The following is a 144,179-nucleotide window of genomic DNA, read 5'->3' on the forward strand; positions in this document are numbered from 1 at the left end:
AGTACTGAGCACTGAGCACCCTGAGCACTGAGCACCCAGCACCCTGAGGACTGAGCACCCAGCACCCTGAGTACTGAACACCCAGCACCCTGAGCACTGAGCACCCAGCACCCCGAGCACTGAGCACCCAGCACCCTGAGTACTGTGCACCCTGAGTACTGAGCACCGATCACCCTGAGCACTGAGCTCCCAGCACCCTGAGTACTGAGCACCCAGCACCCTGAGCACTGAGCACCCAGCACCCTGAGTACTGAGCACCCAGCACCCCGAGCACTGAGCACCCAGCACCCCGAGAATGAGCACATAGCACACCGAGTACTGAGCACCGAGCACCCTGAGCACTGAGTACCCAGCACCCTGAGCACTGAGCACCCAGCACCCGGAGTACTGACCACCCAGCACCCTGAGTACTGAGCACCCAGCAAACGGAGCACTGAGCACCGAGCACCGAGCACCCCGAGTACTGAGCACCCAGCACCCTGAGCACTGAGCACCCAGCACCCTGAGTACTGAGCACCCAGCACCCTGAGTACTGAACACCCAGCACCCTGAGCACTGAGCACTGAGCACCCTGAGCACTGAGTACTGAGCACCGAGCACCCCGAGCACTGAGCACCCAGGACCCGGAGTACTGAGCACCCAGCACCCAGAGTACTAAGCACCGAGCACCCTGAGTACTGAGCACCCAGCACCCTGAGCACTGAACATATAGCAGTCTGAGTACTGAGCACCTCGAGCACTGAGCACCCAGCACCCTGAGTACTGAGCACCGAGCACCAAGAGCACTGAGCACCCAGCACCCCAAGCACTGAGCACCCAGCACCCCGAGCACTGAGCACCAAGCACCCTGAGCCCTGAGCACCCAGCACCCTGAGTACTGACCACCCAGCACCCTGAGCACTGAGTACCCAGCACAATGAGCACTGAGCACACAGCACCCTGAGCTCTGAGCACACAGCACCCTGAGCACTGAGCACCCAGCACCCTGAGTAATGAGCACTGAGCACCCAGCACCCCGAGCACTGAGCACCCAGCACCCTGAGTACTGAGCACTGAGCACCCAGCACCCCGAGCACTGAGCACCCAGCACCCTGAGCCCTGAGCACCCAGCACCCTGAGTACTGACCACCCAGCACCCTGAGCACTGAGTACCCAGCACCCTGAGCACTGAGCACCCAGCACCCTGAGCTCTGAGCACACAGCACCCTGAGCACTGAGCACCCAGCACTCTGAGTACTGAGCACTGAGCACCCAGCACCCCGAGCACTGAGCACCCAGCACCCTGAGTACTGAGCACTGAGCACCCAGCACCCCGAGCACTGAGCACCCAGCACCCTGAGCACTGAGCACCCAGCAACCGAGTACTGAGCACCCAACACCCTGAGTACTGAGCACCCAGCACCCTGAGTACTGAGCACCCAGCACCCCGAGTACTGAGCACCCAGCACCCTGAGTACTGAGCACCCAGCAACCCGAGCACTGAGCACCCAGCACCCCGAGCACTGAGCACCCAGCACCCTGAGCACTGAGGACCCAGCACCCTGAGCCCTGAGCACCCAGCACCCTGAGTACTGAGCACTCAGCACCCAGCACCCTGAGCACTGAGCACCCAGCACCCTGAGTACTGAGCACCCAGCACCCTGAGCACTGAGCACTGAGCACCCAGCACCCCGAGCACTGAGCACCCAGCACCCTGAGCACTGAGGACCCAGCACCCTGAGCCCTGAGCACCCAGCACCCTGAGTACTGAGCACTCAGCACCCAGCACCCCGAGCACTGAGCACCCAGCACCCTGAGTACTTGGCCCTGAGCACCCAGCACCCCGAGCACTGAGCACCCAGCACCCTGAGCACTGAGCACCCAGCACCCGAGTACTGAGCACCCAGCACCCTGAGCACTGAGCACCCAGCACCCTGAGTACTGAGCACCCAGCACCCTGAGCACTGAGCACTGAGCACCCTGAGCACTGAGTACTGAGCACCGAGCACCCCGAGCACTGAGCACCCAGGACCCGGAGTACTGAGCACCCAGCACCCTGAGTAGTAAGCACCGAGCACCCTGAGTACTGAGCACCCAGCACCCTGAGCACTGAACATATAGCAGTCTGAGTACTGAGCACCTCGAGCACTGAGCACCCAGCACCCTGAGTACTGAGCACCGAGCACACCGAGCACTGAGCACCCAGCACCCCAAGCACTGAGCACCCAGCACCCCGAGCACTGAGCACCCAGCACCCTGAGCCCTGAGCACCCAGCACATTGAGTACTGACCACCCAGCACCCTGAGCACTGAGTACCCAGCACCCTGAGCACTGAGCACCCAGCACCCTGAGCTCTGAGCACACAGCACCCTGAGCACTGAGCACCCAGCACCCTGAGTACTGAGCACTGAGCACCCAGCACCCCGAGCACTGAGCACCCAGCACCCTGAGTACTGAGCACTGAGCACCCAGCACCCCGAGCACTGAGCACCCAGCACCCTGAGCACTGAGCACCCAGCACCCGAGTACTGAGCACCCAAAACCCTGAGTACTGAGCACCCAGCACCCTGAGTACTGAGCACCCAGCACCCTGAGCACTGAGCACCCAGCACCCTGAGTACTGAGCACCCAGCACCCTGAGTACTGAACACCCAGCACCCTGAGCACTGAGCACTGAGCACCCTGAGCACTGAGTACTGAGCACCGAGCACCCCGAGCACTGAGCACCCAGGACCCGGAGTACTGAGCACCCAGCACCCTGAGTACTAAGCACCGAGCACCCTGAGTACTGAGCACCCAGCACCCTGAGCACTGAACATATAGCAGTCTGAGTACTGAGCACCTCGAGCACTGAGCACTCAGCACCCTGAGTACTGAGCACCGAGCACCAAGAGCACTGAGCACCCAGCACCCCAAGCACTGAGCACCCAGCACCCCGAGCACTGAGCACCCAGCACCCTGAGCCCTGAGCACCCAGCACCCTGAGTACTGACCACCCAGCACCCTGAGCACTGAGTACCCAGCACAATGAGCACTGAGCACCCAGGACCCTGAGCTCTGAGCACACAGCACCCTGAGCACTGAGCACCCAGCACCCTGAGTAATGAGCACTGAGCACCCAGCACCCCGAGCACTGAGCACCCAGCACCCTGAGTACTGAGCACTGAGCACCCAGCACCCCGAGCACTGAGCACCCAGCACCCTGAGCCCTGAGCACCCAGCACCCTGAGTACTGACCACCCAGCACCCTGAGCACTGAGTACCCAGCACCCTGAGCACTGAGCACCCAGCACCCTGAGCTCTGAGCACACAGCACCCTGAGCACTGAGCACCCAGCACCCTGAGTACTGAGCACTGAGCACCCAGCTCCCCGAGCACTGAGCACCCAGCACCCTGAGTACTGAGCACTGAGCACCCAGCACCCCGAGCACTGAGCACCCAGCACCCTGAGCACTGAGCACCCAGCACCCGAGTACTGAGCACCCAACACCCTGAGTACTGAGCACCCAGCACCCTGAGTACTGAGCACCCAGCACCCCGAGTACTGAGCACCCAGCACCCTGAGTACTGAGCACCCAGCAACCCGAGCACTGAGCACCCAGCACCCCGAGCACTGAGCACCCAGCACCCTGAGCACTGAGGACCCAGCACCCTGAGCCCTGAGCACCCAGCACCCTGAGTACTGAGCACTCAGCACCCAGCACCCCGAGCACTGAGCACCCAGCACCCTGAGTACTGAGCACCCAGCACCCTGAGCACTGAGCACTGAGCACCCAGCACCCCGAGCACTGAGCACCCAGCACCCTGAGCACTGAGCACCCAGCACCCTGAGCCCTCAGCACCCAGCACCCTGAGTACTGAGCACTCAGCACCCAGCACCCCGAGCACTGAGCACCCAGCACCCTGAGTACTGAGCCCTGAGCACCCAGCACCCCGAGCACTGAGCACCCAGCACCCTGAGCACTGAGCACCCAGCACCCGTGTACTGAGCACCCACCACCCTGAGTACTGACCACCCAGCACCCTGAGCACTGAGTACCCAGCACCCTGAGCACTGAGCACCCAGCACCCTGAGCTCTGAGCACACAGCACCCTGAGCACTGAGCACCCAGCACCCTGAGTACTGAGCACTGAGCACCCAGCACCCCGAGCACTGAGCACCCAGCACCCTGAGTACTGAGCACTGAGCACCCAGCACCCCGAGCACTGAGCACCCAGCACCCTGAGCACTGAGCACCCAGCACCCGTGTACTGAGCACCCAACACCCTGAGTACTGAGCACCCAGCACCCTTAGTACTGAGCACCCAGCACCCCGAGTACTGAGCACCCAGCACCCTGAGTACTGAGCACCCAGCAACCCGAGCACTGAGCACCCAGCACCCCGAGTACTGAGCACCCAGCACCCTGAGTACTGAGCACCCAGCACCCTGAGCACTTGGCACTGAGCACCCAGCACCCCGAGCACTGAGCACCCAGCACCCTGAGCACTGAGGACCCAGCACCCTGAGCCCTGAGCACCCAGCACCCTGAGTACTGAGCACTCAGCACCCAGCACCCCGAGCACTGAGCACCCAGCACCCTGAGTACTGAGCCCTGAGCACCCAGCACCCCGAGCACTGAGCACCCAGCACCCTGAGCACTGAGCACCCAGCACCCGAGTACTGAGCACCCAGCACCCTGAGTAGTGAGCACCCAGCAACCTGTGTACTGAGAACCCAGCACCCAGAGTACTGAGCACCCAGCACCCTGAGTACTGAGAACCCAGCACCCCGAGTACTGAGCACCCAGCACCCTGAGCACTGAGCACCCAGCACCCCGAGCACTGAGCACCCAGCACCCTGAGTACTGAGCACCCAGCACCCTGAGCACTGAGCACCCAGCACCCTGAGCACTGAGCACCCAGCACCCTGAGCACTGAGCACCCAGCACCCTGAGTAGTGAGCACCCAAAGTACTGAGCACCGAACACAACGAGCACTGAGCACCCAGCACCCTGAGTACTGAGCACCGAGAACCCCGAGCACTGAGCACCCAGCACCCTGAGTACTGAGCTCCGAGCACCCCGAGGACTGAGCACCCAGCGCCCCGAGCACCGAGCACCCTGAGCACTGAGCACCCAGCACCCTGAGCACTGAGCACCTAGCACCCTGAGTACTGAGCACCCAGCACCCTGAGTACTGAACACCCAGCACCCTGAGCACTGAGAACTGAGCACCCTGAGCACTGAGTACTGAGCACTGAGCACCCTGAGCACTGAGCACATAGCACCCCGAGTACTGAGCACCCAGCACCCCGAGCACTGAGCACCCAGCACCCCGAGCACTGAGCACCCTGAGCACTGAGCACCTAGCACCCCGAGTACTGAGCACTGAGCACCCTGAGCACTGAGCACCCAGCACCCTGAGGACTGAGCACCCAGCACCCTGAGTACTGAACACCCAGCACCCTGAGCACTGAGCACCCAGCACCCCGAGCACTGAGCACCCAGCACCCTGAGTACTGTGCACCCTGAGTACTGAGCACCGATCAGCTGAGCACTGAGCTCCCAGCACCCTGAGTACTGAGCACCCAGCACCCTGAGCACTGAGCAACCAGCACCCTGAGTACTGAGCACCCAGCACCCCGAGCACTGAGCACCCAGCACCCCGAGAATGAGCACCCAGCACACCGAGTACTGAGCACCGAGCACCCTGAGCACTGAGTACCCAGCACCCTGAGCACTGAGCACCCAGCACCCTGAGTACTGACCACCCAGCACCCTGAGTACTGAGCACCCAGCACCCTGAGCACTGAACATATAGCAGTCTGAGTACTGAGCACCCAGCACCCCGAGCACTGAGCACCCAGCACCCCGAGAATGAGCACCCAGCACACCGAGTACTGAGCACCGAGCACCCTGAGCACTGAGTACCCAGCACCCTGAGCACTGAGCACCCAGCACCCTGAGTACTGACCACCCAGCACCCGGAGTACTGAGCACCCAGCACCCTGAGCACTGAACATATAGCAGTCTGAGTACTGAGCACCTCGAGCACTGAGCACCCAGCACCCTGAGTACTGAGCACCGAGCACCTCGAGCACTGAGCACCCAGCACCCCAAGCACTGAGCACCCAGCACCCTGAGCACTGAGCTCCCAGCACCCTGAGTACTGAGCACCCAGCACCCTGAGCACTGAGCACCCAGCACCCTGAGTACTGAGCACCCAGCACCCTGAGCACTGAGCACCTAGCACCCTGAGTACTGAGCACCCAGCACCCTGAGCACTGAGCACCCAGCACCCTGAGTACTGAGCACCCAGCACCCCGAGCACTGAGCACCCAGCACCCCGAGAATGAGCACCCAGCACACCGAGTACTGAGCACCGAGCACCCTGAGCACTGAGTACCCAGCACCCTGAGCACTGAGCACCCAGCACCCTGAGTACTGACCACCCAGCACCCTGAGTACTGAGCACCCAGCACCCGGAGCACTGAGCACCGAGCACCGAGCACCCCGAGTACTGAGCACCCAGCACCCTGAGCACTGAGCACCCAGCACCCTGAGTACTGAGCACCCAGCACCCTGAGTACTGAACACCCAGCACCCTGAGCACTGAGCACTGAGCACCCTGAGCACTGAGTACTGAGCACCGAGCACCCCGAGCACTGAGCACCCAGGACCCGGAGTACTGAGCACCCAGCACCCAGAGTACTAAGCACCGAGCACCCTGAGTACTGAGCACCCAGCACCCTGAGCACTGAACATATAGCAGTCTGAGTACTGAGCACCTCGAGCACTGAGCACCCAGCACCCTGAGTACTGAGCACCGAGCACCAAGAGCACTGAGCACCCAGCACCCCAAGCACTGAGCACCCAGCACCCCGAGCACTGAGCACCCAGCACCCTGAGCCCTGAGCACCCAGCACCCTGAGTACTGACCACCCAGCACCCTGAGCACTGAGTACCCAGCACAATGAGCACTGAGCACACAGCACCCTGAGCTCTGAGCACACAGCACCCTGAGCACTGAGCACCCAGCACCCTGAGTAATGAGCACTGAGCACCCAGCACCCCGAGCACTGAGCACCCAGCACCCTGAGTACTGAGCACTGAGCACCCAGCACCCCGAGCACTGAGCACCCAGCACCCTGAGCCCTGAGCACCCAGCACCCTGAGTACTGACCACCCAGCACCCTGAGCACTGAGTACCCAGCACCCTGAGCACTGAGCACCCAGCACCCTGAGCTCTGAGCACACAGCACCCTGAGCACTGAGCACCCAGCACTCTGAGTACTGAGCACTGAGCACCCAGCACCCCGAGCACTGAGCACCCAGCACCCTGAGTACTGAGCACTGAGCACCCAGCACCCCGAGCACTGAGCACCCAGCACCCTGAGCACTGAGCACCCAGCAACCGAGTACTGAGCACCCAACACCCTGAGTACTGAGCACCCAGCACCCTGAGTACTGAGCACCCAGCACCCCGAGTACTGAGCACCCAGCACCCTGAGTACTGAGCACCCAGCAACCCGAGCACTGAGCACCCAGCACCCCGAGCACTGAGCACCCAGCACCCTGAGCACTGAGGACCCAGCACCCTGAGCCCTGAGCACCCAGCACCCTGAGTACTGAGCACTCAGCACCCAGCACCCCGAGCACTGAGCACCCAGCACCCTGAGTACTGAGCACCCAGCACCCTGAGCACTGAGCACTGAGCACCCAGCACCCCGAGCACTGAGCAACCAGCACCCTGAGCACTGAGGACCCAGCACCCTGAGCCCTGAGCACCCAGCACCCTGAGTACTGAGCACTCAGCACCCAGCACCCCGAGCACTGAGCACCCAGCACCCTGAGTACTGAGCCCTGAGCACCCAGCACCCCGAGCACTGAGCACCCAGCACCCTGAGCACTGAGCACCCAGCACCCGAGTACTGAGCACCCAGCACCCTGAGCACTGAGCACCCAGCACCCTGAGTACTGAGCACCCAGCACCCTGAGCACTGAGCACTGAGCACCCTGAGCACTGAGTACTGAGCACCGAGCACCCCGAGCACTGAGCACCCAGGACCCGGAGTACTGAGCACCCAGCACCCTGAGTAGTAAGCACCGAGCACCCTGAGTACTGAGCACCCAGCACCCTGAGCACTGAACATATAGCAGTCTGAGTACTGAGCACCTCGAGCACTGAGCACCCAGCACCCTGAGTACTGAGCACCGAGCACCCCGAGCACTGAGCACCCAGCACCCCAAGCACTGAGCACCCAGCACCCCGAGCACTGAGCACCCAGCACCCTGAGCCCTGAGCACCCAGCACCCTGAGTACTGACCACCCAGCACCCTGAGCACTGAGTACCCAGCACCCTGAGCACTGAGCACCCAGCACCCTGAGCTCTGAGCACACAGCACCCTGAGCACTGAGCACCCAGCACCCTGAGTACTGAGCACTGAGCACCCAGCACCCCGAGCACTGAGCACCCAGCACCCTGAGTACTGAGCACTGAGCACCCAGCACCCCGAGCACTGAGCACCCAGCACCCTGAGCACTGAGCACCCAGCACCCGAGTACTGAGCACCCAACACCCTGAGTACTGAGCACCCAGCACCCTGAGTACTGAGCACCCAGCACCCTGAGCACTGAGCACCCAGCACCCTGAGTACTGAGCACCCAGCACCCTGAGTACTGAACACCCAGCACCCTGAGCACTGAGCACTGAGCACCCTGAGCACTGAGTACTGAGCACCGAGCACCCCGAGCACTGAGCACCCAGGACCCGGAGTACTGAGCACCCAGCACCCTGAGTACTAAGCACCGAGCACCCTGAGTACTTAGCACCCAGCACCCTGAGCACTGAACATATAGCAGTCTGAGTACTGAGCACCTCGAGCACTGAGCACTCAGCACCCTGAGTACTGAGCACCGAGCACCAAGAGCACTGAGCACCCAGCACCCCAAGCACTGAGCACCCAGCACCCCGAGCACTGAGCACCCAGCACCCTGAGCCCTGAGCACCCAGCACCCTGAGTACTGACCACCCAGCACCCTGAGCACTGAGTACCCAGCACAATGAGCACTGAGCACCCAGGACCCTGAGCTCTGAGCACACAGCACCCTGAGCACTGAGCACCCAGCACCCTGAGTAATGAGCACTGAGCACCCAGCACCCCGAGCACTGAGCACCCAGCACCCTGAGTACTGAGCACTGAGCACCCAGCACCCCGAGCACTGAGCACCCAGCACCCTGAGCCCTGAGCACCCAGCACCCTGAGTACTGACCACCCAGCACCCTGAGCACTGAGTACCCAGCACCCTGAGCACTGAGCACCCAGCACCCTGAGCTCTGAGCACACAGCACCCTGAGCACTGAGCACCCAGCACCCTGAGTACTGAGCACTGAGCACCCAGCACCCCGAGCACTGAGCACCCAGCACCCTGAGTACTGAGCACTGAGCACCCAGCACCCCGAGCACTGAGCACCCAGCACCCTGAGCACTGAGCACCCAGCACCCGAGTACTGAGCACCCAACACCCTGAGTACTGAGCACCCAGCACCCTGAGTACTGAGCACCCAGCACCCCGAGTACTGAGCACCCAGCACCCTGAGTACTGAGCACCCAGCAACCCGAGCACTGAGCACCCAGCACCCCGAGCACTGAGCACCCAGCACCCTGAGTACTGAGCACAGAGCACCCTGAGCACTGAGCACTGAGCACCCAGCACCCCGAGCACTGAGCACCCAGCACCCTGAGCACTGAGGACCCAGCACCCTGAGCCCTGAGCACCCAGCACCCTGAGTACTGAGCACTCAGCACCCAGCACCCCGAGCACTGAGCACCCAGCACCCTGAGTACTGAGCACCCAGCACCCTGAGCACTGAGCACTGAGCACCCAGCACCCCGAGCACTGAGCACCCAGCACCCTGAGCACTGAGGACCCAGCACCCTGAGCCCTGAGCACCCAGCACCCTGAGTACTGAGCACTCAGCACCCAGCACCCCGAGCACTGAGCACCCAGCACCCTGAGTACTGAGCCCTGAGCACCCAGCACCCCGAGCACTGAGCACCCAGCACCCTGAGCACTGAGCACCCAGCACCCGTGTACTGAGCACCCACCACCCTGAGTACTGACCACCCAGCACCCTGAGCACTGAGTACCCAGCACCCTGAGCACTGAGCACCCAGCACCCTGAGCTCTGAGCACACAGCACCCTGAGCACTGAGCACCCAGCACCCTGAGTACTGAGCACTGAGCACCCAGCACCCCGAGCACTGAGCACCCAGCACCCTGAGTACTGAGCACTGAGCACCCAGCACCCCGAGCACTGAGCACCCAGCACCCTGAGCACTGAGCACCCAGCACCCGTGTACTGAGCACCCAACACCCTGAGTACTGAGCACCCAGCACCCTTAGTACTGAGCACCCAGCACCCCGAGTACTGAGCACCCAGCACCCTGAGTACTGAGCACCCAGCAACCCGAGCACTGAGCACCCAGCACCCCGAGCACTGAGCACCCAGCACCCTGAGTACTGAGCACCCAGCACCCTGAGCACTTGGCACTGAGCACCCAGCACCCCGAGCACTGAGCACCCAGCACCCTGAGCACTGAGGACCCAGCACCCTGAGCCCTGAGCACCCAGCACCCTGAGTACTGAGCACTCAGCACCCAGCACCCCGAGCACTGAGCACCCAGCACCCTGAGTACTGAGCCCTGAGCACCCAGCACCCCGAGCACTGAGCACCCAGCACCCTGAGCACTGAGCACCCAGCACCCGAGTACTGAGCACCCAGCACCCTGAGTACTGAGCACCCAGCAACCTGTGTACTGAGAACCCAGCACCCAGAGTACTGAGCACCCAGCACCCTGAGTACTGAGAACCCAGCACCCCGAGTACTGAGCACCCAGCACCCTGAGCACTGAGCACCCAGCACCCCGAGCACTGAGCACCCAGCACCCTGAGTACTGAGCACCCAGCACCCTGAGCACTGAGCACCCAGCACCCTGAGCACTGAGCACCCAGCACCCTGAGCACTGAGCACCCAGCACCCTGAGTAGTGAGCACCCAAAGTACTGAGCACCGAGCACAACGAGCACTGAGCACCCAGCACCCTGAGTACTGAGCACCGAGAACCCCGAGCACTGAGCACCCAGCACCCTGAGTACTGAGCTCCGAGCACCCCGAGGACTGAGCACCCAGCGCCCTGAGCACTGAGCACCCAGCACCCTGAGCACTGAGCACCTAGCACCCTGAGTACTGAGCACACAGCACCCTGAGTACTGAACACCCAGCACCCTGAGCACTGAGAACTGAGCACCCTGAGCACTGAGTACTGAGCACTGAGCACCCTGAGCACTGAGCACATAGCACCCCGAGTACTGAGCACCCAGCACCCGAGCACTGAGCACCCAGCACCCCGAGCACTGAGCACCCTGAGCACTGAGCACCCAGCACCCCGAGTACTGAGCACTGAGCATCCTGAGCACTGAGCACCCAGCACCCTGAGGACTGAGCACCCAGCACCCTGAGTACTGAACACCCAGCACCCTGAGCACTGAGCACCCAGCACCCCGAGCACTGAGCACCCAGCACCCTGAGTACTGTGCACCCTGAGTACTGAGCACCGATCACCCTGAGCACTGAGCTCCCAGCACCCTGAGTACTGAGCACCCAGCACCCTGAGCACTGAGCACCCAGCACCCTGAGTACTGAGCACCCAGCACCCTGAGCACTGAGCACCTAGTACCCTGAGTACTGAGCACCCAGCACCCTGAGCACTGAGCACCAAGCACCCTGAGTACTGAGCACCCAGCACCCCGAGCACTGAGCACCCAGCACCCCGAGAATGAGCACCCAGCACACCGAGTACTGAGCACCGAGCACCCTGAGCACTGAGTATCCAGCACCCTGAGCACTGAGCACCCAGCACCCTGAGTACTGAGCACCCAGCACCATGAGTACTGAGCACCCAGCACCCTGAGCACTGAGCACCGAGCACCGAGCACCCCGAGTACTGAGCACCCAGCACCCTGAACACTGAGCACCCAGCACCCTGAGTACTGAGCACCCAGCACCCTGAGTACTGAACACCCAGCACCCTGAGCACTGAGCACTGAGCACCCTGAGCACTGAGTACTGAGCACCGAGCACCCCGAGCACTGAGCACCCAGGACCCGGAGTACTGAGCACCCAGCACCCTGAGTAGTAAGCACCGAGCACCCTGAGTACTGAGCACCCAGCACCCTGAGCACTGAACATATAGCAGTCTGAGTACTGAGCACCTCGAGCACTGAGCACCCAGCACCCTGAGTACTGAGCACCGAGCACCCCGAGCACTGAGCACCCAGCACCCCAAGCACTGAGCACCCAGCACCCTGAGCACTGAGCTCACAGCACCCTGAGTACTGAGCAGCCAGCACCCTGAGCACTGAGCACCCAGCACCCTGAGTACTGAGCACCCAGCACCCTGAGCACTGAGCACCTAGCACCCTGAGTACTGAGCACCCAGCACCCTGAGCACTGAGCACCCAGCACCCTGAGTACTGAGCACCCAGCACCCCGAGCACTGAGCACCCAGCACCCCGAGAATGAGCACCCAGCACACCGAGTACTGAGCACCGAGCACCCTGAGCACTGAGTACCCAGCACCCTGAGCACTGAGCACCCAGCATCCTGAGTACTGAGCACCCAGCACCCTGAGTACTGAGCACCCAGCACCCTGAGCACTGAGCACCGAGCACCGAGCACCCCGAGTACTGAGCACCCAGCACCCTGAGCACTGAGCACCCAGCACCCTGAGTACTGAGCACCCAGCACCCTGAGTACTGAACACCCAGCACCCTGAGCACTGAGCACTGAGCACCCTGAGCACTGAGTACTGAGCACCGAGCACCCCGAGCACTGAGCACCCAGGACCCGGAGTACTGAGCACCCAGCACCCTGAGTACTAAGCACCGAGCACCCTGAGTACTGAGCACCCAGCACCCTGAGCACTGAACATATAGCAGTCTGAGTACTGAGCACCTCGAGCACTGAGCACCCAGCACCCTGAGTACTGAGCACCGAGCACCAAGAGCACTGAGCACCCAGCACCCCAAGCACTGAGCACCCAGCACCCCGAGCACTGAGCACCCAGCACCCTGAGCCCTGAGCACCCAGCACCCTGAGTACTGACCACCCAGCACCCTGAGCACTGAGTACCCAGCACAATGAGCACTGAGCACCCAGCACCCTGAGCTCTGAGCACACAGCACCCTGAGCACTGAGCACCCAGCACCCTGAGTAATGAGCACTGAGCACCCAGCACCCCGAGCACTGAGCACCCAGCACCCTGAGTACTGAGCACTGAGCACCCAGCACCCCGAGCACTGAGCACCCAGCACCCTGAGCCCTGAGCACCCAGCACCCTGAGTACTGACCACCCAGCACCCTGAGCACTGAGTACCCAGCACCCTGAGCACTGAGCACCCAGCACCCTGAGCTCTGAGCACACAGCACCCTGAGCACTGAGCACCCAGCACCCTGAGTACTGAGCACTGAGCACCCAGCACCCCGAGCACTGAGCACCCAGCACCCTGAGTACTGAGCACTGAGCACCCAGCACCCCGAGCACTGAGCACCCAGCACCCTGAGCACTGAGCACCCAGCACCCGAGTACTGAGCACCCAACACCCTGAGTACTGAGCACCCAGCACCCTGAGTACTGAGCACCCAGCACCCCGAGTACTGAGCACCCAGCACCCTGAGTACTGAGCACCCAGCAACCCGAGCACTGAGCACCCAGCACCCCGAGCACTGAGCACCCAGCACCCTGAGTACTGAGCACAGAGCACCCCGAGCACTGAGCACCCAGCACCCCGAGCACTGAGCACCCAGCACCCTGAGCACTGAGGACCCAGCACCCTGAGCCCTGAGCACCCAGCACCCTGAGAACTGAGCACTCAGCACCCAGCACCACGAGCACTGAGCACCCAGCACCCTGAGTACTGAGCACCCAGCACCCTGAGCACTGAGCACTGAGCACCCAGCACCCCGAGCACTGAGCACCCAGCACCCTGAGCACTGAGGACCCAGCACCCTGAGCCCTGAGCACCCAGCACCCTGAGTACTGAGCACTCAGCACCCAGCACCCCGAGCACTGAGCTCCCAGCACCCTGAGTACTGAGCCCTGAGCACCCAGCACCCCGAGCACTGAGCACCCAGCACCCTGAGCACTGAGCACCCAGCACCCGAGTACTGAGCACCCAGCACCCTGAGTACTGACCACCCAGCACCCTGAGCACTGAGTACCCAGCACCCTGAGCACTGAGCACCCAGCACCCTGAGCTCTGAGCTCCGAGCACCCCGAGGACTGAGCACCCAGCGCCCCGAGCACCGAGCACCCTGAGCACTGAGCACCCAGCACCCTGAGCACTGAGCACCTAGCACCCTGAGTACTGAGCACCCAGCACCCTGAGTACTGAACACCCAGCACCCTGAGCACTGAGAACTGAGCACCCTGAGCACTGAGTACTGAGCACTGAGCACACTGAGCACTGAGCACATAGCACCCCGAGTACTGAGCACCCAGCACCCCGAGCACTGAGCACCCAGCACCCCGAGCACTGAGCACCCTGAGCACTGAGCACCCAGCACCCCGAGTACTGAGCACTGAGCACCCTGAGCACTGAGCACCCAGCACCCTGAGGACTGAGCACCCAGCACCCTGAGTACTGAACACCCAGCACCCTGAGCACTGAGCACCCAGCACCCCGAGCACTGAGCACCCAGCACCCTGAGTACTGTGCACCCTGAGTACTGAGCACCGATCACCCTGAGCACTGAGCTCCCAGCACCCTGAGTACTGAGCACCCAGCACCCTGAGCACTGAGCACCCAGCACCCTGAGTACTGAGCACCCAGCACCCTGAGCACTGAGCACCTAGTACCCTGAGTACTGAGCACCCAGCACCCTGAGCACTGAGCACCCAGCACCCTGAGTACTGAGCACCCAGCACCCCGAGCACTGAGCACCCAGCACCCCGAGAATGAGCACCCAGCACACCGAGTACTGAGCACCGAGCACCCTGAGCACTGAGTACCCAGCACCCTGAGCACTGAGCACCCAGCACCCTGAGTACTGAGCACCCAGCACCATGAGTACTGAGCACCCAGCACCCTGAGCACTGAGCACCGAGCACCGAGCACCCCGAGTACTGAGCACCCAGCACCCTGAACACTGAGCACCCAGCACCCTGAGTACTGAGCACCCAGCACCCTGAGTACTGAACACCCAGCACCCTGAGCACTGAGCACTGAGCACCCTGAGCACTGAGTACTGAGCACCGAGCACCCCGAGCACTGAGCACCCAGGACCCGGAGTACTGAGCACCCAGCACCCTGAGTAGTAAGCACCGAGCACCCTGAGTACTGAGCACCCAGCACCCTGAGCACTGAACATATAGCAGTCTGAGTACTGAGCACCTCGAGCACTGAGCACCCAGCACCCTGAGTACTGAGCACCGAGCACCCCGAGCACTGAGCACCCAGCACCCCAAGCACTGAGCACCCAGCACCCTGAGCACTGAGCTCCCAGCACCCTGAGTACTGAGCAGCCAGCACCCTGAGCACTGAGCACCCAGCACCCTGAGTACTGAGCACCCAGCACCCTGAGCACTGAGCACCTAGCACCCTGAGTACTGAGCACCCAGCACCCTGAGCACTGAGCACCCAGCACCCTGAGTACTGAGCACCCAGCACCCCGAGCACTGAGCACCCAGCACCCCGAGAATGAGCACCCAGCACACCGAGTACTGAGCACCGAGCACCCTGAGCACTGAGTACCCAGCACCCTGAGCACTGAGCACCCAGCACCCTGAGTACTGAGCACCCAGCACCCTGAGTACTGAGCACCCAGCACCCTGAGCACTGAGCACCGAGCACCGAGCACCCCGAGTACTGAGCACCCAGCACCCTGAGCACTGAGCACCCAGCACCCTGAGTACTGAGCACCCAGCACCCTGAGTACTGAACACCCAGCACCCTGAGCACTGAGCACTGAGCACCCTGAGCACTGAGTACTGAGCACCGAGCACCCGGAGCACTGAGCACCCAGGACCCGGAGTACTGAGCACCCAGCACCCTGAGTACTAAGCACCGAGCACCCTGAGTACTGAGCACCCAGCACCCTGAGCACTGAACATATAGCAGTCTGAGTACTGAGCACCTCGAGCACTGAGCACCCAGCACCCTGAGTACTGAGCACCGAGCACCAAGAGCACTGAGCACCCAGCACCCCAAGCACTGAGCACCCAGCACCCCGAGCACTGAGCACCCAGCACCCTGAGCCCTGAGCACCCAGCACCCTGAGTACTGACCACCCAGCACCCTGAGCACTGAGTACCCAGCACAATGAGCACTGAGCACCCAGCACCCTGAGCACTGAGCACACAGCACCCTGAGCACTGAGCACCCAGCACCCTGAGTAATGAGCACTGAGCACCCAGCACCCCGAGCACTGAGCACCCAGCACCCTGAGTACTGAGCACTGAGCACCCAGCACCCCGGGCACTGAGCACCCAGCACCCTGAGCCCTGAGCACCCAGCACCCTGAGTACTGACCACCCAGCACCCTGAGCACTGAGTACCCAGCACCCTGAGCACTGAGCACCCAGCACCCTGAGCTCTGAGCACACAGCACCCTGAGCACTGAGCACCCAGCACCCTGAGTACTGAGCACTGAGCACCCAGCACCCCGAGCACTGAGCACCCAGCACCCTGAGTACTGAGCACTGAGCACCCAGCACCCCGAGCACTGAGCACCCAGCACCCTGAGCACTGAGCACCCAGCACCCGAGTACTGAGCACCCAACACCCTGAGTACTGAGCACCCAGCACCCTGAGTACTGAGCACCCAGCACCCCGAGTACTGAGCACCCAGCACCCTGAGTACTGAGCACCCAGCAACCCGAGCACTGAGCACCCAGCACCCCGAGCACTGAGCACCCAGCACCCTGAGTACTGAGCACAGAGCACCCTGAGCACTGAGCACCCAGCACCCCGAGCACTGAGCACCCAGCACCCTGAGCACTGAGGACCCAGCACCCTGAGCCCTGAGCACCCAGCACCCTGAGTACTGAGCACTCAGCACCCAGCACCCCGAGCACTGAGCACCCAGCACCCTGAGCACTGAGCACCCTGCACCCTGAGTAGTGAGCACCCAAAGTACTGAGCACCGAGCACAACGAGCACTGAGCACCCAGCACCCTGAGTACTGAGCACCGAGAACCCCGAGCACTGAGCACCCAGCACCCTGAGTACTGAGCTCCGAGCACCCCGAGGACTGAGCACCCAGCGCCCCGAGCACCGAGCACCCTGAGCACTGAGCACCCAGCACCCTGAGCACTGAGCACCTAGCACCCTGAGTACTGAGCACCCAGCACCCTGAGTACTGAACACCCAGCACCCTGAGCACTGAGAACTGAGCACCCTGAGCACTGAGTACTGAGCACTGAGCACACTGAGCACTGAGCACATAGCACCCCGAGTACTGAGCACCCAGCACCCCGAGCACTGAGCACCCAGCACCCCGAGCACTGAGCACCCTGAGCACTGAGCACCCAGCACCCCGAGTACTGAGCACTGAGCACCCTGAGCACTGAGCACCCAGCACCCTGAGGACTGAGCACCCAGCACCCTGAGTACTGAACACCCAGCACCCTGAGCACTGAGCACCCAGCACCCCGAGCACTGAGCACCCAGCACCCTGAGTACTGTGCACCCTGAGTACTGAGCACCGATCACCCTGAGCACTGAGCTCCCAGCACCCTGAGTACTGAGCACCCAGCACCCTGAGCACTGAGCACCCAGCACCCTGAGTACTGAGCACCCAGCACCCTGAGCACTGAGCACCTAGTACCCTGAGTACTGAGCACCCAGCACCCTGAGCACTGAGCACCCAGCACCCTGAGTACTGAGCACCCAGCACCCCGAGCACTGAGCACCCAGCACCCCGAGAATGAGCACCCAGCACACCGAGTACTGAGCACCGAGCACCCTGAGCACTGAGTACCCAGCACCCTGAGCACTGAGCACCCAGCACCCTGTGTACTGAGCACCCAGCACCATGAGTACTGAGCACCCAGCACCCTGAGCACTGAGCACCGAGCACCGAGCACCCCGAGTACTGAGCACCCAGCACCCTGAACACTGAGCACCCAGCACCCTGAGTACTGAGCACCCATCACCCTGAGTACTGAACACCCAGCACCCTGAGCACTGAGCACTGAGCACCCTGAGCACTGAGTACTGAGCACCGAGCACCCCGAGCACTGAGCACCCAGGACCCGGAGTACTGAGCACCCAGCACCCTGAGTAGTAAGCACCGAGCACCCTGAGTACTGAGCACCCAGCACCCTGAGCACTGAACATATATCAGTCTGAGTACTGAGCACCTCGAGCACTGAGCACCCAGCACCCTGAGTACTGAGCACCGAGCACCCCGAGCACTGAGCACCCAGCACCCCAAGCACTGAGCACCCAGCACCCCGAGCACTGAGCACCCAGCACCCTGAGCCCTGAGCACCCAGCACCCTGAGTACTGACCACCCAGCACCCTGAGCACTGAGTACCCAGCACCCTGAGCACTGAGCACCCAGCACCCTGAGCTCTGAGCACACAGCACCCTGAGCACTGAGCACCCAGCACCCTGAGTACTGAGCACTGAGCACCCAGCACCCCGAGCACTGAGCACCCAGCACCCTGAGTACTGAGCACTGAGCACCCAGCACCCCGAGCACTGAGCACCCAGCACCCTGAGCACTGAGCACCCAGCACCCGAGTACTGAGCACCCAACACCCTGAGTACTGAGCACCCAGCACCCTGAGTACTGAGCACCCAGCACCCCGAGTACTGAGCACCCAGCACCCTGAGTACTGAGCACCCAGCAACCCGAGCACTGAGCACCCAGCACCCTGAGTATTGAGCACAGAGCACCCTGAGCACTGAGCACTGAGCACCCAGCACCCCGAGCACTGAGCACCCAGCACCCTGAGCACTGAGGACCCAGCACCCTGAGCCCTGAGCACCCAGCACCCTGAGTACTGAGCACTCAGCACCCAGCACCCCGAGCACTGAGCACCCAGCACCCTGAGTACTGAGCACCCAGCACCCTGAGCACTGAGCACCCAGCACCCCGAGCACTGAGCACCCAGCACCCTGAGCACTGAGGACCCAGCACCCTGAGCCCTGAGCACCCAGCACCCTGAGTACTGAGCACTCAGCACCCAGCACCCCGAGCACTGAGAACCCAGCACCCTGAGTACTGAGCCCTGAGCACCCAGCACCCCGAGCACTGAGCACCCAGCACCCTGAGCACTGAGCACCCAGCACCCGAGTACAGAGCACCCAGCACCCTGAGTACTGACCACCCAGCACCCTGAGCACTGAGTACCCAGCACCCTGAGCACTGAGCACCCAGCACCCTGAGCTCTGAGCACACAGCACCCTGAGCACTGAGCACCCAGCACCCTGAGTACTGAGCACTGAGCACCCAGCACCCCGAGCACTGAGCACCCAGCACCCTGAGTACTGAGCACTGAGCACCCAGCACCCCGAGCACTGAGCACCCAGCACCCTGAGCACTGAGCACCCAGCACCCGAGTACTGAGCACCCAACACCCTGAGTACTGAGCACCCAGCACCCTGAGTACTGAGCACCCAGCACCCCGAGTACTGAGCACCCAGCACCCTGAGTACTGAGCACCCAGCAACCCAAGCACTGAGCACCCAGCACCCCGAGCACTGAGCACCCAGCACCCTGAGTACTGAGCACCCAGCACCCTGAGCACTGAGCACTGAGCACCCAGCACCCCGAGCACTGAGCACCCAGCACCCTGAGCACTGAGGACCCAGCACCCTGAGCCCTGAGCACCCAGCACCCTGAGTACTGAGCACTCAGCACCCAGCACCCCGAGCACTGAGCACCCAGCACCCTGAGTACTGAGCCCTGAGCACCCAGCACCCCGAGCACTGAGCACCCAGCACCCTGAGCACTGAGCACCCAGCACCCGAGTACTGAGCACCCAGCACCCTGAGTACTGAGCACCCAGCAACCTGTGTACTGAGAACCCAGCACCCAGAGTACTGAGCACCCAGCACCCTGAGTACTGAGAACCCAGCACACCGAGTACTGAGCACCCAGCACCCTGAGCACTGAGCACCCAGCACCCCGAGCACTGAGCACCCAGCACCCTGAGTACTGAGCACCCAGCACCCTGAGCACTGAGCACCCAGCACCCTGAGCACTGAGCACCCAGCACCCTGAGCACTGAGCACCCAGCACCCTGAGTAGTGAGCACCCAAAGTACTGAGCACCGAGCACAACGAGCACTGAGCACCCAGCACCCTGAGTACTGAGCACCGAGAACCCAGAGCACTGAGCACCCAGCACCCTGAGTACTGAGCTCCGAGCACCCCGAGGACTGAGCACCCAGCGCCCCGAGCACCGAGCACCCTGAGCACTGAGCACCCAGCACCCTGAGTACTGAGCTCCGAGCACCCCGAGGACTGAGCACCCAGCGCCCCGAGCACCGAGCACCCTGAGCACTGAGCACCCAGCACCCCGAGTACTGAGCACTGAGCACCCTGAGTACTGAGCACCAAGCACCCCAAGTACTGAGCACTGAGCACCCTGAGCACTGAGCACCCAGCACCCTGAGTACTGAGCACCCAGCACCCTGAGTACTGAACACCCAGCACCCTGAGCACTGAGCACCCAGCACCCCGAGCACTGAGCACCCAGCACCCTGAGTACTGAGCACCCTGAGTACTGAGCACCGATCACCCTGAGCACTGAGCTCCCAGCACCCTGAGTACTGAGCACCCAGCACCCTGAGCACTGAGCACCCAGCACCCTGAGTACTGAGCACCCAGCACCCTGAGCACTGAGCACCTAGCACCTTGAGTACTGAGCACCCAGCACCCTGAGCACTGAGCACCCAGCACATTGAGTACTGAGCACCCAGCACCCCGAGCACTGAGCACCCAGCACCCCGAGAATGAGCACCCAGCACACCGAGTACTGAGCACCGAGCACCCTGAGCACTGAGTACCCAGCACCCTGAGCACTGAGCACCCAGCACCCTGAGTACTGAGCACCCAGCACCCTGAGTACTGAGCACCCAGCACCCTGAGCACTGAGCACCGAGCACCGAGCACCCCGAGTACTGAGCACCCAGCACCCTGAGCACTGAGCACCAAGCACCCTGAGTACTGAGCACCCAGCACCCTGAGTACTGAACACCCAGCACCCTGAGCACTGAGCACTGAGCACCCTGAGCACTGAGTACTGAGCACCGAGCACCCTGAGCACTGAGCACCCAGGACCCGGAGTACTGAGCACCCAGCACCCTGAGTACTAAGCACCGATCACCCTGAGTACTGAGCACCCAGCACCCTGAGCACTGAACATATAGCAGTCTGAGTACTGAGCACCTCGAGCACTGAGCACCCAGCACCCTGAGTACTGAGCACCGAGCACCCCGAGCACTGAGCACCCAGCACCCCGAGCACTGAGCACCCAGCACCCTGAGTACTGAGCACCCAGTACCCTGAGCACTGAGCACTGAGCACCCAGCACCCCGAGCACTGAGCACCCAGCACCCTGAGCACTGAGGACCCAGCACCCTGAGCCCTGAGCACCCAGCACCCTGAGTACTGAGCACTCAGCACCCAGCACCCCGAGCACTGAGCACCCAGCACCCCGAGCACTGAGCACCCAGCACCCTGAGCACTGAGGACCCAGCACCCTGAGCCCTGAGCACCCAGCACCCTGAGTACTGAGCACTCAGCACCCAGCACCCCGAGCACTGAGCACACAGCACCCTGAGTACTGAGCCCTGAGCACCCAGCACCCCGAGCACTGAGCACCCAGCACCCTGAGCACTGAGCACCCAGCACCCGAGTACTGAGCACCCAGCACCCAGAGTACTGACCACCCAGCACCCTGAGCACTGAGTACCCAGCATCCTGAGCACTGAGCACCCAGCACCCCGAGCACTGAGCACCCTGAGCACTGAGCACCCAGCACCCCGAGTACTGAGCACTGAGCACCCTGAGTACTGAGCACCAAGCACCCCGAGTACTGAGCACTGAGCACCCTGAGCACTGAGCACCCAGCACCCTGAGTACTGAGCACCCAGCACCCTGAGTACTGAACACCCAGCACCCTGAGCACTGAGCACCCAGCACCCTGAGCACTGAGCACCCAGCACCCTGAGTACTGAGCACCCTGAGTACTGAGCACCGATCACCCTGAGCACTGAGCTCCCAGCACCCTGAGTACTGAGCACCCAGCACCCTGAGCACTGAGCACCCAGCACCCTGAGTACTGAGCACCCAGCACCCTGAGCACTGAGCACCTAGCAACCTGAGTACTGAGCACCCAGCACCCTGAGCACTGAGCACCCAGCACCCTGAGTACTGAGCACCCAGAACCCCGAGCACTGAGCACCCAGCACCCCGAGAATGAGCACCCAGCACACCGAGTACTGAGCACCGAGCACCCTGAGCACTGAGTACCCAGCACCCTGAGCACTGAGCACCCAGCACCCTGAGTACTGAGCACCCAGCACCCTGAGTACTGAGCACCCAGCACCCTGAGCACTGAGCACCGAGCACCGAGCACCCCGAGTACTGAGCACCCAGCACCCTGAGCACTGAGCACCCAGCACCCTGAGTACTGAGCACCCAGCACCCTGAGTACTGAACACCCAGCACCCTGAGCACTGAGCACTGAGCACCCTGAGCACTGAGTACTGAGCACCGCGCACCCCGAGCACTGAGCACCCAGGACCCGGAGTACTGAGCACCCAGCACCCTGAGTACTAAGCACCGAGCACCCTGAGTACTGAGCACCCAGCACCCTGAGCACTGAACATATAGCAGTCTGAGCACTGAGCACCTCGAGCACTGAGCACCCAGCACCCTGAGTACTGAGCACCGAGCACCCCGAGCACTGAGCACCCAGCACCCCAAGCACTGAGCACCCAGCACCCCGAGCACTGAGCACCCAGCACCCTGAGCCCTGAGCACCCAGCACCCTGAGTACTGACCACCCAGCACCCTGAGCACTGAGTACCCAGCACCCTGAGCACTGAGCACCCAGCACCCTGAGCTCTGAGCACACAGCACCCTGAGCACTGAGCACCCAGCACCCTGAGTACTGAGCACTGAGCACCCAGCACCCCGAGAACTGAGCACCCAGCACCCTGAGTACTGAGCACTGAGCACCCAGCACCCCGAGCACTGAGCACCCAGCACACTGAGCACTGAGCACCCAGCACCCGAGTACTGAGCACCCAACACCCTGAGAACTGAGCACCCAGCACCCTGAGTACTGAGCACCCAGCACCCCGAGTACTGAGCACCCAGCACCCTGAGTACTGAGCACCCAGCAACCCGAGCACTGAGCACCCAGCACCCCGAGCACTGAGCACCCAGCACCCTGAGTACTGAGCACCCAGCAATCTGAGCACTGAGCACCCAGCACCCCGAGCACTGAGCACCCAGCACCCTGAGCACTGAGGACCCAGCACCCTGAGCCCTGAGCACCCAGCACCCTGAGTACTGAGCACTCAGCACCCAGCACCCTGAGCACTGAGCACCCAGCACCCTGAGTACTGAGCCCTGAGCACCCAGCACCCCGTGCACTGAGCACCCAGCACCCTGAGCACTGAGCACCCAGCACCCGAGTACTGAGCACCCAGCACCCTGAGTACTGAGCACCCAGCAACCTGTGTACTGAGAACCCAGCACCCCGAGTACTGAGCACCCAGCACCCTGAGTACTGAGAACCCAGCACCCCGAGTACTGAACACCCAGCACCCTGAGTACTGAACACCCAGCACCCTGAGCACTGAGCACCCAGCACCCTGAGCACTGAGCACCCAGCACCCTGAGCACCCAGCACCCTGAGTAGTGAGCACCCAAAGTACTGAGCACCGAGCACAACGAGCACTGAGCACCCAGCACCCTGAGTACTAAGCACCGAGCACCCTGAGTACTGAGCACCCAGCACCCTGAGCACTGAGCACCCAGCACCCCGAGCACTGAGCACCCAGCACCCTGAGTACTGAGCACCCTGAGTAATGAGCACCGATCACCCTGAGCACTGAGCTCCCAGCACCCTGAGTACTGAGCACCCAGCACCCTGAGCACTGAGCACCCAGCACCCTGAGTACTGTGCACCCAGCACCCTGAGCACTGAGCACCTAGCACCTTGAGTACTGAGCACCCAGCACCCTGAGCACTGAGCACCCAGCACACTGAGTACTGAGCACCCAGCACCCCGAGCACTGAGCACCCAGCACCCCGAGAATGAGCACCCAGCACACCGAGTACTGAGCACCGAGCACCCTGAGCACTGAGTACCCAGCACCCTGAGCACTGAGCACCCAGCACCCTGAGTACTGAGCACCCAGCACCCTGAGTACTGAGCACCCAGCACCCTGAGCACTGAGCACCGAGCACCGAGCACCCCGAGTACTGAGCACCCAGCACCCTGAGCACTGAGCACCAAGCACCCTGAGTACTGAGCACCCAGCACCCTGAGTACTGAACACCCAGCACCCTGAGCACTGAGCACTGAGCACCCTGAGCACTGAGTACTGAGCACCGAGCACCCCGAGCACTGAGCACCCAGGACCCGGAGTACTGAGCACCCAGCACCCTGAGTACTAAGCACCGATCACCCTGAGTACTGAGCACCCAGCACCCTGAGCACTGAACATATAGCAGTCTGAGTACTGAGCACCTCGAGCACTGAGCACCCAGCACCCTGAGTACTGAGCACCGAGCACCCCGAGCACTGAGCACCCAGCACCCCAAGCACTGAGCACCCAGCACCCCGAGCACTGAGCACCCAGCACCCTGAGCCCTGAGCACCCAGCACCCTGAGTACTGACCACCCAGCACCCTGAGCACTGAGTACCCAGCACCCTGAGCACTGAGCACCCAGCACCCTGAGCTCTGAGCACACAGCACCCTGAGCACTGAGCACCCAGCACCCTGAGTACTGAGCACTGAGCACCCAGCACCCCGAGCACTGAGCACCCAGCACCCTGAGTACTGAGCACTGAGCACCCAGCACCCCGAGCACTGAGCACCCAGCACCCTGAGCACTGAGCACCCAGCACCCGAGTACTGAGCACCCAACACCCTGAGTACTGAGCACCCAGCACCCTGAGTACTGAGCACCCAGCACCCCGAGTACTGAGCACCCAGCACCCTGAGTACTGAGCACCCAGCAACCCGAGCACTGAGCACCCAGCACCCCGAGCACTGAGCACCCAGCACCCTGAGTACTGAGCACCCAGCACCCTGAGCACTGAGCACTGAGCACCCAGCACCCCGAGCACTGAGCACCCAGCACCCTGAGCACTGAGGACCCAGCACCCTGAGCCCTGAGCACCCAGCACCCTGAGTACTGAGCACTCAGCACCCAGCACCCCGAGCACTGAGCACCCAGCACCCCGAGCACTGAGCACCCAGCACCCTGAGCACTGAGGACCCAGCACCCTGAGCCCTGAGCACCCAGCACCCTGAGTACTGAGCACTCAGCACCCAGCACCCCGAGCACTGAGCACCCAGCACCCTGAGCACTGAGCACCCAGCACCCTGAGCACTGAGGACCCAGCACCCTGAGCCCTGAGCACCCAGCACCCTGAGTACTGAGCACTCAGCACCCAGCACCCCGAGCACTGAGCACCCAGCACCCTGAGTACTGAGCCCTGAGCACCCAGCACCCCGAGCACTGAGCACCCAGCACCCTGAGCACTGAGCACCCAGCACCCGAGTACTGAGCACCCAGCACCCAGAGTACTGACCACCCAGCACCCTGAGCACTGAGTACCCAGCATCCTGAGCACTGAGCACCCAGCACCCCGAGCACTGATCACCCTGAGCACTGAGCACCCAGCACCCCGAGTACTGAGCACTGAGCACCCTGAGTACTGAGCACCAAGCACCCCGAGTACTGAGCACTGAGCACCCTGAGCACTGAGCACCCAGCACCCTGAGTACTGAGCACCCAGCACCCTGAGTACTGAACACCCAGCACCCTGAGCACTGAGCACCCAGCACCCTGAGCACTGAGCACCCAGCACCCTGAGTACTGAGCACCCTGAGTACTGAGCACCGATCACCCTGAGCACTGAGCTCCCAGCACCCTGAGTACTGAGCACCCAGCACCCTGAGCACTGAGCACCCAGCACCCTGAGTACTGAGCACCCAGCACCCTGAGCACTGAGCACCTAGCAACCTGAGTACTGAGCACCCAGCACCCTGAGCACTGAGCACCCAGCACCCTGAGTACTGAGCACCCAGCACCCCGAGCACTGAGCACCCAGCACCCCGAGAATGAGCACCCAGCACACCGAGTACTGAGCACCGAGCACCCTGAGCACTGAGTACCCAGCACCCTGAGCACTGAGCACCCAGCACCCTGAGTACTGAGCACCCAGCACCCTGAGTACTGAGCACCCAGCACCCTGAGCACTGAGCACCGAGCACCGAGCACCCCGAGTACTGAGCACCCAGCACCCTGAGCACTGAGCACCCAGCACCCTGAGTACTGAGCACCCAGCACCCTGAGTACTGAACACCCAGCACCCTGAGCACTGAGCACTGAGCACCCTGAGCACTGAGTACTGAGCACCGCGCACCCCGAGCACTGAGCACCCAGGACCCGGAGTACTGAGCACCCAGCACCCTGAGTACTAAGCACCGAGCACCCTGAGTACTGAGCACCCAGCACCCTGAGCACTGAACATATAGCAGTCTGAGCACTGAGCACCTCGAGCACTGAGCACCCAGCACCCTGAGTACTGAGCACCGAGCACCCCGAGCACTGAGCACCCAGCACCCCAAGCACTGAGCACCCAGCACCCCGAGCACTGAGCACCCAGCACCCTGAGCCCTGAGCACCCAGCACCCTGAGTACTGACCACCCAGCACCCTGAGCACTGAGTACCCAGCACCCTGAGCACTGAGCACCCAGCACCCTGAGCTCTGAGCACACAGCACCCTGAGCACTGAGCACCCAGCACCCTGAGTACTGAGCACTGAGCACCCAGCACCCCAAGCACTGAGCACCCAGCACCCTGAGTACTGAGCACTGAGCACCCAGCACCCCGAGCACTGAGCACCCAGAACCCTGAGCACTGAGCACCCAGCACCCGAGTACTGAGCACCCAACACCCTGAGAACTGAGCACCCAGCACCCTGAGTACTGAGCACCCAGCACCCCGAGTACTGAGCACCCAGCACCCTGAGTACTGAGCACCCAGCAACCCGAGCACTGAGCACCCAGCACCCCGAGCACTGAGCACCCAGCACCCTGAGTACTGAGCACCCAGCACCCTGAGCACTGAGCACCCAGCACCCCGAGCACTGAGCACCCAGCACCCTGAGCACTGAGGACCCAGCACCCTGAGCCCTGAGCACCCAGCACCCTGAGTACTGAGCACTCAGCACCCAGCACCCTGAGCACTGAGCACCCAGCACCCTGAGTACTGAGCCCTGAGCACCCAGCACCCCGTGCACTGAGCACCCAGCACCCTGAGCACTGAGCACCCAGCACCCGAGTACTGAGCACCCAGCACCCTGAGTACTGAGCACCCAGCAACCTGTGTACTGAGAACCCAGCACCCCGAGTACTGAGCACCCAGCACCCTGAGTACTGAGAACCCAGCACCCCGAGTACTGAACACCCAGCACCCTGAGTACTGAGCACCCAGCACCCTGAGCACTGAGCACCCAGCACCCTGAGCACTGAGCACCCAGCACCCTGAGCACCCAGCACCCTGAGTAGTGAGCACCCAAAGTACTGAGCACCGAGCACAACGAGCACTGAGCACCCAGCACCCTGAGTACTAAGCACCGAGCACCCTGAGTACTGAGCACCCAGCACCCTGAGCACTGAACACACAGCACCCTGAGTACTGAGCACCTCGAGCATTGAGCACCCAGCACCCTGAGTACTGAGCACCCAGCACCCCGAGCACTGAGCACCCAGCAACCTGAGTACTGAGCACCGCGCACAAAGAGCACTGAGCACCCAGCACCCTGAGTACTGAGCACCGAGAACCCCGAGCACTGAGCACCCAGCACCCTGAGTACTGAGCTCCGAGCACCCCGAGGACTGAGCACCCAGCGCCCCGAGCACCGAGCACCCTGAGCACTGAGCACCCAGCACCCTGAGCACTGAGCACCTAGCACCCTGAGTACTGAGCACCCAGCACCCTGAGTACTGAACACCCAGCACCCTGAGCACTGAGAACTGAGCACCCTGAGCACTGAGTACTGAGCACTGAGCACCCTGAGCACTGAGCACATAGCACCCCGAGTACTGAGCACCCAGCACCCCGAGCACTGAGCACCCAGCACCCCGAGCACTGAGCACCCTGAGCACTGAGCACCCAGCACGCCGAGTACTGAGCACTGAGCACCCTGAGCACTGAGCACCCAGCACCCTGAGGACTGAGCACCCAGCACCCTGAGTACTGAACACCCAGCACCCTGAGCACTGAGCACACAGCACCCCGAGCACTGAGCACCCAGCACCCTGAGTACTGTGCACCCTGAGTACTGAGCACCGATCACCCTGAGCACTGAGCTCCCAGCACCCTGAGTACTGAGCACCCAGCACCCTGAGCACTGAGCACCCAGCACCCTGAGTAATGAGCACCCAGCACCCTGAGCACTGAGCACCTAGTACCCTGAGTACTGAGCACCCAGCACCCTGAGCACTGAGCACCCAGCACCCTGAGTACTGAGCACCCAGCACCCCGAGCACTGAGCACCCAGCACCCCGAGAATGAGCACCCAGCACACCGAGTACTGAGCACCGAGCACCCTGAGCACTGAGTACCCAGCACCCTGAGCACTGAGCACCCAGCACCCTGAGTACTGAGCACCCAGCACCATGAGTACTGAGCACCCAGCACCCTGAGCACTGAGCACCGAGCACCGAGCACCCCGAGTACTGAGCACTCAGCACCCTGAACACTGAGCACCCAGCACCCTGAGTACTGAGCACCCAGCACCCTGAGTACTGAACACCCAGCACCCTGAGCACTGAGCACTGAGCACCCTGAGCACTGAGTACTGAGCACCGAGCACCCCGAGCACTGAGCACCCAGGACCCGGAGTACTGAGCACCCAGCACCCTGAGTAGTAAGCACCGAGCACCCTGAGTACTGAGAACCCAGCACCCTGAGCACTGAACATATAGCAGTCTGAGTACTGAGCACCTCGAGCACTGAGCACCCAGCACCCTGAGTACTGAGCACTGAGCACCCCGAGCACTGAGCACCCAGCACCCCAAGCACTGAGCACCCAGCACCCCGAGCACTGAGCACCCAGCACCCTGAGCCCTGAGCACCCAGCACCCTGAGTACTGACCACCCAGCACCCTGAGCACTGAGTACCCAGCACCCTGAGCACTGAGCACCCAGCACCCTGAGCTCTGAGCACACAGCACCCTGAGCACTGAGCACCCAGCACCCTGAGTACTGAGCACTGAGCACCCAGCACCCCGAGCACTGAGCACCCAGCACCCTGAGTACTGAGCACTGAGCACCCAGCACCCCGAGCACTGAGCACCCAGCACCCTGAGCACTGAGCACCCAGCACCCGAGTACTGAGCAACCAACACCCTGAGTACTGAGCACCCAGCACCCTGAGTACTGAGCACCCAGCACCCCGAGTACTGAGCACCCAGCACCCTGAGTACTGAGCACCCAGCAACCCGAGCACTGAGCACCCAGCACCCCGAGCACTGAGCACCCAGCACCCTGAGTACTGAGCACAGAGCACCCTGAGCACTGAGCACTGAGCACCCAGCACCCGGAGCACTGAGCACCCAGCACCCTGAGCACTGAGGACCCAGCACCCTGAGCCCTGAGCACCCAGCACCCTGAGTACTGAGCACTCAGCACCCAGCACCCCGAGCACTGAGCACCCAGCACCCTGAGTACTGAGCACCCAGCACCCTGAGCACTGAGCACCCAGCACCCCGAGCACTGAGCACCCAGCACCCTGAGCACTGAGGACCCAGCACCCTGAGCCCTGAGCACCCAGCACCCTGAGTACTGAGCACTCAGCACCCAGCACCCCGAGCACTGAGCACCCAGCACCCTGAGTACTGAGCCCTGAGCACCCAGCACCCCGAGCACTGAGCACCCAGCACCCTGAGCACTGAGCACCCAGCACCCGAGTACAGAGCACCCAGCACCCTGAGTACTGACCACCCAGCACCCTGAGCACTGAGTACCCAGCACCCTGAGCACTGAGCACCCAGCACCCTGAGCTCTGAGCACACAGCACCCTGAGCACTGAGCAGCCAGCACCCTGAGTACTGAGCACTGAGCACCCAGCACCCCGAGCACTGAGCACCCAGCACCCTGAGTACTGAGCACTGAGCACCCAGCACCCCGAGCACTGAGCACCCAGCACCCTGAGCACTGAGCACCCAGCACCCGAGTACTGAGCACCCAAAACCCTGAGTACTGAGCACCCAGCACCCTGAGTACTGAGCACCCAGCACCCCGAGTACTGAGCACCCAGCACCCTGAGTACTGAGCACCCAGCAACCCGAGCACTGAGCACGCAGCACCCCGAGCACTGAGCACCCAGCACCCTGAGTACTGAGCACCCAGCACCCTGAGCACTGAGCACCCAGCACCCCGAGCACTGAGCACCCAGCACCCTGAGCACTGAGGACCCAGCACCCTGAGCCCTGAGCACCCAGCACCCTGAGTACTGAGCACTCAGCACCCAGCACCCCGAGCACTGAGCACCCAGCACCCTGAGTACTGAGCCCTGAGCACTCAGCACCCCGAGCACTGAGCACCCAGCACCCTGAGCACTGAGCACCCAGCACCCGAGTACTGAGCACCCAGCACCCTGAGTACTGAGCACCCAGCAACCTGTGTACTGAGAACCCAGCACCCAGAGTACTGAGCACCCAGCACCCTGAGTACTGAGAACCCAGCACCCCGAGTACTGAGCACCCAGCACCCTGAGCACTGAGCACCCAGCACCCCGAGCACTGAGCACCCAGCACCCTGAGCACTGAGCACCCAGCACCCTGAGCACTGAGCACCCAGCACCCTGAGTAGTGAGCACCCAAAGTACTGAGCACCGAGCACAACGAGCACTGAGCACCCAGCACCCTGAGTACTGAGCACCGAGAACCCAGAGCACTGAGCACCCAGCACCCTGAGTACTGAGCTCCGAGCACCCCGAGGACTGAGCACCCAGCGCCCCGAGCACCGAGCACCCTGAGCACTGAGCACCCAGCACCCTGAGTACTGAGCTCCGAGCACCCCGAGGACTGAGCACCCAGCGCCCCGAGCACCGAGCACCCTGAGCACTGAGCACCCAGCACCCCGAGTACTGAGCACTGAGCACCCTGAGTACTGAGCACCAAGCACCCCGAGTACTGAGCACTGAGCACCCTGAGCACGGAGCACCCAGCACCCTGAGTACTGAGCACCCAGCACCCTGAGTACTGAACACCCAGCACCCTGAGCACTGAGCACCCAGCACCCCGAGCACTGAGCACCCAGCACCCTGAGTACTGAGCACCCTGAGTACTGAGCACCGATCACCCTGAGCACTGAGCTCCCAGCACCCTGAGTACTGAGCACCCAGCACCCTGAGCACTGAGCACCCAGCACCCTGAGTACTGAGCACCCAGCACCCTGAGCACTGAGCACCTAGCACCTTGAGTACTGAGCACCCAGCACCCTGAGCACTGAGCACCCAGCACACTGAGTACTGAGCACCCAGCACCCCGAGCACTGAGCACCCATCACCCCGAGAATGAGCACCCAGCACACCGAGTACTGAGCACCGAGCACCCTGAGCACTGAGTACCCAGCACCCTGAGCACTGAGCACCCAGCACCCTGAGTACTGAGGACCCAGCACCCTGAGTACTGAGCACCCAGCACCCTGAGCACTGAGCACCGAGCACCGAGCACCCCGAGTACTGAGCACCCAGCACCCTGAGCACTGAGCACCAAGCACCCTGAGTACTGAGCACCCAGCACCCTGAGTACTGAACACCCAGCACCCTGAGCACTGAGCACTGAGCACCCTGAGCACTGAGTACTGAGCACCGAGCACCCCGAGCACTGAGCACCCAGGACCCGGAGTACTGAGCACCCAGCACCCTGAGTACTAAGCACCGATCACCCTGAGTACTGAGCACCCAGCACCCTGAGCACTGAACATATAGCAGTCTGAGTACTGAGCACCTCGAGCACTGAGCACCCAGCACCCTGAGTACTGAGCACCGAGCACCCCGAGCACTGAGCACCCAGCACCCCAAGCACTGAGCACCCAGCACCCCGAGCACTGAGCACCCAGCACCCTGAGCCCTGAGCACCCAGCACCCTGAGTACTGACCACCCAGCACCCTGAGCACTGAGTACCCAGCACCCTGAGCACTGAGCACCCAGCACCCTGAGCTCTGAGCACACAGCACCCTGAGCACTGAGCACCCAGCACCCTGAGTACTGAGCACTGAGCACCCAGCACCCCGAGCACTGAGCACCCAGCACCCTGAGTACTGAGCACTGAGCACCCAGCACCCCGAGCACTGAGCACCCAGCACCCTGAGCACTGAGCACCCAGCACCCGAGTACTGAGCACCCAACACCCTGAGTACTGAGCACCCAGCACCCTGAGTACTGAGCACCCAGCACCCCGAGTACTGAGCACCCAGCACCCTGAGTACTGAGCACCCAGCAACCCGAGCACTGAGCACCCAGCACCCCGAGCACTGAGCACCCAGCACCCTGAGTACTGAGCACCCAGCACCCTGAGCACTGAGCACTGAGCACCCAGCACCCCGAGCACTGAGCACCCAGCACCCTGAGCACTGAGGACCCAGCACCCTGAGCCCTGAGCACCCAGCACCCTGAGTACTGAGCACTCAGCACCCAGCACCCCGAGCACTGAGCACCCAGCACCCCGAGCACTGAGCACCCAGCACCCTGAGCACTGAGGACCCAGCACCCTGAGCCCTGAGCACCCAGCACCCTGAGTACTGAGCACTCAGCACCCAGCACCCCGAGCACTGAGCACCCAGCACCCCGAGCACTGAGCACCCAGCACCCTGAGCACTGAGGACCCAGCACCCTGAGCCCTGAGCACCCAGCACCCTGAGTACTGAGCACTCAGCACCCAGCACCCCGAGCACTGAGCACCCAGCACCCTGAGTACTGAGCCCTGAGCACCCAGCACCCCGAGCACTGACCACCCAGCACCCTGAGCACTGAGTACCCAGCACCCTGAGCACTGAGCACCCAGCACCCCGAGCACTGAGCACCCTGAGCACTGAGCACCCAGCACCCCGAGTACTGAGCAATGAGCACCCTGAGTACTGAGCACCAAGCACCCCGAGTACTGAGCACTGAGCACCCTGAGCACTGAGCACCCAGCACCCTGAGTACTGAGCACCCAGCACCCTGAGTACTGAACACCCAGCACCCTGAGCACTGAGCACCCAGCACCCTGAGCACTGAGCACCCAGCACCCTGAGTACTGAGCACCCTGAGTACTGAGCACCGATCACCCTGAGCACTGAGCTCCCAGCACCCTGAGTACTGAGCACCCAGCACCCTGAGCACTGAGCACCCAGCACCCTGAGTACTGAGCACCCAGCACCCTGAGCACTGAGCACCTAGCAACCTGAGTACTGAGCACCCAGCACCCTGAGCACTGAGCACCCAGCACCCTGAGTACTGAGCACCCAGCACCCCGAGCACTGAGCACCCAGCACCCCGAGAATGAGCACCCAGCACACCGAGTACTGAGCACCGAGCACCCTGAGCACTGAGTACCCAGCACCCTGAGCACTGAGCACCCAGCACCCTGAGTACTGAGCACCCAGCACCCTGAGTACTGAGCACCCAGCACCCTGAGCACTGAGCACCGAGCACCGAGCACCCCGAGTACTGAGCACCCAGCACCCTGAGCACTGAGCACCCAGCACCCTGAGTACTGAGCACCCAGCACCCTGAGTACTGAACACCCAGCACCCTGAGCACTGAGCACTGAGCACCCTGAGCACTGAGTACTGAGCACCGCGCACCCCGAGCACTGAGCACCCAGGACCCGGAGTTCTGAGCACCCAGCACCCTGAGTACTAAGCACCGAGCACCCTGAGTACTGAGCACCCTGAGTACTGAGCACCGATCACCCTGAGCACTGAGCTCCCAGCACCCTGAGTACTGAGCACCCAGCACCCTGAGCACTGAGCACCCAGCACCCTGAGTACTGAGCACCCAGCACCCTGAGCACTGAGCACCTAGCACCTTGAGTACTGAGCACCCAGCACCCTGAGCACTGAGCACCCAGCACACTGAGTACTGAGCACCCAGCACCCCGAGCACTGAGCACCCATCACCCCGAGAATGAGCACCCAGCACACCGAGTACTGAGCACCGAGCACCCTGAGCACTGAGTATCCAGCACCCTGAGCACTGAGCACCCAGCACCCTGAGTACTGAGGACACAGCACCCTGAGTACTGAGCACCCAGCACCCTGAGCACTGAGCACCAAGCACCCTGAGTACTGAGCACCCAGCACCCTGAGTACTGAACACCCAGCACCCTGAGCACTGAGCACTGAGCACCCTGAGCACTGAGTACTGAGCACCGAGCACCCCGAGCACTGAGCACCCAGGACCCGGAGTACTGAGCACCCAGCACCCTGAGTACTAAGCACCGATCACCCTGAGTACTGAGCACCCAGCACCCTGAGCACTGAACATATAGCAGTCTGAGTACTGAGCACCTCGAGCACTGAGCACCCAGCACCCTGAGTACTGAGCACCGAGCACCCCGAGCACTGAGCACCCAGCACCCCAAGCACTGAGCACCCAGCACCCCGAGCACTGAGCACCCAGCACCCTGAGCCCTGAGCACCCAGCACCCTGAGTACTGACCACCCAGCACCCTGAGCACTGAGTACCCAGCACCCTGAGCACTGAGCACCCAGCACCCTGAGCTCTGAGCACACAGCACCCTGAGCACTGAGCACCCAGCACCCTGAGTACTGAGCACTGAGCACCCAGCACCCCGAGCACTGAGCACCCAGCACCCTGAGTACTGAGCACTGAGCACCCAGCACCCCGAGCACTGAGCACCCAGCACCCTGAGCACTGAGCACCCAGCACCCGAGTACTGAGCACCCAACACCCTGAGTACTGAGCACCCAGCACCCTGAGTACTGAGCACCCAGCACCCCGAGTACTGAGCACCCAGCACCCTGAGTACTGAGCACCCAGCAACCCGAGCACTGAGCACCCAGCACCCCGAGCACTGAGCACCCAGCACCCTGAGTACTGAGCACCCAGCACCCTGAGCACTGAGCACTGAGCACCCAGCACCCCGAGCACTGAGCACCCAGCACCCTGAGCACTGAGGACCCAGCACCCTGAGCCCTGAGCACCCAGCACCCTGAGTACTGAGCACTCAGCACCCAGCACCCCGAGCACTGAGCACCCAGCACCCCGAGCACTGAGCACCCAGCACCCTGAGCACTGAGGACCCAGCACCCTGAGCCCTGAGCACCCAGCACCCTGAGTACTGAGCACTCAGCACCCAGCACCCCGAGCACTGAGCACCCAGCACCCCGAGCACTGAGCACCCAGCACCCTGAGCACTGAGGACCCAGCACCCTGAGCCCTGAGCACCCAGCACCCTGAGTACTGAGCACTCAGCACCCAGCACCCCGAGCACTGAGCACCCAGCACCCTGAGTACTGAGCCCTGAGCACCCAGCACCCCGAGCACTGAGCACCCAGCACCCTGAGCACTGAGCACCCAGCACCCGAGTACTGAGCACCCAGCAACCAGAGTACTGACCACCCAGCACCCTGAGCACTGAGTACCCAGCACCCTGAGCACTGAGCACCCAGCACCCCGAGCACTGAGCACCCTGAGCACTGAGCACCCAGCACCCCGAGTACTGAGCACTGAGCACCCTGAGTACTGAGCACCAAGCACCCCGAGTACTGAGCACTGAGCACCCTGAGCACTGAGCACCCAGCACCCTGAGTACTGAGCACCCAGCACCCTGAGTACTGAACACCCAGCACCCTGAGCACTGAGCACCCAGCACCCTGAGCACTGAGCACCCAGCACCCTGAGTACTGAGCACCCTGAGTACTGAGCACCGATCACCCTGAGCACTGAGCTCCCAGCACCCTGAGTACTGAGCACCCAGCACCCTGAGCACTGAGCACCCAGCACCCTGAGTACTGAGCACCCAGCACCCTGAGCACTGAGCACCTAGCAACCTGAGTACTGAGCACCCAGCACCCTGAGCACTGAGCACCCAGCACCCTGAGTACTGAGCACCCAGCACCCCGAGCACTGAGCACCCAGCACCCCGAGAATGAGCAACCAGCACACCGAGTACTGAGCACCGAGCACCCTGAACACTGAGTACCCAGCACCCTGAGCACTGAGCACCCAGCACCCTGAGTACTGAGCACCCAGCACCCTGAGTACTGAGCACCCAGCACCCTGAGCACTGAGCACCGAGCACCGAGCACCCCGAGTACTGAGCACCCAGCACCCTGAGCACTGAGCACCCAGCACCCTGAGTACTGAGCACCCAGCACCCTGAGTACTGAACACCCAGCACCCTGAGCACTGAGCACTGAGCACCCTGAGCACTGAGTACTGAGCACCGCGCACCCCGAGCACTGAGCACCCAGGACCCGGAGTACTGAGCACCCAGCACCCTGAGTACTAAGCACCGAGCACCCTGAGTACTGAGCACCCAGCACCCTGAGCACTGAACATATAGCAGTCTGAGCACTGAGCACCTCGAGCACTGAGCACCCAGCACCCTGAGTACTGAGCACCGAGCACCCCGAGCACTGAGCACCCAGCACCCCAAGCACTGAGCACCCAGCACCCTGAGCCCTGAGCACCCAGCACCCTGAGTACTGACCACCCAGCACCCTGAGCACTGAGTACCCAGCACCCTGAGCACTGAGCACCCAGCACCCTGAGCTCTGAGCACACAGCACCCTGAGCACTGAGCACCCAGCACCCTGAGTACTGAGCACTGAGCACCCAGCACCCCGAGCACTGAGCACCCAGCACCCTGAGTACTGAGCACTGAGCACCCAGCACCCTGAGCACTGAGCACCCAGCACCCTGAGCACTGAGCACCCAGCACCCGAGTACTGAGCACCCAACACCCTGAGAACTGAGCACCCAGCACCCTGAGTACTGAGCACCCAGCACCCCGAGTACTGAGCACCCAGCACCCTGAGTACTGAGCACCCAGCAACCCGAGCACTGAGCACCCAGCACCCCGAGCACTGAGCACCCAGCACCCTGAGTACTGAGCACCCAGCACCCTGAGCACTGAGCACCCAGCACCCCGAGCACTGAGCACCCAGCACCCTGAGCACTGAGGACCCAGCACCCTGAGCCCTGAGCACCCAGCACCCTGAGTACTGAGCACTCAGCACCCAGCACCCTGAGCACTGAGCACCCAGCACCCTGAGTACTGAGCCCTGAGCACCCAGCACCCCGTGCACTGAGCACCCAGCACCCTGAGCACTGAGCACCCAGCACCCGAGTACTGAGCACCCAGCACCCTGAGTACTGAGCACCCAGCAACCTGTGTACTGAGAACCCAGCACCCCGAGTACTGAGCACCCAGCACCCTGAGTACTGAGAACCCAGCACCCCGAGTACTGAACACCCAGCACCCTGAGTACTGAGCACCCAGCACCCTGAGCACTGAGCACCCAGCACCCTGAGCACTGAGCACCCAGCACCATGAGCACCCAGCACCGTGAGTAGTGAGCACCCAAAGTACTGAGCACCGAGCACCCTGAGTACTAAGCACCGAGCACCCTGAGTACTGAGCACCCAGCACCCTGAGCACTGAACACACAGCACCCTGAGTACTGAGCACCTCGAGCACTGAGCACCCAGCACCCTGAGTACTGAGCACCCAGCACCCCGAGCACTGAGCACCCAGCAACCTGAGTACTGAGCACCCAGCACCCTGAGTACTGAGCACCCAGCACTCTGAGCACTGAGTACCCAGCACCCTGAGCACTGAGCACCCAGCACCCTGAGCACTGTGCACACAGCACCCTGAGCACTGAGCACCCAGCACCCTGAGTACTGAGCACTGAGCACCCAGCACCCTGAGCACTGAGCACCCAGCACCCTGAGCACTGAGCACCCAGCACCCTGAGTACTGAGCACACAGCACCCCAAGCACTGAGCACACAGCACCCTGAGTACTGAGCACCCAGCACCCTGAGCACTGAGCACACAGCACCCTGAGCACTGAGCACCCAGCTCCCTGAGTACTGAGCACTGAGCACCCAGCACCCCGAGCACTGAGCACCCAGCACCCTGAGTACTGAGCACCGAGCACCCCGAGCACGGGGCACCCAGCACCCTGAGTACTGAGCTCCGAGCACCCCGAACACTGAGCACCCAGCACGCCGAGTACTGAGCACTGAGCACCCTGAGTACTGAGCACCAAGCACCCCGGGTACTGAGCACTGAGGACCCTGAGTACTGAGCTCCCAGCACCCTGAGCACTGAGTACCCAGCACCCTGAGTACTGAGCACTGAGAACCCTGAGTACTGAGCACCGATCACCCTGAGTACTGAGCACCCAGCACCCTGTTCACTGAGCACCCAGCACCCTGAGCACTGAGCACCCAGCACCTTGAGTACTGAGCACTGAGCACCCCGAGCACTGAGCACCCAGCACAATGAGTACTGAGCACCCAGCTCCCTGAGCACTGAGCACCCAGCACCCTGAGCACTGAGCACCCAGCACCCCGAGCACTGATCACCCAGCACCCTGAGTACTGAGCACCCAGCACCCTGAGCACTGAGCACCCAGCACCCTGAGTACTGAGCACCTAGCACCCTGAGTACTGAGCAACCAGCACCCTGAGCACTGAGCACCCAGCACCCTGAGCACTGAGCACTGAGCACCCAGCCCCCGGAGCACTGTGCATCCAGCACCCCGAGCACTGAGCACCCAGCACCCTGAGCAGTGAGCACCCAGCACCCTGAGTACTGAGCACCGAGCACCCCGAGCACTGAGCACCCAGCACCCTGAGTACTGAGCTCCGAGCACCCGGAGCACCCAGCGCCCCGAGCACCGAGCACCCTGAGTACTGAGCACCCAGCACCCTGAGTACTGAGCACCCAGCACCCTGAGCAATGAGCACCCTGAGTACTGAGCACCCAGCACCTTGAGCACTGAGCACCGAGCACCCCGAGAACTGAGCACCCAGCAACCGGAGTACTGAGCACCCAGCGTACTGAGCACCGAGCACCCAGCACCCTGAGTACTGAGCACCCAGCACCCTGAGCACTGAGCACCCAGCATACTGAGCACCGAGCACCCAGCACCCTGAGTACTGAGCACCCAGCACCCTGAGCACTGAGCACCCAGCACCCTGAGTACTGAGCACTGAGCACCCAGCACCCCGAGCACTGAGCACCCAGCACCCTGAGCACTGAGCACCCAGCGTACTGAGCACCGAGCACCCAGCACCCTGAGTACTGAGCACCCAGCACCCTGAGCACTGAGCACCCAGCGCCCAGAGTACTGAGCACTGAGCACCACGAGTACTGAGCACCGGCACCCCGAGCACTAAGCACCCAGCACCCCGAGCACCGAGCACCTAGCACCCTGAGCACTGAGCACCCAGCACCCTGAGCACTGAGCACCCACAACCCTGAGTACTGAGCACTGAGCACCCAGCACCCCGAGCACTGAGCACCCAGCACCCTTAGTACTGAGCACTGAGCAGCCAGCACCCCGAGCACTGAGCACCCATCACCCTGAGCACTGAGCACCCAGCACCCGAGTACTGAGCACCCAGCACCCTGAGTACTGAGCACCCAGCACCCTGAGTACTGAGCACCCAGCACCCTGAGTACTGAGCACCCAGCACCCCGAGTACTGAGCACCCAGCACCCTGAGAACTGAGCACCCAGCACCCTGAACACTGAGCACCCAGCACCCTGAGCACTGAGCACACAGCACCCGAGTACTGAGCACCCAGCACCCTGAGTACTGAGCACCCAGCACCCTGAGTACTGAGCACCCAGCACCCAACGTACTGAGCACCGAACACCCCGAGCACTGAGCACCCAGCACCCTGAGTACTGAGCACCGATCACCCTGAGCACTGAGCACCCAGCACCCTGAGTACTGAGCTCCGAGCACCCCGAGCACTGAGCACCCAACGCCCCGAGCACTGAGCACCCAGCACCCTGAGCACTGAGCACCTAGCACCCTGAGTACTGAGCACCCAGCACCCTGAGTACTGAACACCCCGCACCCTGAGCACTGAGCACTGAGCACCCTGAGCCCTGAGTACTGTGCACTGAGCACCCTGAGCACTGAGCACACAGCACCCCGAGTACTGAGCACCCAGCACCCCGAGCACTGAGCACCCAGCGCCCCGAGCACTGAGCACCCAGCACCCCGAGCACTGAGCACCCTGAGCACTGAGCACCCAGCACCCCGAGCACTGAGCACCCAGCGCCCAGGGCACCGAGCACCCTGAGCACTGAGCACCCAGCACCCTGAGTACTGAGCACCCAGCACCCTGAGCCATGAGCACCCTGAGTACTGAGCACCCAGCACCTTGAGCACTGAGCACCGAGCACCCTGAGCACTGAGCACCCAGCACCCGGAGTACTGAGCACCCAGCACCCTGAGCACTGAACACACAGCACCCTGAGTACTGATCGCCTCGAGCACTGAGCACCCAGCACCCTGAGTACTGGGCACCGAGCACCCCGAGCACTGAGCACCCAGCACCGCGAGCACTGAGCACCCAGCTCCCCGAGCACTGAGCACCCAGCACCCTGAGTACTGAGCACCCAGCACCCTGAGCACTGAGCACACAGCACCCTGACCACTGAGCACCCAGTACCCTGATTACTGAGCACTGAGCACCCAGCACCCTGAGCACTGAGCACCCAGCACCCTGAGAACTGAGCACTGAGCACCCAGCAACCCGAGCACTGAGCACCCAGCACCCTGAGCACTGAGCACCCAGCACCCGAGTACTGAGCACCCAGCACCCTGAGTACTGAGCACCCAGCACCCTGAGTACTGAGCACACAGCACCCTGAGCACTGAGCACCCAGCGCCCCGAGCACTGAGCACCCAGCACCCTGAGCACTGAGCACCTAGCACCCTGAGTACTGAGCACCCAGCACCCTGAGTACTGAACACCCAGCACCCTGAGCACTGAGCACTGAGCACCATGAGCACTGAGTACAGAGCACTGAGCACCGTGAGCACTGAGCACACAGCACCCCGAGTACTGAGCACCCAGCACCCCGAGCACTGAGCACCCTGAGCACTGAGCACCCAGCACCCCGAGTACTGAGCACTGAGCACCCTGAGTACTGAGCACCAAGCACCCCGAGTACTGAGCACTGAGCACCCTGAGCACTGAGCACCCAGCACCCTGAGTACTGAGCACCCAGCACCCTGAGTACTGAACACCCAGCACCCTGAGCACTGAGCACCCAGCACCCCGAGCACTGAGCACCCAGCACCCTGAGTACTGAGCACCCTGAGTACTGAGCACCGATCACCCTGAGCACTGAGCTCCCAGCACCCTGAGTACTGAGCACCCAGCACCCTGAGCACTGAGCACCGAGCACCCTGAGTACTGAGCACCCAGCACCCTGAGTACTGAACACCTAGCACCCTGAGCACTGAGCACTGAGCACCCTGAGCACGGAGTACTGAGCACCGAGCACCCCGAACACTGAGCACCCAGGACCCGGAGTACTGAGCACCCAGCACCCTGAGTACTAAGCACCGAGCACCCTGAGTACTGAGCACCCAGCACCCTGAGCACTGAACATATAGCAGTCTGAGTACTGAGCACCTCGAGCACTGAGCACCCAGCACCCTGAGTACTGAGCACCGAGCACCCCGAGAACTGAGCACCCAGCACCCCAAGCACTGAGCACCCAGCACCCCGAGCACTGAGCACCCAGCACCCTGAGCCCTGAGCACCCAGCACCCTGAGTACTGACCACCCAGCACACTGAGCACTGAGTACCCAGCACCCTGAGCACTGAGCACCCAGCACCCTGAGCTCTGAGCACACAGCACCCTGAGCACTGAGCACCCAGCACCCTGAGTACTGAGCACTGAGCACCCAGCACCCCGAGCACTGAGCACCCAGCACACTGAGTACTGAGCACTGAGCACCCAGCACCCCGAGCACTGAGCACCCAGCACCCTGAGCACTGAGCACCCAGCACCCGAGTACTGAGCACCCAACACCCTGAGTACTGAGCACCCAGCACCCCGAGTACTGAGCACCCAGCACCCCGAGTACTGAGCACCCAGCACCCTGAGTACTGAGCACCCAGCAACCCGAGCACTGAGCACCCAGCACCCCGAGCACTGAGCACCCAGCACCCTGAGTACTGAGCACCCAGCACCCTGAGCACTGAGCACTGAGCACCCAGCACCCCGAGCACTGAGCACCCAGCACCCTGAGCACTGAGGACCCAGCACCCTGAGCCCTGAGCACCCAGCACCCTGAGTACTGAGCACTCAGCACCCAGCACCCCGAGCACTGAGCACCCAGCACCCTGAGTACTGAGCCCTGAGCACCCAGCACCCCGAGCACTGAGCACCCAGCACCCTGAGCACGGAGCACCCAGAACCCGAGTACTGAGCACCCAGCACCCTGAGTACTGAGCACCCAGCAACCTGTGTACTGAGAACCCAGCACCCGAGTACTGAGCACCCAGCACCCTGTGTACTGAGAACCCAGCACCCCGAGTACTGAACACCCAGCACCCTGAGTACTGAGCACCCATCACCCTGAGCACTGAGCACCCAGCACCCCGAGCACTGAGCACCCAGCACCCTGAGTACTGAGCACCCAGCACCCTGAGCACTGAGCACCCAGCACCCTGAGCACTGAGCACCCAGCACCCTGAGTAGTGAGCACCCAAAGTACTGAGCACCGAGCACAACGAGCACTGAGCACCCAGCACCCTGAGTACTGAGCACCGAGAACCCCGAGCACTGAGCACCCAGCACCCTGAGTACTGAGCTCCGAGCAGCCCGAGGACTGAGCACCCAGCGCCCCGAGCAACGAGCACCCTGAGCACTGAGCACCCAGCACCCTGAGTACTGAGCACCCAGCACCCTGAGCAATGAGCACCCTGAGTACTGAGCACGCAGCACCTTGAGCACTGAGCACCGAGCACCCCGAGCACTGAGCACCCAGCACCCGGAGTACTGAGCACCAAGCACCCTGAGTACTAAGCACCGATCACCCTGAGTACTGAGCACCCAGCACCCTGAGCACTGAACACACAGCACCCTGAGTACTGAGCACCTCGAGCACTGAGCACCCAGCACCCTGAGTACTGAGCACCGAGCACCCCGAGCACTGAGCACGGAGCACCGCGAGCACTGAGCACCCAGCACCCCGAGCACTGAGCACCCAGCAACCTGAGTACTGAGCACCCAGCACCCTGAGTACTGAGCACCCAGCACTCTGAGCACTGAGTACCCAGCACCCTGAGTACTGAGCACCCAGCACCCTGAGCACAGAGGACACAGCACCCTGAGCACTGAGCACCCAGCACCCTGAGTACTGAGCACCCAGCACCCTGAGCACTGAGCACCCAGCACCCTGAGCACTGAGCACCCAGCACCCTGAGTACTGAGCACACAGCACCCCAAGCACTGAGCACACAGCACCCTGAGTACTGAGCACCCAGCACCCTGAGCACTGAGCACACAGCACCCTGAGCACTGAGCACCCAGCTCCCTGAGTACTGAGCACTGAGCACCCAGCACCCCGAGCACTGAGCACCCAGCACCCTGAGTACTGAGCACCGAGCACCCCGAGCACGGGGCACCCAGCACCCTGAGTACTGAGCTCCGAGCACCCCGAACACTGAGCACCCAGCACGCCGAGTACTGAGCACTGAGCACCCTGAGTACTGAGCACCAAGCACCCCGGGTACTGAGCACTGAGCACCCTGAGTACTGAGCTCCCAGCACCCTGAGCACTGAGTACCCAGCACCCTGAGTACTGAGCACTGAGAACCCTGAGTACTGAGCACCGATCACCCTGAGTACTGAGCACCCAGCACCCTGTTCACTGAGCACCCAGCACCCTGAGCACTGAGCACCCAGCACCTTGAGTACTGAGCACTGAGCACCCCGAGCACTGAGCACCCAGCACAATGAGTACTGAGCACCCAGCTCCCTGAGCACTGAGCACCCAGCACCCTGAGCACTGAGCACCCAGCACCCCGAGCACTGATCACCCAGCACCCTGAGTACTGAGCACCCAGCACCCTGAGCACTGAGCACCCAGCACCCTGAGTACTGAGCACCTAGCACCCTGAGTACTGAGCAACCAGCACCCTGAGCACTGAGCACTGAGCACCCAGCACCCTGAGCACTGAGCACTGAGCACCCAGCCCCCGGAGCACTGTGCATCCAGCACCCCGAGCACTGAGCACCCAGCACCCTGAGCAGTGAGCACCCAGCACCCTGAGTACTGAGCACCGAGCACCCCGAGCACTGAGCACCCAGCACCCTGAGTACTGAGCTCCGAGCACCCGGAGCACCCAGCGCCCCGAGCACCGAGCACCCTGAGTACTGAGCACCCAGCACCCTGAGTACTGAGCACCCAGCACCCTGAGCAATGAGCACCCTGAGTACTGAGCACCCAGCACCTTGAGCACTGAGCACCGAGCACCCCGAGAACTGAGCACCCAGCAACCGGAGTACTGAGCACCCAGCGTACTGAGCACCGAGCACCCAGCACCCTGAGTACTGAGCACCCAGCACCCTGAGCACTGAGCACCCAGCATACTGAGCACCGAGCACCCAGCACCCTGAGTACTGAGCACCCAGCACCCTGAGCACTGAGCACCCAGCACCCTGAGTACTGAGCACTGAGCACCCAGCACCCCGAGCACTGAGCACCCAGCACCCTGAGCACTGAGCACCCAGCGTACTGAGCACCGAGCACCCAGCACCCTGAGTACTGAGCACCCAGCACCCTGAGCACTGAGCACCCAGCGCCCAGAGTACTGAGCACTGAGCACCACGAGTACTGAGCACCGGCACCCCGAGCACTAAGCACCCAGCACCCCGAGCACCGAGCACCTAGCACCCTGAGCACTGAGCACCCAGCACCCTGAGCACTGAGCACCCACCACCCTGAGTACTGAGCACTGAGCACCCAGCACCCCGAGCACTGAGCACCCAGCACCCTTAGTACTGAGCACTGAGCAGCCAGCACCACGAGCACTGAGCACCCATCACCCTGAGCACTGAGCACCCAGCACCCGAGTACTGAGCACCCAGCACCCTGAGTACTGAGCACCCAGCACCCTGAGTACTGAGCACCCAGCACCCTGAGTACTGAGCACCCAGCACCCCGAGTACTGAGCACCCAGCACCCTGAGAACTGAGCACCCAGCACCCTGAACACTGAGCACCCAGCACCCTGAGCACTGAGCACACAGCACCCGAGTACTGAGCACCCAGCACCCTGAGTACTGAGCACCCAGCACCCTGAGTACTGAGCACCCAGCACCCAACGTACTGAGCACCGAGCACCCCGAGCACTGAGCACCCAGCACCCTGAGTACTGAGCACCGATCACCCTGAGCACTGAGCACCCAGCACCCTGAGTACTGAGCTCCGAGCACCCCGAGCACTGAGCACCCAACGCCCCGAGCACTGAGCACCCAGCACCCTGAGCACTGAGCACCTAGCACCCTGAGTACTGAGCACCCAGCACCCTGAGTACTGAACACCCCGCACCCTGAGCACTGAGCACTGAGCACCCTGAGCCCTGAGTACTGAGCACTGAGCACCCTGAGCACTGAGCACACAGCACCCCGAGTACTGAGCACCCAGCACCCCGAGCACTGAGCACCCAGCGCCCCGAGCACTGAGCACCCAGCACCCCGAGCACTGAGCACCCTGAGCACTGAGCACCCAGCACCCCGAGCACTGAGCACCCAGCGCCCCGGGCACCGAGCACCCTGAGCACTGAGCACCCAGCACCCTGAGTACTGAGCACCCAGCACCCTGAGCCATGAGCACCCTGAGTACTGAGCACCCAGCACCTTGAGCACTGAGCACCGAGCACCCTGAGCACTGAGCACCCAGCACCCGGAGTACTGAGCACCCAGCACCCTGAGCACTGAACACACAGCACCCTGAGTACTGATCGCCTCGAGCACTGAGCACCCAGCACCCTGAGTACTGGGCACCGAGCACCCCGAGCACTGAGCACCCAGCACCGCGAGCACTGAGCACCCAGCTCCCCGAGCACTGATCACCCAGCACCCTGAGTACTGAGCACCCAGCACCCTGAGCACTGAGCACACAGCACCCTGAGCACTGAGCACCCAGTACCCTGATTACTGAGCACTGAGCACCCAGCACCCTGAGCACTGAGCACCCAGCACCCTGAGAACTGAGCACTGAGCACCCAGCAACCCGAGGACTGAGCACCCAGCACCCTGAGCACTGAGCACCCAGCACCCGAGTACTGAGCACCCAGCACCCTGAGTACTGAGCACCCAGCACCCTGAGTACTGAGCACACAGCACCCTGAGCACTGAGCACCCAGCGCCCCGAGCACTGAGCACCCAGCACCCTGAGCACTGAGCACCTAGCACCCTGAGTACTGAGCACCCAGCACCCTGAGTACTGAACACCCAGCACCCTGAGCACTGAGCACTGAGCACCATGAGCACTGAGTACAGAGCACTGAGCACCGTGAGCACTGAGCACACAGCACCCCGAGTACTGAGCACCCAGCACCCCGAGCACTGAGCACCCTGAGCACTGAGCACCCAGCACCCCGAGTACTGAGCACTGAGCACCCTGAGTACTGAGCACCAAGCACCCCGAGTACTGAGCACTGAGCACCCTGAGCACTGAGCACCCAGCACCCTGAGTACTGAGCACCCAGCACCCTGAGTACTGAACACCCAGCACCCTGAGCACTGAGCACCCAGCACCCCGAGCACTGAGCACCCAGCACCCTGAGTACTGAGCACCCTGAGTACTGAGCACCGATCACCCTGAGCACTGAGCTCCCAGCACCCTGAGTACTGAGCACCCAGCACCCTGAGCACTGAGCACCCAGCACCCTGAGTACTGAGCACCCAGCACCCTGAGCACTGAGCACCTAGCACCCTGAGTACTGAGCACCCAGCACCCTGAGTACTGAGCACCCAGCACCCTGAGCACTGAGCACCGAGCACCCTGAGTACTGAGCACCCAGCACCCTGAGTACTGAACACCCAGCACCCTGAGCACTGAGCACTGAGCACCCTGAGCACGGAGTACTGAGCACCGAGCACCCCGAACACTGAGCACCCAGGACCCGGAGTACTGAGCACCCAGCACCCTGAGTACTAAGCACCGAGCACCCTGAGTACTGAGCACCCAGCACCCTGAGCACTGAACATATAGCAGTCTGAGTACTGAGCACCTCGAGCACTGAGCACCCAGCACCCTGAGTACTGAGCACCGAGCACCCCGAGAACTGAGCACCCAGCACCCCAAGCACTGAGCACCCAGCACCCCGAGCACTGAGCACCCAGCACCCTGAGCCCTGAGCACCCAGCACCCTGAGTACTGACCACCCAGCACACTGAGCACTGAGTACCCAGCACCCTGAGCACTGAGCACCCAGCACCCTGAGCTCTGAGCACACAGCACCCTGAGCACTGAGCACCCAGCACCCTGAGTACTGAGCACTGAGCACCCAGCACCCCGAGCACTGAGCACCCAGCACACTGAGTACTGAGCACTGAGCACCCAGCACCCCGAGCACTGAGCACCCAGCACCCTGAGCACTGAGCACCCAGCACCCGAGTACTGAGCACCCAACACCCTGAGTACTGAGCACCCAGCACCCCGAGTACTGAGCACCCAGCACCCCGAGTACTGAGCACCCAGCACCCTGAGTACTGAGCACCCAGCAACCCGAGCACTGAGCACCCAGCACCCCGAGCACTGAGCACCCAGCACCCTGAGTACTGAGCACCCAGCACCCTGAGCACTGAGAACTGAGCACCCAGCACCCCGAGCACTGAGCACCCAGCACCCTGAGCACTGAGGACCCAGCACCCTGAGCCCTGAGCACCCAGCACCCTGAGTACTGAGCACTCAGCACCCAGCACCCCGAGCACTGAGCACCCAGCACCCTGAGTACTGAGCCCTGAGCACCCAGCACCCCGAGCACTGAGCACCCAGCACCCTGAGCACGGAGCACCCAGAACCCGAGTACTGAGCACCCAGCACCCTGAGTACTGAGCACCCAGCAACCTGTGTACTGAGAACCCAGCACCCGAGTACTGAGCACCCAGCACCCTGTGTACTGAGAACCCAGCACCCCGAATACTGAACACCCAGCACCCTGAGTACTGAGCACCCATCACCCTGAGCACTGAGCACCCAGCACCCCGAGCACTGAGCACCCAGCACCCTGAGTACTGAGCACCCAGCACCCTGAGCACTGAGCACCCAGCACCCTGAGCACTGAGCACCCAGCACCCTGAGTAGTGAGCACCCAAAGTACTGAGCACCGAGCACAACGAGCACTGAGCACCCAGCACCCTGAGTACTGAGCACCGAGAACCCCGAGCACTGAGCACCCAGCACCCTGAGTACTGAGCTCCGAGCAGCCCGAGGACTGAGCACCCAGCGCCCCGAGCAACGAGCACCCTGAGCACTGAGCACCCAGCACCCTGAGTACTGAGCACCCAGCACCCTGAGCAATGAGCACCCTGAGTACTGAGCACGCAGCACCTTGAGCACTGAGCACCGAGCACCCCGAGCACTGAGCACCCAGCACCCGGAGTACTGAGCACCAAGCACCCTGAGTACTAAGCACCGATCACCCTGAGTACTGAGCACCCAGCACCCTGAGCACTGAACACACAGCACCCTGAGTACTGAGCACCTCGAGCACTGAGCACCCAGCACCCTGAGTACTGAGCACCGAGCACCCCGAGCACTGAGCACCCAGCACCGCGAGCACTGAGCACCCAGCACCCCGAGCACTGAGCACCCAGCAACCTGAGTACTGAGCACCCAGCACCCTGAGTACTGAGCACCCAGCACTCTGAGCACTGAGTACCCAGCACCCTGAGTACTGAGCACCCAGCACCCTGAGCACAGAGCACACAGCACCCTGAGCACTGAGCACCCAGCACCCTGAGTACTGAGCACCCAGCACCCTGAGCACTGAGCACCCAGCACCCCGAGCACTGAGCACCCAGCACCCTGAGCACTGAGGACCCAGCACCCTGAGCCCTGAGCACCCAGCACCCTGAGTACTGAGCACTCAGCACCCAGCACCCCGAGCACTGAGCACCCAGCACACTGAGTACTGAGCCCTGAGCACCCAGCACCCCGAGCACTGAGCACCCAGCACCCTGAGCACTGAGCACCCAGCACCCGAGTACAGAGCACCCAGCACCCTGAGTACTGACCACCCAGCACCCTGAGAACTGAGTACCCAGCACCCTGAGCACTGAGCACCCAGCACCCTGAGCTCTGAGCACACAGCACCCTGAGCACTGAGCACCCAGCACCCTGAGTACTGAGCACTGAGCACCCAGCACCCCGAGCACTGAGCACCCAGCACCCTGAGTACTGAGCACTGAGCACCCAGCACCCCGAGCACTGAGCACCCAGCACCCTGAGCACTGAGCACCCAGCACCCGAGTACTGAGCACCCAACACCCTGAGTACTGAGCACCCAGCACCCTGAGTACTGAGCACCCAGCACCCCGAGTACTGAGCACCCAGCACCCTGAGTACTGAGCACCCAGCAACCCGAGCACTGAGCACCCAGCACCCCGAGCACTGAGCACCCAGCACCCTGAGTACTGAGCACCCAGCACCCTGAGCACTGAGCACCCAGCACCCCGAGCACTGAGCACCCAGCACCCTGAGCACTGAGGACCCAGCACCCTGAGCCCTGAGCACCCAGCACCCTGAGTACTGAGCACTCAGCACCCAGCACCCCGAGCACTGAGCACCCAGCACCCTGAGTACTGAGCCCTGAGCACCCAGCACCCCGAGCACTGAGCACCCAGCACCCTGAGCACTGAGCACCCAGCACCCGAGTACTGAGCACCCAGCACCCTGAGTACTGAGCACCCAGCAACCTGTGTACTGAGAACCCAGCACCCAGAGTACTGAGCACCCAGCACCCTGAGTACTGAGAACCCAGCACCCCGAGTACTGAGCACCCAGCACCCTGAGCACTGAGCACCCAGCACCCCGAGCACTGAGCACCCAGCACCCTGAGTACTGAGCACCCAGCACCCTGAGCACTGAGCACCCAGCACCCTGAGCACTGAGCACCCAGCACCCTGAGCACTGAGCACCCAGCACCCTGAGTAGTGAGCACCCAAAGTACTGAGCACCGAGCACAACGAGCACTGAGCACCCAGCACCCTGAGTACTGAGCACCGAGAACCCAGAGCACTGAGCACACAGCACCCTGAGTACTGAGCTCCGAGCACCCCGAGGACTGAGCACCCAGCGCCCCGAGCACCGAGCACCCTGAGCACTGAGCACCCAGCACCCTGAGTACTGCGCTCCGAGCACCCCGAGGACTGAGCACCCAGCGCCCCGAGCACCGAGCACCCTGAGCACTGAGCACCCAGCACCCCGAGTACTGAGCACTGAGCACCCTGAGTACTGAGCACCAAGCACCCCGAGTACTGAGCACTGAGCACCCTGAGCACTGAGCACCCAGCACCCTGAGTACTGAGCACCCAGCACCCTGAGTACTGAACACCCAGCACCCTGAGCACTGAGCACCCAGCACCCCGAGCACTGAGCACCCAGCACCCTGAGTACTGAGCACCCTGAGTACTGATCACCGATCACCCTGAGCACTGAGCTCCCAGCACCCTGAGTACTGAGCACCCAGCACCCTGAGCACTGAGCACCCAGCACCCTGAGTACTGAGCACCCAGCACCCTGAGCACTGAGCACCTAGCACCTTGAGTACTGAGCACCCAGCACCCTGAGCACTGAGCACCCAGCACACTGAGTACTGAGCACGCAGCACCCCGAGCACTGAGCACCCATCACCCCGAGAATGAGCACCCAGCACACCGAGTACTGAGCACCGAGCACCCTGAGCACTGAGTACCCAGCACCCTGAGCACTGAGCACCCAGCACCCTGAGTACTGAGGACCCAGCACCCTGAGTACTGAGCACCCAGCACCTTGAGCACTGAGCACCGAGCACCGAGCACCCCGAGTACTGAGCACCCAGCACCCTGAGCACTGAGCACCAAGCACCCTGAGTACTGAGCACCCAGCACCCTGAGTACTGAACACCCAGCAACCTGAGCACTGAGCACTGAGCACCCTGAGCACTGAGTACTGAGCACCGAGCACCCCGAGCACTGAGCACCCAGGACCCGGAGTACTGAGCACCCAGCACCCTGAGTACTAAGCACCGATCACCCTGAGTACTGAGCACCCAGCACCCTGAGCACTGAACATATAGCAGTCTGAGTACTGAGCACCTCGAGCACTGAGCACCCAGCACCCTGAGTACTGAGCACCGAGCACCCCGAGCACTGAGCACCCAGCACCCCAAGCACTGAGCACCCAGCACCCCGAGCACTGAGCACCCAGCACCCTGAGCCCTGAGCACCCAGCACCCTGAGTACTGACCACCCAGCACCCTGAGCACTGAGTACCCAGCACCCTGAGCACTGAGCACCCAGCACCCTGAGCTCTGAGCACACAGCACCCTGAGCACTGAGCACCCAGCACCCTGAGTACTGAGCACTGAGCACCCAGCACCCCGAGCACTGAGCACCCAGCACCCTGAGTACTGAGCACTGAGCACCCAGCACCCCGAGCACTGAGCACCCAGCACCCTGAGTACTGAGCACTGAGCACCCAGCACCCTGAGCACTGAGCACCGAGCACCCTGAGTACTGAGCACCCAGCACCCTGAGTACTGAACACCCAGCACCCTGAGCACTGAGCACTGAGCACCCTGAGCACGGAGTACTGAGCACCGAGCACCCCGAACACTGAGCACCCAGGACCCGGAGTACTGAGCACCCAGCACCCTGAGTACTAAGCACCGAGCACCCTGAGTACTGAGCACCCAGCACCCTGAGCACTGAACATATAGCAGTCTGAGTACTGAGCACCTCAAGCACTGAGCACCCAGCACCCTGAGTACTGAGCACCGAGCACCCCGAGAACTGAGCACCCAGCACCCCAAGCACTGAGCACCCAGCACCCCGAGCACTGAGCACCCAGCACCCTGAGCCCTGAGCACCCAGCACCCTGAGTACTGACCACCCAGCACACTGAGCACTGAGTACCCAGCACCCTGAGCACTGAGCACCCAGCACCCTGAGCTCTGAGCACACAGCACCCTGAGCACTGAGCACCCAGCACCCTGAGTACTGAGCACTGAGCACCCAGCACCCCGAGCACTGAGCACCCAGCACACTGAGTACTGAGCACTGAGCACCCAGCACCCCGAGCACTGAGCACCCAGCACCCTGAGCACTGAGCACCCAGCACCCGAGTACTGAGCACCCAACACCCTGAGTACTGAGCACCCAGCACCCCGAGTACTGAGCACCCAGCACCCCGAGTACTGAGCACCCAGCACCCTGAGTACTGAGCACCCAGCAACCCGAGCACTGAGCACCCAGCACCCCGAGCACTGAGCACCCAGCACCCTGAGTACTGAGCACCCAGCACCCTGAGCACTGAGAACTGAGCACCCAGCACCCCGAGCACTGAGCACCCAGCACCCTGAGCACTGAGGACCCAGCACCCTGAGCCCTGAGCACCCAGCACCCTGAGTACTGAGCACTCAGCACCCAGCACCCCGAGCACTGAGCACCCAGCACCCTGAGTACTGAGCCCTGAGCACCCAGCACCCCGAGCACTGAGCACCCAGCACCCTGAGCACGGAGCACCCAGAACCCGAGTACTGAGCACCCAGCACCCTGAGTACTGAGCACCCAGCAACCTGTGTACTGAGAACCCAGCACCCGAGTACTGAGCACCCAGCACCCTGTGTACTGAGAACCCAGCACCCCGAATACTGAACACCCAGCACCCTGAGTACTGAGCACCCATCACCCTGAGCACTGAGCACCCAGCACCCCGAGCACTGAGCACCCAGCACCCTGAGTACTGAGCACCCAGCACCCTGAGCACTGAGCACCCAGCACCCTGAGCACTGAGCACCCAGCACCCTGAGTAGTGAGCACCCAAAGTACTGAGCACCGAGCACAACGAGCACTGAGCACCCAGCACCCTGAGTACTGAGCACCGAGAACCCCGAGCACTGAGCACCCAGCACCCTGAGTACTGAGCTCCGAGCAGCCCGAGGACTGAGCACCCAGCGCCCCGAGCAACGAGCACCCTGAGCACTGAGCACCCAGCACCCTGAGTACTGAGCACCCAGCACCCTGAGCAATGAGCACCCTGAGTACTGAGCACGCAGCACCTTGAGCACTGAGCACCGAGCACCCCGAGCACTGAGCACCCAGCACCCGGAGTACTGAGCACCAAGCACCCTGAGTACTAAGCACCGATCACCCTGAGTACTGAGCACCCAGCACCCTGAGCACTGAACACACAGCACCCTGAGTACTGAGCACCTCGAGCACTGAGCACCCAGCACCCTGAGTACTGAGCACCGAGCACCCCGAGCACTGAGCACCCAGCACCGCGAGCACTGAGCACCCAGCACCCCGAGCACTGAGCACCCAGCAACCTGAGTACTGAGCACCCAGCACCCTGAGTACTGAGCACCCAGCACTCTGAGCACTGAGTACCCAGCACCCTGAGTACTGAGCACCCAGCACCCTGAGCACAGAGCACACAGCACCCTGAGCACTGAGCACCCAGCACCCTGAGTACCGAGCACCCAGCACCCTGAGCACTGAGCACCCAGCACCCCGAGCACTGAGCACCCAGCACCCTGAGCACTGAGGACCCAGCACCCTGAGCCCTGAGCACCCAGCACCCTGAGTACTGAGCACTCAGCACCCAGCACCCCGAGCACTGAGCACCCAGCACACTGAGTACTGAGCCCTGAGCACCCAGCACCCCGAGCACTGAGCACCCAGCACCCTGAGCACTGAGCACCCAGCACCCGAGTACAGAGCACCCAGCACCCTGAGTACTGACCACCCAGCACCCTGAGAACTGAGTACCCAGCACCCTGAGCACTGAGCACCCAGCACCCTGAGCTCTGAGCACACAGCACCCTGAGCACTGAGCACCCAGCACCCTGAGTACTGAGCACTGAGCACCCAGCACCCCGAGCACTGAGCACCCAGCACCCTGAGTACTGAGCACTGAGCACCCAGCACCCCGAGCACTGAGCACCCAGCACCCTGAGCACTGAGCACCCAGCACCCGAGTACTGAGCACCCAACACCCTGAGTACTGAGCACCCAGCACCCTGAGTACTGAGCACCCAGCACCCCGAGTACTGAGCACCCAGCACCCTGAGTACTGAGCACCCAGCAACCCGAGCACTGAGCACCCAGCACCCCGAGCACTGAGCACCCAGCACCCTGAGTACTGAGCACCCAGCACCCTGAGCACTGAGCACCCAGCACCCCGAGCACTGAGCACCCAGCACCCTGAGCACTGAGGACCCAGCACCCTGAGCCCTGAGCACCCAGCACCCTGAGTACTGAGCACTCAGCACCCAGCACCCCGAGCACTGAGCACCCAGCACCCTGAGTACTGAGCCCTGAGCACCCAGCACCCCGAGCACTGAGCACCCAGCACCCTGAGCACTGAGCACCCAGCACCCGAGTACTGAGCACCCAGCACCCTGAGTACTGAGCACCCAGCAACCTGTGTACTGAGAACCCAGCACCCAGAGTACTGAGCACCCAGCACCCTGAGTACTGAGAACCCAGCACCCCGAGTACTGAGCACCCAGCACCCTGAGCACTGAGCACCCAGCACCCCGAGCACTGAGCACCCAGCACCCTGAGTACTGAGCACCCAGCACCCTGAGCACTGAGCACCCAGCACCCTGAGCACTGAGCACCCAGCACCCTGAGCACTGAGCACCCAGCACCCTGAGTAGTGAGCACCCAAAGTACTGAGCACCGAGCACAACGAGCACTGAGCACCCAGCACCCTGAGTACTGAGCACCGAGAACCCAGAGCACTGAGCACACAGCACCCTGAGTACTGAGCTCCGAGCACCCCGAGGACTGAGCACCCAGCGCCCCGAGCACCGAGCACCCTGAGCACTGAGCACCCAGCACCCTGAGTACTGCGCTCCGAGCACCCCGAGGACTGAGCACCCAGCGCCCCGAGCACCGAGCACCCTGAGCACTGAGCACCCAGCACCCCGAGTACTGAGCACTGAGCACCCTGAGTACTGAGCACCAAGCACCCCGAGTACTGAGCACTGAGCACCCTGAGCACTGAGCACCCAGCACCCTGAGTACTGAGCACCCAGCACCCTGAGTACTGAACACCCAGCACCCTGAGCACTGAGCACCCAGCACCCCGAGCACTGAGCACCCAGCACCCTGAGTACTGAGCACCCTGAGTACTGATCACCGATCACCCTGAGCACTGAGCTCCCAGCACCCTGAGTACTGAGCACCCAGCACCCTGAGCACTGAGCACCCAGCACCCTGAGTACTGAGCACCCAGCACCCTGAGCACTGAGCACCTAGCACCTTGAGTACTGAGCACCCAGCACCCTGAGCACTGAGCACCCAGCACACTGAGTACTGAGCACGCAGCACCCCGAGCACTGAGCACCCATCACCCCGAGAATGAGCACCCAGCACACCGAGTACTGAGCACCGAGCACCCTGAGCACTGAGTACCCAGCACCCTGAGCACTGAGCACCCAGCACCCTGAGTACTGAGGACCCAGCACCCTGAGTACTGAGCACCCAGCACCTTGAGCACTGAGCACCGAGCACCGAGCACCCCGAGTACTGAGCACCCAGCACCCTGAGCACTGAGCACCAAGCACCCTGAGTACTGAGCACCCAGCACCCTGAGTACTGAACACCCAGCAACCTGAGCACTGAGCACTGAGCACCCTGAGCACTGAGTACTGAGCACCGAGCACCCCGAGCACTGAGCACCCAGGACCCGGAGTACTGAGCACCCAGCACCCTGAGTACTAAGCACCGATCACCCTGAGTACTGAGCACCCAGCACCCTGAGCACTGAACATATAGCAGTCTGAGTACTGAGCACCTCGAGCACTGAGCACCCAGCACCCTGAGTACTGAGCACCGAGCACCCCGAGCACTGAGCACCCAGCACCCCAAGCACTGAGCACCCAGCACCCCGAGCACTGAGCACCCAGCACCCTGAGCCCTGAGCAACCAGCACCCTGAGTACTGACCACCCAGCACCCTGAGCACTGAGTACCCAGCACCCTGAGCACTGAGCACCCAGCACCCTGAGCTCTGAGCACACAGCACCCTGAGCACTGAGCACCCAGCACCCTGAGTACTGAGCACTGAGCACCCAGCACCCCGAGCACTGAGCACCCAGCACCCTGAGTACTGAGCACTGAGCACCCAGCACCCCGAGCACTGAGCACCCAGCACCCTGAGCACTGAGCACCCAGCACCCGAGTACTGAGCACCCAACACCCTGAGTACTGAGCACCCAGCACACTGAGTACTGAGCACCCAGCACCCCGAGTACTGAGCACCCAGCACCCTGAGTACTGAGCACCCAGCAACCCGAGCGCTGAGCACCCAGCACCCCGAGCACTGAGCACCCAGCACCCTGAGTACTGAGCACCCAGCACCCTGAGCACTGAGCACTGAGCACCCAGCACCCCGAGCACTGAGCACCCAGCACCCTGAGCACTGAGGACCCAGCACCCTGAGCCCTGAGCACCCAGCACCCTGAGTACTGAGCACTCAGCACCCAGCACCCCGAGCACTGAGCACCCAGCACCCCGAGCACTGAGCACCCAGCACCCTGAGCACTGAGGACCCAGCACCCTGAGCCCTGAGCACCCAGCACCCTGAGTACTGAGCACTCAGCACCCAGCACCCTGAGCACTGAGCACCCAGCACCCCGAGCACTGAGCACCCAGCACCCTGAGCACTGAGGACCCAGCACCCTGAGCCCTGAGCACCCAGCACCCTGAGTACTGAGCACTCAGCACCCAGCACCCCGAGCACTGAGCACCCAGCACCCTGAGTACTGAGCCCTGAGCACCCAGCACCCCGAGCACTGAGCACCCAGCACCCTGAGCACTGAGCACCCAGCACCCGAGTACTGAGCACCCAGCACCCAGAGTACTGACCACCCAGCACCCTGAGCACTGAGTACCCAGCACCCTGAGCACTGAGCACCCAGCACCCCGAGCACTGAGCACCCTGAGCACTGAGCACCCAGCACCCCGAGTACTGAGCACTGAGCACCCTGAGTACTGAGCACCAAGCACCCCGAGTACTGAGCACTGAGCACCCTGAGCACTGAGCACCCAGCACCCTGAGTACTGAGCACCCAGCACCCTGAGTACTGAACACCCAGCACCCTGAGTACTGAGCACCCAGCACCCTGAGCACTGAGCACCCAGCACCCTGAGTACTGAGCACCCTGAGAACTGAGCACCGATCACCCTGAGCACTGAGCTCCCAGCACCCTGAGTACTGAGCACCCAGCACCCTGAGCACTGAGCACCCAGCACCCTGAGTACTGAGCACCCAGCACCCTGAGCACTGAGCACCTAGCAACCTGAGTACTGAGCACCCAGCACCCTGAGCACTGAGCACCCAGCACCCTGAGTACTGAGCACCCAGCACCCCGAGCACTGAGCACCCATCACCCCGAGAATGAGCACCCAGCACACCGAGTACTGAGCACCGAGCACCCTGAGCACTGAGTACCCAGCACCCTGAGCACTGAGCACCCAGCACCCTGAGTACTGAGCACCCAGCACCCTGAGTACTGAGCACCCAGCACCCTGAGCACTGAGCACCGAGCACCGAGCACCCCGAGTACTGAGCACCCAGCACCCTGAGCACTGAGCACCCAGCACCCTGAGTACTGAGCACCCAGCACCCTGAGTACTGAACACCCAGCACCCTGAGCACTGAGCACTGAGCACCCTGAGCACTGAGTACTGAGCACCGCGCACCCCGAGCACTGAGCACCCAGGACCCGGAGTACTGAGCACCCAGCACCCTGAGTACTAAGCACCGAGCACCCTGAGTACTGAGCACCCAGCACCCTGAGCACTGAACATATAGCAGTCTGAGCACTGAGCACCTCGAGCACTGAGCACCCAGCACCCTGAGTACTGAGCACCGAGCACCCCGAGCACTGAGCACCCAGCACCCCAAGCACTGAGCACCCAGCACCCTGAGCCCTGAGCACCCAGCACCCTGAGTACTGACCACCCAGCACCCTGAGCACTGAGTACCCAGCACCCTGAGCACTGAGCACCCAGCACCCTGAGCTCTGAGCACACAGCACCCTGAGCACTGAGCACCCAGCACCCTGAGTACTGAGCACTGAGCACCCAGCACCCCGAGCACTGAGCACCCAGCACCCTGAGTACTGAGCACTGAGCACCCAGCACCCCGAGCACTGAGCACCCAGCACCCTGAGCACTGAGCACCCAGCACCCGAGTACTGAGCACCCAACACCCTGAGAACTGAGCACCCAGCACCCTGAGTACTGAGCACCCAGCACCCCGAGTACTGAGCACCCAGCACCCTGAGTACTGAGCACCCAGCAACCCGAGCACTGAGCACCCAGCACCCCGAGCACTGAGCACCCAGCACCCTGAGTACTGAGCACCCAGCACCCTGAGCACTGAGCACCCAGCACCCCGAGCACTGAGCACCCAGCACCCTGAGCACTGAGGACCCAGCACCCTGAGCCCTGAGCACCCAGCACCCTGAGTACTGAGCACTCAGCACCCAGCACCCTGAGCACTGAGCACCCAGCACCCTGAGTACTGAGCCCTGAGCACCCAGCACCCCGTGCACTGAGCACCCAGCACCCTGAGCACTGAGCACCCAGCACCCGAGTACTGAGCACCCAGCACCCTGAGTACTGAGCACCCAGCAACCTGTGTACTGAGAACCCAGCACCCCGAGTACTGAGCACCCAGCACCCTGAGTACTGAGAACCCAGCACCCCGAGTACTGAACACCCAGCACCCTGAGTACTGAGCACCCAGCACCCTGAGCACTGAGCACCCAGCACCCTGAGCACTGAGCACCCAGCACCCTGAGCACCCAGCACCCTGAGTAGTGAGCACCCAAAGTACTGAGCACCGAGCACCCTGAGTACTAAGCACCGAGCACCCTGAGTACTGAGCACCCAGCACCCTGAGCACTGAACACACAGCACCCTGAGTACTGAGCACCTCGAGCACTGAGCACCCAGCACCCTGAGTACTGAGCACCCAGCACCCCGAGCACTGAGCACCCAGCAACCTGAGTACTGAGCACCCAGCACCCTGAGTACTGAGCACACAGCACTCTGAGCACTGAGTACCCAGCACCCTGAGCACTGAGCACCCAGCACCCTGAGCACTGTGCACACAGCACCCTGAGCACTGAGCACCCAGCACCCTGAGTACTGAGCACTGAGCACCCAGCACCCTGAGCACTGAGCACCCAGCACCCTGAGCACTGAGCACCCAGCACCCTGAGTACTGAGCACACAGCACCCCAAGCACTGAGCACACAGCACCCTGAGTACTGAGCACCCAGCACCCTGAGCACTGAGCACACAGCACCCTGAGCACTGAGCACCCAGCTCCCTGAGTACTGAGCACTGAGCACCCAGCACCCCGAGCACTGAGCACCCAGCACCCTGAGTACTGAGCACCGAGCACCCCGAGCACGGGGCACCCAGCACCCTGAGTACTGAGCTCCGAGCACCCCGAACACTGAGCACCCAGCACGCCGAGTACTGAGCACTGAGCACCCTGAGTACTGAGCACCAAGCACCCCGGGTACTGAGCACTGAGCACCCTGAATACTGAGCTCCCAGCACCCTGAGCACTGAGTACCCAGCACCCTGAGTACTGAGCACTGAGAACCCTGAGTACTGAGCACCGATCACCCTGAGTACTGAGCACCCAGCACCCTGTTCACTGAGCACCCAGCACCCTGAGCACTGAGCAACCAGCATCTTGAGTACTGAGCACTGAGCACCCCGAGCACTGAGCACCCAGCACAATGAGTACTGAGCACCCAGCTCCCTGAGCACTGAGCACCCAGCACCCTGAGCACTGAGCACCCAGCACCCCGAGCACTGATCACCCAGCACCCTGAGTACTGAGCACCCAGCACCCTGAGCACTGAGCACCCAGCACCCTGAGTACTGAGCACCTAGCACCCTGAGTACTGAGCAACCAGCACCCTGAGCACTGAGCACTGAGCACCCAGCACCCTGAGCACTGAGCACTGAGCACCCAGCCCCCGGAGCACTGTGCATCCAGCACCCCGAGCACTGAGCAACCAGCACCCTGAGCAGTGAGCACCCAGCACCCTGAGTACTGAGCACCGAGCACCCCGAGCACTGAGCACCCAGCACCCTGAGTACTGAGCTCCGAGCACCCGGAGCACCCAGCGCCCCGAGCACCGAGCACCCTGAGTACTGAGCACCCAGCACCCTGAGTACTGAGCACCCAGCACCCTGAGCAATGAGCACCCTGAGTACTGAGCACCCAGCACCTTGAGCACTGAGCACCGAGCACCCCGAGAACTGAGCACCCAGCAACCGGAGTACTGAGCACCCAGCGTACTGAGCACCGAGCACCCAGCACACTGAGTACTGAGCACCCAGCACCCTGAGCACTGAGCACCCAGCATACTGAGCACCGAGCACCCAGCACCCTGAGTACTGAGCACCCAGCACCCTGAGCACTGAGCACCCAGCACCCTGAGTACTGAGCACTGAGCACCCAGCACCCCGAGCACTGAGCACCCAGCACCCTGTGTACTGAGCACCCAGCACCCTGAGCACTGAGCACCCAGCGTACTGAGCACCGAGCACCCAGCACCCTGAGTACTGAGCACCCAGCACCCTGAGCACTGAGCACCCAGCGCCCAGAGTACTGAGCACTGAGCACCCCGAGTACTGAGCACCGGCACCCCGAGCACTAAGCACCCAGCACCCCGAGCACCGAGCACCTAGCACCCTGAGCACTGAGCACCCAGCACCCTGAGCACTGAGCACCCACCACCCTGAGTACTGAGCACTGAGCACCCAGCACCCCGAGCACTGAGCACCCAGCACCCTTAGTACTGAGCACTGAGCAGCCAGCACCCCGAGCACTGAGCACCCATCACCCTGAGCACTGAGCACCCAGCACCCGAGTACTGAGCACCCAGCACCCTGAGTACTGAGCACCCAGCACCCTGAGTACTGAGCACCCAGCACCCCGAGTACTGAGCACCCAGCACCCCGAGTACTGAGCACCCAGCACCCTGAGAACTGAGCACCCAGCACCCTGAACACTGAGCACCCAGCACCCTGAGCCCTGAGCACACAGCACCCGAGTACTGAGCACCCAGCACCCTGAGTACTGAGCACCCAGCACCCTGAGTACTGAGCACCCAGCACCCAACGTACTGAGCACCGAGCACCCCGAGCACTGAGCACCCAGTACCCTGAGTACTGAGCACCGATCACCCTGAGCACTGAGCACCCAGCACCCTGAGTACTGAGCTCCGAGCACCCCGAGCACTGAGCACCCAACGCCCCGAGCACTGAGCACCCAGCACCCTGAGCACTGAGCACCTAGCACCCTGAGTACTGAACACCCCGCACCCTGAGCACTGAGCACTGAGCACCCTGAGCCCTGAGTACTGAGCACTGAGCACCCTGAGCACTGAGCACACAGCACCCCGAGTACTGAGCACCCAGCACCCCGAGCACTGAGCACCCAGCGCCCCGAGCACTGAGCACCCAGCACCCCGAGCACTGAGCACCCTGAGCACTGAGCACCCAGCACCCCGAGCACTGAGCACCCAGCGCCCCGGGCACCGAGCACCCTGAGCACTGAGCACCCAGCACCCTGAGTACTGAGCACCCAGCACCCTGAGCCATGAGCACCCTGAGTACTGAGCACCCAGCACCTTGAGCACTGAGCACCGAGCACCCTGAGCACTGAGCACCCAGCACCCGGAGTACTGAGCACCCAGCACCCTGAGCACTGAACACACAGCACCCTGAGTACTGATTGCCTCGAGCACTGAGCACCCAGCACCCTGAGTACTGGGCACCGAGCACCCCGAGCACTGAGCACCCAGCACCGCGAGCACTGAGCACCCAGCTCCCCGAGCACTGAGCACCCAGCACCCTGAGTACTGAGCACCCAGCACCCTGAGCACTGAGCACACAGCACCCTGAGCACTGAGCACCCAGTACCCTGATTACTGAGCACTGAGCACCCAGCACCCTGAGCACTGAGCACCCAGCACCCTGAGAACTGAGCACTGAGCACCCAGCAACCCGAGCACTGAGCACCCAGCACCCTGAGCACTGAGCACCCAGCACCCGAGTACTGAGCACCCAGCACCCTGAGTACTGAGCACCCAGCACCCTGAGTACTGAGCACACAGCACCCCGAGCACTGAGCACCCAGCGCCCCGAGCACTGAGCACTCAGCACCCTGAGCACTGAGCACCTAGCACCCTGAGTACTGAGCACCCAGCACCCTGAGTACTGAACACCCAGCACCCTGAGCACTGAGCACTGAGCACCATGAGCACTGAGTACAGAGCACTGAGCACCCTGAGCACTGAGCACACAGCACCCCGAGTACTGAGCACCCAGCACCCCGAGCACTGAGCACCCTGAGCACTGAGCACCCAGCACCCCGAGTACTGAGCACTGAGCACCCTGAGTACTGAGCACCAAGCACCCCGAGTACTGAGCACTGAGCACCCTGAGCACTGAGCACCCAGCACCCTGAGTACTGAGCACCCAGCACCCTGAGTACTGAACACCCAGCACCCTGAGCACTGAGCACCCAGCACCCCGAGCACTGAGCACCCAGCACCCTGAGTACTGAGCACCCTGAGTACTGAGCACCGATCACCCTGAGCACTGAGCTCCCAGCACCCTGAGTACTGAGCACCCAGCACCCTGAGCACTGAGCACCCAGCACCCTGAGTACTGAGCACCCAGCACCCTGAGCACTGAGCACCTAGCACCCTGAGTACTGAGCACCCAGCACCCTGAGTACTGAGCACCCAGCACCCTGAGCACTGAGCACCGAGCACCCTGAGTACTGAGCACCCAGCACCCTGAGTACTGAACACCCAGCACCCTGAGCACTGAGCACTGAGCACCCTGAGCACGGAGTACTGAGCACCGAGCACCCCGAGCACTGAGCACCCAGGACCCGGAGTACTGAGCACCCAGCACCCTGAGTACTAAGCACCGAGCACCCTGAGTACTGAGCACCCAGCACCCTGAGCACTGAACATATAGCAGTCTGAGTACTGAGCACCTCGAGCACTGAGCACCCAGCACCCTGAGTACTGAGCACCGAGCACCCCGAGCACTGAGCACCCAGCACCCCAAGCACTGAGCACCCAGCACCGCGAGCACTGAGCACCCAGCACCCTGAGTACTGAGCCCTGAGCACCCAGCACCCCGAGCACTGAGCACCCAGCACCCTGAGCACTGAGCACCCAGCACCCGAGTACTGAGCACCCAGCACCCTGAGTACTGAGCACCCAGCAACCTGTGTACTGAGAACCCAGCACCCGAGTACTGAGCACCCAGCACCCTGAGTACTGAGAACCCAGCACCCCGAGTACTGAACACCCAGCACCCTGAGTACAGAGCACCCATCACCCTGAGCACTGAGCACCCAGCACCCCGAGCACTGAGCACCCAGCACCCTGAGTACTGAGCACCCAGCACCCTGAGCACTGAGCACCCAGCACCCTGAGCACTGAGCACCCAGCACCCTGAGTAGTGAGCACCCAAAGTACTGAGCACCGAGCACAACGAGCACTGAGCACCCAGCACCCTGAGTACTGAGCACCGAGAACCCCGAGCACTGAGCACCCAGCACCCTGAGTACTGAGCTCCGAGCAGCCCGAGGACTGAGCACCCAGCGCCCCGAGCAACGAGCACCCTGAGCACTGAGCACCCAGCACCCTGAGTACTGAGCACCCAGCACCCTGAGCAATGAGCACCCTGAGTACTGAGCACCCAGCACCTTGAGCACTGAGCACCGAGCACCCCGAGCACTGAGCACCCAGCACCCGGAGTACTGAGCACCAAGCACCCTGAGTACTAAGCACCGAGCACCCTGAGTACTGAGCACACAGCACCCTGAGCACTGAACACACAGCACCCTGAGTACTGAGCACCTCGAGCACTGAGCACCCAGCACCCTGAGTACTGAGCACCGAGCACCCCGAGCACTGAGCACCCAGCACCGCGAGCACTGAGCACCCAGCACCCCGAGCACTGAGCACCCAGCAACCTGAGTACTGAGCACCCAGCACCCTGAGTACTGAGCACACAGCACTCTGAGCACTGAGTACCCAGCACCCTGAGCACTGAGCACCCAGCACCCTGAGCACTGAGCACACATCACCCTGAGCACTGAGCACCCAGTACCCTGATTACTGAGCACTGAGTACCCAGCACCCTGAGCACTGAGCACACAGCACCCTGAGAACTGAGCACTGAGCACCCAGCAACCCGAGCACTGAGCACCCAGCACCCTGAGCACTGAGCACACAGCACCCTGAGCACTGAGCACCCAGTACCCTGATTACTGAGCACTGAGCACCCTGAGTACTGAGCACACAGCACCCCGAGCACTGAGCACCCAGCGCCCTGAGCACTGAGCACCCAGCACCCTGAGCACTGAGCACCTAGCACCCTGAGTACTGAGCACCCAGCACCCTGAGTACTGAACACCCAGCACCCTGAGCACTGAGCACTGAGCACCCTGAGCACTGAGTACAGAGCACTGAGCACCCTGAGCACTGAGCACACAGCACCCCGAGTACTGAGCACCCAGCACCCCAAGCACTGAGCACCCAGCGACCCGAGCATTGAGCACCCAGCACCCCGAGCACTGAGCACCCTGAGCACTGAGCACCCAGCACCCCGAGTACTGAGCACTGAGCACCCTGAGTACTGAGCACCAATCACCCTGAGCACTGAGCTCCCAGCACCCTGAGTACTGAGCACCCTGAGTACTGAGCACCGATCACCCTGAGCACTGAGCTCCCAGCACCCTGAGTACTGAGCACCCAGCACCCTGAGCACTGAGCACCCAGCACCCTGAGTACTGAGCACCCAGCACCCTGAGCACTCAGCACCTAGCACCCTGAGTACTGAGCACCCAGCACCCTGAGTACTGAGCACCCAGCACCCTGAGCACTGAGCACCGAGCACCCTGAGTACTGAGCACCCAGCACCCTGAGTACTGAACACCCAGCACCCTGAGCACTGAGCACTGAGCACCCTGAGCACTGAGTACTGAGCACCGAGCACCCCGAGCACTGAGCACCCAGGACCCGGAGTACTGAGCACCCAGCACCCTGAGTACTAAGCACCGATCACCCTGAGTACTGAGCACCCAGCACCCTGAGCACTGAACATATAGCAGTCTGAGTACTGAGCACCGCGAGCACTGAGCACCCAGCACCCTGAGTACTGAGCACCGAGCACCCCGAGCACTGAGCACCCAGCACCCCAAGCACTGAGCACCCAGCACCCCGAGCACTGAGCACCCAGCACCCTGAGCCCTGAGCACCCAGCACCCTGAGTACTGACCACCCAGCACACTGAGCACTGAGTACCCAGCACCCTGAGCACTGAGCACCCAGCACCCTGAGCTCTGAGCACACAGCACCCTGAGCACTGAGCACCCAGCACCCTGAGTACTGAGCACTGAGCACCCAGCACCCCGAGCACTGAGCACCCAGCACCCCGAGCACTGAGCACCCAGCACCCTGAGCACTGAGCACCCAGCACCCGAGTACTGAGCACCCAACACCCTGAGTACTGAGCACCCAGCACCCTGAGTACTGAGCACCCAGCACCCCGAGTACTGAGCACCCAGCACCCTGAGTACTGAGCACCCAGCAACCCGAGCACTGAGCACCCAGCACCCCGAGCACTGAGCACCCAGCACCCTGAGTACTGAGCACCCAGCACCCTGAGCACTGAGCACTGAGCACCCAGCACCCCGAGCACTGAGCACCCAGCACCCTGAGCACTGAGGACCCAGCACACTGAGCCCTGAGCACCCAGCACCCTGAGTACTGAGCACTCAGCACCCAGCACCCCGAGCACTGAGCACCCAGCACCCTGAGTACTGAGCCCTGAGCACCCAGCACCCCGAGCACTGAGCACCCAGCACCCTGAGCACTGAGCACCCAGCACCCGAGTACTGAGCACCCAGCACCCTGAGTACTGAGCACCCAGCAACCTGTGTACTGAGAACCCAGCACCCGAGTACTGAGCACCCAGCACCCTGAGTACTGAGAACCCAGCACCCCGAGTACTGAACACCCAGCACCCTGAGTACTGAGCACCCATCACCCTGAGCACTGAGCACCCAGCACCCCGAGCACTGAGCACCCAGCACCCTGAGTACTGAGCACCCAGCACCCTGAGCACTGAGCACCCAGCACCCTGAGCACTGAGCACCCAGCACCCTGAGCACTGAGCACCCAGCACCCTGAGTAGTGAGCACCCAAAGTACTGAGCACCGAGCACAACGAGCACTGAGCACCCAGCACCCTGAGTACTGAGCACTGAGAACCCCGAGCACTGAGCACCCAGCACCCTGAGTACTGAGCTCCGAGCAGCCCGAGGACTGAGCACCCAGCGCCCCGAGCACCGAGCACCCTGAGCACTGAGCACCCAGCACCCTGAGTACTGAGCACCCAGCACCCTGAGCAATGAGCACCCTGAGTACTGAGCACCCAGCACCTTGAGCACTGAGCACCGAGCACCCCGAGCACTGAGCACCCAGCACCCGGAGTACTGAGCACCAAGCACCCTGAGTACTATGCACAAAGCACCCTGAGTACTGAGCACCCAGCACCCTGAGCACTGAACACACAGCACCCTGAGTACTGAGCACCTCGAGCACTGAGCACCCAGCACCCTGAGTACTGAGCACCGAGCACCCCGAGCACTGAGCTCCCAGCACCCTGAGTACTGAGCACCCAGCACCCTGAGTACTGAGCACCGAGCACCCCGAGCACTGAGCTCCCAGCACCCTGAGCACTGAGCACCCAGCACCCCGAGCACTGAGCACCCAGCACCCTGAGTACTGAGCACCCTGAGTACTGAGCACCGATCACCCTGAGCACTGAGCTCCCAGCACCCTGAGTACTGAGCACCCAGCACCCTGAGCACTGAGCACCCAGCACCCTGAGTACTGAGCACCCAGCACCCTGAGCACTGAGCACCTAGCACCCTGAGTACTGAGCACCCAGCACCCTGAGTACTGAGCACCCAGCACCCTGAGCACTGAGCACCGAGCACCCTGAGTACTGAGCACCCAGCACCCTGAGTACTGAACACCCAGCACCCTGAGCACTGAGCACTGAGCACCCTGAGCACGGAGTACTGAGCACCGAGCACCCCGAGCACTGAGCACCCAGGACCCGGAGTACTGAGCACCCAGCACCCTGAGTACTAAGCACCGAGCACCCTGAGTACTGAGCACCCAGCACCCTGAGCACTGAACATATAGCAGTCTGAGTACTGAGCACCTCGAGCACTGAGCACCCAGCACCCTGAGTACTGAGCACCGAGCACCCCGAGCACTGAGCACCCAGCACCCCAAGCACTGAGCACCCAGCACCGCGAGCACTGAGCACCCAGCACCCTGAGCCCTGAGCACCCAGCACCCTGAGTACTGATCACCCAGCACACTGAGCACTGAGTACCCAGCACCCTGAGCACTGAGCACCCAGCACCCTGAGCTCTGAGCACACAGCACCCTGAGCACTGAGCACCCAGCACCCTGAGTACTGAGCACTGAGCACCCAGCACCCCGAGCACTGAGCACCCAGCACACTGAGTACTGAGCACTGAGCACCCAGCACCCCGAGCACTGAGCACCCAGCACCCTGAGCACTGAGCACCCAGCACCCGAGTACTGAGCACCCAACACCCTGAGTACTGAGCACCCAGCACCCCGAGTACTGAGCACCCAGCACCCCGAGTACTGAGCACCCAGCACCCTGAGTACTGAGCACCCAGCAACCCGAGCACTGAGCACCCAGCACCCCGAGCACTGAGCACCCAGCACCCTGAGTACTGAGCACCCAGCACCCTGAGCACTGAGCACTGAGCACCCAGCACCCCGAGCACTGAGCACCCAGCACCCTGAGCACTGAGGACCCAGCACCCTGAGCCCTGAGCACCCAGCACCCTGAGTACTGAGCACTCAGCACCCAGCACCCCGAGCACTGAGCACCCAGCACCCTGAGCACTGAGCCCTGAGCACCCAGCACCCCGAGCACTGAGCACCCAGCACCCTGAGCACTGAGCACCCAGCACCCGAGTACTGAGCACCCAGCACCCTGAGTACTGAGCACCCAGCAACCTGTGTACTGAGAACCCAGCACCCGAGTACTGAGCACCCAGCACCCTGAGTACTGAGAACCCAGCACCCCGAGTACTGAACACCCAGCACCCTGAGTACTGAGCACCCATCACCCTGAGCACTGAGCACCCAGCACCCCGAGCACTGAGCACCCAGCACCCTGAGTACTGAGCACCCAGCACCTAGAGCACTGAGCACCCAGCACCCTGAGCACTGAGCACCCAGCACCCTGAGTAGTGAGCACCCAAAGTACTGAGCACCGAGCACAACGAGCACTGAGCACCCAGCACCCTGAGTACTGAGCACCGAGAACCCCGAGCACTGAGCACCCAGCACCCTGAGTACTGAGCTCCGAGCAGCCCGAGGACTGAGCACCCAGCGCCCCGAGCAACGAGCACCCTGAGCACTGAGCACCCAGCACCCTGAGTACTGAGCACCCAGCACCCTGAGCAATGAGCACCCTGAGTACTGAGCACCCAGCACCTTGAGCACTGAGCACCGAGCACCCTGAGTACTGAGCACACAGCACCCTGAGCACTGAACACACAGCACCCTGAGTACTGAGCACCCAGCACCTTGAGCACTGAGCACCGAGCACCCCGAGCACTGAGCACCCAGCACCCGGAGTACTGAGCACCAAGCACCCTGAGTACTAAGCACCGATCACCCTGAGTACTGAGCACCCAGCACCCTGAGCACTGAACACACAGCACCCTGAGTACTGAGCACCTCGAGCACTGAGCACCCAGCACCCTGAGTACTGAGCACCGAGCACCCCGAGCACTGAGCACCCAGCACCGCGAGCACTGAGCACCCAGCACCCCGAGCACTGAGCACCCAGCAACCTGAGTACTGAGCACCCAGCACCCTGAGTACTGAGCACCCAGCACTCTGAGCACTGAGTACCCAGCACCCTGAGTACTGAGCACCCAGCACCCTGAGCACAGAGCACACAGCACCCTGAGCACTGAGCACCCAGCACCCTGAGTACCGAGCACCCAGCACCCTGAGCACTGAGCACCCAGCACCCCGAGCACTGAGCACCCAGCACCCTGAGCACTGAGGACCCAGCACCCTGAGCCCTGAGCACCCAGCACCCTGAGTACTGAGCACTCAGCACCCAGCACCCCGAGCACTGAGCACCCAGCACACTGAGTACTGAGCCCTGAGCACCCAGCACCCCGAGCACTGAGCACCCAGCACCCTGAGCACTGAGCACCCAGCACCCGAGTACAGAGCACCCAGCACCCTGAGTACTGACCACCCAGCACCCTGAGAACTGAGTACCCAGCACCCTGAGCACTGAGCACCCAGCACCCTGAGCTCTGAGCACACAGCACCCTGAGCACTGAGCACCCAGCACCCTGAGTACTGAGCACTGAGCACCCAGCACCCCGAGCACTGAGCACCCAGCACCCTGAGTACTGAGCACTGAGCACCCAGCACCCCGAGCACTGAGCACCCAGCACCCTGAGCACTGAGCACCCAGCACCCGAGTACTGAGCACCCAACACCCTGAGTACTGAGCACCCAGCACCCTGAGTACTGAGCACCCAGCACCCCGAGTACTGAGCACCCAGCACCCTGAGTACTGAGCACCCAGCAACCCGAGCACTGAGCACCCAGCACCCCGAGCACTGAGCACCCAGCACCCTGAGTACTGAGCACCCAGCACCCTGAGCACTGAGCACCCAGCACCCCGAGCACTGAGCACCCAGCACCCTGAGCACTGAGGACCCAGCACCCTGAGCCCTGAGCACCCAGCACCCTGAGTACTGAGCACTCAGCACCCAGCACCCCGAGCACTGAGCACCCAGCACCCTGAGTACTGAGCCCTGAGCACCCAGCACCCCGAGCACTGAGCACCCAGCACCCTGAGCACTGAGCACCCAGCACCCGAGTACTGAGCACCCAGCACCCTGAGTACTGAGCACCCAGCAACCTGTGTACTGAGAACCCAGCACCCAGAGTACTGAGCACCCAGCACCCTGAGTACTGAGAACCCAGCACCCCGAGTACTGAGCACCCAGCACCCTGAGCACTGAGCACCCAGCACCCCGAGCACTGAGCACCCAGCACCCTGAGTACTGAGCACCCAGCACCCTGAGCACTGAGCACCCAGCACCCTGAGCACTGAGCACCCAGCACCCTGAGCACTGAGCACCCAGCACCCTGAGTAGTGAGCACCCAAAGTACTGAGCACCGAGCACAACGAGCACTGAGCACCCAGCACCCTGAGTACTGAGCACCGAGAACCCAGAGCACTGAGCACACAGCACCCTGAGTACTGAGCTCCGAGCACCCCGAGGACTGAGCACCCAGCGCCCCGAGCACCGAGCACCCTGAGCACTGAGCACCCAGCACCCTGAGTACTGCGCTCCGAGCACCCCGAGGACTGAGCACCCAGCGCCCCGAGCACCGAGCACCCTGAGCACTGAGCACCCAGCACCCCGAGTACTGAGCACTGAGCACCCTGAGTACTGAGCACCAAGCACCCCGAGTACTGAGCACTGAGCACCCTGAGCACTGAGCACCCAGCACCCTGAGTACTGAGCACCCAGCACCCTGAGTACTGAACACCCAGCACCCTGAGCACTGAGCACCCAGCACCCCGAGCACTGAGCACCCAGCACCCTGAGTACTGAGCACCCTGAGTACTGATCACCGATCACCCTGAGCACTGAGCTCCCAGCACCCTGAGTACTGAGCACCCAGCACCCTGAGCACTGAGCACCCAGCACCCTGAGTACTGAGCACCCAGCACCCTGAGCACTGAGCACCTAGCACCTTGAGTACTGAGCACCCAGCACCCTGAGCACTGAGCACCCAGCACACTGAGTACTGAGCACGCAGCACCCCGAGCACTGAGCACCCATCACCCCGAGAATGAGCACCCAGCACACCGAGTACTGAGCACCGAGCACCCTGAGCACTGAGTACCCAGCACCCTGAGCACTGAGCACCCAGCACCCTGAGTACTGAGGACCCAGCACCCTGAGTACTGAGCACCCAGCACCTTGAGCACTGAGCACCGAGCACCGAGCACCCCGAGTACTGAGCACCCAGCACCCTGAGCACTGAGCACCAAGCACCCTGAGTACTGAGCACCCAGCACCCTGAGTACTGAACACCCAGCAACCTGAGCACTGAGCACTGAGCACCCTGAGCACTGAGTACTGAGCACCGAGCACCCCGAGCACTGAGCACCCAGGACCCGGAGTACTGAGCACCCAGCACCCTGAGTACTAAGCACCGATCACCCTGAGTACTGAGCACCCAGCACCCTGAGCACTGAACATATAGCAGTCTGAGTACTGAGCACCTCGAGCACTGAGCACCCAGCACCCTGAGTACTGAGCACCGAGCACCCCGAGCACTGAGCACCCAGCACCCCAAGCACTGAGCACCCAGCACCCCGAGCACTGAGCACCCAGCACCCTGAGCCCTGAGCAACCAGCACCCTGAGTACTGACCACCCAGCACCCTGAGCACTGAGTACCCAGCACCCTGAGCACTGAGCACCCAGCACCCTGAGCTCTGAGCACACAGCACCCTGAGCACTGAGCACCCAGCACCCTGAGTACTGAGCACTGAGCACCCAGCACCCCGAGCACTGAGCACCCAGCACCCTGAGTACTGAGCACTGAGCACCCAGCACCCCGAGCACTGAGCACCCAGCACCCTGAGCACTGAGCACCCAGCACCCGAGTACTGAGCACCCAACACCCTGAGTACTGAGCACCCAGCACACTGAGTACTGAGCACCCAGCACCCCGAGTACTGAGCACCCAGCACCCTGAGTACTGAGCACCCAGCAACCCGAGCGCTGAGCACCCAGCACCCCGAGCACTGAGCACCCAGCACCCTGAGTACTGAGCACCCAGCACCCTGAGCACTGAGCACTGAGCACCCAGCACCCCGAGCACTGAGCACCCAGCACCCTGAGCACTGAGGACCCAGCACCCTGAGCCCTGAGCACCCAGCACCCTGAGTACTGAGCACTCAGCACCCAGCACCCCGAGCACTGAGCACCCAGCACCCCGAGCACTGAGCACCCAGCACCCTGAGCACTGAGGACCCAGCACCCTGAGCCCTGAGCACCCAGCACCCTGAGTACTGAGCACTCAGCACCCAGCACCCTGAGCACTGAGCACCCAGCACCCCGAGCACTGAGCACCCAGCACCCTGAGCACTGAGGACCCAGCACCCTGAGCCCTGAGCACCCAGCACCCTGAGTACTGAGCACTCAGCACCCAGCACCCCGAGCACTGAGCACCCAGCACCCTGAGTACTGAGCCCTGAGCACCCAGCACCCCGAGCACTGAGCACCCAGCACCCTGAGCACTGAGCACCCAGCACCCGAGTACTGAGCACCCAGCACCCAGAGTACTGACCACCCAGCACCCTGAGCACTGAGTACCCAGCACCCTGAGCACTGAGCACCCAGCACCCCGAGCACTGAGCACCCTGAGCACTGAGCACCCAGCACCCCGAGTACTGAGCACTGAGCACCCTGAGTACTGAGCACCAAGCACCCCGAGTACTGAGCACTGAGCACCCTGAGCACTGAGCACCCAGCACCCTGAGTACTGAGCACCCAGCACCCTGAGTACTGAACACCCAGCACCCTGAGTACTGAGCACCCAGCACCCTGAGCACTGAGCACCCAGCACCCTGAGTACTGAGCACCCTGAGAACTGAGCACCGATCACCCTGAGCACTGTGCTCCCAGCACCCTGAGTACTGAGCACCCAGCACCCTGAGCACTGAGCACCCAGCACCCTGAGTACTGAGCACCCAGCACCCTGAGCACTGAGCACCTAGCAACCTGAGTACTGAGCACCCAGCACCCTGAGCACTGAGCACCCAGCACCCTGAGTACTGAGCACCCAGCACCCCGAGCACTGAGCACCCATCACCCCGAGAATGAGCACCCAGCACACCGAGTACTGAGCACCGAGCACCCTGAGCACTGAGTACCCAGCACCCTGAGCACTGAGCACCCAGCACCCTGAGTACTGAGCACCCAGCACCCTGAGTACTGAGCACCCAGCACCCTGAGCACTGAGCACCGAGCACCGAGCACCCCGAGTACTGAGCACCCAGCACCCTGAGCACTGAGCACCCAGCACCCTGAGTACTGAGCACCCAGCACCCTGAGTACTGAACACCCAGCACCCTGAGCACTGAGCACTGAGCACCCTGAGCACTGAGTACTGAGCACCGCGCACCCCGAGCACTGAGCACCCAGGACCCGGAGTACTGAGCACCCAGCACCCTGAGTACTAAGCACCGAGCACCCTGAGTACTGAGCACCCAGCACCCTGAGCACTGAACATATAGCAGTCTGAGCACTGAGCACCTCGAGCACTGAGCACCCAGCACCCTGAGTACTGAGCACCGAGCACCCCGAGCACTGAGCACCCAGCACCCCAAGCACTGAGCACCCAGCACCCTGAGCCCTGAGCACCCAGCACCCTGAGTACTGACCACCCAGCACCCTGAGCACTGAGTACCCAGCACCCTGAGCACTGAGCACCCAGCACCCTGAGCTCTGAGCACACAGCACCCTGAGCACTGAGCACCCAGCACCCTGAGTACTGAGCACTGAGCACCCAGCACCCCGAGCACTGAGCACCCAGCACCCTGAGTACTGAGCACTGAGCACCCAGCACCCCGAGCACTGAGCACCCAGCACCCTGAGCACTGAGCACCCAGCACCCGAGTACTGAGCACCCAACACCCTGAGAACTGAGCACCCAGCACCCTGAGTACTGAGCACCCAGCACCCCGAGTACTGAGCACCCAGCACCCTGAGTACTGAGCACCCAGCAACCCGAGCACTGAGCACCCAGCACCCCGAGCACTGAGCACCCAGCACCCTGAGTACTGAGCACCCAGCACCCTGAGCACTGAGCACCCAGCACCCCGAGCACTGAGCACCCAGCACCCTGAGCACTGAGGACCCAGCACCCTGAGCCCTGAGCACCCAGCACCCTGAGTACTGAGCACTCAGCACCCAGCACCCTGAGCACTGAGCACCCAGCACCCTGAGTACTGAGCCCTGAGCACCCAGCACCCCGTGCACTGAGCACCCAGCACCCTGAGCACTGAGCACCCAGCACCCGAGTACTGAGCACCCAGCACCCTGAGTACTGAGCACCCAGCAACCTGTGTACTGAGAACCCAGCACCCCGAGTACTGAGCACCCAGCACCCTGAGTACTGAGAACCCAGCACCCCGAGTACTGAACACCCAGCACCCTGAGTACTGAGCACCCAGCACCCTGAGCACTGAGCACCCAGCACCCTGAGCACTGAGCACCCAGCACCCTGAGCACCCAGCACCCTGAGTAGTGAGCACCCAAAGTACTGAGCACCGAGCACCCTGAGTACTAAGCACCGAGCACCCTGAGTACTGAGCACCCAGCACCCTGAGCACTGAACACACAGCACCCTGAGTACTGAGCACCTCGAGCACTGAGCACCCAGCACCCTGAGTACTGAGCACCCAGCACCCCGAGCACTGAGCACCCAGCAACCTGAGTACTGAGCACCCAGCACCCTGAGTACTGAGCACACAGCACTCTGAGCACTGAGTACCCAGCACCCTGAGCACTGAGCACCCAGCACCCTGAGCACTGTGCACACAGCACCCTGAGCACTGAGCACCCAGCACCCTGAGTACTGAGCACTGAGCACCCAGCACCCTGAGCACTGAGCACCCAGCACCCTGAGCACTGAGCACCCAGCACCCTGAGTACTGAGCACACAGCACCCCAAGCACTGAGCACACAGCACCCTGAGTACTGAGCACCCAGCACCCTGAGCACTGAGCACACAGCACCCTGAGCACTGAGCACCCAGCTCCCTGAGTACTGAGCACTGAGCACCCAGCACCCCGAGCACTGAGCACCCAGCACCCTGAGTACTGAGCACCGAGCACCCCGAGCACGGGGCACCCAGCACCCTGAGTACTGAGCTCCGAGCACCCCGAACACTGAGCACCCAGCACGCCGAGTACTGAGCACTGAGCACCCTGAGTACTGAGCACCAAGCACCCCGGGTACTGAGCACTGAGCACCCTGAATACTGAGCTCCCAGCACCCTGAGCACTGAGTACCCAGCACCCTGAGTACTGAGCACTGAGAACCCTGAGTACTGAGCACCGATCACCCTGAGTACTGAGCACCCAGCACCCTGTTCACTGAGCACCCAGCACCCTGAGCACTGAGCAACCAGCATCTTGAGTACTGAGCACTGAGCACCCCGAGCACTGAGCACCCAGCACAATGAGTACTGAGCACCCAGCTCCCTGAGCACTGAGCACCCAGCACCCTGAGCACTGAGCACCCAGCACCCCGAGCACTGATCACCCAGCACCCTGAGTACTGAGCACCCAGCACCCTGAGCACTGAGCACCCAGCACCCTGAGTACTGAGCACCTAGCACCCTGAGTACTGAGCAACCAGCACCCTGAGCACTGAGCACTGAGCACCCAGCACCCTGAGCACTGAGCACTGAGCACCCAGCCCCCGGAGCACTGTGCATCCAGCACCCCGAGCACTGAGCAACCAGCACCCTGAGCAGTGAGCACCCAGCACCCTGAGTACTGAGCACCGAGCACCCCGAGCACTGAGCACCCAGCACCCTGAGTACTGAGCTCCGAGCACCCGGAGCACCCAGCGCCCCGAGCACCGAGCACCCTGAGTACTGAGCACCCAGCACCCTGAGTACTGAGCACCCAGCACCCTGAGCAATGAGCACCCTGAGTACTGAGCACCCAGCACCTTGAGCACTGAGCACCGAGCACCCCGAGAACTGAGCACCCAGCAACCGGAGTACTGAGCACCCAGCGTACTGAGCACCGAGCACCCAGCACACTGAGTACTGAGCACCCAGCACCCTGAGCACTGAGCACCCAGCATACTGAGCACCGAGCACCCAGCACCCTGAGTACTGAGCACCCAGCACCCTGAGCACTGAGCACCCAGCACCCTGAGTACTGAGCACTGAGCACCCAGCACCCCGAGCACTGAGCACCCAGCACCCTGTGTACTGAGCACCCAGCACCCTGAGCACTGAGCACCCAGCGTACTGAGCACCGAGCACCCAGCACCCTGAGTACTGAGCACCCAGCACCCTGAGCACTGAGCACCCAGCGCCCAGAGTACTGAGCACTGAGCACCCCGAGTACTGAGCACCGGCACCCCGAGCACTAAGCACCCAGCACCCCGAGCACCGAGCACCTAGCACCCTGAGCACTGAGCACCCAGCACCCTGAGCACTGAGCACCCACCACCCTGAGTACTGAGCACTGAGCACCCAGCACCCCGAGCACTGAGCACCCAGCACCCTTAGTACTGAGCACTGAGCAGCCAGCACCCCGAGCACTGAGCACCCATCACCCTGAGCACTGAGCACCCAGCACCCGAGTACTGAGCACCCAGCACCCTGAGTACTGAGCACCCAGCACCCTGAGTACTGAGCACCCAGCACCCCGAGTACTGAGCACCCAGCACCCCGAGTACTGAGCACCCAGCACCCTGAGAACTGAGCACCCAGCACCCTGAACACTGAGCACCCAGCACCCTGAGCCCTGAGCACACAGCACCCGAGTACTGAGCACCCAGCACCCTGAGTACTGAGCACCCAGCACCCTGAGTACTGAGCACCCAGCACCCAACGTACTGAGCACCGAGCACCCCGAGCACTGAGCACCCAGTACCCTGAGTACTGAGCACCGATCACCCTGAGCACTGAGCACCCAGCACCCTGAGTACTGAGCTCCGAGCACCCCGAGCACTGAGCACCCAACGCCCCGAGCACTGAGCACCCAGCACCCTGAGCACTGAGCACCTAGCACCCTGAGTACTGAACACCCCGCACCCTGAGCACTGAGCACTGAGCACCCTGAGCCCTGAGTACTGAGCACTGAGCACCCTGAGCACTGAGCACACAGCACCCCGAGTACTGAGCACCCAGCACCCCGAGCACTGAGCACCCAGCGCCCCGAGCACTGAGCACCCAGCACCCCGAGCACTGAGCACCCTGAGCACTGAGCACCCAGCACCCCGAGCACTGAGCACCCAGCGCCCCGGGCACCGAGCACCCTGAGCACTGAGCACCCAGCACCCTGAGTACTGAGCACCCAGCACCCTGAGCCATGAGCACCCTGAGTACTGAGCACCCAGCACCTTGAGCACTGAGCACCGAGCACCCTGAGCACTGAGCACCCAGCACCCGGAGTACTGAGCACCCAGCACCCTGAGCACTGAACACACAGCACCCTGAGTACTGATTGCCTCGAGCACTGAGCACCCAGCACCCTGAGTACTGGGCACCGAGCACCCCGAGCACTGAGCACCCAGCACCGCGAGCACTGAGCACCCAGCTCCCCGAGCACTGAGCACCCAGCACCCTGAGTACTGAGCACCCAGCACCCTGAGCACTGAGCACACAGCACCCTGAGCACTGAGCACCCAGTACCCTGATTACTGAGCACTGAGCACCCAGCACCCTGAGCACTGAGCACCCAGCACCCTGAGAACTGAGCACTGAGCACCCAGCAACCCGAGCACTGAGCACCCAGCACCCTGAGCACTGAGCACCCAGCACCCGAGTACTGAGCACCCAGCACCCTGAGTACTGAGCACCCAGCACCCTGAGTACTGAGCACACAGCACCCCGAGCACTGAGCACCCAGCGCCCCGAGCACTGAGCACTCAGCACCCTGAGCACTGAGCACCTAGCACCCTGAGTACTGAGCACCCAGCACCCTGAGTACTGAACACCCAGCACCCTGAGCACTGAGCACTGAGCACCATGAGCACTGAGTACAGAGCACTGAGCACCCTGAGCACTGAGCACACAGCACCCCGAGTACTGAGCACCCAGCACCCCGAGCACTGAGCACCCTGAGCACTGAGCACCCAGCACCCCGAGTACTGAGCACTGAGCACCCTGAGTACTGAGCACCAAGCACCCCGAGTACTGAGCACTGAGCACCCTGAGCACTGAGCACCCAGCACCCTGAGTACTGAGCACCCAGCACCCTGAGTACTGAACACCCAGCACCCTGAGCACTGAGCACCCAGCACCCCGAGCACTGAGCACCCAGCACCCTGAGTACTGAGCACCCTGAGTACTGAGCACCGATCACCCTGAGCACTGAGCTCCCAGCACCCTGAGTACTGAGCACCCAGCACCCTGAGCACTGAGCACCCAGCACCCTGAGTACTGAGCACCCAGCACCCTGAGCACTGAGCACCTAGCACCCTGAGTACTGAGCACCCAGCACCCTGAGTACTGAGCACCCAGCACCCTGAGCACTGAGCACCGAGCACCCTGAGTACTGAGCACCCAGCACCCTGAGTACTGAACACCCAGCACCCTGAGCACTGAGCACTGAGCACCCTGAGCACGGAGTACTGAGCACCGAGCACCCCGAGCACTGAGCACCCAGGACCCGGAGTACTGAGCACCCAGCACCCTGAGTACTAAGCACCGAGCACCCTGAGTACTGAGCACCCAGCACCCTGAGCACTGAACATATAGCAGTCTGAGTACTGAGCACCTCGAGCACTGAGCACCCAGCACCCTGAGTACTGAGCACCGAGCACCCCGAGCACTGAGCACCCAGCACCCCAAGCACTGAGCACCCAGCACCGCGAGCACTGAGCACCCAGCACCCTGAGTACTGAGCCCTGAGCACCCAGCACCCCGAGCACTGAGCACCCAGCACCCTGAGCACTGAGCACCCAGCACCCGAGTACTGAGCACCCAGCACCCTGAGTACTGAGCACCCAGCAACCTGTGTACTGAGAACCCAGCACCCGAGTACTGAGCACCCAGCACCCTGAGTACTGAGAACCCAGCACCCCGAGTACTGAACACCCAGCACCCTGAGTACAGAGCACCCATCACCCTGAGCACTGAGCACCCAGCACCCCGAGCACTGAGCACCCAGCACCCTGAGTACTGAGCACCCAGCACCCTGAGCACTGAGCACCCAGCACCCTGAGCACTGAGCACCCAGCACCCTGAGTAGTGAGCACCCAAAGTACTGAGCACCGAGCACAACGAGCACTGAGCACCCAGCACCCTGAGTACTGAGCACCGAGAACCCCGAGCACTGAGCACCCAGCACCCTGAGTACTGAGCTCCGAGCAGCCCGAGGACTGAGCACCCAGCGCCCCGAGCAACGAGCACCCTGAGCACTGAGCACCCAGCACCCTGAGTACTGAGCACCCAGCACCCTGAGCAATGAGCACCCTGAGTACTGAGCACCCAGCACCTTGAGCACTGAGCACCGAGCACCCCGAGCACTGAGCACCCAGCACCCGGAGTACTGAGCACCAAGCACCCTGAGTACTAAGCACCGAGCACCCTGAGTACTGAGCACACAGCACCCTGAGCACTGAACACACAGCACCCTGAGTACTGAGCACCTCGAGCACTGAGCACCCAGCACCCTGAGTACTGAGCACCGAGCACCCCGAGCACTGAGCACCCAGCACCGCGAGCACTGAGCACCCAGCACCCCGAGCACTGAGCACCCAGCAACCTGAGTACTGAGCACCCAGCACCCTGAGTACTGAGCACACAGCACTCTGAGCACTGAGTACCCAGCACCCTGAGCACTGAGCACCCAGCACCCTGAGCACTGAGCACACATCACCCTGAGCACTGAGCACCCAGTACCCTGATTACTGAGCACTGAGTACCCAGCACCCTGAGCACTGAGCACACAGCACCCTGAGAACTGAGCACTGAGCACCCAGCAACCCGAGCACTGAGCACCCAGCACCCTGAGCACTGAGCACACAGCACCCTGAGCACTGAGCACCCAGTACCCTGATTACTGAGCACTGAGCACCCTGAGTACTGAGCACACAGCACCCCGAGCACTGAGCACCCAGCGCCCTGAGCACTGAGCACCCAGCACCCTGAGCACTGAGCACCTAGCACCCTGAGTACTGAGCACCCAGCACCCTGAGTACTGAACACCCAGCACCCTGAGCACTGAGCACTGAGCACCCTGAGCACTGAGTACAGAGCACTGAGCACCCTGAGCACTGAGCACACAGCACCCCGAGTACTGAGCACCCAGCACCCCAAGCACTGAGCACCCAGCGACCCGAGCATTGAGCACCCAGCACCCCGAGCACTGAGCACCCTGAGCACTGAGCACCCAGCACCCCGAGTACTGAGCACTGAGCACCCTGAGTACTGAGCACCAATCACCCTGAGCACTGAGCTCCCAGCACCCTGAGTACTGAGCACCCTGAGTACTGAGCACCGATCACCCTGAGCACTGAGCTCCCAGCACCCTGAGTACTGAGCACCCAGCACCCTGAGCACTGAGCACCCAGCACCCTGAGTACTGAGCACCCAGCACCCTGAGCACTCAGCACCTAGCACCCTGAGTACTGAGCACCCAGCACCCTGAGTACTGAGCACCCAGCACCCTGAGCACTGAGCACCGAGCACCCTGAGTACTGAGCACCCAGCACCCTGAGTACTGAACACCCAGCACCCTGAGCACTGAGCACTGAGCACCCTGAGCACTGAGTACTGAGCACCGAGCACCCCGAGCACTGAGCACCCAGGACCCGGAGTACTGAGCACCCAGCACCCTGAGTACTAAGCACCGATCACCCTGAGTACTGAGCACCCAGCACCCTGAGCACTGAACATATAGCAGTCTGAGTACTGAGCACCGCGAGCACTGAGCACCCAGCACCCTGAGTACTGAGCACCGAGCACCCCGAGCACTGAGCACCCAGCACCCCAAGCACTGAGCACCCAGCACCCCGAGCACTGAGCACCCAGCACCCTGAGCCCTGAGCACCCAGCACCCTGAGTACTGACCACCCAGCACACTGAGCACTGAGTACCCAGCACCCTGAGCACTGAGCACCCAGCACCCTGAGCTCTGAGCACACAGCACCCTGAGCACTGAGCACCCAGCACCCTGAGTACTGAGCACTGAGCACCCAGCACCCCGAGCACTGAGCACCCAGCACCCCGAGCACTGAGCACCCAGCACCCTGAGCACTGAGCACCCAGCACCCGAGTACTGAGCACCCAACACCCTGAGTACTGAGCACCCAGCACCCTGAGTACTGAGCACCCAGCACCCCGAGTACTGAGCACCCAGCACCCTGAGTACTGAGCACCCAGCAACCCGAGCACTGAGCACCCAGCACCCCGAGCACTGAGCACCCAGCACCCTGAGTACTGAGCACCCAGCACCCTGAGCACTGAGCACTGAGCACCCAGCACCCCGAGCACTGAGCACCCAGCACCCTGAGCACTGAGGACCCAGCACACTGAGCCCTGAGCACCCAGCACCCTGAGTACTGAGCACTCAGCACCCAGCACCCCGAGCACTGAGCACCCAGCACCCTGAGTACTGAGCCCTGAGCACCCAGCACCCCGAGCACTGAGCACCCAGCACCCTGAGCACTGAGCACCCAGCACCCGAGTACTGAGCACCCAGCACCCTGAGTACTGAGCACCCAGCAACCTGTGTACTGAGAACCCAGCACCCGAGTACTGAGCACCCAGCACCCTGAGTACTGAGAACCCAGCACCCCGAGTACTGAACACCCAGCACCCTGAGTACTGAGCACCCATCACCCTGAGCACTGAGCACCCAGCACCCCGAGCACTGAGCACCCAGCACCCTGAGTACTGAGCACCCAGCACCCTGAGCACTGAGCACCCAGCACCCTGAGCACTGAGCACCCAGCACCCTGAGCACTGAGCACCCAGCACCCTGAGTAGTGAGCACCCAAAGTACTGAGCACCGAGCACAACGAGCACTGAGCACCCAGCACCCTGAGTACTGAGCACTGAGAACCCCGAGCACTGAGCACCCAGCACCCTGAGTACTGAGCTCCGAGCAGCCCGAGGACTGAGCACCCAGCGCCCCGAGCACCGAGCACCCTGAGCACTGAGCACCCAGCACCCTGAGTACTGAGCACCCAGCACCCTGAGCAATGAGCACCCTGAGTACTGAGCACCCAGCACCTTGAGCACTGAGCACCGAGCACCCCGAGCACTGAGCACCCAGCACCCGGAGTACTGAGCACCAAGCACCCTGAGTACTATGCACAAAGCACCCTGAGTACTGAGCACCCAGCACCCTGAGCACTGAACACACAGCACCCTGAGTACTGAGCACCTCGAGCACTGAGCACCCAGCAACCTGAGTACTGAGCACCGAGCACCCCGAGCACTGAGCTCCCAGCACCCTGAGTACTGAGCACCCAGCACCCTGAGTACTGAGCACCGAGCACCCCGAGCACTGAGCTCCCAGCACCCTGAGCACTGAGCACCCAGCACCCCGAGCACTGAGCACCCAGCACCCTGAGTACTGAGCACCCTGAGTACTGAGCACCGATCACCCTGAGCACTGAGCTCCCAGCACCCTGAGTACTGAGCACCCAGCACCCTGAGCACTGAGCACCCAGCACCCTGAGTACTGAGCACCCAGCACCCTGAGCACTGAGCACCTAGCACCCTGAGTACTGAGCACCCAGCACCCTGAGTACTGAGCACCCAGCACCCTGAGCACTGAGCACCGAGCACCCTGAGTACTGAGCACCCAGCACCCTGAGTACTGAACACCCAGCACCCTGAGCACTGAGCACTGAGCACCCTGAGCACGGAGTACTGAGCACCGAGCACCCCGAGCACTGAGCACCCAGGACCCGGAGTACTGAGCACCCAGCACCCTGAGTACTAAGCACCGAGCACCCTGAGTACTGAGCACCCAGCACCCTGAGCACTGAACATATAGCAGTCTGAGTACTGAGCACCTCGAGCACTGAGCACCCAGCACCCTGAGTACTGAGCACCGAGCACCCCGAGCACTGAGCACCCAGCACCCCAAGCACTGAGCACCCAGCACCGCGAGCACTGAGCACCCAGCACCCTGAGCCCTGAGCACCCAGCACCCTGAGTACTGATCACCCAGCACACTGAGCACTGAGTACCCAGCACCCTGAGCACTGAGCACCCAGCACCCTGAGCTCTGAGCACACAGCACCCTGAGCACTGAGCACCCAGCACCCTGAGTACTGAGCACTGAGCACCCAGCACCCCGAGCACTGAGCACCCAGCACACTGAGTACTGAGCACTGAGCACCCAGCACCCCGAGCACTGAGCACCCAGCACCCTGAGCACTGAGCACCCAGCACCCGAGTACTGAGCACCCAACACCCTGAGTACTGAGCACCCAGCACCCCGAGTACTGAGCACCCAGCACCCCGAGTACTGAGCACCCAGCACCCTGAGTACTGAGCACCCAGCAACCCGAGCACTGAGCACCCAGCACCCCGAGCACTGAGCACCCAGCACCCTGAGTACTGAGCACCCAGCACCCTGAGCACTGAGCACTGAGCACCCAGCACCCCGAGCACTGAGCACCCAGCACCCTGAGCACTGAGGACCCAGCACCCTGAGCCCTGAGCACCCAGCACCCTGAGTACTGAGCACTCAGCACCCAGCACCCCGAGCACTGAGCACCCAGCACCCTGAGCACTGAGCCCTGAGCACCCAGCACCCCGAGCACTGAGCACCCAGCACCCTGAGCACTGAGCACCCAGCACCCGAGTACTGAGCACCCAGCACCCTGAGTACTGAGCACCCAGCAACCTGTGTACTGAGAACCCAGCACCCGAGTACTGAGCACCCAGCACCCTGAGTACTGAGAACCCAGCACCCCGAGTACTGAACACCCAGCACCCTGAGTACTGAGCACCCATCACCCTGAGCACTGAGCACCCAGCACCCCGAGCACTGAGCACCCAGCACCCTGAGTACTGAGCACCCAGCACCTAGAGCACTGAGCACCCAGCACCCTGAGCACTGAGCACCCAGCACCCTGAGTAGTGAGCACCCAAAGTACTGAGCACCGAGCACAACGAGCACTGAGCACCCAGCACCCTGAGTACTGAGCACCGAGAACCCCGAGCACTGAGCACCCAGCACCCTGAGTACTGAGCTCCGAGCAGCCCGAGGACTGAGCACCCAGCGCCCCGAGCAACGAGCACCCTGAGCACTGAGCACCCAGCACCCTGAGTACTGAGCACCCAGCACCCTGAGCAATGAGCACCCTGAGTACTGAGCACCCAGCACCTTGAGCACTGAGCACCGAGCACCCTGAGTACTGAGCACACAGCACCCTGAGCACTGAACACACAGCACCCTGAGTACTGAGCACCTCGAGCACTGAGCACCCAGCACCCGGAGTACTGAGCACCAAGCACCGTGAGTACTAAGCACCGAGCACCCTGAGTACTGAGCACACAGCACCCTGAGCACTGAACACACAGCACCCTGAGTACTGAGCACCTCGAGCACTGAGCACCCAGCACCCTGAGTACTGAGCACCGAGCACCCCGAGCACTGAGCACCCAGCACCGCGAGCACTGAGCACCCAGCACCCCGAGCACTGAGCACCCAGCAACCTGAGTACTGAGCACCCAGCACCCTGAGTACTGAGCACCCAGCACTCTGAGCACTGAGTACCCAGCACCCTGAGCACTGAGCACCCAGCACCCTGAGCACTGAGCACACAGCACCCTGAGCACTGAGCACCCAGTACCCTGATTACTGAGCACTGAGTACCCAGCACCCTGAGCACTGAGCACACAGCACCCTGAGAACTGAGCACTGAGCACCCAGCAACCTGAGCACTGAGCACCCAGCACCCTGAGCACTGAGCACACAGCACCCTGAGCACTGAGCACCCAGTACCCTGATTACTGAGCACTGAGAACCCTGAGTACTGAGCACACAGCACCCCGAGCACTGAGCACCCAGCGCCCTGAGCACTGAGCACCCAGCACCCTGAGCACTGAGCACCTAGCACCCTGAGTACTGAGCACCCAGCACCCTGAGTACTGAACACCCAGCACCCTGAGCACTGAGCACTGAGCACCCTGAGCACTGAGTACAGAGCACTGAGCACCCTGAGCACTGAGCACACAGCACCCCGAGTACTGAGCACCCAGCACCCCAAGCACTGAGCACCCAGCGACCCGAGCATTGAGCACCCAGCACCCCGAGCACTGAGCACCCTGAGCACTGAGCACCCAGCACCCCGAGTACTGAGCACTGAGCACCCTGAGTACTGAGCACCGATCACCCTGAGCACTGAGCTCCCAGCACCCTGAGTACTGAGCACCCTGAGTACTGAGCACCGATCACCCTGAGCACTGAGCTCCCAGCACCCTGAGTACTGAGCACCCAGCACCCTGAGCACTGAGCACCCAGCACCCTGAGTACTGAGCACCCAGCACCCTGAGCACTCAGCACCTAGCACCCTGAGTACTGAGCACCCAGCACCCTGAGTACTGAGCACCCAGCACCCTGAGCACTGAGCACCCAGCACCCTGAGTACTGAGCACCCAGCACCCTGAGTACTGAACACCCAGCACCCTGAGCACTGAGCACTGAGCACCCTGAGCACTGAGTACTGAGCACCGAGCACCCCGAGCACTGAGCACCCAGGACCCGGAGTACTGAGCACCCAGCACCCTGAGTACTAAGCACCGAGCACCCTGAGTACTGAGCACCCAGCACCCTGAGCACTGAACATATAGCAGTCTGAGTACTGAGCACCTCGAGCACTGAGCACCCAGCACCCTGAGTACTGAGCACCGAGCACCCCGAGCACTGAGCACCCAGCACCCCAAGCACTGAGCACCCAGCACCCCGAGCACTGAGCACCCAGCACCCTGAGCCCTGAGCACCCAGCACCCTGAGTACTGACCACCCAGCACACTGAGCACTGAGTACCCAGCACCCTGAGCACTGAGCACCCAGCACCCTGAGCTCTGAGCACACAGCACCCTGAGCACTGAGCACCCAGCACCCTGAGTACTGAGCACTGAGCACCCAGCACCCCGAGCACTGAGCACCCAGCACCCCGAGCACTGAGCACCCAGCACCCTGAGCACTGAGCACCCAGCACCCGAGTACTGAGCACCCAACACCCTGAGTACTGAGCACCCAGCACCCTGAGTACTGAGCACCCAGCACCCCGAGTACTGAGCACCCAGCACCCTGAGTACTGAGCACCCAGCAACCCGAGCACTGAGCACCCAGCACCCCGAGCACTGAGCACCCAGCACCCTGAGTACTGAGCACCCAGCACCCTGAGCACTGAGCACTGAGCACCCAGCACCCCGAGCACTGAGCACCCAGCACCCTGAGCACTGAGGACCCAGCACCCTGAGCCCTGAGCACCCAGCACCCTGAGTACTGAGCACTCAGCACCCAGCACCCCGAGCACTGAGCACCCAGCACCCTGAGTACTGAGCCCTGAGCACCCAGCACCCCGAGCACTGAGCACCCAGCACCCTGAGCACTGAGCACCCAGCACCCGAGTACTGAGCACCCAGCACCCTGAGTACTGAGCACCCAGCAACCTGTGTACTGAGAACCCAGCACCCGAGTACTGAGCACCCAGCACCCTGAGTACTGAGAACCCAGCACCCCGAGTACTGAACACCCAGCACCCTGAGTACTGAGCACCCATCACCCTGAGCACTGAGCACCCAGCACCCCGAGCACTGAGCACCCAGCACCCTGAGTACTGAGCACCCAGCACCCTGAGCACTGAGCACCCAGCACCCTGAGCACTGAGCACCCAGCACCCTGAGCACTGAGCACCCAGCACCCTGAGTAGTGAGCACCCAAAGTACTGAGCACCGAGCACAACGAGCACTGAGCACCCAGCACCCTGAGTACTGAGCACTGAGAACCCCGAGCACTGAGCACCCAGCACCCTGAGTACTGAGCTCCGAGCAGCCCGAGGACTGAGCACCCAGCGCCCCGAGCACCGAGCACCCTGAGCACTGAGCACCCAGCACCCTGAGTACTGAGCACCCAGCACCCTGAGCAATGAGCACCCTGAGTACTGAGCACCCAGCACCTTGAGCACTGAGCACCGAGCACCCCGAGCACTGAGCACCCAGCACCCGGAGTACTGAGCACCAAGCACCCTGAGTACTATGCACAAAGCACCCTGAGTACTGAGCACCCAGCACCCTGAGCACTGAACACACAGCACCCTGAGTACTGAGCACCTCGAGCACTGAGCACCCAGCACCCTGAGTACTGAGCACCGAGCACCCCGAGCACTGAGCACCCAGCACCGCGAGGACTGAGCACCCAGCACCCCGAGCACTGAGCACCCAGCAACCTGAGTACTGAGCACCCAGCACCCTGAGTACTGAGCACCCAGCACTCTGAGCACTGAGTACCCAGCACCCTGAGCACTGAGCACCCAGCACCCTGAGCACTGAGCACACAGCACCCTGAGCACTGAGCACCCAGTACCCTGATTACTGAGCACTGAGTACCCAGCACCCTGAGCACTGAGCACACAGCACCCTGAGAACTGAGCACTGAGCACCCAGCAACCCGAGCACTGAGCACCCAGCACCCTGAGCACTGAGCACACAGCACCCTGAGCACTGAGCACCCAGTACCCTGATTACTGAGCACTGAGCACCCTGAGTACTGAGCACACAGCACCCCGAGCACTGAGCACCCAGCGCCCCGAGCACTGAGCACCCAGCACCCTGAGCACTGAGCACCTAGCACCCTGAGTACTGAGCACCCAGCACCCTGAGTACTGAACACCCAGCACCCTGAGCACTGAGCACTGAGCACCCTGAGCACTGAGTACAGAGCACTGAGCACCCTGAGCACTGAGCATACAGCACCCCGAGTACTGAGCACCCAGCACCCCAAGCACTGAGCACCCAGCGACCCGAGCATTGAGCACCCAGCACCCCGAGCACTGAGCACCCTGAGCACTGAGCACCCAGCACCCCGAGTACTGAGCACTGAGCACCCTGAGTACTGAGCACCGATCACCCTGAGCACTGAGCTCCCAGCACCCTGAGTACTGAGCACCCTGAGTACTGAGCACCGATCACCCTGAGCACTGAGCTCCCAGCACCCTGAGTACTGAGCACCCAGCACCCTGAGCACTGAGCACCCAGCACCCTGAGTACTGAGCACCCAGCACCCTGAGCATTGAGCACCTAGCACCCTGAGTACTGAGCACCCAGCACCCTGAGTACTGAGCACCCAGCACCCTGAGCACTGAGCACCGAGCACCCTGAGTACTGAGCACCCAGCACCCTGAGTACTGAACACCCAGCACCCTGAGCACTGAGCACTGAGCACCCTGAGCACTGAGTACTGAGCACCGAGCACCCCGAGCACTGAGCACCCAGGACCCGGAGTACTGAGCACCCAGCACCCTGAGTACTAAGCACCGAGCACCCTGAGTACTGAGCACCCAGCACCCTGAGCACTGAACATATAGCAGTCTGAGTACTGAGCACCTCGAGCACTGAGCACCCAGCACCCTGAGTACTGAGCACCGAGCACCCCGAGCACTGAGCACCCAGCACCCCAAGCACTGAGCACCCAGCACCCCGAGCACTGAGCACCCAGCACCCTGAGCCCTGAGCACCCAGCACCCTGAGTACTGACCACCCAGCACACTGAGCACTGAGAACCCAGCACCCTGAGCACTGAGCACCCAGCACCCTGAGCTCTGAGCACACAGCACCCTGAGCACTGAGCACCCAGCACCCTGAGTACTGAGCACTGAGCACCCAGCACCCCGAGCACTGAGCACCCAGCACCCCGTGCACTGACCACCCAGCACCCTGAGCACTGAGCACCCAGCACCCGAGAACTGAGCACCCAACACCCTGAGTACTGAGCACCCAGCACCCTGAGTACTGAGCACCCAGCACCCCGAGTACTGAGCACCCAGCACCCTGAGTACTGAGCACCCAGCAACCCGAGCACTGAGCACCCAGCACCCCGAGCACTGAGCACCCAGCACCCTGAGTACTGAGCACCCAGGACCCTGAGCACTGAGCACTGAGCACCCAGCACCCCGAGCACTGAGCACCCAGCACCCTGAGCACTGAGGACCCAGCACCCTGAGCCCTGAGCACCCAGCACCCTGAGTACTGAGCACTCAGCACCCAGCACCCCGAGCACTGAGCACCCAGCACCCTGAGTACTGAGCCCTGAGCACCCAGCACCCCGAGCACTGAGCACCCAGCACCCTGAGCACTGAGCACCCAGCACCCGAGTACTGAGCACCCAGCACCCTGAGTACTGAGCACCCAGCAACCTGTGTACTGAGAACCCAGCACCCGAGTACTGAGCACCCAGCACCCTGAGTACTGAGAACCCAGCACCCCGAGTACTGAACACCCAGCACCCTGAGTACTGAGCACCCATCACCCTGAGCACTGAGCACCCAGCACCCCGAGCACTGAGCACCCAGCACCCTGAGTACTGAGCACCCAGCACCCTGAGCACTGAGCACCCAGCACCCTGAGCACTGAGCACCCAGCACCCTGAGCACTGAGCACCCAGCACCCTGAGTAATGAGCACCCAAAGTACTGAGCACCGAGCACAACGAGCACTGAGCACCCAGCACCCTGAGTACTGAGCACCGAGATCCCCGAGCACTGAGCACCCAGCACCCTGAGTACTGAGCTCCGAGCAGCCCGAGGACTGAGCACCCAGCGCCCCGAGCACCGAGCACCCTGAGCACTGAGCACCCAGCACCCTGAGTACTGAGCACCCAGCACCCTGAGCAATGAGCACCCTGAGTACTGAGCACCCAGCACCTTGAGCACTGAGCACCGAGCACCCCGAGCACTGAGCACCCAGCACCCGGAGTACTGAGCACCAAGCACCCTGAGTACTAAGCACAAAGCACCCTGAGTACTGAGCACCCAGCACCCTGAGCACTGAACACACAGCACCCTGAGTACTGAGCACCTCGAGCACTGAGCACTCAGCACCCTGAGTACTGAGCACCGAGCACCCCGAGCACTGAGCACCCAGCACCGCGAGGACTGAGCACCCAGCACCCCGAGCACTGAGCACCCAGCAACCTGAGTACTGAGCACCCAGCACCCTGAGTACTGAGCACCCAGCACCCTGAGTACTGAGCACCCAGCACTCTGAGCACTGAGTACCCAGCACCCTGAGCACTGAGCACCGAGCACCCTGAGCACTGAGCACACAGCACCCTGAGCACTGAGCACCCAGTACCCTGATTACTGAGCACTGAGTACCCAGCACCCTGAGCACTGAGCACACAGCACCCTGAGAACTGAGCACTGAGCACCCAGCAACCCGAGCACTGAGCACCCAGCACCCTGAGCACTGAGCACACAGCACCCTAATCACTGAGCACCCAGTACCCTGATTACTGAGCACTGAGCACCCTGAGTACTGAGCACACAGCACCCCGAGCACTGAGCACCCAGTGCCCCGAGCACTGAGCACCCAGCACCCTGAGCACTGAGCACCTAGCACCCTGAGTACTGAGCACCCAGCACCCTGAGTACTGAACACCCAGCACCCTGAGCACTGAGCACTGAGCACCCTGAGCACTTAGTACAGAGTACTGAGCACCCTGAGAACTGAGCACACAGCACCCCGAGTACTGAGCACCCAGCACCCCGAGCACTGAGCACCCAGCGACCCGAGCATTGAGCACCCAGCACCCCGAGCACTGAGCACCCTGAGCACTGAGCACCCAGCACCCCGAGTACTGAGCACTGAGCACCCTGAGTACTGAGCACCAAGCACCCCGAGTACTGAGCACTGAGCACCCTGAGCACTGAGCACCCAGCACCCTGAGTACTGAGCACCCAGCACCCTGAGTACTGAACACCCAGCACCCTGAGCACTGAGCACCCAGCAACCCGAGCACTGAGCACCCAGCACCCTGAGTACTGAGCACCCTGAGTACTGAGCACCGATCACCCTGAGCACTGAGCTCCCATCACCCTGAGTACTGAGCACCCAGCACCCTGAGAACTGAGCACCCAGCACCCTGAGTACTGAGCACCCAGCACCCTGAGCACTGAGCACCTAGCACCCTGAGTACTGAGCACCCAGCACCCTGAGTACTGAGCACCCAGCACCCTGAGCACTGAGCACCCAGCACCCTGAGTACTGAGCACCCAGCACCTTGAGTACTGAACACCCAGCACCCTGAGCACTGAGCACTGAGCACCCTGAGCACTGAGTAATGAGCACCGAGCACCCCGAGCACTGAGCACCCAGGACCCGGAGTACTGAGCACCCAGCACCCTGAGTACTAAGCACCGAGCACCCTGAGTACTGAGCACCCAGCACCCTGAGCACTGAACATATAGCAGTCTGAGTACTGAGCACCTCGAGCACTGAGCACCCAGCACCCTGAGTACTGAGCACCGAGCACCCCGAGCACTGAGCACCCAGCACCCCAAGCACTGAGCACCCAGCACCCCGAGCACTGAGCACCCAGCACCCTGAGCCCTGAGCACCCAGCACCCTGAGTACTGACCACCCAGCACACTGAGCACTGAGTACCCAGCACCCTGAGCACTGAGCACCCAGCACCCTGAGCTCTGAGCACACAGCACCCTGAGCACTGAGCACCCAGCACCCTGAGTACTGAGCACTGAGCACCCAGCACCCCGAGCACTGAGCACCCAGCACCCTGAGCAATGAGCACCCAGCACCCGAGTACTGAGCACCCAACACCCTGAGTACTGAGCACCCAGCACCCTGAGTACTGAGCACCCAGCACCCCGAGTACTGAGCACCCAGCACCCTGAGTACTGAGCACCCAGCAACCCGAGCACTGAGCACCCAGCACCCCGAGCACTGAGCACCCAGCACCCTGAGTACTGAGCACCCAGCACCCTGAGCACTGAGCACTGAGCACCCAGCACCCCGAGCACTGAGCACCCAGCACCCTGAGCACTGAGGACCCAGCACCCTGAGCCCTGAGCACCCAGCACCCTGAGTACTGAGCACTCAGCACCCAGCACCCCGAGCACTGAGCACCCAGCACCCTGAGTACTGAGAACCCAGCACCCCGAGTACTGAACACCCAGCACCCTGAGTACTGAGCACCCAGCACCCTGAGCACTGAGCACCCAGCACCCCGAACACTGAGCACAAAGCACCCTGAGTACTGAGCACCCAGCACCCTGAGCACTGAGCACCCAGCACCCTGAGCACTGAGCACCCAGCACCCTGAGCACTGAGCACCCAGCACCCTGAGTAGTGAGCACCCAAAGTACTGAGCACCGAGCACAACGAGCACTGAGCACCCAGCACCCTGAGTACTGAGCACCGAGAACCCCGAGCACTGAGCACCCAGCACCCTGAGTACTGAGCTCCGAGCACCCCGAGGACTGAGCACCCAGCGCCCCGAGCACCGAGCACCCTGAGCACTGAGCACCCATCACCCTGAGTACTGAGCACCCAGCACCCTGAGCAATGAGCACCCTGAGTACTGAGCACCCAGCACCTTGAGCACTGAGCACCGAGCACCCCGAGCACTGAGCACCCAGCACCCTGAGCACTGAACACACAGCACCCTGAGTACTGAGCACCTCGAGCACTGAGCACCCAGCACCCTGAGTACTGAGCACCGAGCACCCCGAGCACTGAGCACAGAGCACAGCGAGCACTGAGCACCCAGCACCCCGAGAACTGAGCACCCAGCAACCTGAGTACTGAGCACCCAGCACCCTGAGTACTGAGCACCCAGCACTCTGAGCACTGAGTACCCAGCACCCTGAGCACTGAGCATCCAGCACCCTGAGCACTGTGCACACAGCACCCTGAGCACTGAGCACCTAGCACCCTGACTACTGAGCACTGAGCACCCAGCACCCTGAGCACTGAGCACCCAGCACCCTGAGCACTGAGCACCCAGCACCCTGAGTACTGAGCACCCAGCACCCCAAGCACTGAGCACACAGCACCCTGAGCACTGAGCACCTAGCACCCTGACTACTGAGCACTGAGCACCCAGCACCCTGAGCACCTAGCACCCTGACTACTGAGCACTGAGCACCCAGCACCCTGAGCACTGTGCACACAGCACCCTGAGCCCTGAGCACCTAGCACCCTGACTACTGAGCACTGAGCACCCAGCACCCTGAGCACTGAGCACCCAGCACCCTGAGTACTGAGCACACAGCACCCTGAGCACTGAGCACCCAGCTCCCTGAGTACTGAGCACTGAGCACGGAGCACCCCGAGCACTGAGCACCCAGCACCCTGAGTACTGAGCACCGAGCACTCCGAGCACTGAGCACCCAGCACCCTGAGTACTGAGCTCCGAGCACCCCGAGCACTGAGCACCCAGCACCCCGAGTACTGAGCACTGAGCACCCTGAGTACTGAGCACCAAGCACCCCGAGTACTGAGCACTGAGCACCCTGAGTACTGAGCACCCAGCACCCTGAGCACTGAGTACCCAGCACCCTGAGTACTGAGCACTGAGAAGCCTGAGTACTGAGCACCGATCACCCTGAGTACTGAGCACCCAGCACCCTGATCACTGAGCACCCAGCACCCTGAGCACTGAGCACCCAGCACCTTGAGTACTGAGCACCGAGCACTGAGCACCCAGCACACTGAGTACTGAGCACCTAGCACCCTGAGTACTGAGCACCCAGCACCCTGAGCACTGAGCACCCAGCACCCTGAGTACTGAGCACCTAGCACCCTGAGTACTGAGCAACCAGCACCCTGAGCACTGAGCACTGAGCACCCAGCACCCGGAGCACTGTGCATCCAGCACCCTGAGCACTGAGCACCCAGCACCCTGAGCAGTGAGCACCCTGAGGACTGAGCACCCAGCACCCTGAGCACTGAGAACCCAGCACCCTGAGTACTGAGCACCGATCACCCTGAGCACTGAGCACACAGCACCCAGAGCACTGAGCACCCAGCACCCTGAGTACTGAGCACCCAGCACCCCGAGCACTGAGCACCCAGCACCCTGAGTACTGAGCACCCTGAGTACTGAGCACCGATCACCCTGAGCACTGAGCTCCCAGCACCCTGAGTACTGAGCACCCAGCACCCTGAGCACTGAGCACCCAGCACCCTGAGTACTGAGCACCGAGCACCCTGAGCACTGAGCACCTAGCACCCTGAGTACTGAGCACCCAGCACCCTGAGCACTGAGCACCCAGCACCCTGAGTACTGAGCACCCAGCACCCCGAGCACTGAGCACCCAGCACCCCGAGAATGAGCACCCAGCACCCCGAGTACTGAGCACCGAGCACCCTGAGCACTGAGTACCCAGCACCCCGAGCACTGAGCACCCAGCAACCTGAGTACTGAGCACCCAGCACCCTGAGTACTGAGCACCCAGCACTCTGAGCACTGAGTACCCAGCACCCTGAGCACTGAGCACCCAGCACCCTGAGCACTGTGCACACAGCACCCTGAGCACTGAGCACCTAGCACCCTGACTACTGAGCACTGAGCACCCAGCACCCTGAGCACTGAGCACCCAGCACCCTGAGCACTGAGCACCCAGCACCCTGAGTACTGAGCACCCAGCACCCCAAGCACTGAGCACGCAGCACCCTGAGTACTGACCACCCAGCACCCTGAGCACTGAGCACACAGCACCCAGAGCACTGAGCACTCAGCTCCCTGAGTACTGAGCACTGAGCACCCAGCACCCCGAGCACTGAGCACCCAGCACCCTGAGTACTGAGCACCGAGCACTCCGAGCACTGAGCACCCAGCACCCTGAGTACTGAGCTCCGAGCACCCCGAGCACTGAGCACCCAGCACCCCGAGTTCTGAGCACTGAGCACCCTGAGTACTGAGCACCAAGCACCCCGAGTACTGAGCACTGAGCACCCTGAGTACTGAGCACCCAGCACCCTGAGCACTGAGTACCCAGCACCCTGAGTACTGAGCACTGAGAAGCCTGAGTACTGAGCACCGATCACCCTGAGTACTGAGCACCCAGCACCCTGATCACTGAGCACCCAGCACCCTGAGCACTGAGCACCCAGCACCTTGAGTACTGAGCACCGAGCACTGAGCACCCAGCACACTGAGTACTGAGCACCTAGCACCCTGAGTACTGAGCACCCAGCACCCTGAGCACTGAGCACCCAGGACCCGGAGTACTGAGCACCCAGCACCCTGAGTACTAAGCACCGAGCACCCTGAGTACTGAGCACCCAGCACCCTGAGCACTGAACATACAGCAGTCTGAGTACTGAGCACCTCGAGCACTGAGCACCCAGCACCCTGAGTACTGAGCACCGAGCACCCCGAGCACTGAGCACCCAGCACCCCAAGCACTGAGCACCCAGCACCCCGAGCACTGAGCACCCAGCACCCTGAGCCCTGAGCACCCAGCACCCTGAGTACTGACCACCCAGCACCCTGAGCACTGAGTACCCAGCACCCTGAGCACTGAGCACCCAGCACCCTGAGCACTGAGCACCCAGCACCCTGAGTAGTGAGCACCCAACGTACTGAGCACCGAGCACACCGAGCACTGAGCACACAGCACCCTGAGTACTGAGCACCGAGCACCCCGAGTACTGAGCACCCAGCACCCTGAGCAGTGAGCACCCTGAGGACTGAGCACCCAGCACCCTGAGCACTGAGCACCCAGCACCCTGAGTACTGAGCACCGATCACCCTGAGCACTGAGCACCCAGCACCCAGAGCACTGAGCACCCAGCACCCTGAGTACTGAGCACCCAGCACCCTGAGCACTGAGCACCCAGCACCCTGAGTACTGAGCACCCTGAGTACTGAGCACCGATCACCCTGAGCACTGAGCTCCCAGCACCCTGAGTACTGAGCACCCAGCACCCTGAGCACTGAGCACCCAGCACCCTGAGTACTGAGCACCCAGCACCCTGAGCACTGAGCACCTAGCACCCTGAGTACTGAGCACCCAGCACCCTGAGCACTGAGCACCCAGCACCCTGAGTACTGAGCACCCAGCACCCCGAGCACTGAGCACCGAGCACCCTGAGCACTGAGTACCCAGCACCCTGAGCACTGAGCACCCAGCACCCTGAGTACTGAGCACCCAGCACCCTGAGTACTGAGCACCCAGCACCCTGAGCACTGAGCACCGAGCACCCTGAGCACTGAGTACTGAGCACCGAGCACCCCGAGCACTGAGCACCCAGGACCCGGAGTACTGAGCACCCAGCACCCTGAGTACTAAGCACCGAGCACCCTGAGTACTGAGCACCCAGCACCCTGAGCACTGAACATACAGCAGTCTGAGTACTGAGCACCTCGAGCACTGAGCACCCAGCACCCTGAGTACTGAGCACCGAGCACCCCGAGCACTGAGCACCCAGCACCCCAAGCACTGAGCACCCAGCACCCCGAGCACTGAGCACCCAGCACGCTGAGCCCTGAGCACCCAGCACCCTGAGTACTGACCACCCAGCACCCTGAGCACTGAGTACCCAGCACCCTGAGCACTGAGCACCCAGCACCCTGAGCACTGAGCACACAGCACCCTGAGCACTGAGCACCCAGCACCCTGAGTACTGAGCACTGAGCACCCAGCACCCCGAGCACTGAGCACCCAGCACCCTGAGTACTGAGCACTGAGCACCCAGCACCCCGAGCACTGAGCACCCAGCACCCTGAGCACTGAGCACCCAGCACCCGCGTACTGAGCACCCAGCACACTGAGTACTGAGCACCCAGCACTCTGAGTACTGAGCACCTAGCACCCCGAGCACTGAGCACCCAGCACCCCGAGCACCGATCACCCTGAGTACTAATCACCTAGCACCCTGAGTACTGAGCACCCAGCACCCTGAGCACTGAGCACTCAGCACCCCGAGCACTGAGCACCCAGCACCCTGAGTACTGAGCACACAGCACCCTGAGCACTGAGCACCCAGCACCCTGAGTAGTGAGCACCCAACGTACTGAGCACCGAGCACCCCGAGCACTGAGCACCCAGCACCCTGAGTACTGAGCACCGAGCACCCCGAGTACTGAGCACCCAGCACCCTGAGTACTGAGCTCCGAGCACCCCGAGCACTGAGCACCCAGCGCCCCGAGCACCGAGCACCCTGAGCACTGAGCACCCAGCACCCTGAGCAATGAGCACCCTGAGTACTGAGCACCCAGCACCTTGAGCACTGAGCACCGAGCACCCCGAGCACTGAGCACCCAGCACCCGGATTACTGAGCACCCAGCACCCTGAGTACTAAGCACCGAGCACCCTGAGTACTGAGCACCAAGCACCCTGAGCACAGAACACACAGCACCCTGAGTACTGAGCACCTCGAGCACTGAGCACCCAGCACCCTGTGTACTGAGCACCGAGCACCCCGAGCACTGAGCACCCAGCACCGCGACCGCTGAGCACATAGCACCCCGAGCACTGAGCACCCAGCACCCTGAGTACTGAGGACCCTGCACCCTGAGTACTGAGCACCAAGCACCCTGAGCACTGATTACCCAGCACCCTGAGCACTGAGCACCCAGCACCCTGAGCACTGAGCACACAGCACCCTGAGCACTGAGCACCCAGCACCCTGAGTACTGAGCACTGAGCACCCAGCACCCCGAGCACTGAGCACCCAGCACCCTGAGTACTGAGCACCGAGCACCCCGAGCACTGAGCACCCAGCACCCTGAGTACTGAGCTCCGAGCACCCCGAGCACTGAGCACCCAGCGCCCCGAGCACCGAGCACCCTGAGCACTGAGCACCCAGCACCCTGAGCACTGAGCACCCAGCACCCTGAATACTGAACACCCAGCACCCTGAGCACTGAGCACTGAGCACCCTGAGCACTGAGTACTGAGCACCGAGCACCCCGAGAACTGAGCACCCAGCACCCGGAGTACTGAGCACCCAGCACCCTGAGTACTGAGCACCCAGCACCCCGAGCACTGAGCACCCAGCACCCTGAGCACTGAGCACCCAGCACCCTGAGTACTGAGCACTGAGCACCCAGCACCCCGAGCACTGAGCACCCAGCACCCTGAGCACTGAGTACCCAGCACCCCGAGCACTGAGCACCCAGCACCCTGAGCACTGAGCACCCAGCACCCCGAGTACTGAGCACCCAGCACCCTGAGTACTGAGAACCCAGCACCCCGAGTACTGAACACCCAGCACCCTGAGTACTGAGCACCAAGCACCCTGAGTACTGCGCACCCAGCACCCCAAGTACTGAGCACCCAGCACCCTGAGCACTGAGCACCCAGCACACTGAGCACTGAGCACCCAGGACCCTGAGTAGTGAGCACCCAACGTACTGAGCACCGAGCACCCCGAGCACTGAGCACCCAGCACCCTGAGTACTGAGCTCCGAGCACCCCGAGCACTGAGCACCCAGCACCCGGCGTACTGAGCACCCAGCACCCTGAGTACTAAGCACCGAGCACCCTGAGTACTGAGCACCCAGTACCCTGAGCACTGAACACACAGCACCCTGAGTACTGAGCACCCCGAGCACTGAGCACCCAGCACCCTGAGCACTGAGCACCCAGCACCCTGAGTACTGAGGACCCAGCACCCTGAGTACTGAACACCCAGCACCCTGAGCACTGAGCACTGAGCACCCTGAGCACTGAGTACTGAGCACTGTGCACCCTGAGCACTGAGCACCCAGCACCCCGAGTACTGAGCACCCAGCACACCGAGCACTGAGCCCCGAGCGCCCCGAGCACTGACCACCCAGCACCCCGAGCACTGAGCACTGAGCACCCTGAGCACTGAGCACCCAGCACCCCGAGTACTGAGCACTGAGCTCCCTGAGTACTGGGAACCCAGCACCCTGAGCACTGTGTACCCAGCACCCTGAGCACTGAGCACCCAGCACCCTGAGCACTGAGCACCCAGCACCCTGAGCACTGAGCACCCAGCACACTGAGTACTGAGCACTGAGCACCCAGCACCCCGAGCACTGAGCACCCAGCACCCTGAGTACTGAGCGCTGAGCACCCAGCACCCCGAGCACTGAGCACCCAGCACCCTGAGCACTGAGCACCCAGCACCCGAGAACTGAGCACCCAGCACCCTGAGTACTGGGCACCGAGCACCCCGAGCACTGAGCACCCAGCACCGCGAGCACTGAGCACCCAGCTCCCCGAGCACTGAGCACCCAGCACCCTGAGTACTGAGCACCCAGCACCCTGAGCACTGAGCACACAGCACCCTGAGCACTGAGCACCCAGTACCCTGAGTACTGAGCACTGAGCACCCAGCACCCTGAGCACTGAGCACCCAGCACCCTGAGAACTGAGCACTGAGCACCCAGCACCCCGAGCACTGAGCACCCAGCACCCTGAGCACTGAGCACCCAGCACCCGAGTACTGAGCACCCAGCACCCTGAGTACTGAGCACCCAGCACCCTGAGTACTGAGCACCCAGCACCCCAAGTACTGTGCACCCAGCACCCTGAGTACTGAGCACCCAGCACCCTGAGCACTGAGCACCCAGCACCCTGAGTACTGAGCACCCAGCACCCTGAGCACTGAGCACCCAGCACCCTGAGCACTGAGCACCCAGCACACTGAGCACTGAGCACCCAGGACCCTGAGTAGTGAGCACCCAACGTACTGAGCACCGTGCACCCCGAGCACTGAGCACCCAGCACCCTGAGTACTGAGCACCGATCACCCTGAGCACTGAGCACCCAGCACCCTGAGTACTGAGCTCCGAGCACCCCGAGCACTGAGCACACAGCACCCGGAGTACTGAGCACCCAGCACCCTGAGTACTAAGCACCGAGCACCCTGAGTACTGAGCACCCAGTACCCTGAGCACTGAACACACAGCACCCTGAGTACTGAGCACCCCGAGCACTGAGCACCCAGCACCCTGAGCACTGAGCACCCAGCACCCTGAGTACTGAGCACCCAGCACCCTGAGTACTGAACACCCAGCACCCTGAGCACTGAGCACTGAGCACCCTGAGCACTGAGTACTGAGCACTGAGCACCCTGAGCACTGAGCACCCAGCACCCCGAGTACTGAGCACCCAGCACACCGAGCACTGAGCCCCCAGCGCCCCGAGCACTGACCACCCAGCACCCCGAGCACTGAGCACTGAGCACCCGGAGCACTGAGCACACAGCACCCCGAGTACTGAGCACTGAGCACCCTGAGCACTGAGCACCCAGCACCCCGAGTACTGAGCACTGAGCTCCCTGAGTACTGGGAACCCAGCACCCTGAGCACTGTGTACCCAGCACCCTGAGCAGAGAGCACCCAACACCCTGAGCACTGAGCACCCAGCACCCTGAGCACTGCGCACCCAGCACACTGAGTACTGAGCACTGAGCACCCAGCACCCCGAGCACTGAGCACCCAGCACCCTGAGCACTGCGCACCCAGCACCCTGAGTACTGAGCACTGAGCACCCAGCACCCGGAGCACTGAGCACCCAGCACCCTGAGCACTGAGCACCCAGCACCCGAGTACTGAGCACCCAGTACCCTGAGTACTGAGCACCCAGCACTCTGAGTACTGAGCACCTAGCACCCCGAGCACTGAGCACCCAGCACCCCGAGCACCGAGCACCCTGAGTACTAAGCACCGAGCACCCTGAGTACTGAGCACCCAGCACCCTGAGCACTGAGCACCCAGCACCCCGAGCACTGAGCACCCAGCACCCTGAGCACTGAGCACCCAGCACACTGAGCACTGAGCACCCAGGACCCTGAGTAGTGAGCACCCAACGTACTGAGCACCGTGCACCCCGAGCACTGAGCACCCAGCACCCTGAGTACTGAGCACCGATCACCCCGAGCACTGAGCACCCAGCACCCTGAGTACTGAGCTCCGAGCACCCCGAGCACTGAGCACACAGCACCCGGAGTACTGAGCACCCAGCACCCTGAGTACTAAGCACCGAGCACCCTGAGTACTGAGCACCCAGTACCCTGAGCACTGAACACACAGCACCCTGAGTACTGAGCACCCCGAGCACTGAGCACCCAGCACCCTGAGCACTGAGCACCCAGCACCCTGAGTACTGAGCACCCAGCACCCTGAGTACTGAACACCCAGCACCCTGAGCACTGAGCACTGAGCACCCTGAGCACTGAGTACTGAGCACTGAGCACCCTGAGCACTGAGCACCCAGCACCCCGAGTACTGAGCACCCAGCACACCGAGCACTGAGCCCCCAGCGCCCCGAGCACTGACCACCCAGCACCCCGAGCACTGAGCACTGAGCACCCGGAGCACTGAGCACACAGCACCCCGAGTACTGAGCACTGAGCACCCTGAGCACTGAGCACCCAGCACCCCGAGTACTGAGCACTGAGCTCCCTGAGTACTGGGAACCCAGCACCCTGAGCACTGTGTACCCAGCACCCTGAGCAGAGAGCACCCAACACCCTGAGCACTGAGCACCCAGCACCCTGAGCACTGCGCACCCAGCACACTGAGTACTGAGCACTGAGCACCCAGCACCCCGAGCACTGAGCACCCAGCACCCTGAGCACTGCGCACCCAGCACCCTGAGTACTGAGCACTGAGCACCCAGCACCCGGAGCACTGAGCACCCAGCACCCTGAGCACTGAGCACCCAGCACCCGAGTACTGAGCACCCAGTACCCTGAGTACTGAGCACCCAGCACTCTGAGTACTGAGCACCTAGCACCCCGAGCACTGAGCACCCAGCACCCCGAGCACCGAGCACCCTGAGTACTAAGCACCGAGCACCCTGAGTACTGAGCACCCAGCACCCTGAGCACTGAGCACCCAGCACCCCGAGCACTGAGCACCCAGCACCCTGAGTACTGAGCACCCAGCACCCTGAGCACTGAGCACCGTGCACCCCGAGCACTGAGCATCCAGCACCCTGAGTACTGAGCACCGATCACCCCGAGCACTGAGCACCCAGCACCCTGAGTACTGAGCTCCGAGCACCCCGAGCACTGAGCACCCAGCACCCGGAGTACTGAGCACCCAGCACCCTGAGTACTAAGCACCGAGAACCCTGAGTACTGAGCACCCAGTACCTGAGCACTGAACACACAGCACCCTGAGTACTGAGCACCCCGAGCACTGAGCACCCAGCACCCTGAGCACTGAGGACCCAGCACCATGAGTCCTGAGCACCCAGCACCCTGAGTACTGAACACCCAGCACCCTGATCACTGAGCACTGAGCACCCTGAGCACTGAGTACTGAGCACTGAGCACCCTGAGCACTGAGCACCCAGCACCCCGAGTACTGAGCACCCAGCACACCGAGCACTGAGCCCCCAGCGCCCCGAGCACTGACCACCCAGCACCCCGAGCACTGAGCACTGAGCACCCGGAGCACTGAGCACACAGCACCCAGAGTACTGAGCACTGAGCACCCTGAGCACTGAGCACCCAGCACCCCGAGTACTGAGCACTGAGCTCCCTGAGTACTGGGAACCCAGCACCCTGAGCACTGTGTACCCAGCACCGTGAGCACAGAGCACCCAGCACCCTGAGCACTGAGCACCCAGCACCCTGAGCACTGCGCACCCAGCACACTGAGTACTGACCACTGAGCACCCAGCACCCCGAGCACTGAGCACCCAGCACCCTGAGCACTGCGCACCCAGCACCCTGAGTACTGAGCACTGAGCACCCAGCACCCCGAGCACTGAGCACCCAGCACCCTGAGCATTGAGCACCCAGCACCCGAGTACTGAGCACCCAGTACCCTGAGTACTGAGCACCCAGCACTCTGAGTACTGAGCACCTAGCACCCCGAGCACTGAGCACCCAGCACCCCGAGCACCGAGCACCCTGAGTACTAAGCACCGAGCACCCTGAGTACTGAGCACCCAGCACCCTGAGCACTGAGCACCCAGCACCCCGAGCACTGAGCACCCAGCACCCTGAGTACTGAGCACCCAGCACCCTGAGCACTGAGCACCCAGCACCCTGAGTAGTGAGCACCCAACGTACTGAGCACCGAGCACCCCGAGCACTGAGCACCCAGCACCCTGAGTACTGAGCACCGAGCACCCCGAGTACTGAGCACCGAGCACCCTGAGTACTGAGCTCAGAGCACCCCGAGCACTGAGCACCCAGCGCCCCGAGCACCGAGCACCCTGAGCACTGAGCACCCAGCACCCTGAGCAATGAGCACCCTGAGTACTGAGCACCCAGCACCTTGAGCACTGAGCACCGAGCACCCCGAGCACTGAGCACCCAGCACCCGGAGTACTGAGCACCCAGCACCCTGAGTACTACGCACCGAGCACCCTGAGTACTGAGCACCCAGCACCCTGAGCACTGAACACACAGCACCCTGAGTACTGAGCACCTCGAGCACTGAGCACCCAGCACCCTGAGTACTGAGCACCGAGCACCCCGAGCACTGAGCACCCAGCACCGCGACCACTGAGCACATAGCTCCCCGAGCACTGAGCACCCAGCACCCTGAGTACTGAGCTCCGAGCACCCCGAGCACTGAGCACCCAGCGCCCCGAGCACCGAGCACCCTGAGCACGGAGCACCCAGCACCCTGAGCACTGAGCACCCAGCACCCTGAATACTGAACACCCAGCACCCTGAGCACTGAGCACTGAGCACCCTGAGCACTGAGTACTGAGCACCGAGCACCCCGAGAACTGAGCACCCAGCACCCGGAGTACTGAGCACCCAGCACCCTGAGTACTGAGCACCCAGCACCCCGAGCAATGAGCACCCAGCACCCTGAGCACTGAGCACCCAGCACCCTGAGTACTGAGCACTGAGCACCCAGCACCCCGAGCACTGAGCACCCAGCACCCTGAGCACTGAGCACCCAGCACCCCGAGCACTGAGCACCCAGCACCCTGAGCACTGAGCACCCAGCACCCCGAGTACTGAGCACCCAGCACCCTGAGTACTGAGAACCCAGCACCCCGAGTACTGAACACCCAGCACCCTGAGTACAGAGCACCCAGCACCCCAAGTACTGAGCACCCAGCACCCTGAGCACTGAGCACCCAGCACCCTGAGTACTGAGCACCCAGCAACCTGAGCACTGAGCACCCAGCACCCTGAGCACTGAGCACCCAGCACACTGAGCACTGAGCACCCAGGACCCTGAGTAGTGAGCACCCAACGTACTGAGCACCGAGCACCCCGAGCACTGAGCACCCAGCACCCTGAGTACTGAGCACCGATCACCCCGAGCACTGAGCACCCAGCACCCTGAGTACTGAGCTAAGAGCACCCCGAGCACTGAGCACCCAGCACCCGGAGTACTGAGCACCCAGCACCCTGAGTACTAAGCACCGAGCACCCTGAGTACTGAGCACCCAGTACCCTGAGCACTGAACACACAGCACCCTGAGTACTGAGCACCCCGAGCACTGAGCACCCAGCACCCTGAGCACTGAGCACCCAGCACCCTGAGTACTGAGCACCCAGCACCCTGAGTACTGAACACCCAGCACCCTGAGCACTGAGCACTGAGCACCCAGAGGACTGAGTACTGAGCACTGAGCACCCTGAGCACTGAGCACCCAGCACCCCGAGTACTGAGCACCCAGCACACCGAGCACTGAGCCCCCAGCGCCCCGAGCACTGACCACCCAGCACCCCGAGCACTGAGCACTGAGCACCCGGATCACTGAGCACACAGCACCCCGAGTACTGAGCACTGAGCACCCTGAGCACTGAGCACCCAGCACCCCGAGTACTGAGCACTGAGCTCCCTGAGTACTGGCAACCCAGCACCCTGAGCACTGTGTACCCAGCACCCTGAGCATTGAGCACCCAGCACCCTGAGCACTGAGCACCCAGCACCCTGAGCACTGAGCACCCAGCACACTGAGTACTGATCACTGAGCACCCAGCACCCCGAGCACTGAGCACCCAGCACCCTGAGTACTGAGCACTGAGCACCCAGCACCCCGAGCACTGAGCACCCAGCACCCTGAGCACTGAGCACCCAGCACCCGAGTACTGAGCACCCAGTACCCTGAGTACTGAGCACCCAGCACTCTGAGTACTGAGCACCTAGCACCCCGAGCACTGAGCACCCAGCACCCCGAGCACCGAGCACCCTGAGTACTAAGCACCGAGCACTCTGAGTACTGAGCACCCAGCACCCTGAGCACTGAGCACCCAGCACCCCGAGCACTGAGCACCCAGCACCCTGAGTACTGAGCACCCAGCACCCTGAGCACTGAGCACCCAGCACCCTGAGTAGTGAGCACCCAACGTACTGAGCACCGAGCACCCCGAGCACTGAGCACCCAGCACCCTGAGTACTGAGCACCGAGCACCCCGAGTACTGAGCACCCAGCACCCTGAGTACTGAGCTCCGAGCACCCCGAGCACTGAGCACCCAGCGCCCCGAGCACCGAGCACCCTGAACACTGAGCACCCAGCACCCTGAGCAATGAGCACCCTGAGTACTGAGCACCCAGCACCTTGAGCACTGAGCACCGAGCACCCCGAGCACTGAGCACCCAGCACCCGGAGTACTGAGCACCCAGCACCCTGAGTACTAAGCACCGAGCACCCTGAGTACTGAGCACCAAGCACCCTGAGCACTGAACACACAGCACCCTGAGTACTGAGCACCTCGAGCACTGAGCACCCAGCACCCTGAGTACTGAGCACCGAGCACCACGAGCACTGAGCACCCAGCACCCTGAGTACTGAGCACTCAGCACCCTGAGTACTGAGCACCCAGCACCCTGAGCACTGATTACCCAGCACCCTGAGCACTGAGCACCCAGCACCCCGAGTACTGAGCACTGAGCACCCTGAGTACTGGGAACCCAGCACCCTGAGCACTGTGTACCCAGCACCCTGAGCACTGAGCACCCAGCACCCTGAGCACTGCGCACCCAGCACCCTGAGCACTGAGCACCCAGCACACTGAGTACTGAGCACTGAGCACCCAGCACCCTGAGTACTGAGCACTGAGCACCCAGCACCCTGAGCACTGAGCACCCAGCACCCGAGTACTGAGCACCCAGCACCCTGATTACTGGGCACCGAGCACCCCGAGCACTGAGCACCCAGCACCGCGAGCACTGAGCACCCAGCTCCCCGAGCACTGAGCACCCAGCACCCTGAGTACTGAGCACCCAGCACCCTGAGCACTGAGCACACAGAACCCTGAGCACTGAGCACCCAGTACCCTGAGTACTGAGCACTGAGCACCCAGCACCCTGAGCACTGAGCACCCAGCACCCTGAGAACTGAGCACTGAGCACCCAGCACCCCGAGCACTGAGCACCCAGCACCCTGAGCACTGAGCACCCAGCACCCGAGTACTGAGCACCCAGCACCCTGAGTACTGAGCACCCAGCACCCTGAGTACTGAGCACCCAGCACCCCAAGTACTGAGCACCCAGCACCCTGAGTACTGAGCACCCAGCACCCTGAGCACTGAGCACCCAGCACCTCAAGTACTGTGCACCCAGCACCCTGAGTACTGAGCACCCAGCACCCTGAGTACTGAGCACCCAGCACTCTGAGTACTGAGCACCTAGCACCCCGAGCACTGAGCACCCAGCACCCCGAGCACCGAGCACCCTGAGTACTAAGCACCGAGCACCCTGAGTACTGAGCACCCAGCACCCTGAGCACTGAGCACCCAGCACCCCGAGCACTGAGCACCCAGCACCCTGAGTACTGAGCACCCAGCACCCTGAGCACTGAGCACCGTGCACCCCGAGCACTGAGCATCCAGCACCCTGAGTACTGAGCACCGATCACCCCGAGCACTGAGCACCAAGCACCCTGAGTACTGAGCTCCGAGCACCCCGAGTACTGAGCACCCAGTACCTGAGCACTGAACACACAGCACCCTGTGTACTGAGCACCCCGAGCACTGAGCACCCAGCACCCTGAGCACTGAGCACCCAGCACCCTGAGTACTGAGCACCCAGCACCCTGAGTACTGAACACCCAGCACCCTGATCACTGAGCACTGAGCACCCTGAGCACTGAGTACTGAGCACTGAGCACCCTGAGCACTGAGCACCCAGCACCCCGAGTACTGAGCACCCAGCACACCGAGCACTGAGCCCCCAGCGCCCCGAGCACTGACCACCCAGCACCCCGAGCACTGAGCACTGAGCACCCGGAGCACTGAGCACACAGCACCCAGAGTACTGAGCACTGAGCACCCTGAGCACTGAGCACCCAGCACCCCGAGTACTGAGCACTGAGCTCCCTGAGTACTGGGAACCCAGCACCCTGAGCACTGTGTACCCAGCACCGTGAGCACAGAGCACCCAGCACCCTGAGCACTGAGCACCCAGCACCCTGAGCACTGCGCACCCAGCACACTGAGTACTGAGCACTGAGCACCCAGCACCCCGAGCACTGAGCACCCAGCACCCTGAGCACTGCGCACCCAGCACCCTGAGTACTGAGCACTGAGCACCCAGCACCCCGAGCACTGAGCACCCAGCACCCTGAGCATTGAGCACCCAGCACCCGAGTACTGAGCACCCAGTACCCTGAGTACTGAGCACCCAGCACTCTGAGTACTGAGCACCTAGCACCCCGAGCACTGAGCACCCAGCACCCCGAGCACCGAGCACCCTGAGTACTAAGCACCGAGCACCCTGAGTACTGAGCACCCAGCACCCTGAGCACTGAGCACCCAGCACCCCGAGCACTGAGCACCCAGCACCCTGAGTACTGAGCACCCAGCACCCTGAGCACTGAGAACCCAGCACCCTGAGTAGTGAGCACCCAACGTACTGAGCACCGAGCACCCCGAACACTGAGCACCCAGCACCCTGAGTACTAAGCACCGAGCACCCCGAGCACTGAGCACCCAGCACCCTGAGTACTGAGCACCCAGCACCCTGAGAACTGAGCACCCAGCACCCTGAGTAGTGAGCACCCAACGTACTGAGCACCGAGCACCCCGAACACTGAGCACCCAGCACCCTGAGTACTAAGCACCGAGCACCCCGAGTACTGAGCACCGAGCACCCTGAGTACTGAGCTCCGAGCACCCCGAGCACTGAGCACCCAGCGCCCCGAGCACCGAGCACCCTGAGCACTGAGCACCCAGCACCCCGAGCAATGAGCACCCAGCACCCTGAGCACTGAGCACGCAGCACCCTGAGTACTGAGCACTGAGCACCCAGCACCCCGAGCACTGAGCACCCAGCACCCTGAGCACTGAGCACCCAGCACCCCGAGCACTGAGCACCCAGCACCCTGAGCACTGAGCACCCAGCACCCCGAGTACTGAGCACCCAGCACCCTGAGTACTGAGAACCCAGCACCCCGAGTACTGAACACCCAGCACCCTGAGTACAGAGCACCCAGCACCCCAAGTACTGAGCACCCAGCACCCTGAGCACTGAGCACCCAGCACCCTGAGTACTGAGCACCCAGCAACCTGAGCACTGAGCACCCAGCACCCTGAGCACTGAGCACCCAGCACACTGAGCACTGAGCACCCAGGACCCTGAGTAGTGAGCACCCAACGTACTGAGCACCGAGCACCCCGAGCACTGAGCACCCAGCACCCTGAGTACTGAGCTCCGAGCACCCCGAGCACTGAGCACCCAGCACCCCGAGTACTGAGCACCCAGCACCCTGAGTACTGAACACCCAGCACCCTGAGCACTGAGCACTGAGCACCCAGAGGACTGAGTACTGAGCACTGAGCACCCTGAGCACTGAGCACCCAGCACCCCGAGTACTGAGCACTGAGCTCCCTGAGTACTGGGAACCCAGCACCCTGAGCACTGTGTACCCAGCACCCTGAGCATTGAGCACCCAGCACCCTGAGCACTGAGCACCCAGCACCCTGAGCACTGAGCACACAGCACACTGAGTACTGATCACTGAGCACCCAGCACCCCGAGCACTGAGCACCCAGCACCCTGAGTACTGAGCACTGAGCACCCAGCACCCCGAGCACTGAGCACCCAGCACCCTGAGCACTGAGCACCCAGCACCCGAGTACTGAGCACCCAGTACCCTGAGTACTGAGCACCCAGCACTCTGAGTACTGAGCACCTAGCACCCCGAGCACTGAGCACCCAGCACCCCGAGCACCGAGCACCCTGAGTACTAAGCACCGAGCACTCTGAGTACTGAGCACCCAGCACCCTGAGCACTGAGCACCCAGCACCCCGAGCACTGAGCACCCAGCACCCTGAGTACTGAGCACCCAGCACCCTGAGCACTGAGCACCCAGCACCCTGAGTAGTGAGCACCCAACGTACTGAGCACCGAGCACCCCGAGCACTGAGAACCCAGCACCCTGAGTACTGAGCACCGAGCACCCCGAGTACTGAGCACCCAGCACCCTGAGTACTGAGCTCCGAGCACCCCGAGCACTGAGCACCCAGCGCCCCGAGCACCGAGCACCCTGAACACTGAGCACCCAGCACCCTGAGCAATGAGCACCCTGAGTACTGAGCACCCAGCACCTTGAGCACTGAGCACCGAGCACCCCGAGCACTGAGCACCAAGCACCCTGAGCACTGAACACACAGCACCCTGAGTACTGAGCACCTCGAGCACTGAGCACCCAGCACCCTGAGTACTGAGCACCGAGCACCACGAGCACTGAGCACCCAGCACCCTGAGTACTGAGCACTCAGCACCCTGAGTACTGAGCACCCAGCACCCTGAGCACTGATTACCCAGTACCCTGAGCACTGAGCACCCAGCACCCCGAGTACTGAGCACTGAGCACCCTGAGTACTGGGAACCCAGCACCCTGAGCACTGTGTACCCAGCACCATGAGCACTGAGCACCCAGCACCCTGAGCACTGCGCACCCAGCACCCTGAGCACTGAGCACCCAGCACACTGAGTACTGAGCACTGAGCACCCAGCACCCTGAGTACTGAGCACTGAGCACCCAGCACCCTGAGCACTGAGCACCCAGCACCCGAGTACTGAGCACCCAGCACCCTGAGTACTGGGCACCGAGCACCCCGAGCACTGAGCACCCAGCACCGCGAGCACTGAGCACCCAGCTCCCCGAGCACTGAGCACCCAGCACCCTGAGTACTGAGCACCCAGCACCCTGAGCACTGAGCACACAGAACCCTGAGCACTGAGCACCCAGTACCCTGAGTACTGAGCACTGAGCACCCAGCACCCTGAGCACTGAGCACCCAGCACCCTGAGAACTGAGCACTGAGCACCCAGCACCCCGAGCACTGAGCACCCAGCACCCTGAGCACTGAGCACCCAGCACCCGAGTACTGAGCACCCAGCACCCTGAGTACTGAGCACCCAGCACCCTGAGTACTGAGCACCCAGCACCCCAAGTACTGAGCACCCAGCACCCTGAGTACTGAGCACCCAGCACCCTGAGCACTGAGCACCCAGCACCCCAAGTACTGTGCACCCAGCACCCTGAGTACTGAGCACCCAGCACCCTGAGCACTGAGCACCCAGCACCCTGAGTACTGAGCACCCAGCACCCCGAGCACTGAGCACCCAGCACCCTGAGCACTGCGCACCCAGCACCCTGAGTACTGAGCACTGAGCACCCAGCACCCGGAGCACTGAGCACCCAGCACCCTGAGCACTGAGCACCCAGCACCCGAGTACTGAGCACCCAGTACCCTGAGTACTGAGCACCCAGCACTCTGAGTACTGAGCACCTAGCACCCCGAGCACTGAGCACCCAGCACCCCGAGCACCGAGCACCCTGAGTACTAAGCACCGAGCACCCTGAGTACTGAGCACCCAGCACCCTGAGCACTGAGCACCCAGCACCCCGAGCACTGAGCACCCAGCACCCTGAGTACTGAGCACCCAGCACCCTGAGCACTGAGCACCGTGCACCCCGAGCACTGAGCATCCAGCACCCTGAGTACTGAGCACCGATCACCCCGAGCACTGAGCACCCAGCACCCTGAGTACTGAGCTCCGAGCACCCCGAGCACTGAGCACCCAGCACCCGGAGTACTGAGCACCCAGCACCCTGAGTACTAAGCACCGAGCACCATGAGTACTGAGCACCCAGTACCTGAGCACTGAACACACAGCACCCTGAGTACTGAGCACCCCGAGCACTGAGCACCCAGCACCCTGAGCACTGAGCACCCAGCACCCTGAGTACTGAGCACCCAGCACCCTGAGTACTGAACACCCAGCACCCTGATCACTGAGCACTGAGCACCCTGAGCACTGAGTACTGAGCACTGAGCACCCGGAGCACTGAGCACCCAGCACCCCGAGTACTGAGCACCCAGCACACCGAGCACTGAGCCCCCAGCGCCCCGAGCACTGACCACCCAGCACCCCGAGCACTGAGCACTGAGCACCCGGAGCACTGAGCACACAGCACCCAGAGTACTGAGCACTGAGCACCCTGAGCACTGAGCACCCAGCACCCCGAGTACTGAGCACTGAGCTCCCTGAGTACTGGGAACCCAGCACCCTGTGCACTGTGTACCCAGCACCGTGAGCACAGAGCACCCAGCACCCTGAGCACTGAGCACCCAGCACCCTGAGCACTGCGCACCCAGCACACTGAGTACTGAGCACTGAGCACCCAGCACCCCGAGCACTGAGCACCCAGCACCCTGAGCACTGCGCACCCAGCACCCTGAGTACTGAGCACTGAGCACCCAGCACCCTGAGCACTGAGCACCCAGCACCCTGAGCATTGAGCACCCAGCACCCGAGTACTGAGCACCCAGTACCCTGAGTACTGAGCACCCAGCACTCTGAGTACTGAGCACCTAGCACCCCGAGCACTGAGCACCCAGCACCCCGAGCACCGAGCACCCTGAGTACTAAGCACCGAGCACCCTGAGTACTGAGCACCAAGCACCCTGAGCACTGAGCACCCAGCACCCCGAGCACTGAGCACCCAGCACCCTGAGTACTGAGCACCCAGCACCCTGAGCACTGAGCACCCAGCACCCTGAGTAGTGAGCACCCAACGTACTGAGCACGGAGCACCCCGAGCACTGAGCACCCAGCACCCTGAGTACTGAGCACCGAGCACCCCGAGTACTGAGCACCGAGCACCCTGAGTACTGAGCTCCGAGCACCCCGAGCACTGAGCACCCAGCGCCCCGAGCACCGAGCACCCTGAGCACTGAGCACCCAGCACCCTGAGCAATGAGCACCCTGAGTACTGAGCACCCAGCACCTTGAGCACTGAGCACCGAGCACCCCGAGCACTGAGCACCCAGCACCCGGAGTACTGAGCACCCAGCACCCTGAGTACTAAGCACCGAGCACCCTGAGTACTGAGCACCCAGCACCCTGAGCACTGAACACACAGCACCCTGAGTACTGAGCACCTCGAGCACTGAGCACCCAGCACCCTGAGTACTGAGTACCTAGCACCCCGAGCACTGAGCACCCAGCACCGCGACCACTGAGCACATAGCACCCCGAGCACTGAGCACCCAGCACCCTGAGTACTGAGCTCCGAGCACCCCGAGCACTGAGCACCCAGCGCCCCGAGCACCGAGCACCCTGAGCACGGAGCACCCAGCACCCTGAGCACTGAGCACCCAGCACCCTGAATACTGAACACCCAGCACCCTGAGCACTGAGCACCCTGAGCACTGAGTACTGAGCACCGAGCACCCCGAGAACTGAGCACCCAGCACCCGCAGTACTGAGCACCCAGCACCCTGAGTACTGAGCACCCAGCACCCCGAGCAATGAGCACCCAGCACCCTGAGCACTGAGCACCCAGCTCCCTGAGTACTGAGCACTGAGCACCCAGCACCCCGAGCACTGAGCACCCAGCACCCTGAGCACTGAGCACCCAGCACCCCGAGCACTGAGCACCCAGCACCCTGAGCACTGAGCACCCAGCACCCCGAGTACTGAGCACCCAGCACCCTGAGTACTGAGAACCCAGCACCCCGAGTACTGAACACCCAGCACCCCGAGTACAGAGCACCCAGCACCCCAAGTACTGAGCACCCAGCACCCTGAGCACTGAGCACCCAGCACCCTGAGTACTGAGCACCCAGCAACCTGAGCACTGAGCACCCAGCACCCTGAGCACTGAGCACCCAGCACACTGAGCACTGAGCACCCAGGAGCCTGAGTAGTGAGCACCCAACGTACTGAGCACCGAGCACCCCGAGCACTGAGCACCCAGCACCCTGAGTACTGAGCACCGATCACCCCGAGCACTGAGCACCCAGCACCCTGAGTACTGAGCTCCGAGCACCCCGAGCACTGAGCACCCAGCACCCGGAGTACTGAGCACCCAGCACCCTGAGTACTAAGCACCGAGCACCCTGAGTACTGAGCACCCAGTACCCTGAGCACTGAACACACAGCACCCTGAGTACTGAGCACCCCGAGCACTGAGCACCCAGCACCCTGAGCACTGAGCACCCAGCACCCTGAGTACTGAGCACCCAGCACCCTGAGTACTGAACACCCAGCACCCTGAGCACTGAGCACTGAGCACCCAGAGGACTGAGTACTGAGCACTGAGCACCCTGAGCACTGAGCACCCAGCACCCCGAGTACTGAGCACCCAGCACACCGAGCACTGAGCCCCCAGCTCCCCGAGCACTGACCACCCAGCACCCCGAGCACTGAGCACTGAGCACCCGGATCACTGAGCACACAGCACCCCGAGTACTGAGCACTGAGCACCCTGAGCACTGAGCACCCAGCACCCTGAGTACTGAGCACTGAGCTCCCTGAGTACTGGGAACCCAGCACCCTGAGCACTGTGTACCCAGCACCCTGAGCATTGAGCACCCAGCACCCTGAGCACTGAGCACCCAGCACCCTGAGCACTGAGCACCCAGCACACTGAGTACTGATCACTGAGCACCCAGCACCCCGAGCACTGAGCACCCAGCACCCTGAGTACTGAGCACTGAGCACCCAGCACCCCGAGCACTGAGCACCCAGCACCCTGAGCACTGAGCACCCAGCACCCGAGTACTGAGCACCCAGTACCCTGAGTACTGAGCACCCAGCACTCTGAGTACTGAGCACCTAGCACCCCGAGCACTGAGCACCCAGCACCCCGAGCACCGAGCACCCTGAGTACTAAGCACCGAGCACTCTGAGTACTGAGCACCCAGCACCCTGAGCACTGAGCACCCAGCACCCCGAGCACTGAGCACCCAGCACCCTGAGTACTGAGCACCCAGCACCCTGAGCACTGAGCACCCAGCACCCTGAGTAGTGAGCACCCAACGTACTGAGCACCGAGCACCCCGAGCACTGAGCACCCAGCACCCTGAGTACTGAGCACCGAGCACCCCGAGTACTGAGCACCCAGCACCCTGAGTACTGAGCTCCGAGCACCCCGAGCACTGAGCACCCAGCGCCCCGAGCACCGAGCACCCTGAACACTGAGCACCCAGCACCCTGAGCAATGAGCACCCTGAGTACTGAGCACCCAGCACCTTGAGCACTGAGCACCGAGCACCCCGAGCACTGAGCACCCAGCACCCGGAGTACTGAGCACCCAGCACCCTGAGTACTAAGCACCGAGCACCCTGAGTACTGAGCACCAAGCACCCTGAGCACTGAACACACAGCACCCTGAGTACTGAGCACCTCGAGCACTGAGCACCCAGCACCCTGAGTACTGAGCACCGAGCACCACGAGCACTGAGCACCCAGCACCCTGAGTACTGAGCACTCAGCACCCTGAGTACTGAGCACCCAGCACCCTGAGCACTGATTACCCAGCACCCTGAGCACTGAGCACCCAGCACCCCGAGTACTGAGCACTGAGCACCCTGAGAACTGGGAACCCAGCACCCTGAGCACTGTGTACCCAGCACCCTGAGCACTGAGCACCCAGCACCCTGAGCACTGCGCACCCAGCACCCTGAGCACTGAGCACCCAGCACACTGAGTACTGAGCACTGAGCACCCAGCACCCTGAGTACTGAGCACTGAGCACCCAGCACCCTGAGCACTGAGCACCCAGCATCCGAGTACTGAGCACCCAGCACCCTGAGTACTGGGCACCGAGCACCCCGAGCACTGAGCACCCAGCACCGCGAGCACTGAGCACCCAGCTCCCCGAGCACTGAGCACCCAGCACCCTGAGTACTGAGCACCCAGCACCCTGAGCACTGAGCACACAGAACCCTGAGCACTGAGCACCCAGTACCCTGAGTACTGAGCACTGAGCACCCAGCACCCTGAGCACTGAGCACCCAGCACCCTGAGAACTGAGCACTGAGCACCCAGCACCCCGAGCACTGAGCACCCAGCACCCTGAGCACTGAGCACCCAGCACCCGAGTACTGAGCACCCAGCACCCTGAGTACTGAGCACCCAGCACCCTGAGTACTGAGCACCCAGCACCCCAAGTACTGAGCATCCAGCACCCTGAGTACTGAGCACCCAGCACCCTGAGCACTGAGCACCCAGCACCCCAAGTACTGTGCACCCAGCACCCTGAGTACTGAGCACCCAGCACCCTGAGCACTGAGCACCCAGCACCCTGAGTACTGAGCACCCAGCACCCTGAGCACTGAGCACCCAGCACCCTGAGCACTGAGCACCCAGCACACTGAGCACTGAGCACCCAGGACCCTGAGTAGTGAGCACCCAACGTACTGAGCACCGAGCACCCCGAGCACTGAGCACCCAGCACCCTGAGTACTGAGCACCGATCACCCCGAGCACTGAGCAACCAGCACCCTGAGTACTGAGCTCCGAGCACCCCGAGCACTGAGCACCCAGCACCCGAAGTACTGAGCACCCAGCACCCTGAGTACTAAGCACCGAGCACCCTGAGTACTGAGCACCCAGTACCCTGAGCACTGAACACACAGCACCCTGAGTACTGAGCACCCCGAGCACTGAGCACCCAGCACCCTGAGCACTGAGCACCCAGCACCCTGAGTACTGAGCACCCAGCACCCTGAGTACTGAACACCCAGCACCCTGAGCACTGAGCACTGAGCACCCTGAGCACTGAGTACTGAGCACTGAGCACCCTGAGCACTGAGCACCCAGCACCCCGAGTACTGAGCACCCAGCACACCGAGCACTGAGCCCCCAGCGCCCCGAGCACTGACCACCCAGCACCCGGAGCACTGAGCACACAGCACCCTGAGTACTGAGCACTGAGCACCCTGAGCACTGAGCACCCAGCACCCCGAGTACTGAGCACTGAGCTCCCTGAGTACTGGGAACCCAGCACCCTGAGCACTGTGTACCCAGCACCCTGAGCACAGAGCACCCAGCACCCTGAGCACTGAGCACCCAGCACCCTGAGCACTGCGCACCCAGCACACTGAGTACTGAGCACTGAGCACCCAGTACCCCGAGCACTGAGCACCCAGCACCCTGAATACTGAGCACTGAGCACCCAGCACCCCGAGCACTGAGCACCCAGCACCCTGAGCACTGAGCACCCAGCACCCGAGTACTGAGCACCCAGTACCCTGAGTACTGAGCACCCAGCACTCTGAGTACTGAGCACCTAGCACCCCGAGCACTGAGCACCCAGCACCCCGAGCACCGAGCACCCTGAGTACTAAGCACCGAGCACCCTGAGTACTGAGCACCCAGCACCCTGAGCACTGAGCACCCAGCACCCCGAGCACTGAGCACCCAGCACCCTGAGTACTGAGCACCCAGCACCCTGAGCACTGAGCACCCAGCACCCTGAGTAGTGAGCACCCAACGTACTGAGCACCGAGCACCCCGAGCACTGAGCACCCAGCACCCTGTGTACTGAGCACCGAGCACCCCGAGTACTGAGCACCGAGCACCCTGAGTACTGAGCTCCGAGCACCCCGAGCACTGAGCACCCAGCGCCCCGAGCACCGAGCACCCTGAGCACTGAGCACCCAGCACCCTGAGCAATGAGCACCCTGAGTACTGAGCACCCAGCACCTTGAGCACTGAGCACCGAGCACCCCGAGCACTGAGCACCCAGCACCCGGAGTACTGAGCACCCAGCACCCTGAGTACTAAGCACCGAGCACCCTGAGTACTGAGCACCCAGCACCCTGAGCACTGAACACACAGCACCCTGAGTACTGAGCACCTCGAGCACTGAGCACCCAGCACCCTGAGTACTGAGCACCGAGCACCCCGAGCACTGAGCACCCAGCACCGCGACCACTGAGCACATAGCACCCCGAGCACTGAGCACCCAGCACCCTGAGTACTGAGCTCCGAGCACCCCGAGCACTGAGCACCCAGCGCCCCGAGCACCGAACACCCTGAGCACTGAGCACCCAGCACCCTGAGCACTGAGCACCCAGCACCCTGAATACTGAACACCCAGCACCCTGAGCACTGAGCACTGAGCACCCTGAGCACTGAGTACTGAGCACCGAGCACCCCGAGAACTGAGCACCCAGCACCCGGAGTACTGAGCACCCAGCACCCTGAGTACTGAGCACCCAGCACCCCGAGCCCTGAGCACCCAGCACCCTGAGCACTGAGCACCCAGCACCCTGAGTACTGAGCACTGAGCACCCAGCACCCCGAGCACTGAGCACCCAGCACCCTGAGCACTGAGCACCCAGCACCCCGAGCACTGAGCACCCAGCACCCTGAGCACTGAGCACCCAGCACCCCGAGTACTGAGCACCCAGCACCCTGAGTACTGAGAACCCAGCACCCCGAGTACTGAACACCCAGCACCCTGAGTACTGAGCACCCAGCACCCTGAGTACTGAGCACCCAGCACCCCAAGTACTGAGCACCCAGCACCCTGAGCACTGAGCACCCAGCACCCTGAGTACTGAGCACCCAGCACCCTGAGCACTGAGCACCCAGCACCCTGAGCACTGAGCACCCAGCACACTGAGCACTGAGCACCCAGGACCCTCAGTAGTGAGCACCCAACGTACTGAGCACCGAGCACCCCGAGCACTGAGCACCCAGCACCCTGAGTACTGAGCTCCGAGCACCCCGAGCACTGAGCACCCAGCACCCGGAGTACTGAGCACCCAGCACCCTGAGTACTAAGCACCGAGCACCCTGAGTACTGAGCACCCAGTACCCTGAGCACTGAACACACAGCACCCTGAGTACTGAGCAACCCGAGCACTGAGCACCCAGCACCCTGAGCACTGAGCACCCAGCACCCTGAGTACTGAGCACCCAGCACCCTGAGTACTGAACACCCAGCACCCTGAGCACTGAGCACTGAGCACCCTGAGGACTGAGTACTGAGCACTGAGCACCCTGAGCACTGAGCACCCAGCACCCCGAGTACTGAGCACCCAGCACACCGAGCACTGAGCCCCCAGCGCCCCGAGCACTGACCACTCAGCACCCCGAGCACTGAGCACTGAGCACCCGGAGCACTGAGCACACAGCACCCCGAGTACTGAGCACTGAGCACCCTGAGCACTGAGCACCCAGCACCCCGAGTACTGAGCACTGAGCTCCCTGAGTACTGGGAACCCAGCACCCTGAGCACTGTGTACCCAGCACCCTGAGCATTGAGCACGCAGCACCCTGAGCACTGAGCACCCAGCACCCTGAGCACTGAGCACCCAGCACACTGAGTACTGATCACTGAGCACCCAGCACCCCGAGCACTGAGCACCCAGCACCCTGAGTACTGAGCACTGAGCACCCAGCACCCCGAGCACTGAGCACCCAGCACCCTGAGCACTGAGCACCCAGCACCCGAGTACTGAGCACCCAGTACCCTGAGTACTGAGCACCCAGCACTCTGAGTACTGAGCACCTAGCACCCCGAGCACTGAGCACCCAGCACCCCGAGCACCGAGCACCCTGAGTACTAAGCACCGAGCACCCTGAGTACTGAGCACCCAGCACCCTGAGCACTGAGCACCCAGCACCCCGAGCACTGAGCACCCAGCACCCTGAGTACTGAGCACCCAGCACCCTGAGCACTGAGCACCCAGCACCCTGAGTAGTGAGCACCCAACGTACTGAGCACCGAGCACCCCGAGCACTGAGCACCCAGCACCCTGAGTACTGAGCACCGAGCACCCCGAGTACTGAGCACCCAGCACCCTGAGTACTGAGCTCCGAGCACCCCGAGCACTGAGCACCCAGCGCCCCGAGCACCGAGCACCCTGAACACTGAGCACCCAGCACCCTGAGCAATGAGCACCCTGAGTACTGAGCACCCAGCACCTTGAGCACTGAGCACCGAGCACCCCGAGCACTGAGCACCCAGCACCCGGAGTACTGAGCACCCAGCACCCTGAGTACTAAGCACCGAGCACCCTGAGTACTGAGCACCAAGCACCCTGAGCACTGAACACAGAGCACCCTGAGTACTGAGCACCTCGAGCACTGAGCACCCAGCACCCTGAGTACTGAGCACCGAGCACCCCGAGCACTGAGCACCCAGCACCCTGAGTACTGAGCACTCAGCACCCTGAGTACTGAGCACCCAGCACCCTGAGCACTGATTACCCAGCACCCTGAGCACTGAGCACCCAGCACCCCGAGTACTGAGCACTGAGCACCCTGAGTACTGGGAACCCAGCACCCTGAGCACTGTGTACCCAGCACCCTGAGCACTGAGCACCCAGCACCCTGAGCACTGAGCACCCAGCACCCTGAGCACTGAGCACCCAGCACACTGAGTACTGAGCACTGAGCACCCAGCACCCCGAGCACTGAGCACCCAGCACCCTGAGTACTGAGCACTGAGCACCCAGCACCCTGAGCACTGAGCACCCAGCACCCTAGTACTGAGCACCCAGCACCCTGAGTACTGGGCACCGAGCACCCCGAGCACTGAGCACCCAGCACCGCGAGCACTGAGCACCCAGCTCCCCGAGCACTGAGCACCCAGCACCCTGAGTACTGAGCACCCAGCACCCTGAGCACTGAGCACACAGAACCCTGAGCACTGAGCACCCAGTACCCTGAGTACTTAGCACTGAGCACCCAGCACCCTGAGCACTGAGCACCCAGCACCCTGAGAACTGAGCACTGAGCACCCAGCACCCCGAGCACTGAGCACCCAGCACCCTGAGCACTGAGCACCCAGCACCCGAGTACTGAGCACCCAGCACCCTGAGTACTGATCACCCAGCACCCTGAGTACTGAGCACCCAGCACCCTGAGCACTGAGCACCCAGCACCCTGAGTACTGAGCACCCAGCACCCTGAGCACTGAGCACCCAGCACACTGAGCACTGAGCACCCAGCACACTGAGCACTGAGCACCCAGGACCCTGAGTCGTGAGCACCCAACGTACTGAGCACCGAGCACCCCGAGCACTGAGCACCCAGCACCCTGAGTACTGAGCACCGATCACCCCGAACACTGAGCACCCAGCACCCTGAGTACTGAGCTCCGAGCACCCCGAGCACTGAGCACCCAGCACCCGGAGTACTGAGCACCCAGCACCCTGAGTACTAAGCACCGAGCACCCTGAGTACTGAGCACCCAGTACCCTGAGCACTGAACACACAGCACCCTGAGTACTGAGCACCCCGAGCACTGAGCACCCAGCACCCTGAGCACTGAGCACCCAGCGCCCTGAGCACTGAGCACCCAGCACACTGAGTACTGAGCACTGAGCACCCAGCACCCCGAGCACTGAGCACCCAGCACCCTGAGTACTGAGCACTGAGCACCCAGCACCCCGAGCACTGAGCACCCAGCACCCTGAGCACTGAGCACCCAGCATCCGAGTACTGAGCACCCAGTACCCTGAGTACTGAGCACCCAGCACTCTGAGTACTGAGCACCTAGCACCCCGAGCACTGAGCACCCAGCACCCCGAGCACCGAGCACCCTGAGTACTAAGCACCGAGCACCCTGAGTACTGAGCACCCAGCACCCTGAGCACTGAGCACCCAGCACCCCGAGCACTGAGCACCCAGCACCCTGAGTACTGAGCACCCAGCACCCTGAGCACTGAGCACCCAGCACCCTGAGTAGTGAGCACCCAACGTACTGAGCACCGAGCACCCTGAGCACTGAGCACCCAGCACCCTGAGTACTGAGCACCGAGCACCCCGAGTACTGAGCACCCAGCACCCTGAGTACTGAGCTCCGAGCACCCCGAGCACTGAGCACCCAGCACCTTGAGCACTGAGCACCGAGCACCCCGAGCACTGAGCACCCAGCACCCGGAGTACTGAGCACCCAGCACCCTGAGTACTAAGCACCGAGCACCCTGAGTACTGAGCACCAAGCACCCTGAGCACTGAACACACAGCACCCTGAGTACTGAGCACCTCGAGCACTGAGCACCCAGCACCCTGAGTACTGAGCACCGAGCACCCCGAGCACTGAGCACCCAGCACCGCGACCACTGAGCACATAGCACCCCGAGCACTGAGCACCCAGCACCCTGAGTACTGAGCACCCAGCACCCTGAGTACTGAGCACCGAGCACCCCGAGTACTGAGCACCCAGCACCCTGAGTACTGAGCTCCGAGCACCCCGAGCACTGAGCACCCAGCGCCCCGAGCACCGAGCACCCTGAACACTGAGCACCCAGCACCCTGAGCAATGAGCACCCTGAGTACTGAGCACCCAGCACCTTGAGCACTGAGCACCGAGCACCCCGAGCACTGAGCACCCAGCACCCGGAGTACTGAGCACCCAGCACCCTGAGTACTAAGCACCAAGCACCCTGAGTACTGAGCACCAAGCACCCTGAGCACTGAACACACAGCACCCTGAGTACTGAGCACCTCGAGCACTGAGCACCCAGCACCCTGAGTACTGAGCACCGAGCACCCCGAGCACTGAGCACCCAGCACCCTGAGTACTGAGCACTCAGCAACCTGAGTACTGAGCACCCAGCACCCTGAGCACTGATTACCCAGCACCCTGAGCACTGAGCACCCAGCACCCCGAGTACTGAGCACTGAGCACCCTGAGTACTGGGAACCCAGCACCCTGAGCACTGTGTACCCAGCACACTGAGCACTGAGCACCCAGCACTCTGAGCACTGAGCACCCAGCACCCTGAGCACTGAGCACCCAGCACACTGAGTACTGAGCACTGAGCACCCAGCACCCTGAGTACTGAGCACTGAGCACCCAGCACCCTGCGCACTGAGCACCCAGCACCCGAGTACTGAGCACCCAGCACCCTGAGTACTGGGCACCGAGCACCCCGAGCACTGAGCACCCAGCACCGCGAGCACTGAGCACCCAGCTCCCCGAGCACTGAGCACCCAGCACCCTGAGTACTGAGCACCCAGCACCCTGAGCACTGAGCACACAGAACCCTGAGCACTGAGCACCCAGTACCCTGAGTACTGAGCACTGAGCACCCAGCACCCTGAGCACTGAGCACCCAGCACTCTGAGAACTGAGCACTGAGCACCCAGCACCCCGAGCACTGAGCACCCAGCACCCTGATCACTGAGCACCCAGCACCCGAGTACTGAGCACCCAGCACCCTGAGTACTGAGCACCCAGCACCCTGAATACTGAGCACCCAGCACCCCAAGTACTGAGCACCCAGCACCCTGAGTACTGAGCACCCAGCACCCTGAGCACTGAGCACCCAGCACCCCAAGTACTGTGCACCCAGCACCCTGAGTACTGAGCACCCAGCACCCTGAGCACTGAGCACCCAGCACCCTGAGTACTGAGCACCCAGCACCCTGAGCACTGAGCACCCAGCACCCTGAGCACTGAGCACCCAGCACACTGAGCACTGAGCACCCAGGACCCTGAGTAGTGAGCACCCAACGTACTGAGCACCGAGCACCCCGAGCACTGAGCACCCAGCACCCTGAGTACTGAGCACCGATCACCCCGAGCACTGAGCAACCAGCACCCTGAGTACTGAGCTCCGAGCACCCCGAGCACTGAGCACCCAGCACCCGGAGTACTGAGCACCCAGCACCCTGAGTACTAAGCACCGAGCACCCTGAGTACTGAGCACCCAGTACCCTGAGCACTGAACACACAGCACCCTGAGTACTGAGCACCCCGAGCACTGAGCACCCAGCACCCTGAGCACTGAGCACCCAGCACCCTGAGTACTGAGCACCCAGCACCCTGAGTACTGAACACCCAGCACCCTGAGCACTGAGCACTGAGCACCCTGAGCACTGAGTACTGAGCACTGAGCACCCTGAGCACTGAGCACCCAGCACCCCGAGTACTGAGCACCCAGCACACCGAGCACTGAGCCCCCAGCGCCCCGAGCACTGACCACCCAGCACCCCGAGCACTGAGCACTGAGCACCCGGAGCACTGAGCACACAGCACCCCGAGTACTGAGCACTGAGCACCCTGAGCACTGAGCACCCAGCAGCCCGAGTACTGAGCACTGAGCTCCCTGAGTACTGGGAACCCAGCACCCTGAGCACTGTGTACCCAGCACCCTGAGCACAGAGCACCCAGCACCCTGAGCACTGAGCACCCAGCACCCTGAGCACTGCGCACCCAGCACACTGAGTACTGAGCACTGAGCACCCAGTACCACGAGCACTGAGCACCCAGCACCCTGAGTACTGAGCACTGAGCACCCAGCACCCCGAGCACTGAGCACCCAGCACCCTGAGCACTGAGCACCCAGCACCCGAGTACTGAGCACCCAGTACCCTGAGTACTGAGCACCCAGCACTCTGAGTACTGAGCACCTAGCACCCCGAGCACTGAGCACCCAGCACCCCGAGCACCGAGCACCCTGAGTACTAAGCACCGAGCACCCTGAGTAATGAGCACCCAGCACCCTGAGCACTGAGCACCCAGCACCCCGAGCACTGAGCACCCAGCACCCTGAGTACTGAGCACCCAGCACCCTGAGCACTGAGCACCCAGCACCCTGAGTAGTGCGCACCCAACGTACTGAGCACCGAGCACCCCGAGCACTGAGCACCCAGCACCCTGAGTACTGAGCACCGAGCACCCCGAGTACTGAGCACCGAGCACCCTGAGTACTGAGCTCCGAGCACCCCGAGCACTGAGCACCCAGCGCCCTGAGCACCGAGCACCCTGAGCACTGAGCACCCAGCACCCTGAGCAATGAGCACCCTGAGTACTGAGCACCCAGCACCTTGAGCACTGAGCACCGAGCACCCCGAGCACTGAGCACCCAGCACCCGGAGTACTGAGCACCCAGCACCCTGAGTACTAAGCACCGAGCACCCTGAGTACTGAGCACCCAGCACCCTGAGCACTGAACACACAGCACCCTGAGTACTGAGCACCTCGAGCACTGAGCACCCAGCACCCTGAGTACTGAGCACCGAGCACCCCGAGCACTGAGCACCCAGCACCGCGACCACTGAGCACATAGCACCCCGAGCACTGAGCACCCAGTACCCTGAGTACTGAGCTCCGAGCACCCCGAGCACTGAGCACCCAGCGCCCCGAGCACCGAGCACGCTGAGCACTGAGCACCCAGCACCCTGAGCACTGAGCACCCAGCACCCTGAATACTGAACACCCAGCACCCTGAGCACTGAGCACTGAGCACCCTGAGCACTGAGTACTGAGCACCGAGCACAACGAGAACTGAGCACCCAGCACCCGGAGTACTGAGCACCCAGCACCCTGAGTACTGAGCACCCAGCACCCCGATCACTGAGCACCCAGCACCCTGAGCACCCAGGACCCTCAGTAGTGAGCACCCAACGTACTGAGCACCGAGCACCCCGAGCACTGAGCACCCAGCACCCTGAGTACTGAGCACCGATCACCCCGAGCACTGAGCACCGAGCACCCTGAGTACTGAGCTCCGAGCACCCCGAGCACTGAGCACCCAGCACCCGGAGTACTGAGCACCCAGCACCCTGAGTACTAAGCACCGAGCACCCTGAGTACTGAGCACCCAGTACCCTGAGCACTGAACACACAGCACCCTGAGTACTGAGCAACCCGAGCACTGAGCACCCAGCACCCTGAGCACTGAGCACCCAGCACCCTGAGTACTGAGCAAACAGCACCCTGAGCACTGAGCACTGAGCACCCTGAGGACTGAGTACTGAGCACTGAGCACCATGAGCACTGAGCACCCAGCACCCCGAGTACTGAGCACCCAGCACACCGAGCACTGAGCCCCCAGCGCCCCGAGCACTGACCACTCAGCACCCCGCCACTGAGCACTGAGCACCCGGAGCACTGAGCACACAGCACCCCGAGTACTGAGCACTGAGCACCCTGAGCACTGAGCACCCAGCACCCCGAGTACTGAGCACTGAGCTCCCTGAGTACTGGGAACCCAGCACCCTGAGCACTGTGTACCCAGCACCCTGAGCATTGAGCACCCAGCACCCTGAGCACTGAGCACCCAGCACCCTGAGCACTGAGCACCCAGCACACTGAGTACTGATCACTGAGCACCCAGCACCCCGAGCACTGAGCACCCAGCACCCTGAGTACTGAGCACTGAGCACCCAGCACCCCGAGCACTGAGCACCCAGCACCCTGAGCACTGAGCACCCAGCACCCGAGTACTGAGCACCCAGTACCCTGAGTACTGAGCACCCAGCACTCTGAGTACTGAGCACCTAGCACCCCGAGCACTGAGCACCCAGCACCCCGAGCACCGAGCACCCTGAGTACTAAGCACCGAGCACCCTGAGTACTGAGCACCCAGCACCCTGAGCACTGAGCACCCAGCACCCCGAGCACTGAGCACCCAGCACCCTGAGTACTGAGCACCCAGCACCCTGAGCACTGAGCACCCAGCACCCTGAGTAGTGAGCACCCAACGTACTGAGCACCGAGCACCCCGAGCACTGAGCACCCAGCACCCTGAGTACTGAGCACCGAGCACCCCGAGTACTGAGCACCCAGCACCCTGAGTACTGAGCTCCGAGCACCCCGAGCACTGAGCACCCAGCGCCCCGAGCACCGAGCACCCTGAACACTGAGCACCCAGAACCCTGAGCAATTAGCACCCTGAGTACTGAGCACCCAGCACCTTGAGCACTGAGCACCGAGCACCCCGAGCACTGAGCACCCAGCACCCGGAGTACTGAGCACCCAGCACCCTGAGTACTAAGCACCGAGCACCCTGAGTACTGAGCACCAAGCACCCTGAGCACTGAACACACAGCACCCTGAGTACTGAGCACCTCGAGCACTGAGCACCCAGCACCCTGAGTACTGAGCACCGAGCACCCCGAGCACTGAGCACCCAGCACCCTGAGTACTGAGCACTCAGCACCCTGAGTACTGAGCACCCAGCACCCTGAGCACTGATTACCCAGCACCCTGAGCACTGAGCACCCAGCACCCCGAGTACTGAGCACTGAGCACCCTGAGTACTGGGAACCCAGCACCCTGAGCACTGTGTACCCAGCACCCTGAGCACTGAGCACCCAGCACCCTGAGCACTGAGCACCCAGCACCCTGAGCACTGAGCACCCAGCACACTGAGTACTGAGCACTGAGCACCCAGCACCCCGAGCACTGAGCACCCAGCACCCTGAGTACTGAGCACTGAGCACCCAGCACCCTGAGCACTGAGCACCCAGCACCCGAGTACTGAGCACCCAGCACCCTGAGTACTGGGCACCGAGCACCCCGAGCACTGAGCACCCAGCACCGCGAGCACTGAGCACCCAGCTCCCCGAGCACTGAGCACCCAGCACCCTGAGTACTGAGCACCCAGCACCCTGAGCACTGAGCACACAGAACCCTGAGCACTGAGCACCCAGTACCCTGAGTACTGAGCACTGAGCACCCAGCACCCTGAGCACTGAGCACCCAGCACCCTGAGAACTGAGCACTGAGCACCCAGCACCCCGAGCACTGAGCACCCAGCACCCTGAGCACTGAGCACCCAGCACCCGAGTACTGAGCACCCAGCATCCTGAGTACTGAGCACCCAGCACCCTGAGTACTGAGCACCCAGCACCCCAAGTACTGAGCACCCAGCACCCTGAGTACTGAGCACCCAGCACCCTGAGCACTGAGCACCCAGCACCCTGAGTACTGAGCACCCAGCACCCTGAGCACTGAGCACCCAGCACACTGAGCACTGAGCACCCAGCACACTGAGCACTGAGCACCCAGGACCCTGAGTAGTGAGCACCCAACGTACTGAGCACCGAGCACCCCGAGCACTGAGCACCCAGCACCCTGAGTACTGAGCACCGATCACCCCGAACACTGAGCACCCAGCACCCTGAGTACTGAGCTCCGAGCACCCCGAGCACTGAGCACCCAGCACCCGGAGTACTGAGCACCCAGCACCCTGAGTACTAAGCACCGAGCACCCTGAGTACTGAGCACCCAGTACCCTGAGCACTGTACACACAGCACCCTGAGTACTGAGCACCCCGAGCACTGAGCACCCAGCACCCTGAGCACTGAGCACCCAGCACCCTGAGCACTGAGCACCCAGCACACTGAGTACTGAGCACTGAGCACCCAGCACCCCGAGCACTGAGCACCCAGCACAATGAGTACTGAGCACTGAGCACCCAGCACCCCGAGCACTGAGCACCCAGCACCCTGAGCACTGAGCACCCAGCACCCGAGTACTGAGCACCCAGTACCCTGAGTACTGAGCACCCAGCACTCTGAGTACTGAGCACCTAGCACCCCGAGCACTGAGCACCCAGCACCCCGAGCACCGAGCACCCTGAGTACTAAGCACCGAGCACCCTGAGTACTGAGCACCCAGCACCCTGAGCACTGAGCACCCAGCACCCCGAGCACTGAGCACCCAGCACCCTGAGTACTGAGCACCCAGCACCCTGAGCACTGAGCACCCAGCACGCTGAGTAGTGAGCACCCAACGTACTGAGCACCGAGCACCCTGAGCACTGAGCACCCAGCACCCTGAGTACTGAGCACCGAGCACCCCGAGTACTGAGCACCCAGCACCCTGAGTACTGAGCTCCGAGCACCCCGGGCACTGAGCACCCAGCGCCCTGAGCAATGAGCACCCTGAGTACTGAGCACCCAGCACCTTGAGCACTGAGCACCGAGCACCCCGAGCACTGAGCACCCAGCACCCGGAGTACTGAGCACCCAGCACCCTGAGTACTAAGCACCGAGCACCCTGTGTACTGAGCACCAAGCACCCTGAGCACTGAACACACAGCACCCTGAGTACTGAGCACCTCGAGCACTGAGCACCCAGCACCCTGAGTACTGAGCACCGAGCACCCCGAGCACTGAGCACCCAGCACCGCGACCACTGAGCACATAGCACCCCGAGCACTGAGCACCCAGCACCCTGAGTACTGAGCACCCAGCACCCTGAGTACTGAGCACCCAGCACCCTGAGCACTGATTACCCAGTACCCTGAGCACTGAGCACCCAGCACCCCGAGTACTTAGCACTGAGCTCCCTGAGTACTGGGAACCCAGCACCCTGAGCACTGTGTACCCAGCACCCTGAGCACTGAGCACCCAGCACCCCGAGCACTGAGCACCCAGCACCCTGAGTACTGAGCACTGAGCACCCAGCACCCCGAGCACTGAGCACCCAGCACCCTGAGCACTGAGCACCCAGCACCCGAGTACTGAGCACCCAGCACCCTGAGTACTGGGCACCGAGCACCCCGAGCACTGAGCACCCTGCACCGCGAGCATTGAGCACCCAGCTCCCCGAGCACTGAGCACAAAGCACCCTGAGTACTGAGCACCCAGCACCCTGAGCACTGAGCACACAGCACCCTGAGCACTGAGCACCCACTACCCTGAGTACTGAGCACTGAGCACCCAGCACCCTGAGCACTGAGCACCCAGCACCCTGAGAACTCAGCACTGAACACCCAGCACCCCGAGCACTGAGCACCCAGCACCGTGAGCACCGAGCACCCTGAGTACTAAGCACCGCGCACCCTGAGTACTGAGCACCCAGCACCCTGAGCTCTGAGCACCCAGCACCCCGAGCACTGAGCACCCAGCACCCTGAGTACTGAGCACCCAGCACCCTGAGCACTGAGCACCCAGCACCCTGAGTAGTGAGCACCCAACGTACTGAGCACCGAGCACCCCGAGCACTGAGCACCCAGCACCCTGAGTACTGAGCACCGAGCACCCCGAGTACTGAGCACCCAGCACCCTGAGTACTGAGCTCCGAGCACCCCGAGCACTGAGCACCCAGCGCCCCGAGCACCGAGCACCCTGAGCACTGAGCACCCAGCACCCTGAGCAATGAGCACCCTGAGTACTGAGCACCCAGCACCTTTAGCACTGAGCACCGAGCACCCCGAGCACTGAGCACCCAGCACCCGGAGTACTGAGCACCCAGCACCCTGAGTACTAAGCACCGAGCACCCTGAGTACTGAGCACCCAGCACCCTGAGCACTGAACACACAGCACCCTGAGTACTGAGCACCTCGAGCACTGAGCACCCAGCACCCTGAGTACTGAGCACCGAGCACCCCGAGCACTGAGCACCCAGCACCGCGACCACTGAGCACATAGCACCCCGAGCACTGAGCACCCAGCACCGCGACCACTGGGCACCCAGCACCCTGAGTACTGAGCACCCAGCACCCTGAGCACTGATTACCCAGCACCCTGAGCACTGAGCACCCAGCACCCTGAGCACTGAGCACACAGCACCCTGAGCACTGAGCACCCAGCACCCTGAGTACTGAGCACTGAGCACCCAGCACCCCGAGCACTGAGCACCCAGCACCCTGAGTACTGAGCACCGAGCACCCCGAGCACTGAGCACCCAGCACCCTGAGTTCTGAGCTCCGAGCACCCCGAGCACTGAGCACCCAGCGCCCAGAGCACCGAGCACCCTGAGCACTGAGCACCCAGCACCCTGAGCACTGAGCACCCAGCACCTTGAATACTGAACACCCAGCACCCTGAGCACTGAGCACTGAGCACCCTGAGCACTGAGTACTGAGCACCGAGCACCCCGAGAACTGAGCACCCAGCACCCGGAGTACTGAGCACCCAGCACCCTGAGTACTGAGCACCCAGCACCCCGAGCACTGAGCACCCAGCACCCTGAGCACTGAGCACCCAGCACCCTGAGTACTGAGCACTGAGCAACCAGCACACCGAGCACTGAGCACCCAGCACCCTGAGCACTGAGCACCCAGCACCCCGAGCACTGGGCACCCAGCACCCTGAGCACTGAGCACCCAGCACCCCGAGTACTGAGCACCCAGCACCCTGAGTATTGAGAACCCAGCACCCCGAGTACTGAACACCCAGCACCCTGAGTACTGAGCACCCAGCACCCTGAGTACTGAGCACCCAGCACCCCAAGTACTGAGCACCCAGCACCCTGAGTACTGAGCACCCAGCACCCTTAGCACTGAGCACCCAGCACCCTGAGGACTGAGCACCCAGCACCCTGAGCACTGAGCACCCAGCACCCTGAGCACTGAGCACCCAGCACACTGAGCACTGAGCACCCAGGAACCTGAGTAGTGAGCACCCAACGTACTGAGCACCGAGCACCCCGAGCACTGAGCACCCAGCACCCTCAGTACTGAGCTCCGAGCACCCCGAGCACTGAGCACCCAGCACCCGGAGTACTGAGCACCCAGCACCCTGAGTACTAAGCACCGAGCACCCTGAGTACTGAGCATCCAGTACCCTGAGCACTGAACACACAGCACCCTGAGTACTGAGCACCCCGAGCACTGAGCACCCAGCACCCTGAGCACTGAGCACCCAGCACCCTCAGTACTGAGCACCCAGCACCCTGAGTACTGAACACCCAGCACCTTGAGCACTGAGCACTGAGCACCCTGAGCACTGAGTACTGAGCACTGAGCACCCTGAGCACTGAGCACCCAGCACCCCGAGTACTGAGCACCCAGCACACCGAGCACTGAGCCCCCAGCGCCCCGAGCACTGACCACCCAGCACCACGAGCACTGAGCACTGAGCACCCGGAGCACTGAGCACACAGCACCCCGAGTACTGAGCACTGAGCACCCTGAGCACTGAGCACCCAGCACCCCGAGTACTGAGCACTGAGCTCCCTGAGTACTGGGAACCCAGCACCCTGAGCACTGTGTACTCAGCACCCTGAGCACTGAGCACCCAGCACCCTGAGCACTGAGCACCCAGCACCCTGAGCACTGAGCACCCAGCATCCTGAGTACTGAGCACTGAGCACCCAGCACCCTGAGCACTGAGCACCCAGCACCCTGAGTACTGAGCACTGAGCACCCAGCACCCCGAGCACTGAGCACCCAGCACCCTGAGCACTGAGCACCCAGCACCCGAGTACTGAGCACCCAGTACCCTGAGTACTGAGCACCCAGCACTCTGAGTACTGAGCACCTAGCACCCCGAGCACTGAGCACCCAGCACCCCGAGCACCGAGCACCCTGAGTACTAAGCACCGAGCACCCTGAGTACTGAGCAAGCAGCACCCTGAGCACTGAGCACCCAGCACCCCGAGCACTGAGCACCCAGCACCCTGAGTACTGAGCACCCAGCACCCTGAGCACTGAGCACCCAGCACACAGAGTAGTGAGCACCCAGCAACCCAAGTACTGAGCACCCAGCACCCTGAGTACTGAGAACCCAGCACCCCGAGTACTGAACACCCAGCACCCTGAGTACTTAGCACCCAGCACCCTGAGCACTGAGCACCCAGCACCCCGAGCACTGAGCACCCAGCACCCCGAGCACTGAGCACCCAGCACCCTGAGCACTGAGCACCCAGCAACCCAAGTACTGAGCACCCACCACCCTGAGTACTGAGAACCCAGCACCCCGAGTACTGAACACCCAGCACCCTGAGTACTTAGCACCCAGCACCCTGAGCACTGAGCACCCAGCACCCCGAGCACTGAGCACCCAGCACCCTGAGTACTGAGCACCCAGCACCCTGAGCACTGAGCACCCAGCACCCTGAGTAGTGAGCACCCAACGTACTGAGCACCGAGCACCCCGAGCACTGAGCACCCAGCACCCTGAGTACTGAGCACCGAGCACCCCGAGTACTGAGCACCCAGCACCCTGAGTACTGAGCTCCGAGCACCCCGAGCACTGAGCACCCAGCGCCCCGAGCACCGAGCACCCTGAACACTGAGCACCCAGCACCCTGAGCAATGAGCACCCTGAGTACTGAGCACCCAGCACCTTGAGCACTGAGCACCGAACACCCCGAGCACTGAGCACCCAGCACCCGGAGTACTGAGCACCCAGCACCCTGAGTACTGAGCACCCAGCACCCCGAGCACTGAGCACCCAGCACCCTGAGCACTGAGCACCCAGCACCCTGAGTACTGAGCACTGAGCAACCAGCACACCGAGCACTGAGCACCCAGCACCCTGAGCACTGAGAACCCAGCATCCCGAGCACTGGGCACCCAGCACCCTGAGCACTGAGCACCCAGCACCCCGAGCACTGAGCACCCAGCACCCTGAGTACTGAGCACCCAGCACCCTGAGCACTGAGCACCCAGCACGCTGAGTAGTGAGCACCCAACGTACTGAGCACCGAGCACCCTGAGCACTGAGCACCCAGCACCCTGAGTACTGAGCACCGAGCACCCCGAGTACCCCGAGTACTGAGCACCCAGCACCCTGAGTACTGAGCTCCGAGCACCCCGGGCACTGAGCACCCAGCGCCCTGAGCAATGAGCACCCTGAGTACTGAGCACCCAGCACCTTGAGCACTGAGCACCGAGCACCCCGAGCACTGAGCACCCAGCACCCGGAGGACTGAGCATCCAGCACCCTGAGTACTAAGCACCGAGCACCCTGTGTACTGAGCACCAAGCACCCTGAGCACTGAACACACAGCACCCTGAGTACTGAGCACCTCGAGCACTGACCACCCAGCACCCTGAGTACTGAGCACCGAGCACCCCGAGCACTGAGCACCCAGCACCGCGACCACTGAGCACATAGCACCCCGAGCACTGAGCACCCAGCACCCTGAGTACTGAGCACCCAGCACCCTGAGTACTGAGCACCCAGCACCCTGAGCACTGATTACCCAGTACCCTGAGCACTGAGCACCCAGCACCCCGAGTACTTAGCACTGAGCTCCCTGAGGACTGGGAACCCAGCACCCTGAGCACTGTGTACCCAGCACCCTGAGCACTGAGCACCCAGCACCCCGAGCACTGAGCACCCAGCACCCTGAGTACTGAGCAATGAGCACCCAGCACCCCGAGCACTGAGCACCCAGCACCCTGAGCACTGAGCACCCAGCACCCGAGTACTGAGCACCCAGCACCCTGAGTACTGGGCACCGAGCACCCCGAGCACTGAGCACCCTGCACCGCGAGCACTGAGCACCCAGCTCCCCGAGCACTGAGCACCCAGCACCCTGAGTACTGAGCACCCAGCACCCTGAGCACTGAGCACACAGCACCCTGAGCACTGAGCACCCACTACCCTGAGTACTGAGCACTGAGCACCCAGCACCCTGAGCACTGAGCACCCAGCACCCTGAGAACTCAGCACTGAACACCCAGCACCCCGAGCACTGAGCACCCAGCACCCTGAGCACTGAGCACCCAGCACCCGAGTACTGAGCACCCAGCACCCTGAGTACTGAGCACCCAGCACCCTGAGTACTGAGCACCCAGCACCCCAAGTACTGAGCACCCAGCACCCTGAGTACTGAGCACCCAGCACCCTGAGCACTGAGCACCCAGCACCCTGAGTACTGAGCACCCAGCACCCTGAGTACTGAGCACCCAGCACCCTGAGCACTGAGCACCCAGCACACTGAGCACTGAGCACCCAGGACCCTGAGTAGTGAGCACCCAACGTACTGAGCACCGAGAACCCCGAGCACTGAGCACCCAGCACCCTGAGTACTGAGCACCGATCACCCCGAGCACTGAGCACCCAGCACCCTGAGTACTGAGCTCCGAGGACCCCGAGCACTGAGCACCCAGCACCCGGAGTACTGAGCACCCAACACCCTGAGTACTAAGCACCGAGCACCCTGAGTACTGAGCACCCAGTACCCTGAGCACTGAACACACAGCACCCTGAGTACTGAGCACCCCGAGCACTGAGCACCCAGCACCCTGAGCACTGAGCACCCAGCACCCTGAGTACTGAGCACCCAGCACCCTGAGTTTTGAACACCCAGCACCCTGAGCACTGAGCACTGTGCACCCTGAGCACTGAGCACTGAGCACTGAGCACCCTGAGCACTGAGCACCCAGCACCCTGAGTACTGAGCACCCAGCACCCTGAGCACTGAGCACCCAGCACCCTGAGTAGTGAGCACCCAACGTACTGAGCACCGAGCACCCCGAGCACTGAGCACCCAGCACCCTGAGTACTGAGCACCGAGCACCCCGAGTACTGAGCACCCAGCACCCTGAGTACTGAGCTCCGAGCACCCCGAGCACTGAGCACCCAGCGCCCCGAGCACCGAGCACCCTGAACACTGAGCACCCAGCACCCTGAGCAATGAGCACCCTGAGTACTGAGCACCCAGCACCTTGAGCACTGAGCACCGAGCACCCCGAGCACTGAGCACCCAGCACCCGGAGTACTGAGCACCCAGCACCCTGAGTACTGAGCACCCAGCACCCCGAGCACTGAGCACCCAGCACCCTGAGCACTGAGCACCCAGCACCCTGAGTACTGAGCACTGAGCAACCAGCACACCGAGCACTGAGCACCCAGCACCCTGAGCACTGAGCACCCAGCACCCCGAGCACTGGGCACCCAGCACCCTGAGCACTGAGCACCCAGCACCCCGAGCACTGAGCACCCAGCACCCTGAGTACTGAGCACCCAGCACCCTGAGCACTGAGCACCCAGCACGCTGAGTAGTGAGCACCCAACGTACTGAGCACCGAGCACCCTGAGCACTGAGCACCCAGCACCCTGAGTACTGAGCACCGAGCACCCCGAGTACTGAGCACCCAGCACCCTGAGTACTGAGCTCGAGCACCCCGGGCACTGAGCACCCAGCGCCCTGAGCAATGGGCACCCTGAGTACTGAGCACCCAGCACCTTGAGCACTGAGCACCGAGCACCCCGAGCACTGAGCACCCAGCACCCGGAGTACTGAGCACCCAGCACCCTGAGTACTAAGCACCGAGCACCCTGTGTACTGAGCACCAAGCACCCTGAGCACTGAACACACAGCACCCTGAGTACTGAGCACCTCGAGCACTGAGCACCCAGCACCCTGAGTACTGAGCACCGAGCACCCCGAGCACTGAGCACCCAGCACCGCGACCACTGAGCACATAGCACCCCGAGCACTGAGCACCCAGCACCCTGAGTACTGAGCACCCAGCACCCTGAGCACTGATTACCCAGTACCCTGAGCACTGAGCACCCAGCACCCCGAGTACTTAGCACTGAGCTCCCTGAGTACTGGGAACCCAGCACCCTGAGCACTGTGTACCCAGCACCCTGAGCACTGAGCACCCAGCACCCCGAGCACTGAGCACCCAGCACCCTGAGTACTGAGCACTGAGCACCCAGCACCCCGAGCACTGAGCACCCAGCACCCTGAGCACTGAGCACCCAGCACCCGAGTACTGAGCACCCAGCACCCTGAGTACTGGGCACCGAGCACCCCGAGCACTGAGCACCCTGCACCGCGAGCACTGAGCACCCAGCTCCCCGAGCACTGAGCACCCAGCACCCTGAGTACTGAGCACCCAGCACCCTGAGCACTGAGCACACAGCACCCTGAGCACTGAGCACGCACTACCCTGAGTACTGAGCACTGAGCACCCGGCACCCTGAGCACTGAGCACCCAGCACCCTGAGAACTCAGCACTGAACACCCAGCACCCCGAGCACTGAGCACCCAGCACCCTGAGCACTGAGCACCCAGCACCCGAGTACTGAGCACCCAGCACCCTGAGTACTGAGCACCCAGCACCCTGAGTACTGAGCACCCAGCACCCCAAGTACTGAGCACCCAGCACCCTGAGTACTGAGCACCCAGCACCCTGAGCACTGAGCACCCAGCACCCTGAGTACTGAGCACCCAGCACCCTGAGTACTGAGCACCCAGCACCCTGAGCACTGAGCACCCAGCACACTGAGCACTGAGCACCCAGGACCCTGAGTAGTGAGCACCCAACGTACTGAGCACCGAGAACCCCGAGCACTGAGCACCCAGCACCCTGAGTACTGAGCACCGATCACCCCGAGCACTGAGCACCCAGCACCCTGAGTACTGAGCTCCGAGGACCCCGAGCACTGAGCACCCAGCACCCGGAGTACTGAGCACCCAACACCCTGAGTACTAAGCACCGAGCACCCTGAGTACTGAGCACCCAGTACCCTGAGCACTGAACACACAGCACCCTGAGTACTGAGCACCCCGAGCACTGAGCACCCAGCACCCTGAGCACTGAGCACCCAGCACCCTGAGTACTGAGCACCCAGCACCCTGAGTTTTGAACACCCAGCACCCTGAGCACTGAGCACTGTGCACCCTGAGCACTGAGCACTGAGCACTGAGCACCCTGAGCACTGAGCACCCAGCACCCTGAGTACTGAGCACCCAGCACCCTGAGTTTTGAACACCCAGCACCCTGAGCACTGAGCACTGTGCACCCTGAGCACTGAGTACTGAGCACTGAGCACCCTGAGCACTGAGCACCCAGCACCCTGAGTACTGAGCACCCAGCACCCCAAGTACTGAGCACCCAGCACCCTGAGTACTGAGCACCCAGCACTCTGAGCACTGAGCACCCAGCACCCTGAGGACTGAGCACCCAGCACCCTGAGCACTGAGCACCCAGCACCCTGAGCACTGAGCACCCAGCACACTGAGCACTGAGCACCCAGGAACCTGAGTAGTGAGCACCCAACGTACTGAGCACCGAGCACCCCGAGCACTGAGCACCCAGCACCCTCAGTACTGAGCTCCGAGCACCCCGAGCACTGAGCACCCAGCACCCGGAGTACTGAGCACCCAGCACCCTGAGTACTAAGCACCGAGCACCCTGAGTACTGAGCACCCAGTACCCTGAGCACTGAACACACAGCACCCTGAGTACTGAGCACCCCGAGCACTGAGCACCCAGCACCCTGAGCACTGAGCACCCAGCACCCTCAGTACTGAGCACCCAGCACCCTGAGTACTGAACACCCAGCACCTTGAGCACTGAGCACTGAGCACCCTGAGCACTGAGTACTGAGCACTGAGCACCCTGAGCACTGAGCACCCAGCACCCCGAGTACTGAGCACCCAGCACACCGAGCACTGAGCCCCCAGCGCCCCGAGCACTGACCACCCAGCACCACGAGCACTGAGCACTGAGCACCCGGAGCACTGAGCACACAGCACCCCGAGTACTGAGCACTGAGCACCCTGAGCACTGAGCACCCAGCACCCCGAGTACTGAGCACTGAGCTCCCTGAGTACTGGGAACCCAGCACCCTGAGCACTGTGTACCCAGCACCCTGAGCACTGAGCACCCAGCACCCTGAGCACTGAGCACCCAGCACCCTGAGCACTGAGCACCCAGCACCCTGAGTACTGAGCACTGAGCACCCAGCACCCTGAGCACTGAGCACCCAGCACCCTGAGTACTGAGCACTGAGCACCCAGCACCCCGAGCACTGAGCACCCAGCACCCTGAGCACTGAGCACCCAGCACCCGAGTACTGAGCACCCAGTACCCTGAGTACTGAGCACCCAGCACTCTGAGTACTGAGCACCTAGCACCCCGAGCACTGAGCACCCAGCACCCCGAGCACCGAGCACCCTGAGTACTAAGCACCGAGCACCCTGAGTACTGAGCAAGCAGCACCCTGAGCACTGAGCACCCAGCACCCCGAGCACTGAGCACCCAGCACCCTGAGTACTGAGCACCCAGCACCCTGAGCACTGAGCACCCAGCACACAGAGTAGTGAGCACCCAGCAACCCAAGTACTGAGCACCCAGCACCCTGAGTACTGAGAACCCAGCACCCCGAGTACTGAACACCCAGAACCCTGAGTACTTAGCACCCAGCACCCTGAGCACTGAGCACCCAGCACCCCGAGCACTGAGCACCCAGCACCCCGAGCACTGAGCACCCAGCACCCTGAGCACTGAGCACCCAGCAACCCAAGTACTGAGCACCCAGCACCCTGAGTACTGAGAACCCAGCACCCCGAGTACTGAACACCCAGCACCCTGAGTACTTAGCACCCAGCACCCTGAGCACTGAGCACCCAGCACCCCGAGCACTGAGCACCCAGCACCCTGAGTACTGAGCACCCAGCACCCTGAGCACTGAGCACCCAGCACCCTGAGTAGTGAGCACCCAACGTACTGAGCACCGAGCACCCCGAGCACTGAGCACCCAGCACCCTGAGTACTGAGCACCGAGCACCCCGAGTACTGAGCACCCAGCACCCTGAGTACTGAGCTCCGAGCACCCCGAGCACTGAGCACCCAGCGCCCCGAGCACCGAGCACCCTGAACACTGAGCACCCAGCACCCTGAGCAATGAGCACCCTGAGTACTGAGCACCCAGCACCTTGAGCACTGAGCACCGAGCACCCCGAGCACTGAGCACCCAGCACCCGGAGTACTGAGCACCCAGCACCCTGAGTACTGAGCACCCAGCACCCCGAGCACTGAGCACCCAGCACCCTGAGCACTGAGCACCCAGCACCCTGAGTACTGAGCACTGAGCAACCAGCACACCGAGCACTGAGCACCCAGCACCCTGAGCACTGAGCACCCAGCACCCCGAGCACTGGGCACCCAGCACCCTGAGCACTGAGCACCCAGCACCCCGAGTACTGAGCACCCAGCACCCTGAGTACTGAGAACCCAGCACCCCGAGTACTGAACACCCAGCACCCTGAGTACTGAGCACCCAGCACCCTGAGTACTGAGCACCCAGCACCCCAAGTACTGAGCACCCAGCACCCTGAGTACTGAGCACCCAGCACCCTGAGCACTGAGCACCCAGCACCCTGAGGACTGAGCACCCAGCACCCTGAGCACTGAGCACCCAGCACCCTGAGCACTGAGCACCCAGCACACTGAGCACTGAGCACACAGGACCCTGAGTAGTGAGCACCCAACGTACTGAGCACCGAGCACCCCGAGCACTGAGCACCCAGCACCCTGAGTACTGAGCACCGATCACCCCGATCACTGAGCACCCAGCACCCTCAGTACTGAGCTCCGAGCACCCCGAGCACTGAGCACCCAGCACCCGGAGTACTGAGCACCCAGCACCCTGAGTACTAAGCACCGAGCACCCTGAGTACTGAGCACCCAGTACCCTGAGCACTGAACACACAGCACCCTGAGTACTGAGCACCCCGAGCACTGAGCACCCAGCACCCTGAGCACTGAGCACCCAGCACCCTCAGTACTGAGCACCCAGCACCCTGAGTACTGAACACCCAGCACCTTGAGCACTGAGCACTGAGCACCCTGAGCACTGAGTACTGAGCACTGAGCACCCTGAGCACTGAGCACCCAGCACCCCGAGTACTGAGCACCCAGCACACCGAGCACTGAGCCCCCAGCGCCCCGAGCACTGACCACCCAGCACCACGAGCACTGAGCACTGAGCACCCGGAGCACTGAGCACACAGCACCCCGAGTACTGAGCACTGAGCACCCTGAGCACTGAGCACCCAGCACCCCGAGTACTGAGCACTGAGCTCCCTGAGTACTGGGAACCCAGCACCCTGAGCACTGTGTACCCAGCACCCTGAGCACTGAGCACCCAGCACCCTGAGCACTGAGCACCCAGCACCCTGAGCACTGAGCACCCAGCACACTGAGTACTGAGCACTGAGCACCCAGCACCCTGAGCACTGAGCACCCAGCACCCTGAGTACTGAGCACTGAGCACCCAGCACCCCGAGCACTGAGCACCCAGCACCCTGAGCACTGAGCACCCAGCACCCGAGTACTGAGCACCCAGTACCCTGAGTACTGAGCACCCAGCACTCTGAGTACTGAGCACCTAGCACCCCGAGCACTGAGCACCCAGCACCCCGAGCACCGAGCACCCTGAGTAATAAGCACCGAGCACCCTGAGTACTGAGCAAGCAGCACCCTGAGCACTGAGCACCCAGCACCCCGAGCACTGAGCACCCAGCACCCTGAGTACTGAGCACCCAGCACCCTGAGCACTGAGCACCCAGCACACAGAGTAGTGAGCACCCAGGACCCTGAGTACTGAGCACCCAGCACCCTGAATACTGAACACCCAGCACCATGAGCAATGAGCACTGAGCACCCCGAGAACTGAGCACCCAGCACCCGGAGTAGTGAGCACCCAGCACCCTGAGTACTGAGAACCCAACACCCCGAGCACTGAGCACATAGCACCCTGAGCACTGAGCACCCAGCACCCTGAGTACTGAGATCTGAGCAACCAGCACCCCGAGCACTGAGCACCCAGCACCCTGAGCACTGAGCACCCAGCAACCCAAGTACTGAGCACCCAGCACCCTGAGTACTGAGAACCCAGCACCCCGAGTACTGAACACCCAGCACCCTGAGTACTTAGCACCCAGCACCCTGAGCACTGAGCACCCAGCACCCCGAGCACTGAGCACCCAGCACCCTGAGTACTGAGCACCCAGCACCCTGAGCACTGAGCACCCAGCACCCTGAGTAGTGAGCACCCAACGTACTGAGCACCGAGCACCCCGAGCACTGAGCACCCAGCACCCTGAGTACTGAGCACCGAGCACCCCGAGTACTGAGCACCCAGCACCCTGAGTACTGAGCTCCGAGCACCCCGAGCACTGAGCACCCAGCGCCCCGAGCACCGAGCACCCTGAACACTGAGCACCCAGCACCCTGAGCAATGAGCACCCTGAGTACTGAGCACCCAGCACCTTGAGCACTGAGCACCGAGCACCCCGAGCACTGAGCACCCAGCACCCGGAGTACTGAGCACCCAGCACCCTGAGTACTAAGCACCGAGCACCCTGAGTACTGAGCACCAAGCACCCTGAGCACTGAACACACAGCACCCTGAGTACTGAGCACCTCGAGCACTGAGCACCCAGCACCCTGAGTACTGAGCACCGAGCACCCCGAGCACTGAGCACCCAGCACCCTGAGTACTGAGCACCCAGCACCCTGAGTACTGAGCACCCAGCACCCTGAGCACTGATTACCCAGCACCCTGAGCACTGAGCACCCAGCACCCCGAGTACTGAGCACTGAGCACCCGGAGTACTGGGAACCCAGCACCCTGAGCACTGTGTACCCAGCACCCTGAGCACTGAGCACCCAGCACCCTGAGCACTGAGCACCCAGCACCCTGAGCACTGAGCACCCAGCACACTGAGTACTGAGCACTGAGCACCCAGCACCCCGAGCACTGAGCACCCAGCACCCTGAGTACTGAGCACTGAGCACCCAGCACCCCGAGCACTGAGCACCCAGCACCCTGAGCACTGAGCGCCCAGCACCCGAGTACTGAGCACCCAGCACCCTGAGTACTGGGCTCCGAGCACCCCGAGCACTGAGCACCCAGCACCGCGAGCACTGAGCACCCAGCTCCCCGAGCACTGAGCACCCAGCACCCTGAGTACTGAGCACCCAGCAACCTGAGCACTGAGCACACAGCACCCTGAGCACTGAGCACCCAGTACCCTGAGTACTGAGCACTGAGCACCCAGCACCCTGAGCACTGAGCACCCAGCACCCTGAGAACTGAGCACTGAGCACCCAGCACCCCGAGCACTGAGCACCCAGCACCCTGAGAACTGAGCACCCAGCACCCGAGTACTGAGCACCCAGCACCCTGAGTACTGAGCACCCAGCACCCTGAGTACTGAGCACCCAGCACCCCGAGTACTGAGCACTGAGCTCCCTGAGTACTGGGAACCCAGCACCCTGAGCACTGAGCACTGAGCACCCAGCACCCGAGTACTGAGCACCCTGAACACTGAGCACCCAGCACCCTGAGCAATGAGCACCCTGAGTACTGAGCACCCAGCAACTTGAGCACTGCGCACCGAGCACCCCGAGCACTGAGCACCCAGCACCCGGAGTACTGAGCACCCAGCACCCTGAGTACTAAGCACCGAGCACCCTGAGTACTGAGCACCCAGCACGGCGACCACTGAGCACATAGCACCCCGAGCACTGAGCACCCAGCACCCTGAGCACTGATTACCCAGCACCCTGAGCACTGAGCACCCAGCACCCCGAGTACTGAGCACTGAGCTCCCTGAGTACTGGGAACCCAGCACCCTGAGCACTGTGTACCCAGCACCCTGAGCACTGAGCACCCAGCACCCTGAGCACTGAGCACCCAGCACCCTGAGCACTGAGCACCCAGCACACTGAGTACTGAGCACTGAGCACCCAGCACCCCGAGCACTGAGCACCCAGCACCCCGAGCACTGAGCACCCAGCACCCTGAGTACTGAGCACTGAGCACCCAGCACCCCGAGCACTGAGCACCCAGCACCCTGAGCACTGAGCACCCAGCACCCGAGTACTGAGCACCCAGCACCCTGAGTACTGGGCACCGAGCACCCCGAGCACTGAGCACCCAGCACCGCGAGCACTGAGCACCCAGCTCCCCGAGCACTGAGCACCCAGCACCCTGAGTACTGAGCACCCAGCACCCTGAGCACTGAGCACACAGCACCCTGAGCACTGAGCACCCAGTACCCTGAGTACTGAGCACTGAGCACCCAGCACCCTGAGCACTGAGCACCCAGCACCCTGAGAACTGAGCACTGAGCACCCAGCACCCCGAGCACTGAGCACCCAGCACCCTGAGCACTGAGCACACAGCACCCGAGTACTGAGCACCCAGCACCCTGAGTACTGAGCACCCAGCACCCTGAGTACTGAGCACCCAGCACCCCAAGTACTGAGCACCCATCACCCTGAGTACTGAGCACCCAGCACCCTGAGCACTGAGCAGCCAGCACCCTGAGTACTGAGCACCCAGCACCCTGAGCACTGAGCACCCAGCACCCTGAGCACTGAGCACCCAGCACACTGAGCACTGAGCACCCAGGACCCTGAGTAGTGAGCACCCAACGTACTGAGCACCGAACACCCCGAGCACTGAGCACCCAGCACCCTGAGTACTGAGCACCGATCACCCCGAGCACTGAGCACGCAGCACCCTGAGTACTGAGCTCCGAGCACCCCGAGCACTGAGCACCCAGCACCCGGAGTACTGAGCACCCAGCACCCTGAGTACTAAGCACCGAGCACCCTGAGTACTGAGCACCCAGTACCCTGAGCACTGAACACACAGCACCCTGAGTACTGAGCACCCCGAGCACTGAGCACCCAGCACCCTGAGCACTGAGCACCCAGCACCCTGAGTACTGAGCACCCAGCACCCTGAGTACTGAACACCCAGCACCCTGAGCACTGAGCACTGAGCACCCTGAGCACTGAGTACTGAGCACTGAGCACCCTGAGCACTGAGCACCCAGCACCCCGAGTACTGAGCACCCAGCACACCGAGCACTGAGCCCCCAGCGCCCCGAGCACTGACCACCCAGCACCCCGAGCACTGAGCACTGAGCACCCAGAGCACTGAGCACACAGCACCCCGAGTACTGAGCACTGAGCACCCTGAGCACTGAGCACCCAGCACCCCGAGTACTGAGCACTGAGCTCCCTGAGTACTGGGAACCCAGCACCCTGAGCACTGTGTACCCAGCACCCTGAGCACTGAGCACCCAGCACCCTGAGCACTGAGCACCCAGCACCCTGAGCACTGAGCACCCAGCACACTGAGTACTGAGCACTGAGCACCCAGCACCCCGAGCACTGAGCACCCAGCACCCTGAGTACTGAGCACTGAGCACCCAGCACCCCGAGCACTGAGCACCCAGCACCCTGAGCACTGAGCACCCAGCACCCGAGTACTGAGCACCCAGTACCCTGAGTACTGAGCACCCAGCACTCTGAGTACTGAGCACCTAGCACCCCGAGCACTGAGCACCCAGCACCCCGAGCA

The sequence above is a fragment of the Microtus oregoni genome, unplaced genomic scaffold (genome assembly GCF_018167655.1).
Source record: "Microtus oregoni isolate MIOR12 unplaced genomic scaffold, Mior012 000051F_ref0000332, whole genome shotgun sequence".
In the NCBI taxonomy this organism is placed as follows: domain Eukaryota; kingdom Metazoa; phylum Chordata; class Mammalia; order Rodentia; family Cricetidae; genus Microtus; species Microtus oregoni.